This window comes from Oryctolagus cuniculus, chromosome 4 (assembly GCF_051225735.1).
Source record: "Oryctolagus cuniculus isolate XC-2025 breed Fujian yellow rabbit chromosome 4, ASM5122573v1, whole genome shotgun sequence".
Taxonomy (NCBI): Eukaryota; Metazoa; Chordata; class Mammalia; order Lagomorpha; family Leporidae; genus Oryctolagus; species Oryctolagus cuniculus.
In genome coordinates this window covers 68575989-68720167 of record NC_142870.1, presented here as the reverse complement: position 1 = coordinate 68720167, position 144179 = coordinate 68575989, and the positions used below count along the sequence as shown (strand labels likewise).

At 41.7% G+C, this 144179-nt stretch overlaps 1 protein-coding gene, 1 long non-coding RNA gene and 1 pseudogene across 2 annotated transcripts; 2 read left to right on the top strand and 1 right to left on the bottom strand.

Annotated features, from left to right (window-relative positions):
• Positions 1–74218: 74218 nt before the first annotated feature.
• Positions 74219–84605, bottom strand: LOC127482944 (uncharacterized). Its single transcript, XR_007908880.3, has 3 exons — positions 84334–84605; positions 78675–78838; positions 74219–77958 (listed from the first exon to the last, which is right to left on the bottom strand). It is a non-coding gene; the product is annotated as an uncharacterized LOC127482944 (long non-coding RNA).
• LOC100348917 (26S proteasome regulatory subunit 4 pseudogene) lies at positions 78846–80112 on the top strand (annotated as a pseudogene).
• Positions 84606–92002: 7397 nt separating the features above from the next.
• CCDC80 (coiled-coil domain containing 80) lies at positions 92003–123862 on the top strand. The gene is made up of 8 exons (XM_002716703.6): positions 92003–92809; positions 93237–95143; positions 103697–103853; positions 112309–112445; positions 114243–114391; positions 121303–121406; positions 121873–121953; positions 123359–123862. The coding sequence occupies exons 2-8, from the start codon at positions 93248–93250 to the stop codon at positions 123703–123705; spliced, it is 2871 nt and encodes a 956-aa protein (XP_002716749.3). The 5' UTR covers positions 92003–92809; positions 93237–93247; the 3' UTR covers positions 123706–123862.
• The last annotated feature ends 20317 nt before the right edge of the window (positions 123863–144179 follow it).

Below are 144179 nucleotides of genomic sequence, written 5' to 3'. Positions count from 1 at the left end.
AGGGATTTGTACAATGATTATAACGTGGGGAAAGAAGAGTATATCATCATTTACATGGCATGATTCAGTGAAGCAATATTTACAACTAAATACTCAACAATATATCTCATTTCAGAGAATTCCAAGCAGAGGGGCAAGATTCTTGGAAATAGAGCCAGGAGTGCTTCATTAGCTCCCTACCTGTCTACACTAGATGGTTTTCCTTTCTAGCTAATCATTGAAAGTTCTGGGTTTCATTTAATCAAGAAGAACTTCCTTTCCAGCTTGCTGGGTGCTTCCCCTAAGGATTCTAAGCCAGTTTTCAGCTACAAGTAATAGACAGCTTCAATTAAATTGATTTAAACAATGAGGAAATGAATAAACCCACAGGCAGGTGGGCCTCAAAAATGGCTGACTTCATGGTTCAACAATGTCTTCAAATGTGACGATGTGTTTTCATTTCTCTGTGTCACAGCTTTTTTTTTTTTTTTTTTTTTTTTTTTACAGGCAGAGTGGACAGTGAGAGAGAGACAGAGAGAAAGGTCTTCTTTGCCGTTGGTTCACCCTCCAATGGCCACCGCGGCCGGCGTGCTGCGGCCAGCGCACCGCGCTGATCCGATGGCAGGAGCCAGGTGCTTCTCCTGGTCTCCCATGGGGTGCAGGGCCCAAGCACTTGGGCCATCCTCCACTGCACTCCCGGGCCACAGCAGAGAGCTGGCCTGGAAGAGGGGCAACCGGGACAGAATCAATCCGGCGCCCCGACCAGGACTAGAACCTGGTGTGTCGGCGCCACAAGGCCGAGGATTAGCCTAGTGAGCCACGGCGCCAGCTTGTGTCACAGCTTTTAAATCAACCCATGAGTGGTCTCCTTGGTCAATAGTATGACTTCCATAGGGAATCAAGGTGATAAACTTTTTAATTCATGTCTGCCAGGTATGATAGCATCTCTTTCACCATGAAAAAAAAAGTTTTTTCTTTCTACCTATCTGGGCCAATGCCCCAAGTAGGTCTTGTGACCCAGTACTGGACCAGTAGCTATCATAAGAAGGAATATGAATGACCTATTGGCTTAAGCCTGGGTTCTGGACCAAATCACTGACAATGGGGTTGGGATCACCAGGACTGATTCAATAAGATATCACTCCAAAACTAAAGGTAGAGTTAGCTTCCCCTAAGTGACTTGGACTGGAAGAAAAAAGGATGGTGGACACCCAAAACATAGCTGGAATCTGTTTGAAGACAGTGGGAAAAAGAACAGATAGGCCATCAGTGGTCGACTATACTAACAGTATAAAACTTTGCACTTAAAAGTCACTGCCTAGAAGATGTCCCAAGTCCTTGGGCTCCTGCACCCACATGGAAAAACCTGGAAGAAGCTCCTGGTTCCTGGCTTTGGATCAGCCCAGCTCTGGCCATTGCGACCATTTGGGGAGTGAACCAGCAGAAGGAAGACCTCTCTCTCTCTCTCTCTCTCTCTCTCTGCCTCTGCCTCTCTGTAACTCTGCCTTTCAAATAAATAAATAAATAAATCTTTTTTTTTTTAAAGTCATTGTCCAGCTTAACTACAAGCCCACTGCACTCAAAATTCCCAAACACTTCAGTTGGAAAGGCTCCATCTTGTAATCCCCTGAACTCAAGTGGTCCCTTGTTCTTAAGGTGTCCTGAGATACAGTGGGAAGATGGCTCCCAGAATGCCGCTGCAAATTTGACAATGTGGCATGAATGGCTGCTATGTCCACAGGGCAGTCAACTTAACGAGGTATTGGTACAGATGGAGAAGTGTTCTTACTGGGGTCCCAGACAGAGATTTGGGGGTTTTTCACTGTTTTCCCTTGTGTGAGTACTGAGTGGTGAATAGAGAAGACTGTGGTTCTCTTCATATTCCAGATTATTTCCCATCTTCTTGTTCAGTGCCTTTTCTATCTACCCCTTACAGCCCATTGTCTTTTCCTACACAATTCTCCCCATCTGGAAACTCCCCCTTGTTCTTTTCATTATATCCAATTTCTACTATTTTCCAGAGTTCCAGCACTAGACTCTCTATCCATTACACCCAAAGCCCTGAACTATTTATTTTTCTTTGGTGCAGTGATCTTTAATAGCTATGAAATCCAGGCTCAAATCACTAGAAACTAAACACTAGTTTCTCTTTCCAGAGCAAGAAGGCTTAATCATAAGATACTTCCTGGGAGTGGGAAGGGGGGCAGAAAAATATTTGCTTTCCTTCCTGGGGGTGGAACTGAGGGAGAGCAGAGAAGCTCTGAGAGTGCGGTTCAGCTCCCAGAATGAGTTGAATCACTCCTTCCATTGCAGAGAAGTGAAGAAAAACAGAAATGGATAGTGACATTTTAACTCATAAACATGAGCTAACAACTCATATCCTACAAAAGACTAATATTCACAATATATCAGCAACTCAAAAAACTCAACAATAGAAAAGCAACTAGTCCAACTGAGAAAAGGGCAAAGGACCTAACTACACAGTTCTTGAAAGAAGAAATACAAATGGACAATAAACATATGAAAAAGTACTCAATATTGCTAGCCATCGGGGAAATGCAAATCAAAACCACAATAAGATACCATCTCGACCTATCAGAATGGCTGTTATCCAGAAGACAGAAAAATGCTGGTGAGGATGTGGGGAAAGGGAAACACTTACACATTGCACTAATGTAAGTTAGTGCAGCCGCTGTGGAAAACAGTATGGAGACAGACATGAAGCCATTGTATCAAAAAGATAAGTGCACTACTATATATATAGAAGCACTGATCACAAAAGCCAAAACATGGAATTAACCCAGGTGTTCATTGACAAATGAATGGATAAAAAATGCAGGATATATACCCTATGGAATATTATTCATATATAAAAAAGAATAAAATCCTTTCATCTGTAGCAAAATGGTTGGAAATGGAAGAGATGGTGTTGAGTGAAATAAGACAGACACAGAAAGATAAATACCACATTATCCCCTTTAACTGTGGGAACTAAAACTAAAAAGAAAACAAAACAAACAAAATACCTGAATCTGAATACAAACTGTAGATTACTAGAGGCTGGGAGGGGTAGAGGGGGATAAAAGGAGATTGAATTAAAAATACAGGACTCTGGGTGTGGCTCATTATTTGTGACAATTATGTACTAATAATAAAAGATCATAAGGGAAATTGGGTGAGGGGAATATGGGAACTCATCTTTGTCATTGTGGAAAACGGTATGAAATTTCTTCAAAAAAGCTGAAACAACTACCACACAATCTCAAGATATCCTTATTGGGTTTATATCCAAGGGAAATGAAACAAGTCTGTTGAAGAGATAACTATACTCTCATGTTTCCTGCAGCACTATACACGGTAGCCAAGAAATGGAAACAACCTTAGTGTTTACCCATTGATGAACCGATAAAGGAAGTGTGAGACATATACCTACTGGGATACTACTCAGACTTAATAAATGTTTACATTTTATCATTTGCCAAAAATCCCTCTCATATCTGGTTACTTTATATTATTATCTGTTGTGCCTTATTTGTCTGGGATAATTTCTTATGACTAAGAGGGGAAAATTTGCATGACGTACTCTGTGACTCTTGGCTTCTGTCGGTCCTCTGCTTGATAGTGAGGGCTGGTGGAATGGAACCGGTCACAGCGACGCCGTTACACACTGAAATTTGTATTGGGTCATCCGGACCCTCATTCCCAAATCTCCCCGGGATCGTTAGCTTAGGAGCAGAGTCAGTGATGGAATTTTGTCACTGAGAAGGTTGGACATCTTTATAGAATAGAAATGCGAAAGGAGTAAGAAAAAACAGTTGCACTTTTATCAGAAAAATCTTTAGATATTACGATGTGCAAGTCAGAGAATTATAGGAATTAGTGATTAAAAAAATGTTTTGCCATCTGTTGAGTTGACTCTTGAACCTTTAAGGGCTAAAATCCTTTCCCTTCTTAGTGTGCCTGAACAAAGACAAGGTTTCAGGCTCGCTTGTCTCTTATTAAGTGGAAAGAATAATATTTCTCTCCCTCCACACTCAACCAGTTCATTTCAGACCAGGGAGCTTATTAATATTCAGTAATAGGCTTGAGCATGCATGGATAAAAATAGCCGAGCCATTTCATTTAGAAACAGGCTTCTGTAAGCACAAGCTTATTTTCTCCCCTGTACAAGTGTAACTGCTTTGCTGTGCAGCTCCATGACTCATTTCCTACCGGTGACCAGCATGCAGAATAGTGATCACCATCACTTGTTTTGTGAAAGGCTGCATCCTCTTGGGCTCTGTGTGTTAGCACCTCTGTCAGCCTGTTTCTTTTTCTACCATACTTTTATCTGTACCTACATGAAATATTACAACAGGTTAAACACATGTTAAGAGAAAGATTCTTTCTAGTAAAAGGTGATCCATGGTCATCTTCCCTGTAACCATGATCTGCATGTTACAGACATTGTTCAATATGCCAGCTGTTAGTCACATATGGATTTTTAAATTTATATCTGTTATAATAAAATATAATAAAACAATTCACTTCTTCAAGTACACTAGCCACATTTCAAGGGATCACTAGCTGCATAATAGCTAGTGAATACCATATTTGGCAACACAGAACATTTCCATCTTTCTAGAAAATTCTACTAGACAGTGTTACTATGGAGGCTCCATTTATTAAAGATATTGTACAAAAGCCATTTCAAATCAGGTGGCTGAAATTCTTTTGCTGGTTCAAATAAAGTCTTAACAAAGTTGTGTCTGCGTTTTACCAGATAGTTCATGTTTCTCAATAGGTGAAAAAGAAATACTTGGATGAGCATGATAATATAAAAGTTACAGTCCTAGTTCAGACGTCACCACTACAAGCTGTGTAGCCTCCATTTCTGAGTCTAGGTTCAGTTACTTTACCCTGCTGTGCTATCTCATCATCAAATGGCAGAGATTGGGTCCTACGACTTATTTATTTTTGTACACACAAATATTTTGAAACTGAATGCTTGTGCTCAATATATGTTCACTGAGCTAAACAGTGAAATAATTTATATTGATTCTCCTTGTAAGTTCAATGTGTTCTTCATTATGTAAGAATGTAACTAGTTGGAGGACCTTATCATGAGTAGAGAGAAAGCACTGCTGGAAATATGAGACTTGGGGAGAAGAAAAGATGTCTAATGAGGATTTTTAGAAAGTTTTAAAAAAATTAAAGCAAAGACCTAGCAAATTCTTCAAAGCTGTCTGGAGAGAGGGATGTGGTTTAACGTTACCCTTGGCTGCACCTATCTTCAAATCAAGAGTGACCCAGTCTTATTTTATATTAGTAACAACCATATGAGATATTAAAAATAGATCATGTAAAGTAGTTTCTTAAGGTGCTTGAAATGAAAAAGAATCTCTTCATCTTTACTCTTTGTTCCCCACAAGGACAAGATCGTAGAGAAGCTCAGGTTTCAGTAAAGGTTTGGGAGAGCACAGGGACTCTGAGCAGCAGAAGCTGGCTTTGCTCTGGCACCACATATAAAACCACATCTCCTCATGGACACTCACAGGGCAGAGCCCTGCAGACCACCGAGCGAGACGCACATCAACAGCCAGACTTTGGTCAAGCAGCTTCTAAACCAATAGGAAAACAAACCAATCAGTCAGATGTGGGTACAGTAGATTCCAGCTAAGAAATGCCAAGAAAGCAGGTGGGGGTGGGAATTTGGAGGAAGGGTTGCGTTCCTCTGGGAAGACTTGCTGGGACTAAGGACCGAGTGTTCGAGAGATAAGCACCCTGACAGACTGGGAATCAGTTTGAGAATTGTTCTGTCTTCCTCCTTGAAAAGGCGGAGCCCAAATCTGTGGAGTCCAGGGGTGAGGTGGCCAGGCACATGGCCCAGTCTCTACTACTTACGAGAGCTGAGAGTCAGCTCTCGTCATTCCCTCAGCACAGAGGAGCCTGCTTTGGTGCTTTGCCATTCACTGTGTGCTACCTTTCCTTAAGTGGTTTTTCATATTCTCATATTCATCTTCATAGCTCATGTTTGGTGAGTCTACATTTATTTGCATGACTTACAGGAACTCTGTCATGTAACTGAGAAGTAAAATAGTTTTGGCTCTCTGTTTTTCAGTTCTGGCTTCCGTATCTTATCTTTTAAAAAAATGAATGAGAGCGGTGTGCAGGTGAGGAGGTATAAGGATATCTTCCTTGTTTTTGTCTGATATTACTTTTATCTGTTACTGCTGATATTCTCAAAACACACTCTAAAGACCATGGAAAATGTACTCTCCAAGTGTTGGTTTGATACAGTCCTCTTTCTGTAAATTCAATTTAAGTAACAAATTAATATTCCAAATCCCTTTCTTGCCTCATCCCCTTCTTGTTTTTAGTATAGTGATTCCAGATCTGAGTTCTTTCAGAATGGCAGAAGCTCTTTCACAGACAGCTGGCAACATTTCAAGGCTTCTCATTTCTGTCCTGAACGCTAGATGTCCTTTGGCTCTTTCGTGTGCATGGAAGTCCAGGTGACCTTGGCTTAATGGTAGCCTTAGGCACACGAGTCGATAGTCAGTTTCTAGTCCTGAGCACTGCCTCACCCTCTTTCCCCAAAACACAAACACAGTAGATCCTGGGAGACTAAGCACTGTGAGGCAGGAAGTCCAGAGATTCAGGTTCTAGCTGCCAGTAACCAGCCCAGGCAAGTCTCTCCACTTCTCTGTTGTCCTCATCCACAAAGCGATGGAGCTGGAGTAGATAATCCCTAAGCCTCTGTCAGCTCTGACACAGCTTAAAACAGTAAGGCCTAGAGGATGCTAAGGTAGGTCAGAGCAGAGAGGGCAGAACTCATAAAGAAACTGCACTTCCTCTTTGCGAATGTAAAAAAATCATCAGAAGTACAGTTTTCGATTTCTCAATTGATATCTTCAATCTGGTTTAGAAAGAAACCAGAAAGCATAAGATATCATTAAAAAAAAAACACTTAAAAGCTGCCACTTTTAAGGATTCCACATTTTAGAAAATGTCCTAAATGCTTGTCCATCAATATGAGATTTCTTCTTTCCTACACCTTTCAATTCCAGGAAGTTTCAAAGTTCTCTATGTTGCTGAACATTTGGAAAAGTATTTGACTTATTGTATGAGATCATCACTATGGTAGTATTTTCAGATACTTTTATTTAAAAATCTTTATTCATTTTTAAATACGAATTTAAAAATATGAAGTTAAAATTTAACATTTTAAATGTGAAATTTAGGTCTCTTTTTTACATACATGCATCTATTTCTTGGAATTTGTAGCACACATCAATAGGAAAATGGATCAATTTTCCAAAAAGTGAAATTTCAGTAATAAATCCATTATATAAATCAGATCTGTAGGCATATTCAATGTTTTTCACCAAATTCTACTTTGAATTTTGTGTTCTGATGCTCTCTATCTTGTTATTTCTCTGCCCATCAACATTTGTGCTGGGGTTCAGAGCAGCAGGCGCTAGCCTGCTTTCAACAGCCTGTGGTCTTAGAAGAGTTCCTACAGAACCTTTGGTCTTTCTACCACAACTTTTCATTCATCCAGTGAACCCAAAGATGTTATAAGCCTAGCACTTTGCTAGTTAGTAAAGATATAACAGTAAACAAGATGGAAGGGCTTTGCTCAAGCTCTTTCATAGTATGGTGGTTTAAATGAAATTACGTGAATACCAGTTTATTTATTTATTTATTTTTATTTGACAGAATTAGACAGTGAGGGAGAAAGAGACAGAGGTCTTCCTTCCATTGGTTCACTCCCCAAATGGCCGCTACGGCTGAAGCTACACCAATCTGAAGCCAGGAGCCAGGTGCTTCTTCCTGGTCTCCCATGCGGGTGCAGGGACCCAAGCACTTGGGCCATCCTCCAATGCCTTCCCAGGCCACAGCAGAGGGCTGGACTGGAAGAGGAGCAACCGGGACTAGAACCGGCGCCACAGGTGGAGGATCAAACAAGTGAGCCACGGCGCCAGCCCCCCAGTTTATTATTTTTTTGCAAATATGAAAATGCTACCAAAGAGAAGTCAGAATACCTTGAGAGTGTAGAATAGGGAATTACTTAGTTGTTGAATTATGGGAGGAATGTTTCAGAAGACTTCCTAGAGAAAATGATATTTTCTTAGATGTAAAGGAATTTGAGGAATTGTTAAGTTGATGAAATGGGATAGGAGAGAAAGAGGTCAGGAGAATGAATCTCTCAATGTTTCACATAAATTGCAAATTTAGCTTTAAGCCTTCGACTTTCAATCCCTGTTACCAACTCTGCCAAAAAATACATCTCCTCAAGACATGCTTTAACTTTTCAAGCAAGCAGTTCAGATTCACACAGAGAAAAGAGTCCCAACTTAAGAATAATTGTCTCAGGGGGTCAGTATTATGGATATTCATTTTCTCCTCTTTTCCTCTCCATATTTTCCATTTTATTTATAATGATTATATGCTTTTTTATAACACATATAACACACTTTTCAAACATAGTGAGCTTTATTTTTAAGAAAAACAGAGAGACAATGATGTTTACATTGTGTGCTTGCCTAGAATGGAAAAAACAAGTCCTCTCTAGCGTACGTTGGTTGTCATAATGCACAGACAGCCTAGGTCTTTGCGTGTTTGTTCCACTGTCTCATTCCCCTTCTAATCCCCAGGACTGGGCATGATGCCTAGCATATTGCTCAATGAATATTTGTTGAATGAATCCATAAGCAAAAATTCCAGCCAGATTTATAGGTGTTAGTTGTGAGACTTATGACCATAGTAATTAGTATCTGTGAGAAGGAGGCAAACATTACCATAATATTTATTAATTATTAATATTTACTAATTAATAATATTTAGTTAATAAAGGCCAGCTAACCTCCTGTCTCAAACTTTTGACTTTGCCTTAATTAATCCAGGGTCCTAAATGATTAAAGCAACTAGACACACAAAATTATGGTATTTGAATTCTTTTACAGACTTCAATAAGAAGAATATTGAGTCTGTTATAAAGATACTCCTGATTGCAAACTGAAATCCAATAATAAATCTCAGTTGACTATATGGTAAAATTATTTTAATTTTCATGATTGCAGAAAGGCTTTATAAAATCATGATTTGGGGGTTTCATTCCCGTCATTGTTCAAGACACATTAGTTTTGGCAAAACACGTCTTGGCTTTTGAAAGACTGATTCATCTTTGTGGTATCAAAGTAGGAGAGCATAAGGTTGATTGGAACCTCAAATCTTTTGTCTCCCTTTGACTGCAAGGCAAGCCGAGGCTATCATCAAAAGAGCATGAATTGATAGTAATCAAGAGTCTTTAAGAAAATTTGCAACACGGATTGCTTTACTCTAGTAGAGAAAACTTAAGCCTACTTCTTTCCTTCTGGATCCTTCCTATTGGGCTGGGAGAAAAAAAAAAGTAAGTCTTACATCATCTCTACCAGCTTCCCAGTTTCTTCCCTCCATCACTTGGATGTGCTTCCTCCTGGGTTTCTAACTGTTCAGCAGACTTCCACGCAAGCTGTTCCGCCAGGGAGTTCACCACTTCTTCCCAGTCTCACTCTGCTATCACCCAAATGGAATTGAACATTTTGGGATAACCCTATGACCTCTCTCTCTCCCCATGTCCCTATGTCATCTCTCCCAGGGAAAATCAAAATGATTTAAAATTCAATCACTCCAAATTCTAAGGCTGGCAGTTTATTTACTTCTTTGGAGTCTTTATTAAGTCCATATGCAGTTTTTAGGCCTTCTAATTGAAAGAATAACCCAAAAGGACAGCTAATATTAAAAAAAAGCTCTTTCTTTTAAACCTTAATATTGTGGATGGCACAATGCACAGCACAGACTTCATTTGGAAATTCCAATACACTGGAGATGATTCAATTTTTTAGCCCTAGAGTATGTCTAGTAAAACTGATTTTTTGATCTGTGTTGGACAGAAAATTTGGTACTACTATGAAAAATCTTACCTCTGCAAAGAATTCAACTTGAGTGAAGTTTGGTTTAATAGTTATGTCAAGAGCCAGTAAAATTGGGGTCAAGACATAGGATTTACAATAGCCCTTTGACACTTCTGGGCCTAAATTTCACTATATGAAAAATGGAAAAATAATAATAGTCCCAGCCTGCCCCACCATTTAAATGAAATATTCTATAGTGTTGCATTAAGGACACATTTTCTAGGTCTCTTTACCAGCATCAGAGTTGATATTCACACATATTTCGAAGTTATGTAATGTGTTGAGACTATCTGTCTTTAAATTGCTAATGTAGAACTATACAATTTAAAGCACTTTTTGACTAGAAAATGTTACAGATTTTGCAAGCTGCACTGCCATCATTCTAGATGAAAATTATGTGTCAGTTATGAACAGTATTATTTGTCACTAACTCCTAAGTCATTTTAGATATTTTTGTTCTAACATGTACAACTCCACATGATTTGAAGAGTGGATCAAATAGCATTGCTACCTCAGGTTGAACGGATGCTCCCTGGGGATGGTGTTGTGGGTAAGCTGCCTTCTGTAACACTACAACCTATATGGGCACCAGTTTGTGTCCTGACTGCTCCACTTCTGATCCAGCTCCTTGCTAATGCTCCTGGGAATGCAGAGGAAGATGGCCCAGTGCTTGGGCCCCTGCATCTATGTGGGAGACCCAGATAAACCTCCAGGTTCCTGGCTTCAGCCCGGCCCAGCCTCAGCTGTTCCAGCCATTTAGAGAGTGAACCAGCAAATGGAAGATCTGTGTGTGTGTGTATGTGTGTGTGTGTATCTCTCCCTCTCTCTTTCTCTGTAACTCTGAATTTCAAATAAATAAATAAATATTTTTTAATAAAGAGATGCTTTCCCAGATTCCTTATTTTCTGTCCTCCTATCTACTTCCTCCACTTTGTCCAGGACCAAAGAAGATATGTTTATAGGGGAAATAAAAATCCTCTAACTTACATATCAGAGTTCCTATTATTTAGGAAGAGATAGAGAGAGGAAGAGAGAGAGAAAGATGGGCTGGTGTTTTGACTTGGCAGGTAAAGTCATCACCTCCAATGCCAGTATCTCACATGGGCGATTTTTGGAGTCCCAGCTGCTCCACTTCCAATTCAGCTCCCTGATCACAGCCTGGGAAAAGCAGCAGAAGATGGCCCAAGTACTTGAGCCCCTGCACCCACATGGGAGGCTCCTGGCTCCTGGCCAGAAGAGACTCCTGGCTCTTGGCTTCGGCCTGGCTCAACACTGGCCATTATGGTCATCTGGGGAGTGAATCAGGAGATGGAATCTCTCTCTCTCTTTCTCTCTCTCTCTGTCTCTCTTTCTCCCCATCTGTCTCTTCCTCTCTCTGTAACTCTGGCTTTCAAATAAATAAATAAATCATAAAATAGAGAGGGAGAGAAAGAAACTTATGGAGGGGAATAAATGTACTGACAACATCTTGGAGTAACATCACTAATTCAAACCATATTAAGTTGTCAGCACAAAAGGGAGTCTGTCTGCCACTTACATGAGAGAGCAAAAGCTTGTGATCCTTCCAACCTTTCAACACTTCCATGAATGAATTGCCCATTCCATCTTTTCCATGAATCCAACAAGGCTAAAACTGAACTCATCTTGACATTCAACCAAGAGTCATATATATGTACCCATTTTGAATGAACCTTTGGACTCTACCTTTTCAGGTTTCTCATCTGCCCAAGTTCACCATGCAGTAGGAACTGCTGCACTCATGCGAAATGTCTAGGATATCCATTATCTTACCCACCATCTGATTTGAAGCTCAGCATGTTCTTTCATTCATTTTTGCTAAAGTAGCCCCATTCTGTTTCCTCCCACTGATCCAGTCAATGTTTTCAGCTACCTGAAGCTTGTAATTCTGGTCAATAGATTGATTATCAGGAAGTTTGTAACTTCATCTTAGGTTTCTTGTACTTTCCTTTCTTTGAACTTGAGGAACACTGGCCCTGGATCACAACATCAGCCAAACAACTAGAAACCACAGTACCCAACAGGAAATTCTGCATTTCTCTCCCAACACATCAAAAGCACAAATGAGAGAAAAAAAAACAGAATGTCATGGACTACTCATTGCAGGTTGGATTTTTTTTTTTTTTTTTAGTTATTAACTAGTCACTTTATTTTTAGAAAAAGAAGTAATTTCCAGCCTAGGATTATGACGGACAAAGTGCCATATTAAAACAAGAAGAGGAGACTACACTAAAAATCTAGAATACCTGCATTTTCTTAATAATGGCTTAGCAACTTATCAACCTGTAAAAGTTCCCATTTTCCCCAGGGAAGCAACAGAAATCACTAAAGAGAGGTTGAGGAATTTTATCAAGTATTTATGAAGCCACACCATACTGGTTTCCTTACAGATGAGCTGATATTGGATTTTCAAAGGCAAATGTAATCATTGATCTATGGACACTTCTAGAGATTTTCAAGACAGGTGGCTAAGATCCTGAAAGTCTATATGTTTGCTTGGTTTTTCTAATTTATTAATTTCTTGTTAGGTCTGGTCACTTTGGTTTAATCCTGTTTCCACTGTCCAGTGGTTACGTTATCTACTAATAAAAAAGACAGTGGTTTTCAGATTATGCTTCATGGAGCCTTGTGGTCTGAGAAAGTGTCTCAGGGACTATTGTGGGGTCAAAGGGTGAGTGAGTGAGTCAGGAACCAGACAACGCTGGTTCTGTCACCCAGACTTTTTTTTTCTTTTTTTGTTTTATTTCCAACAACAGAGCTCCAGATAAGACTTTGTTTTGAGAAGAGTTCTTTAATTGAAAGAGTTTGAAAAATCTCTGATTTGAGAACCCAACAGTCTATGTAGAGTTGGACATGACCCACGAAATCCTAAGTAATGTGCTAATAGGAGATAGAACTGGCAAGATTATTTTCCTCTTGGTTACACTCATTGTACACTAAAATGAACTCAGTACAGACTGAAAAAAAAATCCTCATTTATGTAGCCAGTTATTATTGTCAATAATATTAATTGACAATTTGTGTGTGTGTGTGTGTGTGTGTGTGTGTGTTAGGTCCTGGAAACACCATCCTCCTTTTGTGAGATAGCATGGTTTCACCTGAAGTTGAATACACAAACTGATCTTTAATGAAGACAGATAATAATTAAGTTTCTGAGTGCTTACCATGTTTTCTCATTTATTCTTTTTACCAAGCCTTCAACCTGAATGTTTGTATTATCATATGCTTGCTTCAGATAAGCGAAGTAAACTTCAGAGAAACTAAGCCATTTCTTCATGACCATTTGCCCAGTAAATATCCTTTCAACTCCCTGTGGACCTGCCCCCATTTGCCAGCTCAGCTGCAGGACCTCTGTCAGTGAACACTGTCTCTGAGCTCAGCTAAATAACGTCTACAGTACAACAAATATCCTAGCTCATGTGGTTAGGAAACTTAAAATGAGCTGATATGTGATGGCGCTTTTCTAGGTGAAAAACCATGCTGCTCTGGTAACAAGGGATGGAGTGATTTTGTTGGATTTTGTGCCTGATTTTGCTGTCTGGGCATTGCTGATCAGAAGATCATAATCAATCATGTAAGTATAGATCAAGAGGAAGGCACTAGTTATAGGAAAGGTCATAAGTTAGAATGGTGCTTCTCAAACTATCTAGGGTTAAAAACAGGGTTGTTTTTTTTTTTATTTTAATTCAGGTTTTCATGGATGAATATACAAAATATAGACAATTCTTTTAAAATATTTATTTATTTAAAATGCTGAACATGATAGAGAGAGAGAGAGAATATGAGTGAGTCAGGAAGTGAGAAAGAGAGATCTTCCATCTGCTGGTTCACTCCCCAAAGGCTTCAACAACCAGGCCTGGGTGAGACTGATCCAGACACAAGGAACTCCATACTGGTCTCCCACATGGTAGCAGAGATTCAAGCACATGGGTCATCTTTTGCTATTTTCCCAGGCATATGAGCAGGGAGCTGGATTAAAAGCAGAGTAGCTGGGACTTAAAGTAGCACTCCAATATGGGTTTCTAATGTTGCAAGTGGCACCTTTACCAGCTGTGCCACAATGCTGGCCCCTAAACCACTCTTTTTTAATGATTAGCATCGAAGAATTTAAAATAACTGTGCAAATGACTGAAAAAAATTCCAAATGCAATTCTCAACTTCCATGTGACTCTTGTGGATCAATTAGAAACAGTCAGCAGTGATTTGGAACACACGGCTGGCATAGGGGAGCTGTAGTTGGTTGCAACTGGAGTTTCCAAAGTTCTGGACAGAGCTGTCCTTAACTATGATGATAAGCCAAGAATGAACCCAAAAAGGAAAGAGAGAATGAGAGACAAGAAAAAAAATATTTATCAGGTGCTTTACTCTAGGGAAACACAAAGGGGCCATTTCATCCTATGGGGTCTTCCCATGCTTTATGCCACGAAGCCCCTCAACCAAGGAGACTGTAACACTAATTTGTACAAAGTAGATTTCATGCATATCCTCAGAAAACTCCTCTAAATGTCTTAATTGAAATTGAGATGATGAAAGATTTTGTTTTCTCCTCAATCGATTGGAAGGTTGTGTTAATATTCCTTTGAATGCTAATATTTTGGCTTTGAATGGGACGTGGACTCAATGTCAGGATGTCACAATAAACCCAGAGGAATCTCCCTGGGCAGAGCTTTTGGTGGCATATTTCTGGCCAGAGGCCTCACTTCTGCTGCTGTTCCTTTCCTGTTGCAACTCCTGAAGCACCTCCCATAACTAACTCTTTTCTTTTTTCTGATATTTAGAATGTCTGATAGTCTCTCAAGTGGAATGTCCTATTTGTCAAGAGGTGGCCTTGTCTCACATGAACTGAAAATACCCCATGGGTTAGGCACTTGAGGTTATATCCGATGTGCAGTTCAGCAGTTAATGCTTCAGAGAGCTCCAGGCTATTTAAATGAAATGTATATTTTTGGCTTTTGGAAGTCTGTGTTGCTGTAGCAGAAGGTTATAGTCAGCAGTTGAGGAACTGTGTTTTTGAAATTTTCTAGAGTGAATACTCTGAATGGTGCTAGAGGGTGATGGCTTGGTGCAGTCTCGTTGTGAGAGAAGGCTTGGTGCAAGTCTCCAGGACCTGCCCTTTTAGAAGTAAGAGCAGGTTCTTAGAGGCCACATCCTGTCTTTCAGCTAGAGATAGCAAATCAGCTTCCATCCTAGAATAGTTCCTTTTATGCTACATATAAGTAGGCAGCAAAAACAATTAGCACAAGCATTAGTGTTTTGTTTCTTCCCTCTGAAGCATACATTATTTTGTTTATCTACAAAGAAAGTATCTCTGACTGCTTGTCCTCAATGTTATATGAAAGCCCTTTTCAAACCTGGGCCAAGTATGCAGCAGGAATAGGAACTAGAATAGAATCATAGACTGCATTCATATACAGATACACACCAGTGAGGCTGAGGCTCCACCAGAATGCACTGGCACACTACTCCTTGGTAATTTGTAGCTAGTACCTGTCCTGTTGGGCCATTACAGTCCTTCAGGATTTTGAACACACACCTGGTACACCATTGCCTTCTGAGAGCTAAACTGGTGAAATATAATACATAAATATATGCACTAAACCCTTCAGAGACAATCCTAATAAGTTCCTATAAAAGCGAGTCTTAAAAAATGTAAACACATCCAAATTCAAGGTGTCCATAGAAGGAAGAACTCCTTAAATGTTACTAGACTTAATAAAGCCCACATTAGATCATTCTATTTATAAAATGTGTGTAAATGGGATGGTGTTTTTTGTCCAGGACCATAGGGAACAGTCCACTTATAGCTACCTCTCTCAGAAGTTGTGTGAAGCAAACCCCAAGGTCAAAGTCAGACAGTGCACACTTGCTTCTGTGAACTTTTATCCCAAATTACAATGGGGTCTCCCAAGAAACCAGGTAGGCTGGCACCGCGGCTCAATAGGCTAATCCTCCACCTTGCGGTGCGGGGCACACTGGGTTCTAGTCCTGGTTGGGGCACTGGATTCTGTCCCAGTTGCCCCCTTCCAGGCCAGCTCTCTGCTGTGGCCAGGGAGTGCAGTGGAGGATGGCCCAAGTGCTTGGGCCCTGCACCCCATGGGAGACCAGGATAAGCACCTGGCTCCCGCCTTTGGATCAGCGCGGAGCGCTGGCCACAGTGCACCCGCCGCGGCAGCCATTGGAGGGTGAACCAACGGCAAAAGCAAGACCTTTCTCTCTGTCTCTCTCTCTCTCTCACCGTCCACTCTGCCTGTCAAAAAAAAAAAAAAAAAAAAGAAAGAAAAGAAAAAAGAAAAGAAAAAAGAAACCAGGTAGAGGACATAGAGGCTTCCTTCTGCTGTATTTAAGGAAGGATTTCTACTCCATTTCCCCTTGAGGCTTGAGCCACAGCCTAATGTCTGCAAATGGCAATGAAGGGTGGTACCAAAGACTGCCCAGGAAAAGACAGGGTAAGCTGGCATCTTCCTAAGGGCTGTGGAACACTGTTCTGTCTAAAGTCCCCTCCCCATGCTCATTCAGGGTGGACGGGCCACAGGCAGGAGCAGCTCTGGGACATCTAGTGTATCACATGTGTACAAGAAAGAACACTTCCCAGGAAAGAGAATGCAGGACAAAGGAGATGGCAGCCTTTGTGTGGTGGTTCAGCGACAGTCCCTGCTGACATGTGCAGATGTACAACTCCTCTTCAGAGCTGGGGTGCTGCCTTGAGCTTGGGTGTGGGTTGAGGGAGAGACTGGAGGCCTGCATCACCCTCTAGAGGCCCAATGTATTTTACACTGACTCCAGAAATCCTGCAGTTGGGAGGCTGGTGGATCATGAAAGCTAAAATAAAAGAACAAGAATCAGTCACATTCTGGGAGCACTATCCAAGAAGGAGAAATTAATGAAATGAACAGAGCTGAGTACTTGAAGTGTGGGCCCAGAATCCTTTATGAGCAGTAGCTAAACTACCCAGATAGCTGAAAGTGAAAGGTGTCTTGGCAACAAACCTTGATCTGAATAGACATAAGGTAATTTAGAGCCTTTATGTCAGCATGAATATTTTTAGCTTTTTTGACAGATACATTGTTGTGTGTGATCATGAGATGTGGCTCAGTTCCCACTTGGAGGGTAATGTGCAGTAATGTGGGGGGTATTATAACAAAAATATATTAATTATTTGCTTCTCCAACACCTTGATTGAAACTTGAACAATGCTTGGCTCTAATCATCTAAAGGTTTGTGGTCATAGTACCCAAGGAACTCTCTGGCCACCAGCTGCCAGGCCCTCTGTTACCAGGAAGATGGACTCTTGGATAATTAACATAAGCTTTTGGGTCACTGAGGATCCTTTAAAATCAATATCTTAGCATTCTAAACCCTATAACAATCTCTTAGATATCTTTTTCTTTTCTTTTTTTTTTTTTTGACAGGCAGAGTGGACAGTGAGAGAGAGAGAGACAGAGAGAAAGGTCTTGCTTTTGCCGTTGGTTCACCCTCCAATGGCCGCCGTGGCCAGCGCGCTGCGGCCGGCGCACCGCGCTGATCCGATGGCAGGAGCCAGGAGCCAGGTGCTTTTCCTGGTCTCCCATGGGGTGCAGGGCCCAAGCACCTGGGCCATCCTCCACTGCACTCCCTGGCCACAGCAGAGGGCTGGCCTGGAAGAGGGGCAACCGGGACAGAATCCAGCGCCCCGACCGGGACTAGAACCCGGTGTGCCGGCGCCGCTAGGCGGAGGATTAGCCTAGTGAGCCGCGGCTCCGGCCTTAGATATCTTTTTCAAAAATCAGAGATAGCCTCCCTTCTGAGGTACACTTGTACACCTACAACTTGACTGGTTGCAATCAGAATTTTGTTAAAGAACTAATAACATTTGAAATTGTGTAAATCGAGGCAAAGGAATTAAGAGAGTAAATATTTTATTCAAGTACTATAATTTTATGAGGATTTGTCCTTTAGTTTGCAATGGTCCATAAATCTACAGGGGCAAGCATTGTGGCATAGCAGGTTAAGTCACCTCTAGGGATACCCACATCCCATATCAGAGTGTCTGGTTCAAGTCCTGATTATTCCACTTCTGATACAGCTTCCTGCTAATGCACCTGGGAGGCAATGAGTATTTGAATCTCTACACCCATGTAGGAGACCCACATGGAGTTTCTGGTTCTTGGCTTCAACCTGTCCCAGCCTGTTGTGGGCATTTGAATAAACTAGTGGATGGAAGATCTCTTTCTCTTTGTCTCTCTCTCCCTCTTTCTGTCATTCTTCCTTATAAGTAAATAAATAAATATTTACATAACACGAAAACATGGAATAGAATTTTCAAAAATGTTTTTCTGGGATACTAGCACTACGACAGTTTCTCAGAAAAAAAAAAATCTCCCTAAGTTATTTAGAAACTAGACATTTCAGAGAACACTTATTAACACCCGTTGAATTAGTGTTAGACAGTGGCCACTTCGGGAAGTACAGTGGTAAGAGTATCCCTTCTGTTACATTTCCCTGGCAGACAGTTCTTGGTGACTGGGTAATTTCAAGAGCACAAAAAGTTAACTCAGTAATGCTGTTATGACTCCTCTAGAGCATCCAGTAAGAGCATAGCCCTGCTAACATTTTAATTTTAGCCTAGTGAGGCCCATTCCAGGCTTCTGACCTTCAGAAGTATAAGATAATACATTTGTTTTGTTTTAATCTACTATGATTATGATGTGGGGACCTGGAAAATACTAGCCCCAAGTCCTTTGAATTTGGGAAGGCCTCAGAAGCAGTGTCCTTCTGACTCTCTCCTGCCCTTTTGTGTGAGAGCTGACCATAAAGAAATTCTCTGAACTGCCTGGCTTAAAAGTAGGTCATCAGCTCCTCACTCCGGAGGCGCTCTGTCCTATTCTTGCACGGAAGGAATGCTACTGTCAGGGAGGGAATAATGGCCTCCCTCTACCTTTCTGTTCTTTGACTGTGTTACAAACTAAGTTGATGTAGGCGGATCAACAGGAGAAAAAATACATTCATGGGGTTTAAGTGCGTGGGAGTTCATAAAGTATGAGCCTCAGAAGGGCAGATGACTGCAGCTCTCCTCTCCTGGCATCTCACGCAGTTTCCCCTGGTGGAGAAGATTCCCAGGAAAGGGACTCTTGACAGTTGCGTTATTTTTGGAGTGTGAGTCTTTAGGCAGATAGGGGAGTCTCAGAGGAAGTTTGTCCGCATCTGCTTCCCCAGGGTCCACAGCTGGAAGTAATGAGCACACCAAAGTGCCGTTTTCTGGGGTGACATTTCCTAACCTGCTTCACTGCATGAAGAGGGCAAGAGGACTCCAAGCAGAGAGGCCTTGCTAGGTCTCCCCTCCTTGGACTTTTGCCATTAGATCATAGCCTTCATCCAATTGCATTTCTACATAGCTGTCCTTTGTCCATTGAACTAAAGCATGGAAATGGACAATTGTCTTGGGTCTTTAAACTTCATTTCTGATGTCATGTAAAACTTTGATTAAATAAATTTCTTATGCTTTTGTCTTGTTAATCTGCTTTTTGTTATAGGAATGACTATGACCTTTAAGATGGATTAGGAAAGGTAACTTACCTTTCTTTTCCCACAGAAATAATTTGTCACAGTCACAAGAGAAAACTAATAGAGGCACCAAATAATTTGTTTGCCCATTTCAAAGTTATATACGCAATTTTCTAATAAACAGAAGTGACAAACTTTGCAAAAAATGAATTAAAACATGTATAAATGATCATTCAGTGCCGATAATTTATTAATGCATAATGATGCATGATAATATAGACAAAGATACTTAAAATACTTATCAAATAGGAAAATGATGAATAGGGTACAAAGAAGTAATTAAAATATTTAAGTAAAATTATGAAAAATCTAGAAGTCTTTTCAGACTTTAAAAAAAGATTTATTTATTTGAAAGGCAGAGTTACAGATACAGTGGAAGAGACAGAGAAAGAAATAGAAAGACCTTCCATCTGCTGGTTCACTCCCCAAATGACCACAATGGCTGGGGCCGGGCCAGGCCAAAGCCAGGAGCCTGGAACTCCATCCAGATCTCCCATGTGGGTGGCAGAAGCCCAAGTACTTAGGATGTCTTCCATTGCTTTCTTTTTTTTTTTTTTTAATTTTATTTAATAAATATAAATTTCCAAAGTACAGCTTTTGGATTACAGTGGCTTTTTCCCCCCATAACTTCCCTCCCACCCGCAACCCTCCCATCTCCCACTCCCTCTCCCATTCCATTCACATCAAGATTCATTTTTGGCCGGCGCCGCAGCTCACTAGGCTAATCCTCCGCCTAGCGGCGCCGGCACACCAGGTTCTAGTCCCGGTCGGGGCGCCGGATTCTGTCCCGGTTGCCCCTCTTCCAGGCCAGCCCTCTGCTGTGGCCAGGGAGTGCAGTGGAGGATGGCCCAGGTGCTTGGGCCCTGCACCCCATGGGAGACCAGGAAAAGCACCTGGCTCCTGGCTCCTGCCATCGGATCAGCGCGGTGCGCCGGCCGCAGCGCGCTGGCCACGGCGGCCATTGGAGGGTGAACCAACGGCAAAAGCAAGACCTTTCTCTCTGTCTCTCTCTCTCTCTCACCGTCCACTCTGCCTGTCAAAAAAAAAAAAAAAAAAAGATTCATTTTCAATTATCTTTATATACAGAAGATCAATTTAGTATATATTAAGTAAAGATTTCAACAGTTTGCACCCACACAGAAACACAAAGTGTAAAGTACTGTTTAAGTTCTAGTTATAGCATTAATTCACATTGGACAACACATTAAGGACAGAGATCCTACATGAGGAGTAAGTACACAGTGACTCCTGTTGTTGACTTAACAAATTGACACTCTTGTTTATGGCGTCAGTAATCACCCTAGGCTCTTGTCATGAGTTGCTAAGGCTATGGAAGCCTTTTGAGTTTGCCAACTCTAATCTTACTTAGACAAGGTCATAGTCAAAGTGGAAGTTCTCTCCTCCCTTCAGAGAAAGGTACCTCCTTCTTTGATGGCCTGTTCTTTCCACTGGGATCTCACTCACAGAGATCTTTCATTTAGGTCTTTATTTTTTTTTTTTAACCTACAGCCAACTTATATTTGATCAAGGATCTAAAACCAATTCCTGGAGCAAGGACAGTCTATTCAACCAATTCCATTGCTTTCTCATGCATATTAGCAGAGAGTTAGATAAGAAGTAGAACAGGCAAAACTGGAACTTGCACTCATGGGATGTCGGTGTTACAGGCAGTAGCTTAACTCACTGTGCCACAATGCTTGCCTCTCTTTTTAGAATTTTAACAAGACATGTTGCATTTTGTAGAATCAATAAATATTGTAAACTTACTACAAATGTCTGCTAACCAGAATTCTCTAGGGACCCAAGCCAGTTCTTGTGTTTAAGTCTTCTGCTAGACCAGGTATCCGTGTGGGTTGTGCTCTCAGTTCAACAACATCTGCCTATAAATAAGTGGGAGATCAGTTGTACAAATCACCATATTTCTGGAGCATGTGAGTTTTCTACCAAACAAGATTTAAGCAGATGCGAACTCTTAAAAGGCTTACCTTGTGAAGAATGAAAATTCATGTCATCTGTTGTCCAAACAAAGTCTTTCCACCAGCAGGCCTAATAGAGAAGCTTTTAGATGTGACAGTGTGACAGGGTGGTGTGTCAAGTTGTGATGGAGTTTCCCTACCTGTTCCCTACCTACCTGTAGGTTTAATTGGACCTGGTTGTCATAGGTACAAGTCACCTTGAAAAGTTACCCAGAATCCAAATGGCTAAGTTCAAAAGGTGTCCTTGAGAAATCTGGTCCACCCTCACCCCTTGACCTGGGAAGTGATGTAAAAAGCTTTGGGAGAAGATTTAAGAAGTAGGGTTTTGAAATGGAAAACAGAGAGGGAAGTTTTTGTTGTTTGTTGTTTGTGGTGGTGTGGGGAGTGGGTGTAAAGGGTGTTTGAAATGAAGAGGTTACTGTAAAGATCACTGCCAAGTTCGGAAGATGAAGAGCAATACCATAACTTGGATGAATTTTGCTTAGCACAGTGCTAGAATTGCAGCCAGCATCATAAGACTGTGTGGAAACAAGCAGCTGGGCTGAGAATTCAAAGATTTCCCCAAGTGCCATACCCACTGGGATCAGCAATTTGTGTGTGCCATTGTGGCTCCAGAGAGTTTTTGGTGTTAGCTGGTAGTATGCATTTATTTACCAACTCTAAGCGGCAACCTGATCAGTCAAAGAGACACCAAAGGATGCTCAATGACTTCTACTGGGGTATAAAGCAAAAGGGGTACAGCTTCCTGGAATAAATTGAAGTTATAAATCTTCTTTGGGAGAAAATATTTGTCACCTTCTAGCCAATTTCCATACTAGTCGATGTCAGGTGGCTGACTCTGGATTGGAATGAGTGAGCCCTTAAGAAATGCAGGGGGATGGTACAGCACAGATGCTGAGAAGTGGGGTGTTCCCTTCATTCTATCTTAGGATGTTGATCCCAAATTGACTTGGAGAGGAAAAGGAAGGAACACTTCTGTGAACTGGATTGTTAGTGTGATGATTCTGAATTTGACTGTGGAGACAAAATATCTGAAACTGATTCAATACATTTTTTGCCATCATCATTAATAGGGACTTGAAAGTACAAGATTTATGTGAAGTTATATAATAAACTATTTTTACACTCTCGTATTAGGTGGATAGTTGTAACAGAGAAACATCATACCAGTGTCAACAGGATGGAGAAAATAATTCAGGAGAGAAGTTAGAAGGGGAAATATCCCAAGAGATCAAATGGAATTGAAACCAATGTCAAGAAGTTAATGTGTAGAGAAAGTGACTCAGATGAAGGGGTCACTGAATCTTCTGAAAAACCAACAGCAATGGCCACTCTCCTCCAAACCACTAAGTAACTATTGGCTGTTTTGCTGATGTCTTTGGGAATTAATAGTGCAGCAGCCAAAAAAATCTGGAATGTATTGCTGGTGACTTTGAAGTCTGGGCTACAAACTGAAGCATTTGGAAGAGAAAAAAGCATGGAGGAAGTGAACCATTGGTCACAGAAATGATTTGAAAGTGTTTTAGACCATGATTATTTTATGCCAGAACATCTGACCCTTGGCAGGGGATGAAGTACAACTCAAAGAAGGGGAAAACTGTATTTGAAAGGAGAATTCCTAACCTGAGTAGAAGGGATTTAACCTCAAGGATGAAAGAGAATGAGAAAAAACAAGCAAACAAATCCAGCTCTAAAAGAAATCTGGTAATGAACTGATATAACACTGGAAGAACATTTACAAAGTGCTCAGTTATTCTAACAAAAAAATATCAGAGAAGGGAATTCATGGTCCTGCTTTGCTAAATATTCCAGTGTATAGAGGCTGGGTTCAAATCAATAGAAGTCAACATACATGGCAAATGTGATTTCATGAATATTGTTGTGAAGACAGGAAGTTTGAGATTTGTGTGTATGGCATAAAGGGTGTACACAACAGCTCAGGTGGCGGAACCAAGCCAGAGGGCAAAGCTCAGCTCTTGGTTAGGTTTTCTGTATGTGTGTTGACAACCCAGAAATTTGGCTTTTGGGAATGTATCTCAGAGTCTTACACAACAAGTCCATAATCTATTGCAGCTGTTTTGGTGGGAATAAAGAATTGGAGGCAATCAGGGGAAAAGTAGATAATCCAATGTGGTTAATGATACCTTGAAATATCATGTAGAAGTTAAAACTAGAAAACTGGAAGTTGATATTTTTCATGTATAGAGCTAAAAAAATGGTCCTGAGTGACAAAAATAGTAGAGAATAGGTTGATGTTTATCTAGCAAAGTATCAATAATATATATTCTAAAAATTCACGGAAAACCCATGCAGATTTTGAAAGCACATCTATAAACACACACACACATCATAAACACATAAATACATATAAACATACACATACATATAAACACACATAAATACATAAAACACACAAATCCATCAAACATATGAGGGTGATTTGGAGAGGTTTGGGTATGGTGATATAAAAGAACTTGAATAGACCACTATGATAATGTAAACAAAGAGACTTCAAAAAGTTCATGGAACATGGAAGTAAAAGGTAAGTTTATTCTGGGGCAAAAAATTGTGAAATCTTCCCAGAACCCTCAGAGGATGGGAGGTCATGCTGGAAGACACAGCAGCCCCTAGCACATTCCCATCTGGGGCTAAATGGAAGAAAGGGTGCTTAAAAATTGCAATAAATGAATCTTGGAATAAATATATTTTTCCTTCCTTTGTAGTTTCCATGGTTAATGAATGTGTTCAAGTGTGGGCAGTTGGAGAATGGCAGCCATGCCATTCAAATGATCAGCGGACTTGAAATATTGAAATAAACTGCCATTAACACATCTGATTACTGCTATAACATTACTAATACAACCTAATGTCTGTTCCCCTAACCTGTTCAGGGGACAAGCACATGGGTGAATAGGAATGTTCCACAGAGTTACTATCCTAGTAACAGGTTTGTTTTGTTTTATATACTTGGGAGAAGTGAGAGGATTGACTTGTAGTAAAGAAACCTTTTGACCATTTTTACGTCCGCTGGATATTTTCTTTTTCATCATCTGAAAACAAAGATGATCAGCACCAGTCACTTGGTAGCATTAGTGTGACTGAAGTCTTTCAAAGTGACACCCTCAGAAAGTCAGGGAGAAGCAAGCACCCGGCACAGCACTGAGTTTTCCTTTCCCCTCCTTTTAAAACTTCATTTATTGATGGGTAGTTTTACTTCTCTACGCCACTGAAAAAAGATAAAAATGAAAAGTACTTTTTATTCCTGTCGATCAGTTAGAGACACAGATTTCAAGGAGCTGTATGTTATGGAATAAACCTGGTGTCTGGGACAAAATTCTCTTTAAAGACTTCCTGTAAAACAGTCTTTTTTCACTGAACTGAAGCCCTGGAGTGTGTTTGAATGGGAGACTTGTGACCTACAGCTGGAGCTCTGACCTTCAACATCCACCTGCATGTGTCTTCAGCGTCGTTGGGATCCCCTCCTGTGGGTAGGGGACTGTCACTTTGGTCTTAGAATATTTGGATAGAACCACACTGTAAATGGCAGGCAAAATTTGATGTTATTTTGTGGGTTTTGTTTTGTTTTTTAAAAAATTAAAATGGGTCAATTTTCCAAATTAAAAAAGTTGTGAAATCCATCCATAACTGTTTCATAATGTGAATTTCCATGAAGCTTTTAAAAATAGATGTATTTATTTATGTAAAGAGAACAGATTCCATGTATTTCATACATACAGTTTTAAAAATACAATGATACTTCCCACCTTCCCACCTCCTTCCTTTCCTAATTTTCTTTTAATTTTGGAGTTATCACGCTTTCAATCTACTTTATAATCACAAGCTTAATACTCTACTACATAAAGAATTAACCAAGTAGAAAGAAGAAAGACCAGAGATCTGCAGGAGTATAGATAGGGCTATAACAATAATCAAATCCCAAGATGTCAAATTCACTCATACATAGGACATTCTTTGTACTCTATACATTAGCTACCACAAATCAGAGAAAATATGTGATATTTGTCTTTTTGGGATTGGCTTATTTCACTAAGCATAATGGTCTTCAACTGCATCCAATTTGCTGCAAAAGATAGGATTTCATTCTTTTTATGGCTGCATAGTATTCAATCATAAAATGATGTTTTAAATAACCACCTTTACTAAACTCATATTGTGGGTCTAGTACTATTCTATGTTCTTTATTATGTTAATTCTTCTAATCATCATAACAGCTACCTCCTTCATTCCATATTTGTAGGCGAGGTGACTGAAGAAGTCTCACAGCTGCAGTGACACAGCAATAAGCGGTAAAATCAAAATTCATTCCCAAGATATCTGACACCAAGGACATTCTTTTAAACACGGGTCTGTAAGACTGCAAGAGCTGGGCTGTGAAAGGCACCAAGGAAAAGGAACATGTGCTATTGCAAATTCCCCCGTTAAAAGGCCTGAAACTCTGCTTGTTTGCCCTGGGCTTTAGTGAGTTTTGTTTTCCAGTCAGAAAATTATGTCCTTATTATCTCTGTTAGGCATTAGTTTTGCATTCTTTCATGCTGCACCTGCACAGCTGGAGCAGTGCAAGATTCTGCTTTACGAGAAGCACTTGGACACTAGAGGTCAAGGACATGGCTAACGCACTTGGACACTAGAGTTCAGGGACACGGCTGAGGCACTTGGACACTAGAGGTCAGGGACACGGCTGAGGCACTTGGACACTAGAGGTCAAGGACATGGCTAACTCACTTAGACACTAGAGCTCAGGGACACGGCTGAAGCAATCTGTTTCTCCAGCTCATGTTGTTTTCTTCATTTCTTGCTTGCCATTTACAACTCTGACAAAAGAAAACAGATCCTGCTGATAGTCCTCCGGGTTCAGCAGTACAGTTGCATGGAGATGGCACTGTGACACACAAGACCCACGTCAGGCTCAGGTCGCTGAGGAAGCTATGCCAGACCCAGAGGCCAGAACCTTTGAAGAAATGAAAAAAAAAACCCACTTTCAGAGAGAGGGCTAGCAGACATGTGAGCAGCTGCTGGGGATGTCTTGGCATTGCAGATAAGAAAGGAAATGTAAAACCTCATGTTTTCTCTCTCTTAGTGACCTGAAATTCCATTCCCCCAAAAAGTAAAGAATTGGCCAGTGCTGTGGCGCAGTAGGTTAAGCCTCTTACCATGGTGCCAGCATCCCATATGGGTGCCGGTTTGTGTGCTGGCCGCTGCTCTTCTGATCCAGTTCTCCGCTAATGGTTTAGGAAAGCAGTGGAAGATGGCCCAAGTGCTTGGACCCCTGCCCAAGAAGAAGAAGACTCGGAAGAAGCTCCAACCGTTGTGGCCATTTGGGAAGTGACCCAGCAGATGGAAGACCCTACCCCGCTCTGTAACTCTACTTCTCACAGGGGAAATATTCTTCATTTTGGCAGCTTAATTACACTTCTTTAGACCTTTATTTTAGAAAGTGCACCACATTTCTTCACCCAGTCAGGAAAGTGTCAGCCTTCAGTCCTTTGCACTCCACTTATTTTTTTTTTTCTTTTTTTGGCAGGCAGAGTGGACAGTGAGAGAGAGAGACAGAGAGAAAGGTCTTCCTTTGTCCTTTGCCGTTGGTTCACCCTCCAATGGCCGCCACAGCTGGCGCGCTGCGGCCAGCGCACCGCGCTGATCTGATGGCAGGAGCCAGGTGCTTCTCCTGGTCTCCCATGCGGGTGCAGGGCCCAAGGACTTGGGCCATCCTCCACTGCACTCCCTGGCCACAGCAGAGACCTGGCCTGGAAGAGGGGCAACCGGGACAGAATCCGGCGCCCCGACCGGGACTAGAACCCGGTGTGCCGGCGCTGCAAGGTGGAGGATTAGCCTAGTGAGCCGTGGCACCGGCCCACCTATTTTCTTCTCTCTTCCCTTCTAGCCCCCATCAACCCCTTTGCATTCTGTTTAGCTGTGCATTTATCTGACATCCCTACTATGCTGCAAGCCTATTTAGGAAGGATATCCCATCGTTTCTCACCTTTTGCCTCCTTCACCTTCCATATAGTATTTCTCAATAGCTAGTCAGTAAATTAATGTATATACATATGTGTCTCTTCTGGAGACTTAAATATTTCTTACTATAAAAACCAAGGGAAAATAATTGTCTCTAGTTATCAGCTGGTATTATTTCATGACTGATTTTTTTCTTCTACTCTCTGGAAAATGTAGCTAAGGATGTCTCTTGTGCAAGGCTGGAAAGGAATTCTCCTCTCATGGAGACAGCTTAGAATATCTTACCTTCCCCTTTTCCTCCCTTTCCTCATCGTTTTTCTCTTTTCTTCATTTAATATAAGCTTCAGTAGCTTTTTAAAAGAGAAATGGGATCATTGACTTTAGTGCAACACAGGCTATCAGTAATTTCAGTAAGATCCAGCTTCTGGGGTGGTATTTGACTCATCTAATCTTTCCAGGTGTTCTCCTCTTACTGGATACATCCTTGGATTAAAATATCTGGCCCTGTTTAAGTCAGATGTGCCCAAGTGACTGAGGAATGGCCAATAGAATTTAGATGAAAAGAATATGACCACCTGCTAACCTAGCCTGTGGAGCAATCTTGTAAGCCAGTGTTCTAAAGTGGAGGGAGAGTGATTTTTGAGCCCATTCACATAATCTCCCCCTAAGGAATGGTTGTCACAACTGGGAGGTGGCTGTCATCATCTGGTGGGTGAAGGCCAGAGATACTGCCACACATCTTATGCTGCTCAGGACAACACAAAAGAATGATCCACCCCAAAATACCAATAATACTGTGTTAGCCAAAGTGCTCCAGAGAAGCAGAACTCATAGGCTATAAATAGATGTATATAAGAGATCTGATGTGGGAATCTGTCCACATTTTTTTAAGATTTATTTATTTTACTTGAAAGAGATACACCGAGAGATGAGGAGGAGAGGCGCGTGGTGGTGGTGGGGAGTGTCTTCTATCCGCTGGCTCACTCTCCAATTAGCTGCAACGGCCGGAGCTGAGCCAATCCAAAGCCAGGAGCCAGGAGCCTCTTCTGGGTCTCCCATGCAGGGGCAGGGGATCAAGGACTTGGGCCATCTTCTACTGCTTTCCCAGGCCATAGCAGAGAGCTAGATAGGAATTGGAGCAGCTGGGACTCGAACTGGTGCCCATATGGGATGCTGGAGATTCAGGTCAGGGCTTTAACTCACTACGCCACAGTGCCGGCCCCATGTCTACATGTTTCTGGAGACTGGAAAGTCTCATACATGCTGTATGCAAGTAGGGAGCCCAGGAAAGCCAGTGATACAACTCAGTCCAAGCCCAAAGGCCTGATACCCAAGAAAACTGCTGAAAGTCTTAGCATGAAATGGAAGGAAAGAGCACAGGAGTGAATGGATGACCCAGCTGAAAGAAAGAGAAAATTTGCTCACCCTCCTCTTTATTATTCTATTTGGACCACCACGGATTGGAAGATGCCCACCCATAACGGTTAGGGTGATCTTTACTCAGTTCATCAATTCAAATGCTAATCTCTTCTGGAAACTTCCTCAAAGACATACTTAGAAATAGTTTTACCAGCTCTTTGGAAACCACTTAACCTAGTCATGTTGGCAAATAAAATTAACCATCACAAATAATGGTGTTCAGAAACTTTGCTCTTTCCTAGATGCAGAAGATATACAGAGGATTTAGAGAACCTAAAAATTGGCCAAGCCACTGGAGAGAAACAGACTGAGGCTCTGAACCCCTGTTTAATGGCATTCATTGGCCACCTGGTTAGCTAGTGACTTGAGCAAGGAATAAACCTTGCATGAGGGCTGCTTTATATATGTGCACATATATATGTATGTATATATATATATATCTGCTTTAAAATTTATATAGCATAAACAAATTTCATGTATTTCATATACACAGATTTAGTAGTATAGTGATACTTCCCACCGTACCATCCCTCCCACCCACTCCCCCACCATCTCTCCTCCTTCATTTTTTATTCTCTTTTAATTTTTACATTGATATACTATCAATTTAGTTTATGATCACGATTAATCCTTCACTAAGTAAAGAATTCAACAAATAGTAAGAAGAAAAAAAACACTGTTCATTAAAAGAAGAGACAAGGCTGTAAACAATAATCAAATCTCTAAATGTCAATTTTGCTCATATATATTACATTTTTAATACTCTATTAGTTACCACAGATCAGCAAAAATCTATAGCATTAGTCTTTGGGGAACTGGGTTTTTCACTAAATATATTGATTTCTAGTTCTATCCATCTTGTTGTAAGTTACATGACTTCATTCTTTTTCATGGCTGAGTTGTATTCTATATGAATATGTACATTTTTTTATCCAGTCACTGGTTGATGGGCATCTTGGTTGACTCCATATCTTAGTTATTGTGAATTAAGCTGCAATTAAAAAAGGAGTACAAATAACTCTTTCATATGCTGAATTCATTTCCTTTTGGTAAATTCCCAGCTATGGGATGGCTGGGTCATATGGTAGATCTACTTTCAGATTTCTGAGGAACTTCCATACTGTCTTCCACAACGATTGTATAAATTTGCATTCCAAACAGTGGGTTAAAATACCTTTTCCCCCACATCCTTTCCAGAATTTATTGCTTTTTAATTTTGGTATGACAGCCATTCTAACAGAGGTAAGGTGAAAGCTGATTGTGGTTTTCATTTGCATTTCCCTGATGGCCGGTGATCCTGACCATATTTTCAAGTGTCTGTTGGTCAATTGTATTGCAACCTTTTAAAAATGCCAGTTCAAGTCCTTTGCCCTTTTCTTAACTGGATTATTTGTTTGCGGCTGTTGAGTTTTTTTGAGCTCTTTATAGATTTTGGATATTAATTCTTTATCAGTTGCATATTTTGCAAATATTGTCTTCCATTCTGTCAGTTGCCATTTCGTTTTGTTGAGTGTTTCCTTGCTAGTGAAGAAGCTTCTTAGCTTGATGTAATCCCATTTGTCTATTTTTACTTTGTTTACCTGTTTCTGGGGTCTAAAAGACTTCACCTATGCAGATGTCTTGTAGAGTTTCTCCAATTTTCTCCTCTAGTAATTTGATGGTATCAGGTCATAAATTTAGATCCTTGAACCATTTTGAGTTCATTTTTGAATAAGCTATAAAGTAGGGGTCTTGTTTCATACTTCTGCTTGTGGAGATCCAATTCTCCCAGAAAAATTTATTGAAGAAACTGTCCTTTCTCCAGGGATTAATTATAGATTCTCTGTCAAAGATTAGTTTGTTGTATATACATGGATTGATTTCTTGGGATTCTATTCTGTTCCATTGGTCTACATGTCTATTTTTGTGACAGCACAAGGCTGTTTTGATTATAACTGCTGAGTATGTCCTGAAATCTGATATTGTGATGCTTCTGGTTTATTTTTGTTGTTTAAGATTACTTTAACTATTTGGGGTCTCATTTGTTTCCATATGACTTTTAGTATTTTTTTCTAGGTATGAGAAGAATGTCATTGGTATTTTGATTGAGATCCCATTTAATCTGAAAATTGTTTTCAGCATTATGGACATTTTGATGATACTAATTCTTCTAGTCCACGAACAAGAAAGATTTGTTCATTTTTTTGTTGTCTTCTTCTATTTCTTTCTATAATGTTTTGTAATTTTAATCATAGAGATATTTTATTTCCTTGGTTAAATTTATTAAAATGTATTTAAATATTTTTGTAGCTGTTGTGGATGGAACTGATCATACAATTTCCTTCTCAGCCATGGCATTGTCTGTGTATAAAGGCTACTGATTTTTGTGTGTTGATTTTATATCCTGCAACTTTATCCAACTCTATTAGGAATTCCAATCATCTCTAGAGTCTTTTGGTTCCCCTATATGTAGAATCACGTTTGACTTCCTCCTTTCCAGTTTTTTATCTCTTTGATTTCTTTTTCTTGCTAAAGGCTCTCACTAAAACTTTCAAAAATATACTGAATAGTAATGATAAAAGTGGGCTTCTCGATGAGTTTACAGATCTTAGTGGAAATGCTTCCAATCATTCCCCATTCAGTATGATGCTCCCTGCTCCCTGCTCCCCATGGGTTTGTTGAGCATTGCCTTGATTGTGTAGAGGAATGTTCCTTCTATCCCCAATTTGCTTAAGTTTTTTATCATGAAATGTTGTATTTACCAAATGCTTTCTCTGCATCAAGAAAGATAATCATATGGTTTTTATTCTTCAATTTGTTAATATTATATATCACATTTATTGATTTTTGGACATTGAACTATCCCTGTATACCAGGGATAAATCCACCTGGTCCACGTGAATAATCTTTCAGATGTGTTGTTGGATTCGATTACTTAGTATTTTGTTGAGGATTTTTTGTGTCTATGTTCATCAGGGATATTAGTCTATAGTTTTTGTTCTTTCTTGTATATTTTTCTTGGTTTTGGAATTAAGGGGATGGTGGCCTCATAGAATGAGTTTAGAAGGATTCTCTCTCTTATAAATTGTTTTAAATAGTTTGAGAAGAATTGAAATTAGTTCTTCTTGATAGAACTTGGTAGAACTCAGCAGTGAAGCTATCTAGTTCTGGGCTTTTCTTTGTTGGAAGGGTATTTGTTACTAATTCAATCTCCATTTTGGTTATTTGTCTGTTTAGATTTTCTATGTCTTTATTACTCAATTTTGGTAGATTGTATGTGTCCAGGAATCTATCCATTTCTTCCAGATTTTGCAATTTGTTGACTTATAGCTGTTTGTAGTAATTCCTGATGATACATTTTATTTCTATGGTATTTGTTGCTACATCTCATTTTCATTTCTGATTTTATTGATTTGGGTCTTTTCACCTTTATTGGTTACATGGGGCAATGGCATATCAATTCTGTTTATTTTTTTTTCCAAAAATCAGCTCTTCATTTCATCTTTTGTATTACTTTTGGGTTCCAATTTTATTTATTTATTCTCTAATTTTAATTATTTCTTTCCTGTTACTAATTTTGGGTTTGGCTTATTGTTTTTCTATGTCCTTGAGATGCACTGATTGCTCATTTTTTCATGCTTTTCCAATTTGTTGAAGTAGGTACTAATTGCTATAAAGTCCCCTCTTAATCCTGCTTTTGTTCTATCCCGTTAGTTTTATATGTTGTGTTGTCATCTTAATTCACTTTCAAGAATTTTTCCAAATTCCCTTTTGATTTCTTCTATGACCCACTGTTCATTCAGTACTGTGTTGTTCAGTCTTCATGTGTTTGCATATGTTCTAGAGATTCTTGAGTTGTTAATTTCTACTTTGATTCCATTATGGTCAGAAAAGATGCATGATTATGATTTTGATTTTTTTGAATTTGCTGAGACTTGCTTTATGGCCTAGCATATTGCCTATCCTAGAGAGTTCCATGCACTGATGAAAAGAACGTGTACTCTTCAGCTGTGGAATGAAATGCTCTGTAGATATCAGTTAGGTCCATTCGCTGCATAGTGTAGAATAATTCTGTTGTTTCTTTGTTGGTTTTCTGTCTAGTTGATATGTATATTGATGTAAGCGGAGTGTTGGAATCCCCCATTACTATTGTGTTGGAGTCTCTACCTCCCTATAGATCTATTAACATTTGTTTTAAATAGCCAGATGCCATAGTACTTGGTGGATATACATTTATTATAGTCACATCTTCCTTTTGAATCATTATATAATGCCCTTCTTTGTCTCTTTTAACAGTTTTTGTGTTAAATTCTATTTTGTCTGATATTAGGATAAGTGCACCTGCTTGTTTTTGCTTTCTGTTACCAAAGAATATCTTTTTCTATCCTCTCACTTTCAGCCCATGTGTATGTTTATTGATGATGTGTGTTTCTTGTAAGAAGGAAATAGATGGGTCTTGTTTTTTAATCCATTCAGCCAGTCTGTATCTTTTAATTAGAGAATTTAGGCAATTTCCATTCAAGGTTACTATTGATAAGTAATTACTTGGCCCTACCTACTTTTTTGGTTTTTGTTTGTTTGCCTTTGTTCATTTTTTTTTCGCTTGTTTTGTTTTGTGCTTTGGATATCCTTGTGCTTTCACTAGGAGTTTGTCTGCTTTCACATTCTTTCGTAATGATGACTATCTTTCTGTGTTTCTATGTGCAGCACATACTAAAGCATTGTAAGGCTGGACTAGTAGTGACAAATTCTTTAATTTCATAAATTAGAGCTTTGCAGGGTACAGTCTAGGTTGACCATTTTGTTTCTCTTAAGAGTTGCACTATGTCTCTCTATTATCTCCTAGCCTGTATTGTTTCTGATGAGAAGTCAGTTGTGAGTCTGATTGCAGATCTTCTGAAGGTAATCTAGCATTTCTCTCATCCACACTTTAGAATCGTCATGTTTTACTGTTGCAAGTTTGACTACAATGTGTCATGGTGATGGTCTTTTCTGTTCATGACTGTTAGAGTTGTAAGAACTTCCTGTACTTGGATATCCCTTTCTTTCTCTGAATGAGGGAAGTTTTCAGTTATTACTTCACTGAATAGGCCTTTTAATCCATTCTCTGTTTCCACACATTCAGAAACTTCTAAGACCTGTGTATTGGTACATTTGATAGTACCCCATAAATCTCAAATACTGTTTTTAATTTTTCTAATTCCTTCTTGTTTTTTATTTTATTTATTAATTTTTTGGTCTGACTGTGATATTTCCAAGGATTTGTCTTCTAGCTTGGTACTCTTTCTTCTGCCTCAATAAGTCTATTGTTAAGGCTTTCCACTGTACTGTTTATTTGACATACTGACTTCTTCATTTCTAATGTTTCAGCTTGATAGCACTTCAAAATCTCTCTCTCAAGGGAAAATTTTTCATCCATGTCATGTATGGATTTCTTTAACTCATGAATCTGCTTCTCATTGCTTCTGAGTAATCACTATGAGCATTCTTTTGAATTCCTTTTCAGGTTTCATCAATATCTTTATTTTCACATTCTACTATTGAAGTATCTTTGTATTCCTTTGAAAGAGTCATGTATTCTTCTTTGTTCTTGTTTCTTATATTTCTGCATTTATTTTTAGGCATTTGTGGAAACACTTGTTGGTTTTGTACACTGATGGGTTTTATCTTTGAACTTTGTGGCTTAGTGTAGTGTCTGCTCTTTCAGTCAGTACTCAGAGTTATGTGCTGGGGCCAGGGAGTGCTGGTCAGTGCTCAAGTGTGGGGCAAGAATTCAGGGTGACACCTCAGTTGGGTGTGTTATATCTCCTCTATTGTCCAGCGGGAGAGGGTATGATCACACATACTGGCATTGTCACATCCTCACTTCCTCTTTTCCAAGATGATCGATGTCCAGGGCTAGTCTACAATGGGTACAACCCTCACTAATGCTGGTTCATGAACTGCACAAAAGATATGTGCAGACCTCAATGTGATCATGGAATCCTCTGCCATGACCCACCCCAGGGAGTCAGAAAGCTCTGAGCTTCTGATACCAGTCACAGTGATTTCCCAGAGACCCAGCTATACCCCATGCTCTATCGTGCAGTCACAGAATTCCCACAGTCACAGTGCACCAGACTGCCACAGTCACAGGGTACAGAGGGTCCCCTCTCAGCCCCGTGAGCCTGTCCCCTCCATGGAAAGATCAGAGACATTCCCAGAATCAGCTGCCTGGGAGTGTTCTGCCATGTCAATTTGAGCCCTGGAGCCTATGATAGGTTGAGAGGATGGGGGCACACCACATTCCTAAGTGGGTCCCCAAGCCCTTGTCAACCCTCCCATCCAGACTCAAAGTCCTTGGGAAATGTGGATATTTCCCTTTGGTCACATCCCATGGCCATGCATACAAGCACTGCTGCAGCCTCTGCTGGTGTTAGGATGGATCCTTCTCTCCATCGGTTGCTGGGCATCCTTGTGAGGGGATGGTGAGAAAGCTATGTGCGTTTCCTTTGCTGCATTATATGAGTACCCTGCCACCACAAAGGCTCCAGGAGAGACTCAAAATAAGTGTTGTCTGCAAGGATTTCCCTCAAGCAACAGTACCAGTGGCATGGACTGCCGCAGTCTGCCCTCAACTCACTCTCAGAAGCTGATGTCTCCTCCAGCTCCCAGCTGGGGGAGTCACTTGTCTGTTTCTAAAGCTTAAAAAAACTTCAAATAATCCCAGCTCAAATCTTGTGAAAACTAATCTCTTCTTATATTATTTCCCCATTTAGTAAATTTTAAAAAGTAGTATGTACTTTATAGGGTAAGATTTGAATCAGCTTGCATTTGCAAAATACTTAGAACAGTACCTAGCTAATCGGTTACATCCCTGAAAATTGAATTGTCTTGCAACCCATTGCCAAGTGGGCTATTCTGTGACAGATATTTGTTGAGTGTTTCTATGTGTTCAGGTCCTGGAGTTAACTCACTTCATTTAGTCCCTGTGAAGTACCATCACAATGTTGTTCATAGAGATTGATTCCTGGCTAAATGACCATAAGTGGTTCAGTGCAAGACAGAAATTTGAAAGCACCTTTGACTCCAGGTGACTACTTCTTCTACCACTCTGTTAAGAACTGATAATGGCTTGTGCTGCTGCCTTTTTCATTTACATACTGGGCACATTCAGACCTTTACCAAAAATGAGAGGATAAAAGTGGAAAATGTTCTTAGCCATAAACCATCTCACAACATTCCTGCCCAATAGAGCCGTCTGTGATGATGGAAATGGTCTTTGTGCTGGGTGGTACAGTAGCCAGGAACCATGCACAGTTATTAAATTATGACTAGTATAACTGAGGAACTGAAATTTAGGTTTGATTTGATTTTAATTAATTCAAATGTAAATAACCACACACACCTAGTTGACATTGTATTGGATAGGGCTACTGCAGAATAGAAGTCTCATGAAATCAGGAGATTGTTCTGATCTGTTCACTGTTGTATTTTCAGTGCTCAGAAGTATTCCTGGGACATAGTAGCTATTTAACTAAAATATAGTAAGTGAAATTTAGCCCACAGGAAAGACTGTTTTTAGGAAAGTTGTGTGTCTACATGATGCAATAAAAGCAAAATAAATGCATATGCTTTGAGTTAACCTGTAATTTGTTAGCCCCATCCTCAATGAAGAACTCCTCATCTCAGATGTGTGTGAATTCATTGCTATTATGGATTCCTAGGACCTCCTGCCCAAATACCCGGGTAGCAAATAAAGACTTTACTGTCCTTGTTCTTACTGGCTCATGTGTGAGCCTCTTCTTCCCATGGACCAGTGCTGAGGCTGGTGCCACTGAGGAACTGAAATTTAATTTTTATAATTTTATTTTGTTTATAATTATTTTATAATAAATTTACATTCCTATTTCTCTTGCTGCTTCTTGATAGTGCTGAGAGAATGGGGGAAGCATCTGTTAACACAAATGCAGGAGAAACATTGAAAACATAGTGATCACTGCCCATCCAGAGCCTCAGCATGGTCTCTGAAGTTAGCTGATGCATTCAGCTCTAACAGAAATCAAGACTGTGGTCACTAGTCTACTCACTTGTCCATGGAGGAACAGAGATGAAGCAGAGGAGGGAATTTTGCAACCTAGAGGCACAGAAATATCAGACATTTGTGACATAATGTGAGAAAATTATGTGACATAATGTGAGAAAATAACGGAGATGTTGAGAGGGACTTGACATAGTCAGTGCATTTGTAGGTCTTCAGGGTAAGGTGCCTATATTTTCCTTTCCATGTTTGAGGTCACTGACTTTCCAGCATGCTGTTACGTATGCTGTGTAAGATTGTCACCGTGTATCTCAAGGACAGCTAGCAGTGAATGCTGACTCCCCAGTATAGATGCAGACTGTAAATGAACTTCAGAGAGAAGTCCAACACTTCACATGCAACTAGAAAAATCACCAGCTAAGTAAGCAGGGCTCAGCAACTTTGTTTTATAGAGAGAAGGTGTGAAAGGCAGTGGCCTTTGAGAAAAGAAGGTGAATTGTTAAGCTGGATGTGATCTATATCAGGCTCTTAGCCCAGTGTTTCTATTGTTCTGTGCCTCTCCCTATCACCCTGAGCCTTGAACACCCACTCTTTGAGCTCATGTGGGTCTTTCTGCTGTACCCCAAGGCACCAACTATTTCTTTCATTCATGAAGACTAAGTTCTCCATGGCAGCAGCCTTTACCACCAAACTCATCACTTTCTTCCTTGGCCACTCTTTGCAAGAATTCTGAAATCAAAATCTACATTCACCCAAGGAAGTGTGATGGGATAGAGAGCTTAATTCTTACCAAGGAAAACCATTCCAGCTCCTGGCATTGGTTCACTTAGACTCTTATTCCATCTCCAAAGCACTAGGAAACTTTGGAAAACTACAGTTGCCCTTGCTGCACCTCCTATGCTTGAAATCCACTGGCCTAACATGCAGCCAGGGTTGAGACTGCTGATGCAGATTTCACTTGTAGACATAAACAGACAACAGAGAATTACCCAATGTTTAAGTAGGCTGAAAGATACCAAAAACAGATGAACCAAACCTTGAGGAATCTGGTAATTTCAGGAACAGATAAGATCATGTGTATGAAGATATTGCACAAATTTCATGGAAGATGGGGGGAAGGGGTAGTGGTGGGGTCAAATTCAGTCTAATGGTTAAGACACTTGTATCTCCTATTGAAGGGCCTGGTTTTGTTATCTACCTCCATCTCCTGACTCTAGATTTCTGTTAATGGATACCCTAGGAGGCAGCCATGATGATTCAAGTAATTTGAGTTCTTGTCACTCACCTGGGTGACCGGGATCTTATTCCAGCCCTGGCCCTCACAGACATTTAAGAAATGAAGCAGCAGATAGGAGTTTTCTCTTTCTGTTCGCCTCTCTGCCTAACAGATAATTTTTAGAAATTCATAGAGAATGAAAGTTTGTTCTGGGGCAAAAAAAAATTGTGAAATGAATACATAATTTTTCAAATATGCATTTTTCATGATATTTTTTAAAGATCTCATGTATTTTTTAAATTTTTTGCAACAAAAGAAATTTATCTTTTTTAAAAGTTTATTTTTATTATTTATTTGAAAGGCAGAGAGAAAGAAAGAGAGAGCACTTACATCTGCTGTTTTACTTCCCAAATGCCTACAACAATGAGGTCTAGGCCAGGCCAAAGCCAGGAGCCAGGAACTTCATCTCTGTCTCCCACGTGGGTGGTAGGGACCCAAGTACTTTAATTATCCTTTGCTGCTTCCCAGGGTATATTAGCGGGATGCTGGATCAGAAGCAGAGGTGGGACATAATCCCAAGCACTCTGACATGGGATGCAGGCATCCCAACATGTACCTTAACCCTAAACATTTATTTTTCAATTCCTCTTCTCCACATTCTGAAGTACCTGCATATCCACAGCCTGCCGGGCAGCAGAGAGACACATGGAAAGAGGATGCCCAATAGTCATGCAGACAGAGCCAAAATGTGGCATTGTCAAAGGGACTCCTGGCTCTGAGCTTCAGCTCCCTCATCTGCACACTAAGGACCACAAAGACTAAACCCTGCAGAATTGTGATGTGTGTGAAGCACCCTGTAGACTGTCTGCTACCTGGTAGGTATTCAGCTAATGAGAATGAGGATGAAGATGAGCACGAAAGTTCCTTCCTTGCTGATTTACCACTGAAATGAGACCATGGTTCTTTGTTCTCCTGCTTTGTTTCTAGTTTGACGTCTTTTTGCTTCTTGCTCCTGGCCTCAGGATCTAACCTATATTTTACATGCCTAATTTAGTCATTTTGTGCTCAACTCACATTTTGGGACTTTGCGTCCTGGGATCTTCCTATGCCTGTGTGACCTTTTGGGTCCAGCTGGCCTTCTACTTCTAGTTTTGGTGGCTTCTTCTGGGACCTGTGTCCAGAAAGGCTGCTGTTAAGCTGAGACAATTAAGATTCAAAGCATTAAGAAAGGAAAGGCATAAATACTGCTTATTAAAAGAACTGGAGAAAGAATGGCTGCAGAATTAGAGAGCCACAAAACAGAAGCTGAAAAACCACTAATGCAGAATGACAAAGGTCATGCCAAAAGGTGTGAACATAAGCCAAGGGGTCTTTTTTCCTCTGGCATCAAAGTGGTTGTTTGCTCTCAACAGTGATATAGCAGTGAAACCATCATAAGGCACACAACTTGAACCCAGCAGAGAACCAACACAGAGGACTCCTTTGAAGCATTGTGTGTTACTGCAGCCCAAAAGTAAACTGTTGGCCTGCTGTGGGCAGGAGCCCATGAAGCTTCAGAGACTCATGTTTGCAAAGCAAATGCTGGCTTTCTGTGCATTTGAGAGCGCCAGGAACACATTCTTCCCTTCTTTTGTTCTAGGCCTCCTGCCAATACCAACAAGCAATTTTAACTCTTAAGAAAATACACCTACTTCAGGTTGACCTTGCAATCTTCAACACCATCTACGGTATTGAAAAAAATGCTTCCATATGACACTTCCTCTTCCTCCTTATGCTGGGGAGTTGCTGTGTGGAGGGCTTTGAAGACTAGGGTTATTTCCTTTATGGCACATTCCGGTCAGAAGACCGCAGGACACAGGACGTTAAAACATCTTACTAGGAGGAAGGAAACTTTAGACACGGGACCGACAACTGATAAGTTAGTGATCAACACTTTGCCTTCCATGGAAAGCCAAGACACTGTGGCAAAAAAATGAACTAAATGAAAGATTTCTGTGAGTGAGATCCCAGGGGAAAGAATGGGCCATCAGAGAAGGAGGTACCTTTCTCTGAAGGGAGGAGAGAACTTCCACTTTGATTATGGCCTTGTCTAAATAAGATCGGAGTTTGTGGACTCAAGAGGCTTCCATAGCCTCGGCAACTCATGACAAGAGCCTAGGGTGATTACTGACGCCATAAATAAGAATGTCAATTGTTAAATCAACAACAGGAGTCACTGTGCACCTACTCGCCATGTAGGATCTCTGTCCTTAATGTATTGTACTAAGAGAATTAATGGTAAAACTAGTATTCAAGCAGTACTTTATACTTTGTGTGTCTGTGCGAGTGCAATCTGTTGAAATTTTTACTTAGTATATACTAAGTTGATCTTCTGTATATAAAGATAATTAAAACTGAATCTTAATGAAGAATGGGATGGGAGAGGGAATAGGAGATGGGATGGTTTGTGGGTGGGCGGGAGGTTATGGGGAGGAAACACCGCTATAATCCAAAAGTTGTACTTTCGAAATCTATATGTATTAAATAAAAGTTTTCTAAAAAACAAAAAACAAAAACCACTTTGTCTTCACCCACACTCCTGAGTACAGGCCATGTATTTTAGTTAAGTGGAATAAAAGACTATTCTGTGATGAATTTTACTGAAACAAGAGGGAAATGTTTTGGCCACCTTGAAGCCTCCCTCTCTTCCCATCAAGCCTGTGAGTGGAAGGAAATCCTGGAGGCAGAGCAGGGACTGAGAGAGCAGGGTGGCGCATAATCGATAAGTAAGTGTCTGGTTCTCCGGCAGGAGCTCTCACATTCTACCTGGAACGAGTCATAGCTGCTCCTGGCAAAACCTGAAAGGACCTTTGATGTCTCGGTTTTGGTGGGTTCCGCTTGCTGGAACTTCTGGCACGGCCAGCCCTTGGAGAATGAAGCACACAGAATCCGCATGTCCTGGACTTGCCCCCTTACCTCAGTCTCACCCCCATGCTGGTTCCTAGCTGTGATTTTGCCAGGTGTCTGCTGCCCTTGGCAACTGTTTGCCAGCAGGACCCCTGCTTTCAGCCTCAGTCTTGACCAGTCCTGTTGCCACAGCCAACCTCGCCTACTCAGAACAACCTTCCCTCCACTTCCAGAAAATTCCCTTGTGATGAAAGAAGCAGGGGCAAAGGTTAGGGATGGGTGGCTAAATGAAACAGGGGAAAACTCATGACTGTATTTGTTTAATAAACATGTATTATTTAACCTGTTCCAGGCACTAGGACTTCACCTAGGCTTAAGATACCTGAGCTTTAGATACCTGCTCTTAAATGTTCCTCTTAAAACCACAAATAGGGGTCAGTGTTGTGGTGTAGCAGGTTAAGCTGCTGCCTGCAATGCTGACATCCCATGTGGGTGCTGGTTAGAGTCCCGGCTGCTCCACTCCTGATCCATCTCCCTGCTAATGTGCCTAGGGAAGCAGTGAGAGATGACTCAAGTGCTTGGGCTCCTGCACTCATGTGGGGGACCCAGAAGAAGCTTCTGGCTCCAGCCTGGCCCAGCCCAAGCCATTGCAGCATTTTGGGGATTGAGCCAGCAGTTAGAAGATCTCTCTCTCTCTCTCTCTCTCTCTGTAACTCCACTTTTCAAATAAATAAATAAAACCACACAAATAAGTAACATCTACTGAGTCCTTACTCTAGACCAGGCACTGTGCTTGTTCTTAGCAAAACAGAAGCCCTATCAGGAGATAAATTTATAAGTTTTATTGAAACTCAAGAGCTTGAGCAACTTGCCCAGGTTCACAGACTGAGGAAGGGGTCCGATCTAGGACTTAGCTGAAGTCTAACTCCTTCCCTAGGGCTCTTCTTTTCTATGCTGCATTTGGAATCACAAACCCTTAAACCTAGTCACACTTAGACGCTTACAGAATTGGACTGTTCAGGGCTAGCCTTGCAAGTGTGGAGAAGCTGGTGACATAGGTGATGATAATATGATGGATTACATATGTCCTTGGAGTCTCCCTATGGAATTTGCTCTGGAAGGTGACTGCTTTCTTTTGCAGTGAATAACTCTGGACCATGGGTGGAGGAGGTTCATGGTCAGGCCTGAACATCTGGATGAGAATTGGTTTTAACTGACCCCTTGCCTTGAAACTCTGCACATAAAAAGCATGGTAAGGAGAAGGGGGTTTGGAGGAGAGGGTAGAATGTTTGGAGTGCCAGTGAGTCTCCCATCACCGTTTGGAACTAGGGCTGTTCTGGGGGCTGTTAGCCTGTGTTTTCCTTGAAACCACCTGGCTTCCTGTGGGACATTACCTCTGGCAAAGCATCTCCCTCTGATCACAGCATACCCTCTGGCTATTTCTCAGCATTTCTTGGAAACTATTACTCATCAGAGTTTGGAATAATCCCCTTGTTTGTCTGAATTGCCAGTCAGAACAACATCACCCTCCCTGGGTCAGCATTTTTTTTTTTAAGCATGGTGGAATCAGTTCCTCCTGGTTTCACCCTGGAGACTTGGAGGATTGCAAATTTTAGCCAATCAACTTATCCTAGAGATTATGACAGGGAGCCTCTTTTCTCCCCATGCTAGGAATTCTGTATTCTTAAGGGAAAGGCACATCCCAGTAAACCATAGACCTGGACAATTGTTTTCAAAGACACAGACTTTTCATTGTCTCCATCTGCAAAAATAAGCCTGGGCCCTCTGGGACTGCACCCTTGTCGTTCAGCCATTGTCTCAACTCCAAAGCCCTAGAAGTTTTGTTTGATTTGGGGCACAGTGCGACATAGCTGCTGCCAACCCCTAGGCAGACACAGCTCTGTCTAATTGGCGGAGCAAAGCCCATCTTCACTGGGACACCTGGGTTTGTTCTAATGTTCTTTTGAGCCGTGGCGCTTCATAACAGAAGGGAAATGTTAATTTCAGACCTATAACTTGCTTTCTTTCCTGAGCAGACCCGTGGGTTAAAGAGAGGGCACCTTAGTAACAGCCACTAGCTTTTCATGTCCGAGAACCCTGTATTTGTGGGCTTGTTTTAACCCATATAGAAGGAGGTAACAAAAGGAGTCTGATGAAGTTCAGGTGGTAAAAGGATTAAAACCTCTCTAAGGAAATAAATTCTCAATGTGAGACTCTTTAAAACAACCTATGCGAAAAAAACTTTAATCTTTCCAGCTAATTCTCGCTTTTGAAGGTTAGCATGATAATAAGTAATTCTTATATAGGGCTTGCTCTACGCCAGGCATCAGCCCCCCCCCCCATAAGTATTAAGTCCTTAAATTCTCACAGCAACTTTATAAGGCAAGCAGCATTTTCATTCCCATTTTACTAAAGTGGGACTAGAAAGGATCAGAAATTCACCCTCAGCCCTCAGTTTCCTTACTAGGAAGTTGCAGAATCAGGAGTTAATTCAGGCAATCTGGCTCCAGGGAGACTTAATTAAAATACTCCAAACACTTTCACTGGAATGAAAGGGAGATTTTAAGGACAGACAAAACAGCATCCATTGTTTCTTTCCTTTAATGTGGTTGGTGATGCTTCAGGTGTGAGTAACAAGAACCAACCTGCAGTGTTCTAACAAGCGCTAACGCTTTCCAGCCCAGGAGTCCAGTTCTCTTGCTTTTGTTCTTCCCTCTCCCCCATTGCCTTGGCAGGCTCCTCCATGCAGCAGCTGGGAACTGTGGACTGATTGGGTTGGAAATGGTGCTGGGCTGTGGCATATGCCCATTGATAGGAAAAGTTACCTGGAGGGCATCCCTCACTCAGCGGCTCTGTGTGGGTTACAGCAAGTCAATTTCCTTTCAGATCTGTTACAGGAGCCTGCACATGGATGTTGGTTAGACAGTGTGTCATTTCCCAGAACTCTATCACGTGACTGCCAAATTTTTATTTGAAGGTGACATTTTATGAAACACCAGATGTTCTTCGGTGTCTGACTAAAGTGAAGTGTAAAAACAGCCATGAATCCAGAGGAATGAAATGGTAACCTCTGCAGGAAGTTTTCTACCTTTCAGATCACTGGCTAGTAACTGAGTTGACCAATCAGCAAGAGGACAATTGTTTCAAACTGAAGGCAGCTGGCTTTAATGGAAAGAGACTCTACCTAGCTGAGCTTATCTAGGCTTCAAAGTGAATCTTTGTTGTTAATGTTTTATTTTGTGTTACCAATATCCATTTGAAATGGCCAGAAAAAAACTGTTTTGTACCTTATGGATCTTTTTCTCCTACTGTGTTAATAATTTGCGTTTTATGTACACTCTTTGAAATGTTGACATTAAGATGTCCAACCCCGAGAGTTTGTTCACGCCAGGAGCACATGGGTCATGGGCCAATCATCTTGTCCAGTGTATGAAGAGGCTGGGATCCGGTCAAGCCGTGGGGCTCCTCAAACTCACACTGCAAGTGAGGTGATGAGAGGTGATGACTCACAACCATCTTGGTGGTTAGAATTCAGCCTGCTCCAATCAGAGCTGATGCTGGGGTAGTGACAGAGGAGGGCAGGAGCCTGCAACCTTGACTCTATCCATTCTCCAATCCCTGTACTAGGTTGCCCTGCAGTAAAGACCAGGTGCTGTATTGATGGCTGGAAGCCAAAGGGTGAGAAGCACAGAGGGGTGTCTATTCATGGTTGAGAGGCTTCCTCCAGACACTGCCTCCTTGTGGCCTTTAAGAATTGATTTCAGGTCATGAGTCACTGTGAAACCCGCCAGTGTCCTCCTTTGAGTACAGGAGATAGATTGGGGGATTAATAAGAACGTCACAGACTCAATCACTGTTAAAATAATTTTTCCTTTTTTCTTAAACTTTTTTTGTTAAGAATATCTTATTTGGGGTAATTGAAAATGAAACTCGATGAAGGGCGGGATGGGAGAGGGAGTGGGAGAGGGGAGGGCTGCGGGAGGGAGGGAGGTGGGGGGGAAGCCACAACAATGCAAAAGTTGCACTTTGTAAATTCACATTTATTAAATAAAAAAAAGAATATCTTATTTTGGGCCATTGCTGTGGTGTAGTAGGCTAAGCCTCCGCCTGCAGTGCAGGCATCCCATATGGGTGCCAGTTCAAGTCCCAGCTGCTCCTCTTCCAGTCCAGCTCTGCTATTCCCTGGGAAAGCAGTGGAAGATGGCCCGAGTCCTTGGGCCCCTTGCACCTGCGTGGGAGACCCAGAAGAATTTCCTGGCTCCTGGTTTCTGATTGGCCCAGCTCTGGCCATTGCAGTCATTTGGGGAGTGAACCAGTGGATAGAAGGCCTTTCTCTCTGTCTCTCCCTCTCTCTGTAACTCTACCTCTCAAATAAAATAAAATAAATATTTTATAAAAAAAGGATGTCTTATTTATATTCAAAAGCAGTTTACTGACATCTATGCTGTCCTACATTTTTAGTTATTTTGATTTATGTGGAATACAGCCATGACATGTATGGTGTATGTATGCTTTTATTTATTTATATGTATGCATATGTTTCTAAATCTGTTCACTCTGAGGGTCTGAAAAGCCATGTGAGAAATTGTGGATCCCAAGGGTATTCACATTTAACTTGAAGTTAAAAGAATCCTCTGACCCTTCCTAATGATCTTCATTCATGGTTTCCCAAGTGAAAACCTCTCTGTCTCTTTCTCTCTCTCAATCTCTGGCAAAGCAACCCCACCACATTTAGTGGGAATTCCATAAAACTTGAGAAAACACCCACACCACTCTCCAGGGCTTCTAGGTGGGAATCTGGAGAGAATCCCCTGGAATGGGCAATGGATTTAAGGACTCTTGACCCCTATTTCATCCTGGTGCCTCTATTACTGTGTTAACATTCACATCATATGACTGGGCATAACGAACGGTTTGTGGGCACAGTGACTCATCTGGCCAAATAGTCCCAGTACTGACTTGGGGAGTTATGAAATACACACGTTTCACCAGCCTCTGGCTCGGCCCACCACCATGAAATAGGTGACATTTGCCTTTGGTTTCTGAATCTAGCTCTGTGATTCCCTCACAGTCACCCTCTTCTCCCACTGGGGATCTAGGTAACCCCAAACTGTTCCTAATTAGAGCTACCAATCTGGCATCCCATCCAGGATTTTTGTTCTGGGTCAGTATTCCCTGATTTTATTGTTGCTACTTCCCCAACTATCAAACTCTGTCCTTATGTCCTGAGTCATCATGTAGGAAATGAACAATGCCCTACACACTGAGTTGTTTCATGGGCTGTCTCCCTCGAGAGTACTTGTGTTTAGAGGCGAATGCCCAGAGGTAGACATTTAACCCTTAGGACTGAATTTTCAGTGGTGGAACTTTATTTTATTTTATTTTTGACAGGCAGAGTTAGATAGTGAGAGAGAGACAGAGACAGAGACAAAGGTCTTCCTTCCATTGGTTCACCCTCCAAATGGCCGCCACGGCTGGTGCGCTGCGCCGATCTGAAGCCAGGATCCAGGTGCTTCTCCTGGTCTCCCGGGCGAGTGCAGGGCCCAAGCACCTGGGCCATCTTCCACTGCCCTCCTGGGCCACAGCAGAGAGCTGGACTGGAAGAGGAGCTCCGACCAGGACAGAACTGGCACCCAACTGGGACTAGAACCTGGAGTACCGGTGACACAGGAGCCCAGTAATTAATTTTTTTGAAAGAGCTAGACAGAGAGAGAGACTGAGACAGGCAGAGACAGAGAGAAAGTGAAATCTTCCATCTGCTGGTTCACTCCCTAGATGGCTGCAACGGCCAGGGCTGAGCCAGGCTGAAGCCAGCAGCCGGGACCCTTTGCCGGGTCTCCCATGTTGGGACAAGGGCTCACACTTGGGACATCTTCCATTGCTTTTCGCAGGCCATTAACAGGGAGCTGGATCAAAAGTAGAGCAGCCAGGTCTCAAACCAGTGCCAATCTGGGATGCTGGCATTGTAGGCAGTAGCTTTATCCACTGTGCCTTATTGCCAGCTCCAGTGGTGGAACCAGCAGATGGAAGACCTCTCTTTCTCTCTCTCTCTCTCCCTCTCTCTCTCTCTCTCCTCTCTCTCCCTCTCTCCCTCTGTAACTCTGCCTTCAAATAAATAAATAAATCTTTAAAAAAATAAATAAACACTGAGAGAGTCAATACCAACTTGCAAGACAAAAATATTCTTCTGGATGAAAAGTGGTAAAATACTTACGGTAAACATAGTGGTCCATTGTTTCTCCCAGGAAGAGAAGTGAGATAGCTATGAAGTTATTGATGGGTGAATGGTGTCTACAGCATGGATTCCCTGAAAAAAGAATGATTCATGGATTGGAATGGAATGAGACAGTGAGTGGTGTCATTATACTATCCAGAACAGCACACAATTTAAAACTTGTAAATTTTTTATTTCTGTAATTTTCCATTTAATATTTTTCTGATCGTGGTTGACTGCAGGTAACTGAAATTCCAGAATGTGAAACTGTGAATAAAGTGGAACTCCTGTGTTTTTTCTTGAGCAACATAGTTAACAATATATTAAGGAAAGGGCGGCTAGGAGGGGACTGGGGCATGGACATTTAACCAGGTAGTAAACATTTATTTTAAATAAACCAGGAAGCAGACAACCCACAGGTGTATATGTGAGAAAACTGCCATAGAATTTGCTTAACATCACTCTGTTAAGTTAAAATGTGCTTCTGAATAATCTAGTCAAGAGAAGGCACGGCCCTGGGAGAAGCAAGGCAGTAAGGCAGCTCTAATGACAACAGCGAGGATAAGTGTCGTATCATTAAAGGAGAGGAGAGAACAGAGCAAAGTTTTCATAGCCATAAACGCAACTTGGGTGAACATTGCTTTTGTTTTTTTAGACAATCATGGAAGAAAGCTGTCATCATAAATTGTTCTTGAGAGCTAATTGGAGTCAGTAAGGAATCTAAATGCTTCATCCTTATAGCCCAGGTAGGGAAAAAATTCTGAATCTAAGCAGGAATTTGGGTGGATTTTATTTCTAGGTTGCAGAGTTTGAACTGGACTTAGATTAAGTTAAACGGTGATTACAACAGTTGAATTTGGTGATAAGTAATGCGTATCTGGGTATAAAGATTTGTTAGGGGTTGGCACTGTGGCGCAGTGGGTTAAAGCCCTAGCCTGAAGCCTGGCATCCCATATGGGCACCGGTTCTAGTCCTGGCTGCTCCTCTTCTGATCCAGCTCTCTGCTATGGCCTGGGAAAGCAGTATAAGATGGCCCAAGTGCTTGGGCCCCTGCACCCACATGGAGGACTAGAGGAAGTTCCTGGCTCCTGTCTTTGGATCAGCACAGCTCCAGCCATTGTGGCCATCTGGGGAGTGAACCAGTGGATGGAAGACCTCTCTCTCTGTCTCTACGTCTCTCTGTAACTTTGTCTTTCAAATAAATAAAAATATAAATCTTTTAAAAAATGATTTGTTAATTTTAGTCTTGTTTCAGGTTATACAACCCTTTCTTGTACATTTCTTGTAACTAGATACTAATTCCCTTAACTTGAGGTTTAATATGGATTGCAACTTGTTAAAGAAAATGTTTAACCGGTGTTTTTGGTTCACCAAGTCAGGGAAATACTATGGACCAAACAAGCTCATAACTAAGACATCCCTTCATCAGTGGTAGCTGCCAAAGGAAACAATGACAGGGAAATGGGATCTTTTTATTTATGGCAACTAGCACAGGATGCCCAGAAGCTGAGCCTAATTTTCCTGTTTCTGAGAGTCACAAACAGAGCCTCTAAGAGCTTCCTTGACCTGACCGTGATCAGGTAGCACAAGGAGGAACCTGCAGTCCGCCCTATGTACCAGTGTGTTCTGTTTACCTAGTCTGCTTCCCTTCTCTTTGCACCATCCAATCTGTGTCCTGTGGTCCTTGGCTTCAGTATTTCAGGTAAATAATTCCAAAGTGAGTCCTGAGCCATATTTCCTGAGAATATTCGAGTGCATTATTTTATGAATCCTTGCATCTAAGGTCTTTGGACAGTAAGGAAAAACGCCTTAAAACCTCCCAAAGAGTCGGTGGAGGCTAGGAAATACAAGGCTGCTATGAAGGGGAATTTCATTAAGACTTCTGAGGAAAGGGAATGCCTTTTTGTTCTAATTTCAGCACAGTCTGTGGAAGAGATGTTGTCTGGATACCAGACAGGGAAATGAAACCTATAACCAAAAAATACCCTTGCAGCAGAAATCCAATGACATCTTCCTCGCCTGATTTTTGAAAACGTGATCAGTGAAACATTGCATGCATAGCACCCTACTGGGCTGTCTGAGGATGGCCTTCCTAAATTATCCCAGCCAAATGACGTTTGGAATTAGGCTGAGAGAAACCCAGTTAAGCTGAATCCGGAGACTTAAATGTAAAACCCAAACTACAAAACTTGTAGCTGAAGCATATGAGAAAATTGTTGATACCTTGGGATCAGGCAAATATTTCTTTCACCCAACACAAAAAGCACTACCCATAAAAGGAACAACAAAAAAGATAAATTAAACTTCATAAAAACTAAAATTTTCTGCTCAAACATTGTTAAAAAAGAAAGGTCAAGCTACAGACTGTTGTGAAATATTTGTGAACCATCTCTCTGGAAAGGACTAGTACTGAGAATATATTAAGAATGCACATGAAAATCAACCACCCAATTCTAGAAAATGAGCAAAATATTAGCAAAGGCAATTCTTTTAATCAAAGAAGATATTCAGATGGCACATAAGCAGATGCTAAGATGCTCAATATTGTTAGTCATTAGGGATATTCAATTTAAAATCCCAGTGAGATAACACTACGTACTTAGAACGGCTATCATTAGGAAGAATGACCATAGTAAATGCTGATGATGATGTGGACGAACTCCTGGTGGGAATGTAAAAATGACAGGGCTACTTAGAAAACAGTTTGGTAGCTTCTTAAAGTGTAAGAACATGAAGCCGGCATTGGGGCTTACAGGATTGAGCGGCTGCCTGTGACTCAGCCATCCCATATGAGTGCTGATTGAGTCCCAGCTGCTGGACTTCTGATCCAGCTCCCTGCTACTGCACCTGGGAAAGCATGTGCGGCTGGCCCAAGTCCTTGGGTCCCTTCACCCATGTGGGAGACCTGGAAGAAACTCTTGGTTCCTGGCTTTGCCCTGGCCCAGTCTCAGCTGTTGTGGCCATTTGGGGAGTGAACCAGTGGTTCTCTCTTTCCATTTCTCCCTCTCCATAACTCTGCCTTTCAAATGAAGAAATAAATCTTTTAAAAAAATCTGTATCTATTATCTAGCCATTTCTCTTTTAGATATTTACGTAAGATAAATGAAAAATGTGTTAACTGGAAGATTATACATAAACACACACAGTAGTTTTATTCATAGCAGCCCAAACCTACGAACAACTCAAATTATCTTTTAGCAGGTGAATAGATAAATTGTGGACATCCATTCAGTGGAATAGTAGTTACTCAGCAACGCAAAGGAATGACGTATTGCTACATGCAGTAACATACATGAATACTAAAATATTATACTGAGTAAGAAAGACAGCCAAAAAAGCAGTGCAAATTGCATGATTCCATTTATTTAAAATTCTAGAAAATACAAAGCAATCTGTAGTGACAGAAACCAAGTTGGTAGCTTGCTGGCCCTGGGGAGGGGAGGGGCTACAGATGACTGGCAGAGAGGGATCAATAAGGGAGGGGGGCACTTCGGTCTGAATGTTTGTATCCCCCTCCAAGTCCAGGGGTGGAAATGTCAACCTGGAGGTGGCAGTGTTAGGTAGGTGGTGGGGATTTGCAGGAAGCACCGCCTTCATGAATGGGATTAATGCCCTTATAAAACAGTCCCAAAGGAACTCATCTTTGCCTGTCCCTTGTGAGAATGCAGCCAGAAGGTAAGCAATCCCCCCCTCTCCCTTCTCCTCTCGCCCTCCTCTTTCTTCTTTGCCTCCTCCTCCTCCTCCTCCTATTGGCTTAGAAGCTGGAGGCATATTATGCTCTGGCTGGATTTTCTTGATCTTTGCAATCACTCAGCTGGTCTGTGCATTACTTCCGTCTCTGTAGATCACAGCTCGTAACCAATCAAATCTTTCTATAGGATTGTTCTGAAAACAAAATGAGTTACTGTGTTTTGTAATTATTTATTTATTTCTCTATTTGAAATGCAGAGTAATAGAGATGAAGAGACAGAGAGATCTTCCACCTGCTAGTTCACTCTCTAGTTGGCAGCAACCGCTGAGACTAGGCCAAGCTGAAGTGGGTCCTGATTCCCTGTGTGTATTCCTAGGCCAGGCCAAGATGCACCCATCACCGGGAGCCCCTCTGACTTTCGCAGCAGCAAATCGTGCCCCAGCCTGGCCCCCTAGCAGCTCCACCCCTCCCAGTCCGTCCTCCCCACACAGGCCTCCAGGTGCTCTTTTGATGTTCTGCTGCTCCTAAGAATCACACCACATGAGTTACCAGAGGTTATTGCTGTCTTTGATTCGTCAGTAGAGATTTACCTATTTATTTTTTTTTAAAGGTGCCTCATACTGAATGCCCTTGCATGCTGCTATGCCACAGTACTGGCCCCGAGAGATTGGTTTGAAGAAATCGACTGCCTGCTATCGCTTTTTTTCCCCCAAGAGAACTCTGGACAACTTTTTTTTTTTTTTTTTACAATTCTAATTGTTCAAAAGACTGCAGTGTGAACGTCCTGAATGCATGTCTGTTCAGAGACAAGGAGAGGATGGGAGAGGAGCGCTCTGCACGTTTTCCCTATGGTCACGGGGAGCTGAAAGCCATGCAGGGCAGTCCCATCAAAGCAATCTGGAAAATTGCTTTTAACTTCTTGTCCACCCTTCCCTTAGCTATGCCTGTTCTGATCTCCATGCACTGTGGGGATATGTGGGGGGGGGCTTGTCAGACAGTGACAGAAAAAGACACTTTATCTCACCCCTGGCATCTGCCCACTGAAGTTGGGAAGCTTAGGTGTGGGAGACCTAAACTCACTACGATGGACTCAGAAGCATCAAAGTTGCCAAGGGGGTGAAAATGAATGCCGTATGACTGAGATGCCTCACACGTTAAGAATCTCAGGGTGGGAAGAGGAACAAAAATACAGGGGAAAAATCCAAATCTCAAAACATAGGAGTGGATTTTGTTTGATGTCATTTGAATTGGAGCTGGAGAAAAAGTGGAGAGACGATTTTATTGGCTTTTCCCTTGGAAATTTGGGTTTTTTTAAAGGAATTTATGGAACTCAGATGTTGAATAATTTTTTTCTTTTTCAGGAAGCTTGTCCACTGGTGTCCTCATCCAACCACACTCTGTTTCTTCAGATGAGATCATTGTTTCCCTAACATGTTCGGGGATGGAAAAATAGTCCCATGAATTTGTTCCAGAACAGATAGTGTCAGTTTGACCAAGCCTCACTGTCTGATGACAAAGTTTTCCCTTTCTGAAATGCAGACAACTTGGGCATTTGGCCCCATCCCTGTCCTCTTTTCCCCACTCCTTATGCTAGAAGCAGTCCTCTGTGACCAGAGTGGGGAGGTGGGGAGTTTGCTCTGCCTTCCCACCCACATTGGACCTTGATGAGCACTGGAATGGCCTTGTTCAGGATGGTCACTGCCCTGCCCACTGTCTCTGCTTGTGGCAGAAAGAGGAGGGAGCAAAAACCAGCAACAGGCGGAGGGACTGAGAGCCCAAACACAACATCCACATTTTTTTTTTAAATTAAAACTGATGTTTACCCAAATGTTGAGTCCATAAATACAGATTCTAATTTGTACATTTGCACAGCTGAGATCATGTGAATACCCAGTTGTGTACTAACCCAGTACACCACTGCCCTCAGTCTCTGGATCAACCCCAGCACTACTGGAGCCTTTGCTTACGTAAGATTGTGCTGCTTGGGTTTTCACTGTTGAAATTATATGCACTTATAATGAAGCTGCCTTTTAAAATCCAAGTCACTGGCTTTCAGGCTGTCCCCCACATGGAGAGTATCAGAGCCATTATGCATATGCCCCACTCCCTCCTGTGTTGGAAGAGGAGCCCACACACTCCATGCACACCCTCGCCCATCTGTACTCTGTCCACATGCGCTGAGCGACGCCTGTCTGCTGTCCACACATTCAGTGGTGTGGAAGAGAAAGTAGTGGTTAACATCGCACTTTGATGGCAAACTGCTCAGGACCACTCTGTGGCTCTTCTGCTTCTTTACTCTGCAGCCCTGGGCAAGTCACTAGGTCTCTCTGTGCTGTATTTGACTCACCTTTCATATAGGACTTAATATTGTTTACCTCAAAAGAATATTGAAAGAAATAGAATGAATTAAGGTGTGTAAAGTTCCTAGGGCCATGCTTGGCAATGTTGAGTGAATGTTAGATGTTATTTTCCAATGCCCATGTCCACATAATTGCTCTATGAACACCTCCAGGGCCACTCCTCTCTAACAATTTAACTCCTTCCTAATCTTTCGATTTCAGAGAAATCTCCTCTTTTCTGCAATACCATTGCCTGTGCCATCTACTTGATAGGCATCATGTCTTATCTTATTAGGTTACTTCTTTCTCAAGGTTTACCTCTTATCTGCTTCAGTTAGATTGGTATCTTTAAGGACATAATCTTCTTTTACACAATTTTGTATTGCCTGCTTCCTGTGCACTTACTTTGTACACATGAATGCCTTAAATAAATTTTTGTTACTGGAAAGAAGAGAGAAGGAAGAGAGAAAGAAGAGTATGGTGAAAAAAGGAGAGAAAAGCCTGACTCAGATATGTTGGCTCCTGTCCAGATAATCTATGCAGCGGTAAAGCAGAATTGTCATCTTTTCTAGTTTGGTGGACCTGGGATGAATCCAGCTTCTTGTGTTGCTACCATGTAGGTTTTATCTGAAATGTTGACTCAGTAAGTCACACAGGTTTTTCCATTTATTCTCAAATGTGTCTGATAAGGAAAAGATACTGACCTCCTTCAGCCAATGCAATTTGGATTCCAGTTTAGAACTTCCCTCACAATAGTTTGAGGGCCTTCTGCAGAAATTCCTGCAGCCCTTGGGCATAGCAGTGGGACTGATGGTCCTGGTGTGATTCTGGTACTGAGATGGCAAGCACAGAGTGAGTGGCAGAGATACATAGAGGCAGCCTCGCATCTGGGGAGTGAATCAGCGATGAAGCCCTCTCTGTCTCTCCCCCTCTCTCTGTAACTCTGCCCTTCAAATAATAATAATAAAGTCTCAAGCTCTTAGGCAAGTGGACAGAGTTTCCCTGTTCTTCTTTAGACCTTTTCTCCCATCTTTTTTCTTATTGCTCCTCCATTCGATACTCAGAATTCCATTTCTTGTGCTCCGCCTACTCGGGAAAGGATTTGCTGTTGTTTAACATGTCAGAGTCTCTTAAGCTTCCTCACCTTTGCATAAATGGTTCCTCTATCAGGAGTGTTCAGCAGCCTTTACTCCTGGCTAATGTCTACGAGTTCCCTCCAGTGCAGGGTGTCCTCTGATCCCCACCAAGGCAGATTTAGGTCCTCTCAGCTGTGTGTTCCCCAGCAACCCTTGCCAATCTGTTTTGTTACACACTTGTCTGACCCTCTAGACCTTGTTCTGGACCATGACTCTGGGATACAGTTATTGCTTTTGTCATGTACTGCAGTGTGGTATAATGGTTTCACTACACATGTTGAAGTTTGTCAAGCTTGAGTTTGCATTGTAGAACCTTCATTTCCTGAGCTGCACCAGCTTTGCGATTGCTCAGTAAAATTTCCTCTGTAAAATGGAGATGATCATCATATCTATCTATTATGGTTTCAACAACACTTTAAATCTCCAAATCTTAAAGTTTATGCTACTGAAAGGGCAGAGGCTTAATCTGATCATGGCATGTGGGAGGTGAGTTTAATGGGAGGTCCTCAGAATGCAGTGTAGTGTGGGCTCAGAACGCAATTCTGTTGCGGGTTGTTCCAAAGTCGGAGGCAAGCCCAGTGGCTGCCTCTGCTTCCTGACTCACAGTATAATCCTTCCTCAGAACACACTCCTCCATTGCCCTTGTCACAGATGCCAAAGCAATGGCGCCTTGGACTTGGAGTGGAACCCCCAAAACTATGGCTTAAATAAACCTTTTCTCTCTATATATTTAATTTCCTGAGGAATTTCATTGTAGTGATGAAAAGCTGGCACACTACCTCATAGCTTTGTGGGACTATTAAATGAAACAATGCCTATAGGTGTCTTAAAAGGTGCTTTCAACACATGAATTCAATATTGCAGCAGTGGGCCCAGCTGGACAGAGAACTTGTGTTTGATCTTTCTGCTTCAATCTGAAAAGAGTCAAAAAGCCATGTGGAACTCAGCAAGGCCAATGCTTCTTAGATTCATCAGGCTGAGGTGAGGGATAGTCTTTAGAGTCACTGTAGGTGGTTACCTTTAGAATGTGCCTGCCTTATGGTTTTGGAAAAGAAGGATGGATTAAGACTTAGTGCTTTGAAGTAAACCTTGAGCTGGGGGGAGAAGACAATGGGCCTGGGTCCCTGCCTTGGCCAACTGCTGGACCAAACCTGACTCTGTGCTCCATGGCTGGCTTGCTGCTGGAGAGAACTGTGCCTCCAAAAGGGAGAAACACTGCTGGAAACAGGCTGGCATCAAGAACTGGCTCTGCAGGGCTCATAGCCTACTTCCATTGAGTGTCACAATGCTCTAAGAAAGCCCCCATACTTCATGAAACAAAGTACTTCATACCAAGTATCTTCATAGCAAGGTACTCTTACACTGGAATAAAATTGAATCCAGGCCTCACGACTGGCAGGAGGATGAACTTGCTCATCGATTCTCTAGGGTGAACTGCAGCATTTTAGTCACACAAGAAAACTCTGGGAGGGGCCAGAATACCCCTGTATTATAACGATGTTGTCACTAATTGTTGCATGAATGAATGCTGCAAGGTAGACCTGATTTCAAGTTTCTAGTAATTTCCAGAAAGGATGACTTCATCACATCAGTAGAAGATAGTCCACTGAAGTGTGGAAAGAAAGTATTAGAACATCTGTTTGTGTTAGTTTTGATGTGTGTGTGTGTGTATTTGTACTAAAGAAAATAGCTCTTTCTTGCTATTTGTTGTACACACTGGCATGGAACCCCTCACTGGCCTGGTGGTCAGGTGGTCATACGCCTTGGCTAATGTGAGATACTAAGGGCAAAGCAGAAGCTCAGACAATGGGAACTTGATAGAGGCACCACTGCTGGTTTGCTTGCCTTCGGAGAGTTGTAAGATGTTGGGACTACGTGTGCTTGGTTAAGTGTATACAGGCTAATCTCACAAAAAGAACAAGTGGCATAAAAAATTCTACAAAAATGAAAACTCCCTCTTGAAATTAATATTTTGAAGTTAATTATCACTTTTGTGTTTTTTTTTTTAAATTTTACTTAAGGTATACAAATTTCCTGTAAGTTATATATACAGATTTAGGAGCATAGTTATACTCCCACCCTCCCCTCTCTCCTGCCCACACTCCCACCGTTCTTCCTCTTCCCTCTCCTATTCCCATAATTAACTTTCATAAAAATCTATTTTCAGTTTATGTTATATTCATAATACTAACCCTACACTAAGCAAATATTTCAACAAATAGTATGAAGATAAAAACTCTTTCTCAACAGTAGAGAGAAGGGCTATAAATGATAATTATCTTGAAGATAATTTTAACAGTGCAAACAACAAAGAAATGATAAAACATGAAAACTGGAATTTATTCTATTTTCAGTGTAGACTCTGCAAGTTACAAAATGAGATAACAACAATGATGATGTAAACAGATATGATAGCATGCTACAGAGCAGATATTTCTTAATGTTGTGGCAATGTTGTGGCTTAGCAGGTAAAGACACCACATGTGATGTTGGGATCCCATAAGGGCACTGGTGTATGTCTTGGCTGCTCTAATTCTGATCCAACTCCCTACTAATGGCCCGGGAAAAGCAGCAGAAGATAGCTCAAATGCTTGGGCCACTGCCACTTCCTCCTGGCTCCTGGCTTCAGCCTTGCCCAGTGCTGACCATTGTAGCTACCTCTGTCTTTCCCTTTCTCTGTAGCTCTGACTTTCAAATAAGCAATTAAATCTTTAAAAAGTTAACTGCATATTTTCTTTCAAGGTAAAGAAAACTTTTTAACAATGAGTGAATGGCAATTGTTTTAAAAAGAAACCTACACTCTTATAAGGGCTATATGAAAACGATACTTCATTAAGAAGTGATTTTATTGCTGAAAATTATTTAATATTATCAAGTATTACTCTTTCTTTAAATGTCAAAAAAAGTCTTGAAGAGATAATTTTCTGAACTATTTAAAAAATCTTCCCAAAATATTCATAGTTTTAACTAATTTGCTTAAAACACATAAGAGTACATAATGTAGCTGGGGCCAGCACTATAATACCACAGGTTAAGCCCCCATTTGCAACACTGGCAGCCCATATCAGAGTGCCAATTTGAGCCCCAACTGTTCCTCTTCAGATCCAGCCCTCTTATAATGCACCTAAGAAGGCAACAAATGATGCTCAAGTACTTGAGTCCCTTCCACCCATGTGGGAGACCCTGGATGGAGTTCCTGGCTCCTGGCTTCAGGCTGGCCCACCCTGGCTGTTGCAGCCATTTGAGGAGTAAACCAGTATATGAAAGATCTCTCTCCTCCCCCCTCCCCGTGTCTATTTCCATGTTGCTCTTACTCTCAAATAAATAAATCAATCTTTTTTAAAAAGTGCAATACTGGGGCCGGCACTGTGGCTTAGCAGGTAAAGCCACCACCTGCAGTGCCAGCATCCCATTTGGGCCCTGGTTCAAGTCCCAGCTGCTCCACTTCCCATCCATCTCTCTGCTTATGGCCTGGGAGAGCAGTGGAAGATGGCCCAAGTCCTTGGCCCCTGCACCCACGTTTGAGACCCAGAAGAAACTCCAGGCTCCTGGCTTTAGATAGGTCCAGCTACAACTGTTGTGGCCATTTGGGGAATGAACTTGTGGATGGAAGGTCTATCTCTCTCTGCCTCTGCCTCTCTGTAACTCTGCCTTCCAATAAATAAATAAATCTTAAAAGAAAAAGTACAACACTTTGCAATTCACTTGCAAGAATAATTAACATTCCAGACTGATGCTGTGGCTCAGTGGATTAAGCAGCCACCTGTGACATCAATATTCCATCCATACAAGTACCAGTTTGAGTCCTGGCTGCTCCTCTTCTGATCCAGCTCCTTGATAATGCACCTGGGAAAGCAGAAGATAGTCCAAGTGTGTGAGTCCCTGCACCCACTTGGGAGAACCAGATGGAGTTCCAGGCTCCTGGCTTCCACCTGATGAAGCTTCAGCCATTGTGGCCATCTGGGGAGTGAACCATGCATGGAAGAACCCTTTCCCTGCCTCTCTTCCTCTCACTCTCTGTCACTCTGCCTTTCAAATAAATATACCATTTTTAAAAAGAAAAATAGTCAATCTAATAAAAAAAAAAACAAATTTTGCATGAGTCATGCTTGTTTACCCCAGTTCTGGCAGTAAGCAATTGTGAAGACAGGGACTACCCATCCACTACCGTGTCTCCATTAGACATCTTCCAACAGGGCAAAATGATACCCATCTCTCATTTGAACTATCATTTTACCTCTACATCTAATATTTTTTCCTTTTCTCCAAACCTGCATTCTTCTTTCTTATTTAATTTTTAAAATTCTATTTATTTCCATTTCATTTCAAAGGCAGAAAGACAGACAGATCTTCCATTCGCTGATTCACTCCCCAAATACCCACAGCAGCCAGGGCTGGGCAAGCCAAAGCCAGGAATCTAGAGCTGAATCCAAGTCTCCCACATGGATTGTGGCAGGGACCCAAGTGTTGGGAGCCATCACCTGCTGCCTCCCAGGGTATACATTAGTATGAAGTTGCATCAGAAGCAGAGGAACCAGAACTCAAATGATGTTCTCCCTTGTGGGGCGCAGGCTTTAGCAACATCTTAGCCCTTGTGCCAAGTGCCTGCCTCCAGACATTCTTCTTACCTGCTGTCTGGCCCTGGACAGGTATAAGCCACACAGGAAGTATGGGTGCGACAGTTCATGCTATTTATTTTTAAATGAGAAGTTTTGGCCACAATTGTGTGAACACTTTTCTTTCTGGAACCCCAGGTTTTTGTGGAATTTGCCTTCAGAAATGAAGAACTGGCTATCACTGTGTTAAAACTGAATACTGATCTAGTGATTTCCTGAGGGCTAATTGTTTAAAGTGAAAAGGTAAAGGACTGAAGTTGTGTTTAATCTTCATTAGAAAATAGGAATTGTAACATATACTCTCTTTGAATTAATAAAAGAAAAAGCACATTTATACATTTTACTGTGTATTTTAACTAACAGGGTGGCAGGGGAAAACTCATCAAGGTAATCCAGAAACTGCCACAATTTCTAGATAAAATGTTCCTTGCCCATTCTTTCTTAGAATCATAACTACAGGTTACAGCTGTAATGGATGCCAACCCTTCCAATGTATGGGCTGCTCTGAATACTATCCCACTCATCTCCAACCTTTCTTCCAGTAGTGTAAGACTTGGGAAGGGATGGAGGATAAAGTATATCAGTTAGGATTAGGTTCACTTGAGAGTACTTCGGGCTACTCCTTCTCTCTCCTTCCCCACTACACACACACACACACACACACACACACGTGCACACACACACATGGCTAAAAAAAAAGACAGAAGTGTCATTCTCTCTCCTATAAAACAACTTTTTTTTAATTAATGAAGCCCAGTAATGATGGTAAACTCAGTCTACAGGGAAATGGGCTTTCTCCAGGGTTCTGCTCCAACATGCTGAAGGTGGTCCTTGCTCTTATGGTCAAAATGGCTGCTGGAATGCCAACCATCACATCAGCAGGACAGAGAAAGGGAGGATGTGTTCAGTCTTTAAGGAGGACTCCTGAAATGTCGATGTCACAAACTGCTTCCATTTCTGCCTAGTCTTCCAAAACTAATTATATGGTTAACCCTAGCTAACAGGGAGATTGGATACACACACACATACATGTGTGCACGCACACACACACACACAGAGACACGTAGTTGTTACATCCCAAGTTAGAATATGAGGTCTCATTACTACTAAAGGAGGAGAGAATGAATACTGAGAGATAGCTCTGTCATGCTTCTCATTCCTTCCTTTAATGATGTCATATTTTGTAAAAGTGGAAAAACCTATCTCAGCAATGTAAGGGGAAACATTTTATACTATGGAATCTAATTCCCCTTGTTCTGTTTTCCAAAGACTTTTGATTTATTGGACCAGAAGTGAAATCTCACAAAGCTAGGCTTCTACAACATTGGTTTCTTCATGCACTAAGTAGTTTTGCTCCAATCCAAAGGCCAAGGATTCCTCTGATCATTTTGTCTATTAACTATTTCACTCCCCCATTTTTTGTGAATACCCACAAGAACTTGATAATCTCAAATATGTTCATATATACCGCATGGACTCTGAAGGCTGAAATTGTAAGTAGTGCTATTTACTGTGACCCTGGAGCAGGTGCTGGTCCCAGCCTGTGACAATGTAAGGACAGTTAGTAAGAGTGAATGTTGGGGCCCGCGCTGTGTTGCTGAAGGTTAATCTTCCATTTGTGGCACCGGCATCTCATGTGGGCACCGGTTCTAGTTCTGGCTGCTCCACTTCCAGTCTGGCTCTCTTCTATGGTCTGGGAAAGCAGTAGAAGATGGCCTGAGTCCTTGGGCTCTTGTACCCACATGGGAGACCTGGAGGAAGTTCCTGGCTACTGGCTTTGGATCGGCAAGGCTCCAGCCATTGTGGCCAATTGGGGAGTGAACCAGCGGATGGAGGACCTTTCTTTCGTCTCTCTCACTGTCTGTAGCTCTAACTCTCAAATAAAATAAATAAAATAGTTAAAAAAAAAAGAAAAGAAAAAAAAAGAGTGAATGTTTACGGCCTGTGCTGTGGCGTAGTAGGCTAAGCCTCTGCCTGTGGTGCAGGCATCCCATATGGGCTCCAGTTCATGTCCCTGCTGCTCCTCTTCCAATCCAGCTCTCTGCTGTGGCCTGGGGGAAGATGCCCCAAGTGCTTGGGCCCCTGCGCCCATGTGGGAGACCTGGAAGAAGTTCCTGGAATTGGCTCAGCTTCGGCCATTGCAGCCATTTGAGGAGTGAATCAGCAGATGGAAGACCTTCTCTTTCTCTCCCTCTCTCTGTCTGTAACTCTACCTCACAAATAAATAAATAAATCTTATTTTTTTTTAAAAAAGCAAATGTTTAAACTTCAACAGCAATTTGGAGTTTCTGTGACACACAAGCATGTGTTTGCTTTTTCTGGCAATTTAGTATAATGTGCAGTAAAAAGGTATTAGTCTGCAACCAATGTACCCTTGAAAACCAAACACTGGAACTTCCTACACACACAATTTGCAAAGCACTGAGTCAAAGCACTTCCAATCATCTAGTTTAACCCTTTTCATTTTGGAATTAAGAATATTGAAACTCAAAAAGGTGAACCTAGAAAATACAGAATGAGACCTTGAATCCCAGTGTCGCAATTCCTCTTCCCAAGAACTTTCTCCATGACTCTAAGTCCTGAAACTAAAGTTACAATTTGTGGTCTGGGTAGAGTATCCACATTACCTCTCACTCACTATTCCCTACCCACTTCTTGTGCTGGATGGACCACTGCAGTGCTCAGGAGTAGCTCCACAGGGGGATTCCTATATCTTGCAAAATGTGTACAAAATTGCCCATAATGCACACCCTTTGGTGTTTTCTTCTGCCAAGTAACATGGGGAAGCATGGCTGGGCTTATTCCTACAAGGTGTGCAAAAATGTCTGATTTCAAGAGTCCTACCAGCTTGGAATATATCTCTCACTAGGCTTTGGTCAAGACCCCCAGATTCTCATTACTAGGGTGTTGGGAAGTACCCGTTTATCCCTTACCAGTATTGTGGACTACAATTTGATTAATTTGTCTCTTTCCTTGGAAATTCCTCTACCCAGTGATGGTTCACTATTTACTGAATGCCAATTGCCCATCTGGAAAAGCAAAAATTCTATTCCTTGTAAAGTAGTTAAGATGGAAAAATAAAATGATGGTCATTGGAGAGCTTGCAAAGGGCTTAGGAACCTTAGGTTCCAGACATAGTTATGTGGGAAAGGACCAGGAGGCCAGACTCTTGTAATAGTCAGATAGCTCAGCCCAAACCATTCACATCCACATCTGAGGCTCCCTGAACAAGCACTTGTTTGTTGTTTAAGCTGTTTTTTGCCCTCAGAATTCCCTGAATTTCATCCAAGAACTTCCTTTAAAAATGCCTTTTGAAAAATCTCTACTTTTCTCAACTGATCAAAAGGGAATATTAGGGCCTGGCTCTGTGACGTAGTGGGTAAAGCCACTGTCTGCACTGCTGATATCCCATATGGGCACCAGTTCAAGTCCTAGATTCTCCACCTCCAATCCCACTCCCTGCTAATGCACCTGGGAAAACAGTGGAAGATGGCCCAAGTGCTTGGGTCCCTGAACCCACATGGGAGACACAAAAGAAGTTCCTGTTGGCTCCTGGCATTGTCCTGACCCAGCTCCAGCCATTTCGGCCATTTGAGGAGTGAACCAGCAGATGGAAGATATCTCTCTGTCTCTCTCTCTCTCCCTATCACACTGCTTTTTGGATAAATAAATCAATCTTTTAAAAAAGAATATTAAAACCAATCACAATACAAGATCCCTAGGAGGATACAAAGGTACTGGGTCCTAGGGAGATAGGATAGAGGAAGGGAACCATGGGAATGACTCCGTCATGAATTCCTTTCTGCCTGGTATTTCTTCACACAATTCTTTTCTTGTCCCATATCCCTGTATTACATTAGGAAACCAAACATAGAAGCACTGTTTCCAGAAGTCCCAACACCTAGGAGATGGGAAGGTAAGTCCCTGAAGATGCCAGCCTCCATAAGCACCATCACAAAGGCAGGGAAATCCTGTTGGCTTGTTGGGACCCACCACATGGCCTGAATTCTGTTAGAGGTCTAGATTTCGGAGACCACGGAAGGACCTGAATTCTGCTGAAGGCACATGTGGACAGATTGCAAAGGTGACAGGTCAGGTTACGTTAATAATGGCGAAGATCATTTGACATGCATCTGGAGCAGCTAAGGAAATGCAGTGGGCTCTTGTAAACAGCAAGTGGGACGCTCTCCCCAGTTAACAATCAGTTCCCCTTAAGAGCCCTCCACATTGTGGTTATTCTCTTAATCCCAGCTTCCAAGAAAACACGTCTTTCCTGTAAACACCAAAACTCCCCATTGTTCCCTGTTTCTCTGTGTTTAAACTCCTTCATCATGAAATCCTGTTTTTAGGAAACTCCATGTTTTTTATGATTAATCAATCACATTACCATTGATAATACTTGCAGTAACCAGACACCTGGGCCTCTGCTTCTGCCTCCACCTTTGGCAGTGGACAGAGTGTCCCCTGGTTACCCTACATTAAAATCTCTAATCTCAGCCCACTTCCTTAATTTGTGCAATGCCATTCCTCTTTTGGGTTAACCTGACACCCTGCAGTGCTGGACGCAGCCTTGGCTAACTGTCCCCACAAAGTGTGCAGAGGTATTGTGATGGAGACTTTGAAGGCAGGGTAGAGCACCAATGTAGGGGCTGGCAATGCCTACTTAAAGAAGAGAACCGTTGGAAGCAGGAAACTAAGGATGAAGAGGGATAAACCCTGAGAGAGAGGAACTAGAGACAGAGGCTAACCCCTTCACAATTCCCCCAGGGCTGGGTCCATGATGGAGTGGCAATGTAATGTCACCTTTTGCAAGGACCCCACTCCCCTGAGTATATACTGTCCCTCCATATCCCTTGAGTTTGGATCAGTTTTGCATAATAGGTGTGAACTGTTATTTTTAAGTATTATTTTTTTATTTGAGAGGCAGTGGAAGACAGAGAGACAGACTTTCCATCCACTAGTTTAGTCCTCAAATGCCCAGGAGCCAGGAATTCAATTGGGATCTCCATATGAGTGACAGGAACCCACACACATGAGCCATCACCTGCTGCCTTCCAGGGTGCACATTAGCAGGAAGCAGGAATGGGAGCAGAGCCAGGACTCAAACCCAGGCACTCTGATGTGGGATTCAGTCATCCCAAGCAGATTCTTAACTGTGCCAAGTACCTACCCAGGAAAGTATCTTAGGTTGTTGACATTTCATTTTTAATGAAAATAAAGTGGTTGGAAAATTATGTGAGTTATCACTATTTTATAAAAGGAATGAAATTGTAGGGTCTATAACACAAATTAATATTTCCAAAATTCCAGATATTAAGGCAATATGAGCTCCCAAGTTGATAATTGACCACTTATCTCTTTATTTGAATGCTTTGGTCTCACTTTAAAAATACATTCTTTTGATCAAGTTCCAAATATTGGAAAAATAATCTTGATTTTTGAAGTTCTCCTGCAGGGATTTTGTGAGTTATTTATACCAACTGCTGTCTCTTGTTAAATATATAAGCCCACTTCTTTAGTGTTGCTTATTTTCTAATTTATTGTCTTCAGTTTTTTTTAACATTACCTCAAAATCAATAATTGTCAAAGTTTCTAGAGTTCCTGATAATTGAAGCCCCATAAGTATGTATCAACTGCTGCAATCTTCAAAAAAGTCTTTATGCTGGGAAGAGATGGCAAGATTCTAGAAATTTCTAAGCACTCTTGGGCTGTACTCAGGTATTTCTTCCTTTGGCAGTTTGTATACAACACATATGATGTGGCTAACTGATCACAGAAGACATTGCAAGACATTTCCTAAAACTTAATTTTCATTATCAAAATAGATAAGATTCATTTACATATTTGTGTAAAACTTGTTTGTGTCTTTCCACTGGTCCTAGTGGATTTTCTGGTTTGTTTCTCATCAAATGAAGATACCTTTGTGTTATTCCTGCAGTTTTATTTTATCTGTTCTCCTTCACTCATTCTGATCTACATCCTCCAGATCGGAAGAAGAAAAGTAGAGCAAAAGGGAAAGCTGGAGGAACAAGGGAAAGGCGGTGGTTATAAGACGTACAGTCAGGGGCTGGTGCTGTGGCATAGTGGGTAAAGCTGCCGCCTGCAGTGCCGGCATCTCATATGGCACTGGTTTGAATCCCAGCTGCTCCTCTTCCAGTCCAGCTCTTTGCTGTGGCTTGGGAGAGCAGTGGAGGATGGCCCAAGTCATTGGGCCCCTGTACCTGCATGGGAGACCCAGAAGAAGTCCTGGCTCCTGGCTTCAGATTGGTATAGCTCTGGCCATTGCGGCCAATTGGGGAGTGAACTAGCAAATGGAAGACCTCTCTCTCTCTCTCTCTCTCTCTCTGCCTCTCCTTCTCTCTGTGTGTAACTTTGACTTTCAAATAAATAAATAAATCTTTAAAAAAAAATAAGGTGTACAGTCATATGGCTGTAGTCAGACAGCTACTTTTCCTCCACATTGCTGTCTCTGTTCATTATATAATGCATTCACTTGAGTATATCTTGCCAAAACCTGAAGGAATGAGCTTCCTGTGTCAAACCTGGAACAAAGAGTAAGCTGCCATTATTTTTCAAAGGTAAAGGAAGGCCTGGAGTTTAAAGATGAGCAGTAAGGATGGGAGGCAGATCAGACCTTTACAATTAAAGTGGCGTGATGTTAAGCCTAATGATTGAGAAATCACAGTTCCCACCATGGTTTGTGATAGCTGTCAATCCTGAGGGGTCAGGACTAAAGGTCAAAATAAAAGAAATTGTTCTCATCACAGGCAGGTGTCAGGGCAGGTGAAAGAGATTCATAGGCGTTAACAAAGACCCTTTCTCTTACATTGTGGTTCTTGAAGGATGCTGATCTCTCTGGACCTGGGAATTCTCTAGAACCTACCTAGACCCCAGAGAATGCCTGTAGCTTTAACAACCTCTCAAAGGAAAGACTGCAACTCTAACTTCAGAGAAGGTACATCGGCTTCGTCTTAAATCGATGCAGTTATTTAGAAAAGTCTATTTAGAAACTGCACTTTGAAATTATTTTAGAGTTGGCATTTTTTTTTTTTTTGGACAGGCAGAGTTAGACAGTGAGAGAGAGAGACAGAGACAGAGACAGAGAGAAAGGTCTTCCTTTTCCGTTGGTTCACCCCTCAAATGGCTGCTACGACCGGTGCTGCACCGATCCAAAGCCAGGAGCCAGGTGCTTCCTCCTGGTCTCCTATGCAGGTGCAGGGCCCAAGCACTTGGGCCATCCTCCACTGCTTTCCCGGGCCGCAGCGGAGGGCTGGACTGGAAGAGGAGCACCCAGGCAGAATCCAGTGCCCCAACCAGGGCTAGAAGCCGGGGTGCCGGCGCCGCAGGCGAAGGATTAGCCTAGTGAGCCGCGGCGCCGGACTAGATTTGGCAATTAACTGTCCTGTATTTCCTTCGTGGATGTTTCTTCCAAGGGGTCCTTGCTGTGAAAGTGCCTGGCAACCCTTCTGAAGCAAGGCCATAAAGACAGTAAAAAGGGGATATATGAGAATATCTTTTTAATATTCCTTTTATGGAAAAATCTGTTCACATAAATATTTTGCACCACAAGAGTAACCACAGGAGCAGAAATGTCTGCAGATGACTCTGTGTGATGTCAGTTTTGGATCACATTTCGAAAATAATGCTTTCATTCAAGGATGACTAGATGCTGCTAATCTGCCATGGTTTTAAAAGCTTTCTTTAAATCTGATCACAATGACCGGAACATGCTGTGATACCACAAAGGCTTCATGGGAATGATATTAAAGCACAAGTTTTGACCTGGAGATCTTTTGTTCTGATCCAATGTATTTTGTGAAGGACTAATATCTGCTGCTTCTCAGTCATTTCGTAGTTGAGGTCTGCATAAAGGAAAACCTGTTGTGACTATAGCCACAGTAAATATCAAAGGTGTAATTACATGGTAGGTTGTGAAGATAAACAAAACTGGGGCCGACTCTGTGGCACAGTGGGTTAAGCCTCTGTCTGTGGTCCTGGCATCCCAGGTGCCAATTTGCGTCTTGGCTGCTCCACTTCCCATCTAGCTGCTCTGATGGCCTGGGAAAGCAGTGGAAGATGGTCCAACTCCTTGGGTCCCTGCACCTGTATGGAGACCTGGAGGAAGCTCCTGGGTCCTAGCTTCAGATCAGCCTAGTTCTGGCCGTTGTGGCCATTTGGGGAGTGAACCAGCGGATAGAAGACCTCTCTCTCTCTCTCTCTCTCTTTCTTTGTAACTCTGCCTCTCAAATAAATAAATAAATCTTCAAAAACAAAAAGATAAACTAAGCTTCCTAGCAGGAATAAACTATGTTCCACTTAGAAATCACATGGAAACATGCACATGCCAGTACCAGGCTGTTTTGATTATAATTTCCCTGTAGTATGTCTTCATGTCTGGTATTGTGATGCTCCAGTTTGCTTTTGGCATTCAAAATTGCTTTAGCTATTCAGGGTCTCTTGTGTTCCCATATGAATATTAGCATCATTTTTTCTAGATCTGAAAGGAGTGTCATTGGTATGTTGATTGGGATTGTATTGATCTGTAAATTGCTTTCAGTAGTATGGACATTTTGATTATATTAATTCTTCTAATCCACGACCACGGAAGATGTTTCCATTTTTTTGTATCTTCTTCTATTTCTTTTTTTTTTTAAATGTTTTGTCATTTTCATTATAGATCATTCTCATCTTCTTGGCTATATTTATTCCAAGGTATTCAATTTTTTGTAGCTTTTGTGAACGTTACTGACCTTATAAGTTCTTTCTCGGCCATGGCATTGTCTGTGTATACAAAGGATATTGATTTTGGGGTGTTGATTTTATATCCTGCAACTTTACCAAGTTCTCTTGTGAGTTCTAATAGACTCTCAGTGGAGTCTTTGTTTCCCTGTGTATAGAATCATGTCATCTACAAATAAGATCATTTGAATTTCTACTTTCCAATTTGTACCCCTTTGATTTTTTTTTCTTACCTAATTACGGTGGCTAAAACTTCCAGGACTGTATTGAATAGCACTAAGGAGAGTGGGCATCCTTGTCTGGTTCCAGATCTTGTTGGAAATGCTTCTAACCTTTCTCCATTCAATATGATGCTAGCAGTGAGTTTGTAATAGATTGCCTTGATTGTGTTGAGGAATTTACCTTCTATACCCAATTTGCTCACAGTTTTCATCATGAAAGGTGTTGTGTTTTATCAAATGCTTTCTCTGCATCTATTGAGTTAATGATATGGTTTTCATTCTTCAATTTTTTTAACTTTTATTTAATGAATATAAATTTCCAAAGTACAGCTTATGGATTACAATGGCTTCCCCCCCATATCGTCTCTCCCACCCGCATCCCTCCCCTTTCCCACTCCCTCTCCCCTTCCATTCACATGAGGATTCATTTTCGATTCTCTTTATATACAGAAGATCAGTTTAGCATACATTAAGTAAGGATTTCAACAGTTTGCTCCCACACAAACATAAAGTGAAAAATAATAGATGATTTTTTAAATGATGATGAAATCAGATCAGACCTATTGTCATGTTTAATCCCAATGAGAGTCAAGTTGGGAATTGATAATTTCTTCTTCTTCTTTTTTTTTTTTTACAGAAGATCAGTTTAGTATACATTAAGTAAAGATTTCAACAGTTTGCACCCCCCATAGAAACACAAAGCAAAATATACTGTTTGAGTACTCATTATAGCATTAAGTCTCAATGTACAGCACATTAAGGACAGAGATCCTACATGAGGAGTAAGTGCACAGTGACTCCTGTTGTTGACTTTACAAATTGACACTCCTGTTTATGGCATCAGTAATCTCCCTATGCACCAGTCATGAGTTTCCAAGGCTATGGAAGCCTTTTGAGTTCACCAACTCTTATCTTGTTTAGACAAGGTCATATTCAAAGTGGAGGTTCTCTCCTCCCTTCAGAGAAAGGTACCTCCTTCTTTGAAGACCTGTTCTTTCCACTGGGATCTCACTCACAGAGATCTTTCATTTAGGGTTTTTTTTTTTTTTTTTTTTTTTTTTTTTTTCCAGAGTGTCTTGGCTTTCCATGCCTGAAATACTCTCATGGGCTTTTCATGCCTGAAAAGCCCATTCTTCAATTTTTTAATGTGATGTATCACCTTTATTGATTTGTGAATGTTGAAACATCCCTGCATACCAGGGATAAATCCACATGATCCATAGTGAATAATGTGTCTGAAGTGTTTTGGATTTGACTACCTAGTATTAAGTTGAAAAATTTTTTGCTTCTATGTTCATTAGTGATATTGATCTATAGTTCTCTTCCTTTGTTGTTTCCTTTTCTGGTTTTGGAATTAAGGTGATGCTGGCCTCACAGAACAAGTTTGGGAGGATTCCATCCATTTTAATTGTTTTGAAATGTTCAAGAAGAATTATAATGAGTTCTTTAAAAGTCTGATGGAATTCAGCAATGAAGCTATCTGGTCCTGGACTTTTCTTTGTTCAGAGGGTCTTTATTACTGATTCAATCTCTGTCTTGGTTATTGGTCTGTTTAGGTTTTCAATGTCTTCATGACTCAATTTTTGGCAGATTGTATGTGTCCAGGAATCCACCCATTTTTGCTAGGTTTTCCAATTTGTTGGCACACAGCCATTTGTAGTAATTCCTGATGATTCTTTTTATTTCTGTAGTATATGTATTACATCTCCTTTTTCATATCTGATTTTATTGATTTGGTCTTTCCTTTTGGGGGGGGGTTAGTTGGGCCAATGGTGTATCAATTTTGTTTATTTTTCTAAAAAAACAGCTCTTCCTCTCATTGATCTTTTGTATCACTTTTTGACTTCAATTTTTAAATTTCTTTTCTAATTTTAACTGTTTCTTTCCCCCTGCCAATTTTGGGTTTGGTTTGTTGTTATTTTTACAGGACCTCGAGCTGCATTATTAGCTCTTTATTTGATGCATTTCCAATTTCTTGATGTAGGCACTAATTGCTAGAAACTTTCCTCTTAATACTGTTTTTGCTGTATCCCTTAAGTTTTGATATACTGTATTATCATCTTTATTTGTTTCCAGGAATTTTTTGATTTTCCTTTTGATTTCTTCTATGACACACTGTTCATTCATTAGAGTGTTGTTCAGTCTCTATGTGTTTAGATATTTTCTGGAGATTCTTAGATTGTCAGTTTCCAGCTTCATTATATTGTGTTCAGAAAAGATGCATGGCATGATTTGAATTTTTTTGAATTTGCTGAGACATGCTTTATGGCCTAGCGAATGGTCTATCCTAGAGAAAGTTTCATGACTAATGAAAAGAATGTGTATTCTGCAACTGTGGGATGAAATGTTCTATAGATATCAGTTAGGTCAATTTGGTCCTTGTGTAGTTCTTCACTGATGTTTTGTTTAATTAATCTGTCCATTGATGAAAGTGAGGTGTTGAAGTCCCCCATTACTTTCATATTAGAGTCTATGTCTCCCTTTAGAGCCATTAACATTTGTTTTAAATAGCCAGGCACCCTGGAGTTGGGTACATATACATTTATGATAGTCACATTTTCCTGTTGAATTGATCCCTTAATCATTACATAATGGTAGTCTTTGTCTCTTTGAATAGTTTTTGTGTTAAAGTCTATTTTGTTTGAAAAAAAAAAAGCCTGTTTTTACTTTCCATTAGCATGGGCATCTTTTTCTATCTTTTCACTTTCAGTCTGTGTGCATCTTTCTTAGTGAGGTGTGTTTGTTGTAGGCAGCAAATAGGTGGTCTTAATTTTTAATCCATTCATCCAGTCTGTATCTTATTTAATCAGAGAATTTAGACCATTTATATGCAAGATTATTATTGATAAGCAATGATTTTGTGCTGCCATTTTTCCATAAATATTCCTATTGTTTGCTTTGGATTTACTTTACTTTGACTAGGAGATTTTCTGCCTTCACATTTTTTCATAATGATGACTATCTGTATTTCTGTGTGTAGCATATCCTTGAGCATCATTTATAAGACTGGATGAATGGTGACAAATTCTTTCAGTTTCTGTTTGTTTTGGAAGGTCTTTATTTCACCTTCATTAACAAATAAGAGCTTTGCTGGGTACAATATTCTGGGATGAGAACTCAACTGTTAGTCTAATTGGAAATGCTCTGAGGGTAACCTGGCATTTCTTCCATGCACATTTTAGAATCTTTTGTTTATGTGTCACTATTGAAAGTTTGACCAAAATGTGTCGTGGTGATGGTCTTTTCCTGATTGTGTCTGTGTACTATGTACTGTGTTCTATCTACTTCCTCTACTTGGATGACCCTTTCTTTCCTAAAATTAGGGAATTTTTCTGCTATTATTTCACTTAATAGGCCTAATAATCCATTCTCTGTTTCCACACTTTCAGGAACACCTGAGACACATATATTTGATCATTCGATAGTATCCCAAAAAAGAACCTTATTTCCAGTTTTTCTAATTTTTTCTTCTTTTTTTTTATGTCTGATTGAGACATTTCTAAGGATTTGTCTTCCAGCTCAGATATTCTTTCTTTAGCTTCACTAAGTCAGTTGTTGAGGCTTTCCCTTGAATTTTCTGTTTGACAATTTGAATTCTTCATTTCTAACATTTCAGTTTGATTTATCTTCCATATCTCGCTTGGCAAAATTTTTCATCTGTATTATGTATGATTTCTTTACTTCATGAATTTGCTTATCTGTGTTTCTGAGTAAACTTATGATAATTCTTTTGAATTCCTTTTCAGGCATTTCATCAGTCTCTTCATTCTTGCATTGTATTATTGAAGTGTTGTCATGTTTCTTTTTTTTAAGAAATCTTTTATTTAATAAATATAAATTTCATAGGTATAGCTTTTGGAATATAGAGGTTCTTCTCCCCATACTTGCCCTTCCACCCCCACTCCCATCTTACCTACTACTCCCTCTCCCATCCCATTCTTCATTAAGATTCATTTTTAATTATCTTTATATACATAAGATCAACTCTATGCAAAGTAAGGATTTCAACATTGTGCAGCTACATAGACACACAAAGTATAAAGTACTGTTTGAAGATAAGTTTTACCATTAATTCTCATAGTACAACTCATTAAGGACAAAGGTCCTACATGGGAAGCAAGTGCACAGAGACTCCTGTTGTTGATTTCATAATTGACCCTCTTATTTATGATGTCAGTGATCACCCAAAGCTCTTGTCATGAGCTGCCAAGGCTATGGAAACCTTTTGAGTCCACAAACTTGTTGTCATCTTTCTTTAGGGGAGTCATATTGTCTTCCTTGTTTCTTGTTTTTCTGTGTTTATTTTTAGGCATTTTTGGAAATACTTGGTTTTCTCCTCTGATGGCTTTTATCTTTGAACTATGTCTCTGTGGGTTTTTGGAGTGTCTGCTCCTTCAGTGGATATCCAGAGGTGTGTGCTCGGTGAGTTGAGGGAGCTCTGGTCAGTGCTCAAGGATTTGGTGAGAATCCAAGGTGACACTCAATTTCAGCATAGATCACCTCTATTGTCAGCATGGAAGAGAGTGTGATCACATCTGTTGGCATAATCACAGCCTCACCTCCTCTTTTCCAAGGCAATCAATGCCTGAGTTTATCCCACAGTGGCTATAATCCCCCATCCACGCAGGTGCAGGAGCCACCAAAGGAACTATGTAGTCCTCAGTGTGAGCATGGGACCCTCTGCAAAGACCCAACCCAGGAAATCAGGTAGTTCTGAGCCCCTGAGGCTAGACAGAATAATTGCCTAGAGGCCCAGCTATACCCCATGCTCTATCATGCAGTCACAGAACTCACACAATCATAGTACACCAAGGCTCCCAGTCACAGGGTATAAGAGATCCACTCGCAAGCCCACGTACCCACCCTGTCCACTGAGAGACCTGAGGCCTTCCCACAATCAGCTGCCATAGGTGCTCCACCTTGGCAGTTTGAGCAATGGAGCCTGCGATAGGGTGATGTGGGTGGGTGGAAGTGCTTCACATTCATAAGTAGGTGCCCAGCCCCCTGCCCAGCCCCAAGGACAGACTCAAAGTCAGATGGAAAGGCAGATTTTTCCCTCTGGTAAAATCCCCTGTTCACAGGAGAGAGCGCAGCTGCAGCCTCTACTGGCATTAAGCCAGCACTTTCCCTCAGCTGGTATCCAGGTGCCCTTGTTGGGTTATGGGGAGACAGAAATATGCTTTTCTTTCACTGTGCCCCATAAGGGCTCCAGGCCAGACTCAAGTCAGTGTGATCCACAAGGTTCTCCCTTAGGCAACATCATCAGTGACACTGGCTGCCATGGTCTGCTCTCACCTCGTTTTTAGAAACTGGTATCTCCTCCAGCCCCTGGCCGCAGGAGTCACAGGTGCTGTCCCCGCTCGCTGATGAATGTCTGTACTTTCCATGCTGCTCCACAGCATCTCTCTTCTTTCTGTAGAATTTCCACTGCAAACCTGTCTCCATCTCTCCCCCACAAATGCTCTTCTGCTTTTCTTCTGTTATCTCCTCTGGTCAAAATCAGCACTTTTCCCTATTCAGCCATCTTGGAATCCACCACAATTTCTTCATTCAGTCATCAGTTGATGGACATTTGGGTTGATTCCATCTCTTAGCCATTGTGAATTGAGCTGCAACAAACATGGGGGTTACAGATAACTCTTTCATATGCTGATTTCACTTCCTTTGGGTAAATTCCCAGAATAACTGAGTCATATGGTAGATGTATTTTCAGATTTCTGAGGAATCTGCACACTGCCTTCCATAATGGTTGTATGAGTTTTGTCACATTCACTTCAAATGTAGGTGTTATATACATGTAGACCATTTTTTATGGAAGACAGAGATATTCACACCGTAGACTGAGCGATTCATCACAATGGTCATGACACAGTTAAAGCAGAATACTTTTTTTTTTTTTTTAACTTTTAAGCTAGAGGTGACAGTGATACCTACCTCATCAACTATTCACCTAAACGAAGTCCTGGCGTGATGACATCAATTGGCTCACATTTGTCTCCTCTCTTCAAAGTGAATCATCAACTTGTAACAGTGAGTATTCCTCTGGTCCAATTAGCATAAAATAAATTGCTATACAAATAAAATTTTTGACTTCTAGATCAAAACAGTTCTTTCTTTTAGAGGAAAACAGCAAATGACTATAGAGCCAGAGAAACCTTGGGAAAATAATCCCCTCCCGTCCAAGACTGCATGCCCATGCTCCCTCCCACAATGATACTATTGTACTGGATGGTGGGGATTAATACCCTAACCACTGGTTTGCAACTCTGGTGTCTGTAATGAACACAGACATATTTTAAAAATGAACTAAGGTAATGTTTGAAAATTTCCTTCTTTTATAGAATTATAAAGCAATTAGGAAAAAACAAAAACAACATAAAGGTACCTCATGTAAGGCTTGTGGTGTAATGGAAAAACATATGCTATCAATAATCACAAGATCTGAGTTTCAATTCCAGCTGCATGCAAAGCAACACATGTCCTGGAGCCTACATTTCCACAACCGTGAAATGAAGGTAACACGTGCTGTGAGATTAAAATTACTGTAGTGTATATAGTACACTCAGTGACTGCTTAGCTCGTAGTGTTCATTCATTCACTCATTCAACAAATGTTTCCTGAGTTTTTACACTATGTCTAGCACTGTGCTAGGCTTTGAAAATACAACAGTGTAAAAACAGATTGGTTCTTAGTTTCCCAGAGTTTAACAATACGGCAGAAGAGAAAGACATTCATAATAATGCAAATAATAGTTTAATAAATAAGTTAAAGTCAATTCTGACTAAATGTTCCCTCTTATTTGTAATAAAGAGAACACCTGTCTTTCTACTTTCACTTATGTGAATTAAGTGAAGTAATGAGCATGGATTCACTTTGCAAATTCGAAAGCCCTCTACAAAATGTATTGCTATATTTATAACAAACATTTGTCAACTTGTACAAGTTGAAAAGCCCTGGAGAAAGTAGAAATATTAATTAGACATAGATTCTGTTTGCCCTTCTTGAAGGAAGGTAGAGCACAAAACACTATGAACAGAAATTTTAGGTAGAAGCACCAACAGGTATTTTGAATGGATGGGGTAAGGTATTTAGAGAGGACAAAGGCTCACTCCAATGGATGGACTCAGAGAAAACTATAAAGCAGATGCATTTGAGCTGGGCCAGGACAATGAGGAAGTATTCGGATTTGAGATCAGGGAACAATAAGAAAAAGCACAGAAGTGTGAGAATAAGGGACAGCAATGACAGCATGTGGTGCATTTGGTTAGTGTGAAAGGCTTTAATGGCAGTAGTTGGTAATAAGAGTTTGGACAAGAGGTTTGAGGTCAGACCATAAATGACCATGAGTGCAAGCTGTATCTTTGACAGCTGTGAGCCATTAAAGGCTATTGAGCAAGAAAATAATACAGCTGGGGCTGTGAGTCAGCGACGGTTATCTACAAGTGCATGCTGATGGATCATCATAACTGTAGATAGAATTTTGCTGAAGAGTTTGGAGAGCTTTTAGTCTTTTCTTTTGACCCTCTTGAAATTCAGGGTTCAGAAGCTGTCTCTGTTGGAGTGGTCTAAGGGAGTTGAAGTATTTTTGTAACTGGTGATATTGAGACATGCAGGAAATTTATTCCCTCCTCTGAATGATATGGAACTCATAGACTGGAGCCAAATACTGTATTTTCTTGGTGGAAATGAAGCACTCTTTGTAACTACATTTGCCTTAGAACAGATCATATTATAATATCATCTCATGGAAATAGGGAAGACACCAGGTGGTAAAAACAATGGCTTTGAAACTAAGCTGCTCTGGCTTATCATCCTACAAGCTAAGTGCCAGACCCTCTGCCTGCTTCACACCCATCCAGGGCCATGCCTTTAACATTCACTCAGCGGGGATCAGACCAGCTTTGTAAAATCTCCCTGCTCCTGGATCTCCCAGGGGCTGCATGCACAGAACAAGCTGACCCTGACCCTCTCCCCAGCCCTTGGGCTTCTCAAAGCCAAAACAGATGTGGGAGATGAGTGGCAGCTGGTCAGCCAGTCAACAAGCAGCTGATGGGTGACAGGCTTCATTTGCAACTCTACTGAGATGGAGGTAGGAGCCAAGTGGCCCTGCCCAGCTGGATTCAGAACTTCTAAACTGAAAGATAATAACAGATGTTCATTTTCAAAACCCTAACTGTAAGCCCAAAACATAATTTTACTACACAAATACATGCCAGGGAATATTTGGGGAATAAGAACACTTTTTTGCCAGCCCTCACATGGTGTCTGAATGACTAAAACAGATAGCAGGGTCTACATATTTCTGAACTTCATCACATTTCCAAGATGCACTCCAGGGAGTGTGAGACACTGTCTTGGTATGTCCCACAGAGCAACTCCCAGGGCTTGTGCTGCAATTGTTTAGAGCCAGTGGCAAACATGGAAATGGACTACTTACTCCTCAGGCAAGGAGAACAAATTAAGTAGGAGCCAAGATGGGTAGCTGAAGACTTTGTCCTATTACCTCATACAAAAGTTATCACATCAAATAAAAACATCTGGCATGAATTTATCAGTATAGAGGGAAATGACACCAAACTACTCAGATGAGCTTTTAAAGAATTCAAAGTACAGGATTTCAAACTCTCTTGCTCCAAATAAGCAACCAGCTCCTAGGTTTGGACTCTCAGTGATGAACAGATTATATAATAAATGGAGGCAGCCAGAGGTTAAGCCCTTTCTCCCAGTGAGAACGAATTTGTGAAGAGCTCCCAGGAAGGGGAATGGAACCTCAGGGCCTGTTCTTCCAAAGCTTCACCTTGCTGCCATGGTCACAAAGTCAGCATCTTTGTAGGCAAGATTGGAGCAGTGAATTCCATAAAGGGCAAGAAAGGTGCCAAGAAGGTTTTCAAAGGCTGCCTGGCATCTAGGGCTGGTCTTTGAACTCTGTTCTATTCTTGTGACTGCTCCAAAGTTCTAGCTCAATTATGATAAGACCTAAGCCTTCACCTCAGCCCCAGGATTTCATGACCACCCACGTCTCTCTGAGTAGTGGGGAACTACATTGGCTTCTACTAAACTGGAGGTTGAGTGTATCTGGGGCCCTTTCTCTTGGTAAATCACACACCATTAAGCTGGAGTATGGAGTAGGGTGAGATTTACTTTAAGAACCCTAGATGATACTTCTGAGAATTATAGAAAGAGAATTTGATTCAAGTTAATCTCCTCAAACACATATGCTAGACTCCAAAGCTCTAGAGGCAGATCAAGAGGCCAGGTCAGAGTTCACACAGAAGAGATCACAGGGAGACCTGGCCCAGATCTAGCTTAGGGGTAAATACCCTACTCTATGTATGTTGAATTTCCACAAAATATGACCCCTAGTCACCCATAATTGCATTTAATGAGCAAAATCGAGATACTTTCTAACATACATAATAACACATTACATTAATGCTAAGTAATTAATGTAATAATGTAATTAATGCAACATAGTAATAATTTCATTAACTAATGTAATTAGCTAAGATTTCTATGAAGCTGCTGATGCAAGAGGCTTATACTTCCCCCCACTGGAAGTTTACATGCAGCTGCTAGTTTTGCTGTGGATTTGTGAAAGGTGAGGACGTTTAAATAATTCAAGAATTAATATAATGCCTCTCCCATTTTTGCTTTCAGATTGTTGTAAAGGGCTGTCTTTGAAAGTGCGAAAGTTTCTTCTTATGCAACAGTAATTTAATCCTGAGATAAGGGTTAAAATTAACCCAAGCCAGGGCCAGTATTTTGCTGCAGTGGGTTAAGCTGCAGCTTGTGACACCCACATCTCATTTTCAAGTGCCAGTTCAAGTCCAGGCTACTCTGCTTCAGATCCAGCTTCCCGCTGCTGCATCCCAAAAAACAGCAGACAATGACTTGAGATCTTAGGCCCCTGCCATCCATGTGGAAAAATCAAATGGAGTTTTGGGCTTCTGGATTCAGCCTTGCCCAGCACTGACCGTTGCAGGCATTTGAGGAATGAAACAGCAGATTGGAAATTCATTCTCTCTCTCTCTCTCTCTCTTCAGCTTTTCAAGAATCTGAAAAAAAATATTTAAAAAATTAAGTTGACCCATCACAAGACTTGAATGCCATAGAAAATAGTTTAAAGTTTGAAATCTTATCATGAAATATGAGCAATAAATATGAAAAGTTTATTTTATTTTATGCTTAATGAATTTAATGGTATTGGAAATGTGCACTAAATTCTTAGGTTGATGAAAGGATGACTCAGCTGCTGATTTGGGAGACAGTAAAGTTGCCTAATAAAATAGCATGAGAACATGACCCACTATCCATTATTTCACAGCTGAATTTTTACAGCATAATCCCAATCAGGATCACATTTTAGACCTATTAAAAGGCTTCATCAGTTTTCTGAAAAACTTATTTTAATCTGTTGATATCAAATCATCTTTTCATTCTTGCTGCTATTCTCTTCTGCCAGGAACATTTGGTGATATCTTTGCATGTGATTCGTAGCAGCTCTTGATTATTTCTTTCTTGATGAAAGTGCTACAAGATTTCTGTGTAAATATTTACAATTACTTTTGTAAGTGGGCAGTTTATCAGTAAATATTTTTTCTGTTATGATGACACTTGCTTCCTCCACTTTATGCCATTAGATGATAAGTCTGCTAACAGCTGTTTCAAGTGATTTTTTTTCTCAAAAGGAAGCCAGAGCAATTATTGCATCAATTCATACCTAGCAATTAGGGTAAACACAGACTCCTAGAATATTCGAGGTCAAACATACCTAACTTCTGCTTCTGCTGGGCAGTAGAGGTGATGCATTTCTGGCAGCGATGGTTTGAGCAGCAGAGTCTAGGTGGATCAAAGTCAGAGTGGTGACCGTGGTCCTCAGGGTGGCAAGAAGGATGATAAGGACAAGAAAAAGAAATAGGAACCTCCTGTGCCAACCTGAGTGGGGAAAGAGAAGAAGAAAACAAGGGCACCAGATGCTGCCACCAAACTGCCACTGGTGACACCACATGCTCAGTGCTGGCTAAAATTATTGAAGTTGGAGAGAATTAAGACTATCTCCCCATGGAGGGAGAATTCATTAGAAACCAGGAACAAATCAAATTATTAGGAGAAAAGCAAGAGGAGAAAAAATCAAACATGGAGGACCTGAGAGAAACCCCTATGTCAGTAGGAGCCTCGGAAGAGATCACCAATGATAACCACACCATGGTGTCAACATCCATGGGGTCAGGACACTGTGTCAACCTCCTTTCCTTTATGGACAAGGGTCTGCTGGGACGAGGCTGCTCAGTGTTGCTCAGCCACAAGGAGCATGGCGTGATGGGGTGTTGATGGGCACACAGATCCCATTTGCTGCAGTGATGAATGTGGAAAAGGGCCCTCAGAGATCTATGCTGATACTGAGGGATTGGGCAACCAAATCCAGGATATTAAGGAATCTGGAGCTTTCTCTCACCTACACAGACTATTACAAAGAGATGAGGATAAAGCTCCCCAGTGGGGTCATTCTCTGTGGTCCGCCTGGCACAGGTAAAACCTTGTTGGTCACAGCAGTGGTACACCAAACCTCAGCCACTTTCTTGAGAGTAGTTGACTCTGAACTTATTCAGAAGTACCTAGGGGGTGGGCCCAAGCTCATCCAGGAACTGTTTCACATTGCTGAGGAACATCCACCATCCATTGTGTTTACTGATGAAACTGATGCTATTGAGACAGAAAGATATGGCAGAGAGAAATCCAGTGACCAGTGCTGGAATTGTTGAACCAGCTGGGTTGATCTGATACAAGAGGAGACATGAAAGTTGTTAGGGTCACAAACGAATAGAAAGAAACAGAGCAGCCTGCATGGACAGAAAGATCCAGCTCTCCCTGCCTGATGAAAAGACTAAGAAGTGCATCTTTCAGATTCACAGAGCAGGATGTCACCAGCTGATGATGCAACCCTGGATGACGTGGTCACAGCTAAAGACAATCTTTCCTTGGTGCTGACATCAAGGCAATTTGTACAGAAGCTGGTCTGATGGCCTTGAGAGAAAGCAGAATGAAAATAATGGATGGTAACACATAAAAGGAATGTTCTGTATAAACATAAAAAGGCACCACCGAGGGGCTCTATCTCTTGTGGATCACAGCTGCCTTTGGGATAATGGCTGGAGAGTCCCCAATCCTGAAGGGAGGTGCAGATGCGGAGCTGCCCATGTTCCAGTGGAGTTTTATTAGCAAATATCCTGTGTATTTTTTTTTTTTTTTTGAGTATGAGGTGTCCTTTGGTCACTGCTCACTCTGCTTCCCAGTAAAGTGTACTCTTTCCCATTAAAAAAAAAAAAAAGGTTAAACATTCACCTACTTTAGCAACTCACCTAATGCTGCAATTCTTTGCCAAAATGAACCTCTAAGCCCTATTTTAAATGCTTTCTCTAACAGGGATCCTGCTGCCTCGCCAAGCATCTCTCTTCATCTTTGAACAGCTCTGATATTTATAGCATTCTAGAGTAAGCTGAAACGTTCTATAGTATGTGAAAGGGTGTCCGAAAGGATGTTGGGAAACACAGGAACGAGAAGGGAGAAAAAAGCCAACTGGATTATTTTTTTTCAATCCAGTCTGTTGAATTTGAATACATGGATGAACCTTTAACTGGTTCTATTAGAGTTGAAAACACAGGAGAGAAATTGATTATTTAAAGCATCAGTCTGATTGTCAGTCTCTAAATAGCTACAGAGTAAACAGTTTCAAATATCAACTACTTATGTCATGTCTGTAAGCCACGTGGGTATTATCCACTTGCACATAATAAAATAATTTCTTTCAAAAGACTTTTTAAAATAGCCTCTGTATTTAAAATGCTGTTTTATGTTATATTTCTATATATAGTCACTTACTCATACAGAAATCTTGATAATTCAGACATACTAGCTCACCATGAATAAGTGTATGTGTGTTGTGTTTTCATGGCCATCTATTTTGAGACACCATTAAATTAAAAATAAAATTAAAGCCACAATCTTTTAAAAATAAAATGCTATTTTGTTTTTAAAATAAAATTAAAACCACAATCTTTTTCCTGCTCTTTACAAACAAAATTGTATGTACAGCCAGGTTAATTAAGGTCCAATACAGTAAAAACAAATTCTTTCCATCTTATTCCAAGTTTGGACTCAGGCAAACTTTTTATAATTGAGTTGTTAAAACTCTTAGTTAATGGAATTGCTGCTTGTCAGTTTCCAAATCATGCTGTTAAGCTGCTCTTTAATTGGAAGCAGAACCACTGGGCTCTGCTTTCCCTTCTTATGGAAGCAAAAGTCACAATGTCTTTTCAGGCTAGCCTTGGGAATCACACTATGCCATTTCACAATATCTACTTGGCTATCCGATACATGTGTGAAAGAACTGTGGAAGGGACCACCAAGTAAAAACTATGTCCATTGATAAGGAAAACTATTCCTTGCAAATGTGAGATCATTTCAATGCTAAGTATGAACCTTACAGATACCACAATTTTTATAATATGTATGTGTATGAATGTATATTTATTTATATTCATGTATATACATAAATATATGTATATATATACACACACACACCCTTAAATAATGCTATACTTGGGGTGAGTTTAAAGAAGACAAATACCTAGAACTAATCAGAGATTCACACATTTATATATATATATTTTTCATTTGATAGATAGAGTTAGACAGTGAGAGAGAGAGAGACAGAGAGAAAGGTCTTCCTTCTGTTGGTTCACCCCCCAAATGGCCGCTACAGCTGGAGCTATGCCAATCTGAAGCCAGGAGCCAGGTGCTTCTTCCTGGTCTTCCATGTGGGTGCAGGGGCCCAAGCACTTGGGCCATCCTCCACTGCCCTCCTGGGCCACAGGAGAGAGCTGTCCTGGAAGAGGAGCAACCGGGACTATAACCGGCACCCATATGGGATGCCAGCGCCACAGGCAGAGGATTAACCAAGTGAGCCACGGCACCGGCCTCCACACATTTATATTTGATAATATAATAATTTTTCCTTTTCTGACTAAAATACCAAACCATTCTGTTTATTCTGAAACCTTACTTTGCATAAAAAACCTGTGGGTTGGCGTGCTATGCTACATAATTCATTCATTCAACAGACTGTAATTGGGAGTTTACTAATCTGTTGATCGCTAAGCTAGGTTCTGAGGACATAGTCCTTGCTTTCAAATCGCTTCATGTTTAGGATCAGAGAACAGACTGGAAATGGTGCACACTAAAAAGTGGAGCCCATAGATTTTTACAGAAATACAGAAAAGGGGACTTCAATCTGGTTGACTAAAGGTCATAATATTCTTCCCAAGTTATACAATATGAAATTTGCCTGGAGTGCTGTTGGGTGAATGAGTGTTAGGCAGACTGATGCAGAGTGAAGTAGGATAGGTTTTCTAGTTAGATGGACTATTACAAGCATGAATGTGAAGACGTGAGAGAGAAGAACGTTACACTATAGGAATGATGAGAAAGCTAGTTTTCAGAGTAGGCACGCACAGGGGTGGGGAAGATGATTTGGTGCAAGTGGAACAGACCAGGGAAGACCTCATGGATCTCTCATTAAGATGCTGAAATATGACTTGAGGGCATGGGGAAACTTGAAGAATTTTCAGCAGGAAAGTAGCACAGATATTTTAAGAAAATGATAGTGATGGTCATTTGCAGGATGAACTGGACAGCTTGAGTCTGATAGTCAAAAGACCAACTGGAAGACTGCCATAGAGGTGGGAGCCAGCAGGAGACTCCAAGCATATGCACCACTCAGGGCTCTAATTGCGTGACAAATTGACACAGCAATACTTAGCTGGCGAATCTCTTGCAATTTTTGGATCATTTCTGTTTGTGTTAGGGACTTGGCATCTCTGTCTGACCCTTGAGTTCCTTGCAATGTTGTTTCCAGCCTAAGGCCTTTTGCCTCTTGTGCAGGTATAATTAGCTCAGTATTAAAAATAAGCATTCACAGTCAAATTTAATGAAACAGAAAGTAGTACAGTGGTTACCAGGCACGAAGGAAGGCAGCAAACTGAGAGTTATTATTTAATAGGTCTTGAGTTTCATTTTGGGATCATGAAAAGTCCAGGACATGAACAGTGGTAATGGTTTCACAGCAAAGCTAATATGCTTAATACCACTGAGCTATGCACTTAATGGGAAATTTTATGTTATGTGTATATCACCATAATAACAAAATTCTGGAGCAAAGCAACCCAACCTACTTTAGGATATCTCAATTGTGTTAACTGACATATTCCTTATTGTTTAGTTCAGTTGTATGTGGATTTTCTGTTACCGAAATCATCATGCACAGTAACAAAATCACCTTTAGGAAAAAGGTAACCCAATTATGTGTATAAAAAAACAAACAATAACATTTTTGTAGATGACAAAACTGATACTCAGGGAGGTTGAGGGTTTGTGTTAGGTACACAACTAATGAACAGCAACCTTGGGATTTCAATGTAAGACCTGTTTGGCTAAAAGTTGTGTGCTGCCTTCACACAGCAAAACAAATGAGTGGAATCTCCAAACATAGGGACTGTTCTCTCCCATCAGGAGTTGTTTTTTTCAACCTAATCTATTTATACTGACTCTGAATTTTCCCAATAGTTAATGGCAAGGCTTCTGCCAAAATCCACCATCACAAATTGTTTTTAAAGGGACCATATGCTTTTATTTCCCATACTTAACTTTTAAATAAAAACAACATTTACAATTTGGAGTGTTATCTGTTGTATTCAGAATGAATTCTGCTTTAAACTTTTAAACTCTCTTTGAAGACCATATTGCATTTGATCTTTATTCTGGAATTTTTATGACAGACTTTCATTAAAAGCATTTAAATTATAATTGAATATACTCTTAGCAGGGCTTGGGATGTGTTTACAAGCTAATGTGACTATTAAAAAAAAAAGTAGGCAGGGTTCAAAGTAATATTCTTGACTTCAAAGCAGCCATCTTGGGAGACTGTAGATAGTGATGTTCAGATTATCCATTTATTGAAACACATTGTTTCATTTATTAAAACACTTATTCTATGTCAGACACTCAAAGCATTTTTGAAATTCCTTTTACATATCTTCTCCAAAGATAGTTTATGAGCTATGCAGTAAACTTACCACTTTATAGTCTTGCATTATTTTGACCCTGACCAGAGCTAAACAATTTGATCACTTATCTCATTTAATAGAATTGGCTCCCAGGGCTTTCACACTATGCAATTCAACCTTAACTTCAAAGATGGAAGAATTGAAAAATTGAAGGATGGGCTGGCTCTGTGGCCCAGCAGGATAACGTCCTGGCCTGAGACACCAGTTTGAGACCCGGCTGCTCCACTACCAATCCAGCTCTCTGCTATGGCCTGGGAAAGAAGTAGAAGATGGCCCAAGTCCTTGGGCCCCTGCACCCGCATGGGATACCTGGAGGAAGTTCCTGGCTTCAGATGGACGCAGCTCCGAATGTTGCAGCAATTGGGGAGTGAACCAGCGGATGGAAGATCTCTCTCTCCCTCTTTCTCTCCTCTTTCTGTGTAAATCTTTCAAATAAATAAATAAAAAAAAATTGAAGGTATGCCCAAGACTCTTTTACATGCAATGTATAGCTACTTTGATAACATCAGCCCTTGCTAATGCTGATTGCTTTATCTTAAACACCACCTTTGCTTTTTCACTTGCTACCATTCCCTTTCCCTGAACTGTAATTGCTTTTCTTCAGAGTACTTATCACTACCTGATATCTATTTTTCTGTCTTGTTAATGGAATGTGAGTCCCTCCAGAGCAGAGACTCAATTCAGTTTGTCTGCAGCTGTTCCTAACACTGGAATAATGTCCAACACATCAAGATGCTCCATCAACAGTTTTCCAATGACTGAATAAAATGAAGATTAATATTACTGTCATAAAATATTTTAACTCAGTTTCATAATTGCATAAGTCAGTGCAAGTGAATTTCGTAATTGCATAATTCAGTGCAAGGTCTTACAAGGTTTAATCTTCATTATTTATAGTGCTATGTCTCCTGTTTCTTCGGTTATTTAATTTCTACAGCTAAAGAGAACCTCTGGTTCAGTAGTGGTGCGGATTTTTTTCTGCTGTTCTTTCCTTCTTTAAAGGGATAATTAAGTTGCCTTCTAGTGTTTTGCCATCTGTCTTTCTAACTATTTGATTGACATGGACTTACACTTTCAATGCCTTAACCATATACCAGAATAAGAAGGGTGCACAACAAGGTCAGGTTACTGAAGGCTGTCAGAGAGTGAAGCCCTGCCTGGGAGAACAAGAACCCATAAGTGAAGGACAGGATCAGCTGCATGACGCTCTGCAGAATCCCTGCTTGCAGGAGGGAGAGGGGTTTGGGTTGGGCTTCTGGGAAAATTCTGAGGAAGAGGTGATCCGGGGCCTGGACGTTGAAGAATGAGCTGAATGTGGACACGTGGCATAAAGACCTGGGGGAAAAGAGCCAAAGAGGTCATGAGGGCCAAGCCATGGGCTATCAAAGCAATCCCATGCTCCTTCATTTTCCTTCTTATTCTCTAAGTACTGTGCACCAGGCCAGAGGCCTTATTTTTTTTTAATCCCCACTTACACCCATTTATGTAAACAATAGTTAATCTGATTGATATCTGAGATGACTACTAAGTGATTATTGGGTGGGTCGAGTATACAGTGTGGATATAAGGAGATGAGTCACTTCTGGGCAGGCTAGAACAAGATGGCATGAGAATTCCTTGTGCTACTTAGAAAGGTACACAATTTAAAACTTAGGAATGACTTATTTCTGGAATTTTCCATTTTGTATGTTCAGGCCTTGGGCAACCATAAGTAATAAACCAAGGAAGATAAAGCCTCAAATAAGGATGGACCACTGTATTTGTATTATCCGTTTACCACCTTAGTTATATAAACTCCCTGAGGTCAGGGATGACTTATTGCTGTATCCATAGTGTTGACCTTGGATAAAAATCAACCTAGTCCATAACAAAGAAAATTACATTTATTTAGGGTTAACTAGGATTGCCATCTGGGAAAACAGATTCAAGCAGCCTTGAAAACACACTTCAAGGTCTTACAAGATGTTGGCTGTGTGTAAAGCTCAAGACCACAAAGGAGGTGATGGGAACTATATTTGGTACTGCAAGAGTTAAATTGTCTTGCAAGACAAGGTATTGTCTCCATCTCTATGTAATATCAGGAAAGCAGGGAGGTTTTACAAATGGTTAACAAGAGTAGTGAACTGTGGTTCAGCCCAGTGTAAAGGTCAGTTCATCTGAGAAGAAACACGCAGGCAGCTTGCTTCAGAACTCAACTGCGGACACGTCTAAAATCTGGTTTAACGCTGGCTTCCCAATTCCATCCTAAGTGCCCTGAACCAATACCACTCCATCTTCATGTTCCTTTTTAATATTTTTAAAGATTATTATTTTAATTGCTCCTATTTATGAGAATGAAATGTGACAATCTGATACATGTAGTCAATGCTTGGAGACCAAGTAGGTTAGTTAGCATTTCCGTTTCCTTAAACTTAACACAGTAGTTTTTGATTAATAGTGATTGTACCTGGGGCCAGCACTGTGGCACAGTGGGTTAACGCCCTGGCCTGAAGCGCTCGCATCCCATTTGGACGCCGGTTCTAGTCCCGGTTGCTCTAATTCCAATCCACCTCTCTGCTATGTCCTGGGAAAGCAGTGGAAGATGGTTCACATCCTTGGGCCCCTGCACCTGCATGGGAGACCTGGAAAAAGCTCCTGGCTCCTGGCGCAGCTCCGGCCGTTGCGGCCAACTGGGGAGTGAACCAACGGAAGGAAGACCTTTCTCTCTGTCTCTTTCTCACACTGTCTAACTCTATCTGTCAAATAATAAATAAATAAATAAATAAATAAATAAATAAATAAAATAGTGATTGTACCTAATTATGGGTTACAATGTGATGTTTCACAATAAATCATTATGATTTTTGTCCTTGAACGTGGTGACTAAAACAGTGTCTGGCACTAAAATTAATATTTGCTGAATGACTGAATGAGCATCCTGTTGGTTCACAGTTTCTGATTAAGGTAATATTTTGAGTTGGGTAATCAATGTGTGGACGCAGGGTCAGTGCAGCCAAGCGATGGGTGAAAGCGCAAACTCACCTAGAAAGACAGTGCAGAGGGCAGAGCCACATGGGGACTGGAAAAGTGAGTATGAGAGGACATCATGCTGACAGAGTATCTGGATTCATACACTCCAGAGCCAACAAACCTGCCAATCAAGGTCTTCCCCAGGCTATACAGTTGCTGCTGGTGGGGGGGTTGGGGGGGTGGAGCTCTTTCCGTGTAAAACCTGCTCCAGGAATCATAGAGAAAAACTCTCCAACAGGAATGGATTCTGTGTACATTGGCTGCAGTCGGAGTCAGCACTGAATTTTTATCTGAAGGATAAAATTGGCTGTACTTCCATGAAGAGTATATACACAAGTATTTTATAACGTTTGCGGAAATGAACATGAAAGACAAATTTACTTCAGTACAATGGATTTTTAAATCCATGCATGGGTTTTTCATAGACCGCATTTTGCACAAACCTTTGAAGGCCTGTTTAGTTTCTCCAGTGGGCTGTGAGCTTCTAGGGGTAGAGATGGCCTGGCTGGCTACCCTCCCTGCTGAAAGTCGGCACTTTGGACACACATTAGAGGGAAGCCTTGAGACAAAGGAGAAAGAAACTGAGTCATCTCCACCTTCTTGGCTACTTTAAGCACATGGAAGTAGCCAGAATCAAAAGGCTCCTCTGGAAACCAGTTGATGGAAATCTCCTCTAGGTAAATGGACAAACTGATGGAAATGGCCAGTGGTTAAGATTTGAAAGCCATCCTTCCCGGCCGGCGCTGTGGCTCACTTGGTTAATCCTCTGTCTTCGGTGTGGGCATCCCATATGGGCACCAGGTTCTAGTCCCGGTTGCTCCTCTTCCAGGACACCTCTCTGCTGTGGCCTGGGAAGGTAGTGGAGGATGGCCCAAGTGATTGGGCGCCTGCACCCTCGTGGGAGACCAGGAAGAAGCACCTGGCTCCTGGCTTCGGATTGGCATAGCTCCGGCCATGGTGGCCATTTGGGGGTGAGCCAACGGAAGGAAGACTTTTCTCTCTCTCTCTCTCTCTCTGTCTAACTCTATCTGTCAAGTAAAAAAAGAAAAGAAGAGTAATCCATCCTTCCCAACCCCAACACTAATGTTCCCAAGCAGCAAATTCATGTAACCCACAGGCTCATGTAGGAGCAGAGCATCAATCGATAAAGACCCAAACTTTAAATCACTGACCTTAAAATTTAACCGAGCTACCTGATCATTCACACAACTCCTTAATTTCTGCTAGGGAAAGAGCCCTCAATTTGCTTTCATTAGGCAATTTACATTTCTGTAATTTAAACAACCTTCTACCTAGAGGAGGGGCTCTTTCAGAGTCCCCTAGCAAACTAATTAAAAATAAATGAATTTTAAAGAGAACACAGAGGCCAGCACTGTGATGCAGCAGGTTAAGCAGATGCCAGCATTCCATACAGCACTAGTTCAAGTCCGGCTACTCCACTTCCAATCCACCTCCCCTCTAGAGTGCCTGGGAAAGCAGCAGAGGATGAGCGAAGTGCTTGGGCCCCTGCACCCGCATGGGAGACCTGAAGAAGCTCCTGGCTCCTGGCTTCAGCCTGGCCCAGCCCCAGCAGCTGCAGCCATTTGGAAAGTGAAGTGAACCAGCAGATGGAAGATCTCTCTCTTCCTCTCTCTCCCTCTCTTTCCCTCTCCCTTTCTCTCTGTGTATAAATCTGCCTTTCAAAATAGATAAAATAAACCCTCTTTAGAAAAAAAAACACAAATATTTGTTCTTCCCAAGAGCTTTGGCTATTATCCCATCAGGTAGGTTTTTTTTTTTTTTTTTTTTTTTTTTTTTTTTTTTTTTTTTTCCTGATTACTCATTTTCTTCAACTCTGGAGTATACCTGTGACCTTGTTGACATTTCAGGGCTGATGTTAAATATTTCTTATTGGGACTCACCCTTTCTCAGCATCTCCCTGGGCTGCAGCAGAATCCTCAGTTAGCAGTCACTGAGGGCTTCCCCTCTGCCTTGCTGCGACTTCTTTAGTTCTTCCTACGCTCTGAATATGAGAAAGAGGCAGAGTTCTTTTGCATTCTGAAGGATGTAAATGCAGCTCAAGACAGAGCATTTCACAAAGGTCTGCAAGTGGAAAGCAAAAGCACAGACCACACCCTGGATGTGAAAACTCTGTCTGCACCACAAAGATGTGATCAAATGGCCGTGCAAATTTTCTGGTGGGTGGATGTGAGGAGAGTGCTGATCATCTCAGAGCAGAAGAGATAGTTTCCCTCGAAGACCACATCGAAGAGCCCATTATTTTTTCCTTTAAATCATTCTTTGAGACAATAGAACAATGGTTTCAATTCAGTTCATTAACATCTACTCAGGGTTACTTTGCGCAAGACAACCCTCTGCATGGGACAGAAACCCTGGTGTCCCCCATGTGCCTGGGGAAGTGTGTTTGCTCCTTCCGTCTTGGTCCCAGATTCCTGAAGCTTAGATCTGCGTGGACTGGCCAGTTACTGTACCCCTCTCTGGATGCCTCCTCACATTCACTCCAATAACTACTCATCAAATAGCTACCCTAACCCTAGTTTCTCTAAAGCAATTCAGGTTGGAAAACTATTTTCCTTTCCTTCCCCCAAATTACTACACCATCAAAGTCAGGTAATTTCCTGCCAGTGAATCCCCAGGTTTGCATTTCTAAAATTCAGTTTTCAATATTATTCTTCTTCCCTTTTTCTGACTCAGCATCAATCTCTCCCTCTCAGATTCCCTTCCATCTCTGCCCACTCACCTGCCCTGCACAAACTGTTTGTTTCTTTCTTAGATTGAAGAAGAATGGAAAGACGTAAATGGGGATGTTTTAATGCTGACTTCTTCAATCACCAGCTAGAATCAGAGAGGGGAGAGGTGTGCATGCAAATGTGTCCCCTAATTGCTATTTAAGGCATGTGCTCCCCAGACTTCTCCCAGAGGTTCTTTTGAGTCCCAAGTAAGGACTTGGGCATTGAGATGGAAAATTCTGAATAAGCCCGAGAAGCCCCACCTGGCCAGTGTCTGTGTACCATATGTGCTAGACAGGGTGGGCAGACATTGGTGGAAGCGTGAAGTTGGAGGAATGGTAGATTCTCTCATGTCTGTGTGCTTAGATCGCCATCTAGTGACTGATGCTCACAGAAGGGAAGAAAGCCAGGGGTCCCAGGAAGATATAGAGCTCCTTATGGGGGTGAGTTTTCCTCCCCAGTCAACTCCAGATGGCTAAAGTGACTGTATTTCCACTTTTCCCGGGCACAGGTGGTGAATGTCGTAGACATCATTGAAAGATTAGTGGAAGCCAGGAAATAGTCTAGAAAAACAAAAGACTCCAAGACATACTGAGAAAAGTTGGGCTACAATATTATTCCAGAAAGTAGGACTCTAAAAGGGCTCTGGTTGAGCAAAAGTGTGACTCTCCTACTAACATGGGAAACACAAAGAGGAAGCAGAAGGCAGAGAAACAAAGGCATTGGTAGGAAATGAAAGGAGAGGGCAGGATAACTTCCTGTGTTGTAGAGTTCTAAACGAGGCTTCAATTGTCTGTGCTACCACTTGGCATTTGCGTGACAGAGAGCAATTTATTTAAACTCACCAAGGCTGAGTTTGGTCACTGTAAGACAGAGCTCTCCCTATCCACAGATTTATATATAATATATATATCCTCACAGAATATGAATATATATATATATATGCCAGGCCCAGAGCATCACATGAAAATGCCCAATAAGTGGTAGTTGTTATTCAATAGAAAGAACAGAAAAGGAAAAGAAAGGATAGAAGGGCTGTCAGAAGTGGAGAATGTAGAGTACCCTGAGAAATAAACAGAAAGGGAATCACAAACCGGGAACAAGGTACTCGATCAACGAACAGGTGAGTCCCATGAAAGCTAAAATCTGTGGCTGTGGTCAATAGAACATCTCCTTGAAGTTCACCCTCATTCCTGTATGGCCAGGTGTCTGGAGCACCACAGGAGTGCCTTCTTTCTTATTACCCCTTGAACTTGAAGCTGTGCACTCAATGCCACTACCAGACTTTCCAATTCTGTGCTCAGGCTTTATGTGAAGGGAAACGCAAATGTGAGCAGGGGTGCTGGGGCTGATCAAGGGGTAACAACTAGGAGTAAGTTCTGATCCACTAAGAGAAGCCATTAGCATGGCCGCGCTTGCAAGGAAGTTGACTTGACTGTCACTGACAGATAATATTGACCTTGGAGAGACTGGGAGAAACACCTGTAGAACCTGAGAACACTTTCCTTCCCACTGAAAGTTGAATCCTCACCGCCGACCCAGGAGGTAGAAGCCCAAAGCTGCCTCAGTCTCTCTTTTGTAATCTGATACACCTACTAAGAATTGCCTAAAGCATTCAGACATCAAACCTCCTGAAGAAGAAAACACTAACACACACACACATACATGTACATACACACACACACACACACACACACACACACCTCCCACCCTGTGAGGTCGCTGCCCTTCTAACCAACTCTAGCCAGAGCACTGAAATCAGACATCACCATGCACATTCTGTGATGGCAATCTCTGGGGGAACATCAGCCATTGCCTGCGTTTCTAACCTTTTACCAGCTTCCTTCCATGCCAAGGAGAACGTAGGACCACGAGCATGGTAATCTGATTCTCCAGTTAGCATAAAATAAAAACAACCCACTCATGTTTTCCATGAGCTTTTCCAACCTCAAACTAAAAGCATGAAGCAGGGAGAAAGAGATACAAATATATACATGGGAGTATAAAGACACACACTGTCTGTGTGTGTACAGCCAAGCACCCTGTCTCTGAGACAACCAAGCAGCCAGATGCAGAAATGTCAGAATTCCCCACTTCTGAAGCGCAGTGTGAGAACAGGCAAGAAGGGAAAGTACCCTGATTGCGTGGCGTGGAAGGGGTTAAGTCCTCAGTCATCTCTTCTGAAGTGATTTATGATGATGTGTGGAGTTTCAAAAGTTTCCCCCACCCAAAGACCAGCCCTCCCCATCAAGTCCACTCCAAGCATGCTGAAATGTGAAGGAGGCGGTGTTTTGCTGATCTGTTAAATTCTTAGTGGACTTTCCTTGATTTCCAGTGGCTTCTGTTGTTTGAGTTTGGTTTGGAGCAAAACAGGGAGTTCTGACATTTCCGGGACTGAATCCAGACAAGAGGAAGAAGAAGCAGAGGGAGAAGGAAAAGAGAAAATAAGATTGGGAGGAATAAAGGGAGGAGAGAAGCAGAGGCATAGAAAAAAAAAAAGTCCTTTTTTCAACATCACATTCCTGTGTTTTCCCTGAGCCTGGAAAACATATTAATCCCAGCGCTTTTACTCCCGGAAACAAAGAGACTAAGCCAGACTGTGGGGGAAAGGGTGATAAGAAGGCTCCTGGAACTCCAAAGAGGGAAGAGGGAGATTCAGAGCTCTCTCGGATTCCACTGTCAGGGACGTCCTGTGTCGGCGGACCAGCTCGCCCAGGCACACAAGACCACGGAGAAACTGCGGACAAATGGAGACACAAAGACTTAAAAGGACAGCGCCTTTCGCCTCATCCTACTTGTCCAGAAGGTAAAAGCCACAGCCAGAGGGAACAGGACTGAGCTCAGCTGTCAGCCCCAGAGAGGCTGTGGATCCGTGGTGCTTCTTGGAAAGCTGGAGCTGCGGGGGCGCAGCACAAGCCTGGTGTCTTGGCCACCCTCGGAGAGCGGAGAGAGGCTTGGGAGAAATCGTGTATCCAGGAAACTGTCCTGGGGACCAAACTTCAGATTTCTTTGGAAACTCTCCGCATTCCATCTCTATGAGCCACCATGTAAGTGTGCAATCCTTTGTGTCTTTGGGGTCTTTCTTTCTTTGTTGCTGATTTGAAGGAATGAGTGTGAATGTTGCCGGAATTAATGTGCTCGGTTTGCATTTTCCGCTGGAACATCCAGAGTTAGTTGCAACAATGCAAGCACCTCTGACTGGGGAACTGAGTTGGGTTTCCTGCTTAATGTAACTGTCTCTGCTGAGCACTGACAGATTACAGGAGTGTAAAAGCAACAGGATCCATCCGAGGCTCCATTCCCCGACCTGACCTGCCTCCTTCTCTAACCACTCCTTCCCGGTCCCCTGGGCCAAGATAGGGAAAGAGATAATGACTAGCTCTGTTTGCAATTAAATGACTTTCTGTCTTTTCTTTTTCTTTTTCTTTTTTTTCCCCTCCCCTTTCTGTCTTATGACCCTGCGGCATCCCTAAGTGGATTACACAATGACGTGGAGAATGGGACCCCGTTTCACCATGCTGCTGGCAATGTGGCTAGTGTGTGGGTCAGAACCCCACCCCCGCGCTACACACAGAGGGAGCCATGGAGGGCGGAAGGGGCCTTTGGTGTCCCCGGTTAACGGCAGCAGGCCAGGACGGTTTCTGAGGCACACAGGGAGGTCTCATGGAACTGAGAGAGCCACCCTGGGAGAACCAAACCTACGGCCTCTCCAAAGCAGGAGGAGCGTGCCGGTGTTGAGACTAGCTAGCCCCCCAGCGCTGCCAGCCCCCCTGGACGCCCACGGGACCCCTGAGAGACCTCAGCTGAGACCTGCGGCCAGGAGCTCTCCTCGCGAGATGGTGCGGGATGAGGGGTCCTCCTCTCGGTCAAGGATGCTGCGCTTCCCCTCTGGGTCCAGCTCGCCCAACATCCTGGCCAGCTTTGCGGGGAAGAGCCGGGTGTGGGTTATCTCAGCGCCGCACGCCTCGGAAGGCTACTACCGCCTCATGATGAGCCTGCTGAAAGCCGACGTGTACTGCGAACTGGCCGAAAGGCACATCCAGCAGATCGTGCTGTTCCACCAGGCCGGCGAGGAAGGGGGCAAGGTGCGCAGGATCACCAGCGAGGGCCGGGTCCTGGAGCAGCCCCTGGAACCCAGCCTTATCCCCAAGCTGATGAGCTTCCTGAAGCTGGAGAAAGGCAAGTTTGGCATGGTGCTGCTGAAGAAGACGCTGCAGGTGGAGGAGCGCTACCCTTACCCGGTCCGGCTGGAGGCCATGTACGAGGTCATCGACCAGGGCCCCATGCGCCGGATAGAGAAAATCAGGCAGAAGGGCTTTGTCCAGAAATGCAAGGCATCTGGTGTAGAGGGCCAGGTGGTGGAGGAGGGGAACGAGGGTGGTGGGGGAGCAGGAAGGGCAAGCCTGGGCGGGGAGAAGAGGAAGGAGGACCCCAGGAGAGCACACGTCCCTCCAACCAGAGACACGCGGATCAAGGTGCTGCGGAAACCTGCCACCGCCACCACCACGGCGCCTCTGGCACCTGCCCCCACCCCCAGGGCTACCACCCTAGCCCCGGCTCCAGCCACAACAGCCACTCGGGTCACGTCCCGGGCAGTAACTGTAGCAGCGAGACCGACCACCACCACCCCCTTCCCCACCACTCAGAGGCCCTGGACCTCCCGGGCGCACACCTCCTCAGTCTCCCACAGGACCCCTGCTACAGCCGAGGCGACCACAGCCAGGGGGCCCCCAGTCTCAGACAATCTCTACCCTCCAGCCAGGAAAGAGCAGCAGAGGGAGAGGCCGCAGAGCCCCAGGAGGCCCAGCAAAGCCACCAGCTTTGAGAGCCTCACGGCCGCCCCTCCCACCGCCATCTCGGAGCCCAGCTCCAGGGCTGCTAGCCCAGGCCGTTTCCGGGACAACCACACGGACAGGCGGGAGCATGGCCACCAGGACCCAAATGTGGTGCCAGGGCCCCACAAGCCAGCCAAGGGAAAACCTCCCAAAAAGAAGGCGCAGGACAAAATTCTCAGCAATGAGTACGAGGACAAGTCCGCCCTCAGCCGGCCCACAGCCTCTCAGCTAGAGGAGGAGCTGCAGGGGGGCAAGATCCCTTCCCCAAATGCAAAGGAGTCTAAAAAGCACGAAAAGCTTGAGAAACCCGAGAAGGAAAAGAAAAAAAAGGTGAAGAATGAGAAGCCAGACAAGCTCCTCAAGAGTGAAAAGTCCGTGAAGAAAGCTGAGAAAAAGAGCAAACAGAAAGAGAAGTCCAAGAAGAAGAAGGTGGGCAAGGCAGAGCAGGGGGGTTACCCCAAGCCCAGCACCAAGCAGCCCCCGCAGAGCCCCAGGAAGTCCGCAGCCGACCTGCTGGGGTCCTTCGAAGGCAAACGAAGGCTTCTGGTGAGTAATCTTCCACTTGGCCTTGGTCTGTGAGCTGAGCCCTGGCAGGTTTGCGTTTGTCTTGATATTTTTGTAAAATATATTTGCTAGATGCCGCACTGTGGTTGAGCCTGTGCCAGGTCAACAAATCAGGGAGTGTGGCAGGAAAGGCCAGCCAGGCCAGCAGCTCCTGTCAGTTTAAATGCTCAAGGAGCCTCTGTCCACCCCACGGTACCCTGAGGTACAGAGCCAGGGGCTGGGACCCTTAGCGTGAGCACAGGGAAGCACCTGTGGTCAGCTTCCCCCAACCCTGTCAGCACCCCTCTCCCATCCTTACTGCTCTCTTCCGAGGAATAGCTCTGGACACGGGTTTCTTTTATCAAGTTCAAAGGATAAAAGGAGGAAGGAGTTTCTGTAGTCTGTGTGAATTTCAGAACCATAGCATGTGCCTGGAGAAACCACAGTGTTCCACTTTCGTCTCTTGAGTGAGGTGTAGATTGACACTGGAAGCCGGGAAGAGGGAAGAAAGGCAGCTGTCTGGGTTGCGGTATGATTGGGAGGGGGAGAGGTCCTTGTTGGTGTGAGCCTCGCCCGTATTTAGAAAAGCAGCCTGCAGAAATCGTCTCCCCCATCCGTGCCAGAGGGATGGAGTAGGGGGAACTGGGTTCCATACTCGGACTCCAGCACCCTACGTACATCTGAATGTGGAGTCCAGGTGTCGCTTTCTCCTGAGGCTCTATAAAGTGAGGGTGTGGGTGTCAGACAGGCGACAGGGTCCTGCTCCCACTTTGCCTGTGGCTCTCAGAGCCACTGGTGCACCCAGGCACAGATTCATCTCATAGTCTCTCTTGTGACATTTCCTGCCAGTGCCTCCAATCCAGTCACACCTAAGGAGGGCTTTGCAAAGTCCTAAGCCCACCCTAAATGCTAAGGGCAGTTCTCACCCATCCTGTGAAGATGCTTCTTTTCCTCCCTGTGTCTTCTGGAAGAGTTCTACTCTTGACTTCCTGATGTCTTCATTTTACTGCAGGCTGTCGAGGTGGAAAACAATGTGCTGCCATTAATTCAGAATAGCCAGTCAATCAACTGGTCAATTACCATTAGGCAATGTGCATCAGAAATGGTCTTCTCAGACCCCTGAGTGGTCTGCCAGGAGGACAGTGCCCATCCCTACCGGAGGCACAAGGCGACTCCACCTTGTACTCCCTCAGCATTCTTTCTCAAGGGATCTTTCCAGTCCTCCAGTCCTGCCTGTATTTGGATCAATCATCCAGACAGAGGGATTCTGGAGCCCCTTTATCTTTAGTGGTTGCAAAAAGCTTAAAGGTGCACCTGTAACGTGACTCAGAGCAGAATTCTTTGTGCTGTTTATCTCGGGTGGGGCAGGTCCCACATTCTCTTAGTGGTTTCCATCAATACAGGAGCTATGAGTTAGGAGAAACCTAAGCTCTGGTTGGTTCTAAGGGTGCTTTGTGTCTCTTGTTAGGAGCTTTGTGTATGTTGTTGTATTTTTAACCAGAGCCTTAAAGTAACTGTATTAACTCAGGTTGTCAGAGGATAAGCTGTCTGCTAGGGTAGCTCAATAGCTGCTTGGATATTCTTGGAGTTCAAATGTTTAAGCAGGAATGTTGCAGTGAAAACCAACAGCATTGCAGGTTTGGGGGTAGAGTTCTATCTGGTGTTGTTAAGGGGGCTCTGGGGAAAACTGCTGCCTTTGGGGAAAAGAAGAACATTGGTGGTGTACTCCATGGCTCTCCCTGAGAAGTTAAGACTTGGTCCAGCCCACAAAGGCACATGGCCCGACTCTGTCAGTTCAGCAGATGCAGCAGGCAAAGCATTCCTCATGATCAGGTTTTAACTAGGGAAAGATAATCCTGGGTATAATAACAGGATCATCATTGTGCATTCACTTGGCAAATACTTCCATTGCTGCTAATGAGTGAGTTAAAAGAAAGGAGTTTGCATCCTGTGTCCCCAATATTAGTCATGCAGTTCATTTCTCCCTCCTTCTCCACCCCCTTAGTCAGGCATCTGAAAGCGCAGCTGGGTCTTTTCTGCTGTTAACAGAATCCCTGGTCATAAATTTCTAGCAAATGAAACTCCAACGACAGCTTCTGCTGATGTCATAGGAGGCAAAACAGAAACCAGCTGGAACTGCTCTTGGCGGTGTAGGCTCTTTGGGGCTGGTGAGAGAACCAGGTTTGTTATTAGAAAGAAGATACCAAAAGGAAGCATTTCAGTCTTTCATTCCGACATGCGCTCAGCTGGTGATTATGTCAGAAATGTGTTTTCTGAAGATCTAATGATGTCAACAGTGAGAATGTCAGAAAAGTTAGAAAATGCTAGAAAAGTTAGTGAGAATGGGTTAGAAAAGACCAGATGAACTAAAGCAGAAGAAGAAGAGGGGAGAAAAAAGTGTTTCACCAAGTAGAAAGGAGACAATGTTGCTGGGTAAAAGATGTCGTTGGTATCATTAATAGTTTTTCCATTAATTTTTTCCATCAAACTCTGCTGATGTTTTGTAGGAAGCTCAGTGATATAATTGGTACTTTTAAGGTTTAGCACTCTCAGGCTGATCAAGTATGGCTGAGAACATTTGCCTCCAAGTGGCCTCAATTTAATACAGTTGCTCAAACTGGAGACATTTAAATTCCAAGAAATTTTGCTGGCCTTTCTGCTCATCTCTCCAACGTAATCTGATCCTGCCTAAAATTTATTGGAAACCCCTGGTGCTTTGTATTTGTTTATACTATTCTTTAGGTGTGAAAACCTCATGTGATGCTTACTTAACCAATTACTTAGAGAAAATCTGGCAGCAGTGGTAGAGTTTGTGGTTGGATGAATGGCATCCTTGAGGCCGTCAGAGGTGCTTCCGGTGGTCAGGTGGCCTATTCTCAAACCAGACTTCAATTCTTTAGTGCCCTTGCTGCTCAGCCTGCCGACAGAGAAACATGCTTCCTGCAAAGTGCTTTTCTGAGACTGTGTTGTTTGAATGCTGTATGAACCCAACTTTACAGATAAGAAAACAGAAGCTGAAAGGGGTTAAGAAGGTACCAAAGTGTATAAATAATATGTGGCAAAGCCAGAATTAGGACTCAAGTCTGTGTGATTTTAATTCCCAAGCTCAAACCACTCCCCCTATTCTGTCTTTCCTGGCATAAGCCATTAAGTGCAGGAGAAACTAAAGAGTTACCCCATTAGTTAATAAATATGAACATCTGAAAATTCACCTTGAAGCTTGAGTTACCAAAATAAGTGTAAGGTATAGTAACTGTCAACATTGCATGCTAGGCACAAATGTGGAATTTTAACATTAATATCCAGCTAGTTCTGTGCACCCCAGCTCTCTGGCATTCCCTGCAGCCTGTCAAGAATGATAGGCTAATCCCACTTCATCTAATCCTCAGACTGCTTGGTGCCAGGTTGGGGATGACTGCAGTGGACTCATCAGTATCACTGATAAGCCATCGTTTTTGCTCTGAGATCCACTTAGTTGTCATTCACAAAGGACCTCAGTGTGTTGAATTGCATAAATTCAAGCACAGGTTTAAGCACTCTTTCACGATTGAATTTCCCATAATTCAAGTGGTTGATATTTTCAGCCTTACTTCAAAAATCTATATACTGACACAACAACCTACTTATTTGGTTTAATTTTAGAAAAGGATGGAGTGGCTGGTGTTTAGCCTAGTGGTTAAAATGCCCATACCTTGTATTGGAGTATCTGGAATGGGTACCAGCTCCAGCTCCAGTTCCGGCCCCAGACTCCAGCTTCCTGTTAAAGAGCACCCTGGGAGGCAGCAGATGATGGCTCAAGCAACTGATTTCCTGCCACTGATGTAGGAGACCTCGATTGAGATCCCAGCTCCTGACGTTAGCCCAGTCCAGTCCTGGATTGCAGGCATTTGAGGAGTAAACCAGTGGATGGGAGCACTCTCTGTCTGACTGTACAACTGTCAGTCTGTCTCTCTGCATCTCAAATAAATAAATAACTTTTTTTAAAAAAAAAAGGAAGAAGAAGAAAAAGATTAAAAGCTCTGGCTTACTAAGGCAGACTGCTCGCTTTAAAGTTACTTTTCAGAATCCTGTAAAAATCTAGTGTTGTGAGCCTAACACAGTATTTAGAACAATCTGAGGCTTAAAATATCTCCCCCCTAGCATCTTCCCATTCCTGTTGCTCCCTTTCCTTATGTAAACAGGCTTCCCCATCCTCTGAAGCTCATTGAGCCAACATACCATTTGGAACAGACACATAAAAAAAGAATCACAACACAGTTTTAAACTCATGATACATACCCCGATGTATTGCTACCAACCTGGAGAGAGGCCAAGTGACAGACAGTAATGTTCTCAGAGGAGTTACAGGATGCTCTTTTAAGGAAAGGGTGTCTGGAGATGATTTCTGTGTTAAACACTGTTTGAAATCTTGCCAAGCTGGAAAATGAATATGATGCAGATGCTGATACATAAGGGAAGGAGTCCATGAAATATGTTCGGATGATCAGCTATCTCTGTTTGCCCAGAGATTGAGTGTAAAGAAGAATGTCTTTACCAACTGATTTGTGGGTTCAGATAGACATTCCTGGTCAGAGACCCTGTGTTCCTGAGGCCGTCCTCTCTTCTCTGGCTGGAGAGATCTATGCACCTGAGGGACACTGGCCATGTGTCTGTGAGGCTCCTGCCACCTGCGGCACAGGAATAGGGTCTGGGCTTGTGCCTTGAGGAGCTCGCATAGTAGTTGGGGAGCTGGGACACCCATGTAAAAGATAACAGAGAATGAAACAAATGTAGAATTCCCAGTGGGCAGTGCAGACAAGAATAGTACAACAGGAGGAAGCAATCACTGCCTGCTAGAAAAGACCTAGAGGAGCATCAAGGCTACATGTGAAGAAAGGCTCGGATAAGATGGGGAAGTGAGGCAGGTGTGTGTGTGTGTGTGTGCGTGTGTGTGTGTGTAACGTGGGCAAAGACAGCAAGGAATGCAGGTTAACGATTCAGAAGCAGTGTGCATGTGTGTGCTCGGGTGCACACAATGTATTATGGATGTATTTTTCTGTTTCCTTCCTTTCTTTCTTTATTCCTTCCTTTTTTCCCCCTGAATTCTCACAACATTATGAAGTTGGCAGGGAATTGTTCCAGTGTAAAGGTGATAGGACAGGTTTATGCAATTAAGTGGCCTGGCTAAGGCCCATGAACCCTTCCATTTCATAATTCTGAGTGCTTTGGCTATGGCTACGGGAGAGGTCATGTAAGGGAGAAATTGGAGGAACTTTCACAAGAAGAGAGCCTGGAGCTGGCTCTTGTAGGGCCAGCAGCCAGGAAATGAGTCAGGCAACATGAATGTCATCTCTCTGGTAGATTGAGGCATCCTCAGGCAAAGGCTCTGAGGTGAAAACAAACATCAGAGGTTTCTATTTATTTAAGTGAGATTAAGTACCAATGGGCTGAAAGCCATTGTATGCAGAGTTATGTGGGAGAAGCTGCCGTACAGGGAGGATGAGGTTCTGTTTGATGATTTATTGTCTGAAATTCTTAATTATACACAAGGGAAAGGAACAGACCAGAGGAGGCTTTGAAAACTCTTGAAATCGTGTCATACCTAGATCTGGGCATGGGTCTTAAAGAGTCCATAGGAAATTATGAGACCAAGAAATGGAGTTGATGAATAAGGTTGAAGTTACAGAGGCAAATGATTTGTCAGTCATCTATATCTGGGCAACTAGAAGTGCCTAGAAATGTTTCTAAATCTGCTCTGAATATGGGTTTATCCTTCATTTAGAATAGGGAGTCCCAGGCAATTGACAATAAAGTTCTGTCTCTTAACGTTGTTTCTCCTGCTTATTAATTGTATTTATTTCAAAATCATCTGTTTATGAAGAAAGAACAGCTAGCAAGTAAAACCTAAAATAGAGAGACTTAAAATAAAACTCCAAGATCTGGGGTAACCATCAAAACCTGAAGAAATATTTTTAAATCCCATGTAGCTAACTAAAAATCAACCAACCAAAAACACCATCATGGTATGCTTTTATAGCCATCTTAAATCTTCTTTTCAGGCTAAGTATGAATCAATGAACAAATCTGGAAAATTTTATTATTTTTCCCCTGTGGCAAAACACATTTCTAAAACAAACATCTCCTATGCACCATGTCCATCTGCACAGGCAAATAAACACATGATCAAAAATAAACTAGAGCATGTCTATTTAAAATAAATAATGATCTGAGAGAGAGAGGGAGAGAAACCACTTCATCCCAGAAAACCTTTGTTAATGTTCCACTCAAAGGCTGTTGAACACATTTGCAGTTCCTTGAGGGGAGAGCATGTTGTCATTCACAGCAAATTCATAGAAGGGGGAGCCTGCGGGAAGCAATAAACACATCTCTGACAGAGAAAAATAAACTGTAGGTCCAAGCTTGGACCTGACTTCTCAAACATTTATGATAGAATATTTATAAGAGGTTAACAACAGAGTGACTTTCCCTTTGAAAAATGCCAGTCTAATAGCCATGAACTTGAGAAATAGTTTATAGGATTAGGTGGGTAGATAGAAAAGTGGCTAATAAATTTGAATGTGGTCAAGTACAAGGAATTGGTTGCAGTAAAGTAAACTTATAGAGTCTTGCTTTTGGCTCACTGATGAGTCAACAGAGTGAATCTACAGCCATCAGCATGATGATCGGTTTGGAGTCAGAATAAAATTTCACATCCTCCCACCTACAGGGTGAACAGCACCCTGCCCACTCACTCTTGGAGGGTGGTACATAGTTCTGGCTGGTCTCAGCTCAGGAAAATCTAGTGAACTGGATAAGGCTCAGAAGAGGGGAACTAAAATAGTCAAGGTAGTAAAGAAGATTTTGTATTACGTTAGATGAAAACATTGAAGCATTTTTTAAAAAAAAAGATTTTATTTACTTATTTGAGGGGTAGAGTTACAGAGAGATAGAGATAGAGATAGATAGATAGAGAGAGAGAGAGAGAGAGAGAGGTCTTCCGTCAGCTGGTTCACTCTCCCAAATGGTTGTAACAGCAAGAGCTGAATTGATCCGAAGCCAGGAGCCAGGAGCTTTTTCTAGTTCTCCCACATGGGTACAGGGGCTCAAGCACTTGGGCCATTTTCTACTGCTTTCCCAGGCCATAAACAGAGAGCTGGCTGTTGGAGAATCAAAAGGGAAATTCAGATGTCCAGAGGGCTGTCATAACACAAGCCAGTTTGCCTGCTTATTTGCACAACCATGCCAGGATGATTCTGGATTTAGGTTTTCAGCACTTGGCTTGCAAGGTACTAAGCTGAAGAAAAATGAGCAGCCAGGACACGAACCAGTGCCAATATGGGATGATGGCACTCAGGCGGAGGCTTAGCCTACCAAGCCACAGCACCAGCCCCAGAGGCATTCTTAAAGAGAAGTTTAAGAGCACCTCTAAAAAGTAGTAGTAGCCTCAATTTATTCAAAATAAGATAATAAGCTTCCTCAGATGATTGGTGACTAGGGTATCTCGATTACATTCTTTTTTCTCTTTTACCACTGCCTAAAGGAATCAGAAGTCACAAAGAGAGGATGAAAGACAAGAGTCTGGGGGCCGGCTGTCTGGCTCACTTGGTTAATCCTCTGCCCATGGTGCCAGCATCCCATATGGCACTGGGTCCTAGCCCCGGTTGCTCCTCTTCCAGTCCAGCTCTCTGCTGTGGCCCGGGAGGGCAGTGAAGGATGGCCCAAGTGCTTGGGTCCCTGCAGCCACATGGGAGACCAGAAAGAAGCACCTGGCTCTGGGCTTTCGGATCAGCATAGCTCCGGCCGTAGCGGCCATTTGCGGGGGTGAACCAATGGAAGGAAGACCTTTCTCTCTGTCTCTCTCTCTCTCTCTCACTGTCTAACTCTGCCTGTCAAAAAAAAAAAAAAAAAAAAAAAAGACAAGAGTCTGAACAGAAGACTAAACTAAGTACAGACTATGTAGTTGGAGGATTCCAGTATCTAAAGGTGATTGCCAGGAGCTCTGTGCAGGCCTAATGGCACAATGAACATCTCCCATGTGACAAATTGTAGACCATAGATCATCATAAAAGCTGTCTGCAAGGATGCCTAATAAAAGTTCCAAATCATGGAATGTTCTTGGTTCCCAAGTCCTGGCTTGGAGAAACTCTCTCAATTCCATGGAATGCGAAATAAAGGCAGAAAGCTTTGATTTAACCAATGTCTGATTAGCCAGTTAGGGTAATGGAGATCAACATGAGGATACGGAGACAACATTGTTTAGAATAATCATTGCACGCCAAGTATTCATGTAATACTCAAACAATATTGCAGAAGTAAGTATTCCTGTGCAGAGTTCACAAGTGAAAACACCAAGACATATGGAGAGTAGTAGAAAATTCTAAACTGTATGGAGCATTTAAAAAAGGAGGGGGGGACAGGGAGTGCTTTCCAGATGGCAATTGTTGGCCCTAACTGTGCAACAGAATCATCTGTAGTTTATGTGTTAATTACTACCAGCGCTCTGTTCCAAACCTCTCTGGGCTCTGCCTCAGTACGAAACTAACACTATATCATGTGCTTATCTCCACCGACCTCCAGCTGATCACTGCTCCCAAGGCTGAAAACAACATGTATGTGCAACAGCGTGACGAATACTTGGAAAGTTTCTGCAAGATGGCCACCAGAAAAATCTCAGTGATCACTATCTTCGGCCCCGTCAGCAACAGCACCATGAAAATCGACCACTTCCAGCTAGGTTCTCTTAAATAATTTAATTATATTATTATATTTCTCGTATCTAAGATGGGGTGAGTGTTATGGGAGGGGCCATTGGAGAATCAAAAGGGGAATTCAGATGTCCAGAGGGCTGTCATAAAACAAGCCAGTTTGCCTGCTTATTTGCACAGCCATGCCAGGATGATTCTGGATTTAGGTTTTCAGCACTTGGCTTGCAAGGTAGTAAGGCGGAGAAAAATGAGAGTTATACATAAGGGCTTCAAAAATTAATGGAAAATGGAATTAAGATAAGTTTATTTCAGTGCAAAAATTTCAAAATCCAGGCTTAGTTTTTTCATGGTATGCATTTTCCGTGAACTTTTTAACTCCTTATACAGCAGAGGGGGAGAAGCACAGGGGTAATCCAGCACTATCTTCTGGATCCTGGGTCTTCTTGCCTGTGAGCAGTGCCTTCGCATCTTCCTGCAGACTTTATGCAGCACTTGACTCTTGCAAGGCAGAGGGAGAATTAATTGGAGCTGAGAGAAGCTGTTGGGCTAAATGAAAAGTCACTGAAAATATGGACTGAGCTGCGCCCAAGTCCTTTTGGAGAGCAGAAGGATTTGGCTGAATTTAGAATTTTCACAATTTTTCATATTAATGATGGGTGTGAGACTCAGGAGGCATACAGCTCAGCCTTGGGCAGCTGAGATCTAATTGTTGTCATTCTTATGGGAATGTTGCAAGACTTACTGGGATTAGTTAAGTTTCATAGTCAGAACCCACCCAGTCTTTTTTTTTTTTTTTAAATAATTATTGCATCTCTAGGGCTTTATTTTTTAAAAACATTTATCCTAATCCATTTTCTTCTTTTGTTGATGTTATTAGCAATAATGAAAATCCTTCAGCATAATGCTTCATCTTCCATTATTGTACATGTTCTGCATATTTTTCATAAAATATATTTCATCTGAAAAAATATAAAACTATTTCCCATTCATACTTAACTTTAATACATATAACACATTATCTCAAAGATACAATTAAACATGTCAGTCATAATTATGTCATGATAATGTCAACTTCACTGGAATAAGATCTAGCTTTCTAAATTATATTTTTTCTTATTGCAGAAGAACACTTAACACAAGCTCTCCTTGCTGAACAAATTCTTAAATGCAAAATATTGTGACACACTGTTGTGTGCCTAGAATATACCTAGGCATAAATTTTCATTTTTTCATTCTCTGTGTTCATTAGCTCACCTTCCCCTAAGTGGGCTACGAAGGAAAAATAAGTAGTATTCTTTCCAAGGTCCCATCCTAAATCACCATTGATTTGTGACTGGTTTGTGGACATTTATTTCTGTTGTGTGTATGTTTAGGGGGATAGAACAACAACAACAAAAATGTGTCCTTAACCAAAACAACAACAATGATAATTATACAAACAAAAGACACCAAAGTTCTGGTGGCAAAAAAATTCAGGTCCAGAGTCATAACTTATTTGTTGTACCACTTTGGGCAAGTTAGTGCTTAAGTTTCAGCTTAGAAGTTAATCATATCTTCAAGGCAGGATCAACTATCAGGACAAAAGATTCTTGACAAGTGTAATGAAATCATCAACTGGTTGGATAAGGATTAGACTAAGAAGGAAGAATTTGAACATCAACAGAAAGAATGGCAAGTCCACAACCCCATCATTATCAAGCTGCCCCCACTATGCAGAAGGCAAGTTAGCAGGAATGCCCAGGACTACCCTGCAAGGAGACCCTCCCTCAGAGCCCACCATTGAAGAGGCTGATTAAGCCAACCCAAGTGTCTCCCAGCAGTAAAACATAGAAGGACACAAATTTGTAGCAAATTCTGTGGCTAAACTAAGTTGAGATGCTGTAGGACATTACTGAGCATTCCCAACACTTGAACATGGAACACGTACACAGACAGAAAATAGCATGGCACTTTACATGCACTATATTGTAAGTAGAAAATGCAGAATTGTAAGTAAAACTGTATATGAAACTGGCCCAGAAAAGAAAAAGGACACACAACATTTGGCAAAGGAGGTTCTTTGATAGCTTGTTTTGAAGAAGGAAAATTTGAGGGTGATCAATAAAAGGAGAGATGGTGAAGCTGATGGAGGTCAAGTATGGCAACAGGGAGAGTGAACGTGCTGATGTGCTTCTCGTTTTAGATATTTTACTTAAGGAATCCATAGATTAAAGTATTTTCGCTATTGAGATAATCTGATCATTTTACAGGCTATGGTGAAGTTTAAATGAGACAATACAGATAACTGTTAGGTCATAAGCTCTATTAATTGTAGTCAACATTATCACCACCATCTGACACAGCAGTCCTCTGGAGATCCATGAGCTGTCACAGTTGTTACACCAGACAATCAGTTCTAAGATTAGTTGTCTGTTAATTAAAGAATGCTGTCAAGTGAGCCCCAACAGTGGCTCTTCCAGATAAAGCTGCATCAGTAGCTCTGGTGATAAAATGAAGGCTGAGAGACTAACATTATAATGCCACATATTTGTTGGCTAACTGGGGCTGAATCATTTGTTTTCTAGAGTTTTATGCAGTAGCATTAGGCAGTGAACTTAACCTCCAGATGTCTTGAGAGGAAGTAGGTATTCAATCCAGTACAGAGACTGGTGCTGGCTGGTGATGAAAGTCCTCCACCAGGTGTTCCTGGTGTCAAACATGCTACTCTCCAACTCTTCCACAAAGTATTCTTATTCCTCATTTCAGAGAAGTTTGGAAAAATCATTATGTCTTCCATCTCAATATCTACAGGGCCCTTTTATAAGCATCTGGTATTGCCTTGGCAATTTTTTTTTGCATAATCCTGCTGTTTTCTAGACATCTGGATTAAATATGCACTGTAGAAGAGCTGAGGTTTTCTCTTCTGCCTTCTTGGACATCAGGTATTGTGATTTGGGTATTTGCCTACCTGAATGTCAGTCAGTACCTGATTTGGAGTGCGGAGGTTATTGTTCCTCATCTAATCGCTGGATGACCTTTCTCTCCCTGTGTTATGTCCCAGGTTACCCTTATGGGAAAGGCTGTAGCACTTTCAGCCAAGACTGGGAGTCAGCCATGGGAAAATAAGAATTGGCATGAGCTATGGTTTCAGTGAACCAAACCCAGCCTTGACCGATTTTCAGCTGGAAGTCTATCAGATGGCCTTACTTTTCCTTAAAAACAAATCAAGCACTCTCTCTCTACTCTTCCAGATTTTCTTGGGCCTGGAAAGCAGAGGCCTGCATCCAGCTGCAGTGTGAACTGTACTTACCAGCTGGTCCATCATGCCAAATGTATTTGGACCATCAGTGATGGACCTACAGACCCAAGGAAACTTACCTTAAGATTTCAAGCATTCATCTAAAGACAGTTACTGATGCTTGAGCAGATTCCAATATATTATTTTTGTGAGTTTAAAGTGGGTTAGCACATAAAGGCATTTTTTTCTAGTTAATTGTATTTGATATGTCAGTTTAGGATAGGAATATGGTATTGTGTTAATTGGATGGATTATAGACAAAATTCATCAAATAGAAAGAATATTACTGGCTAAAGGCACTTTATTGCAGAATGAAAACAGAAATATGGAGAGGGAACACAAAAAACAGGTTTCTATCTCAGCAAAATATGAGATAAAAAATATTTTAGCCCTGGTCTCCAATCACTAAATTTTAAGGGCTATCCCTGCAGGACAAAGGAAGTTCTTTGACAATTTCTTTTGAAGAACAGCTTAAGAGTGATAAATAAAAAGAGAGGTAGAAAAGTTGACAGAGGAAGAATATAATAAAAAGAGCATTTTGATTCCCTAATTGTGAATAAGTAATTCATAGGCAAATTTTGAAAATGATGTTTCTCTTCAACAGGATCATAGTATAATTATGCAGTCAATGGTTGATGGACATCTGGGTTGATTCCATATCAGCTATTGTGAGTTATGCTGCAGTGGACATGGGGGTACAGATAACTCTTTCAGATGCTGATTTCTGTGGATTTGGGTAAATTCCCAGGAGTGGGGTTGCTGCATCATATGGTAGATCTATATTTAGATTTTTGAGGTATCTCTATACTGTCTTCCACAGTGGCTGTACCAGCTTACATTCCCACCAACAGTGGATCAGGGTATCTTTTTTCCCACATCCTCTCCAGCATTTATTGTGTGTTGATTTTTGTATGAGATCCATTCTAACTGGAGTGAGGTGAAACCTCAATGTAGTTTTTTAAAAAGATTTATTTTTTATTTATTTGAAAGATAGAGTTACAGAGAGAGGTAGAGAAAAGAGAGAGAGGTCTTCCATCCACTGGTTCACTCACCAGATGGCCACAACAGCTGGAGCTGTGCTGATCTAAAGCTAGGAGCCTCCTCCAGGTCTCCCACGTGGGTGCAGAGGCCCAAGGACGTGGGCCATCTTTCACTGCTTTCCGAGGCCATAGCAGAGAGCTGAATCGGAAGTGGAGCAGCCGGGACTAGAACCGGCGCCCATATGGGATGCTGGTGCCTAGGCCAGGGCTCCAACGTGCTGTGCCACAGCGCCAGTCCCTCAGTGTGGTTTTGATTTGCATTTCCTTGATGGCTAGTGATCCTGGGCATTTTTTCATGTGTCTGTTGGCCATTTGAATTTCTTCTCTTGAAAAGTACCTATTCAAGTCCTTTACCCATTTATTAACTGGATTGTTTATTAAATGATATCTTTCTTAAAGGAGAAATTTTCATGATTACCAAATCTTTACTGAGTGCCTATGTGTGTTATGAATTGTGGCAAGCTGTATGGATATAAAAGATGTCTAAGACTTGGTCTTCATTGTTGAGTTGTTCATATCTAATGACAAATATATATAAAAGCAACTGGTTGCAATTCAAGGTAATAAGCATCATTAATGAAAAATGCAAAAAGCTTACAAGTGCACAGGTGAAATAATTTATTAGAAATAAGACATTCTGCATTCCCAGACTAAAAAAAATCTACATGCTTGTTCTCAGTAGGAGCAGCTGCCAGAGACTTGCAACAGGAGCAGGCAGCTGGCCTCACGTGCACCTTCCTCAGAATTTGGCCTGGAGAGAATCTGATTTACTACAGGGTTGCCCCCATCCCAGCTGGATCCAGTGTTGATCAAGCTTCCATGCTTTCCATTGGTTGAAATATTTCAGAAAACGTTTTGTTGAAAGGAGAAGCAAGGCTGTGAAATGTTTTCTTGCAATATACTAGTAGGGCAAAGTTTGGCTTAAATCTTGGTCCTTTATCCTCTCTACTCTTAAATGTGAGGTATTTTGGTATATTAGAGAGTGTATTGGGTAGGAGGGAAGTGATGTTCCCTTAGTCCTCAGCTTCATTGCATTATGACCTAGCAATGTAAACTTAAAGCAAGCCACTCTTCTTCCTAGGGTCTATAATAGATTGGATTCTGTGAGATTCAGACTCTGAGACTCTGAGTTTTGCATTCAGGAGATGCATGGGCTTGCTGTGTTTGCAGGCACCATATGAATGAGGGGTGAGGGGTGCAAGATTGGACAGAGGAGAATTTGAGCTGCAGTGGTTTGCTCACTTTGAAACAAGGTGGAGAACTTCTCTATCTCTCCTCTCTGCACACTGCCTCAGCTGTTGAACGTGAGCTGTCCCCTGGTAGGACAGTGACTTAGGGGAAGCAGTTGTCTTTAAGGAGAACACATCTCAAAGTGGGATCCGAAGGGCAAATATTCAAAGCAACCTTAGTTCTGAAGTTAGGACACCACAGGGTCCACTATAGTTTCGTAGTTTTAGCTTCAATAGTATGCCTGAGTTGAGCCAGATAATGTCTGTTTCAGTTATCTATTGCCATAAGAAGGCTATGTAGAAAAGACTCTCAGACATCATGGTATATAATAAGCATGAAGACATCACAACTCTGGTTTGGCCAGTCTGGGATGGCTGGATTAGGTTTGCTCATACATCTTCAGTAAGTTACACATTGGCAAGGTGATTCTGCTGATCTTGGCTGGACTTATACCAGTGTTGGGGCTCAACTGACTGCGAGCTTATCTGGGATAAACTTGGCTGGGATGAGACCAGTGTAACTAGGCTTGACTCATCCTCCAGCAGGCTAGTGTGGACATGCTCTCATAACAATGGCAGAGGCAAAAACAATCCTAATTTGTAGGCTCATTTCTAGCCTCTGCTTGTGTCCCATGTATCTCATTGGAAAACCTGAATAATTTAAGTGAGCTCGGAATCAAGAGGTGGGACAGCTCAGCCCATTTACCACTACAAGGAGCTGCAGTTACAGGGCAAGGGTATAGGTGTAGGCAAGGGTGAAGAGTTAGACTGTTTTTTAAATCTGCTACAATCTCCATCTCTCTCTCACAACAGCCATTCAATGGTTTTTGTGAGTTTTTCTCTTAAGCAGTTGCTAGTGGTGTCATTTGGTTCTAATAAGGAATTTGAAGTCCATTATAGTTACTCACTTGTGAGTCTAGCACCTAGCACCTACTCAAGACACTGATGATTTTGTTTTGATTAAACAAAAGCAGAAGTGAATGTATGTTGGAAATTAAAATTGTAATTCCTAGATGCAAGATAAACTGTGGTTTGTAAAGTCTTAGGATCAGAACATTAACTGTAACTACCTTTTTAAAAAATTAGTTTTTCAATGATTTATTATTATTATTATTCACACAGTAAAATATGCTTCTTGTTAAATTTGAATAGACTAGACATGCAGCATACACAGTGAAAGTCTCAGCCTCACCTCTCCCTACTGCTGCCTCACTCCTCAAGGACAACCCTCATTCAGCTGTGTGTCTTTCTGGATCTTTTCTGTGTGTGTTCCTGTATGCATGTTTCTTGTTTTGCCTTATTTTGTTTTAACCAAGCATAAAGTCGTACTATGCATTTTATTCTGCAACTTGCTTTTTATACTCAACACTATACCAAATAAAAAAAAAACCTCAGCCAATTAAATATACGGATTCTTCTAAATTAATTTATATTTTGTTAATGACAACATAAATGTACCCTTGAAAAAATAGTTTCTATGTATGCAGCATATAATTTTTCTTTTGAGATGTACTTGGTTCCTTATAGGCTCCGAGCTTCATGTCTGTAGTGATCCATGAAGCATAATTATGACTTTAAGGAGGACAACAGATCTTTCCCCTCTCAATTTGATTTGCTTTGGAAAAATCAAACTCATGGTTTATATACTTTCAACTTTCATAATCAAGTAAATCAAAGTAATAGCTGAACTATATCTCTCTTTGACCAATAAGAGTGATGGTCTATAATATACAAGCTGTAACCTCTCATCTTCTAACTGTGGTGGTTTCTACTATAGTACTGTAGTGCTACTCACCGAGTAATGGTGTTGATAACTGATAGAAACTCTTCACTAGTATTCCTATTATCACATTTTAGCTAACTTTAATTTTTCACATTTGTTTTTAACAAAGGGAATATTTTGAAATTAAAATTCAGGTAGGATTGAGGGAAACATTGTGACCTTCGTGGAAGGGAAGGAGTAAATACAGATGCTTGTCACCTTTGATAACTTTATGTCTACTCATTGTGTGTTGAACATGTTGTAAGGCAAAATCACATTTCATAAACCTAACCTCCCAAACATCACAGCTTAGCAACACACTGCAGAATCATTTGGTCCTGACTGGAAGCTGTGGCTTACTGCCACTGCCCAGCATTATGGAAGAATATTGGGAAAAGATCAAAATCTAAAGTTCAAAGTAAAGTTTCCACTGAATTCATATAACTTTTGCCAGTTAAAAAAATTGTAAAGCAAGCCATCATAAAGCCAGTTATCTTTATTTTTGTGCTTCCTGTTAACCCGGTGAGCCATTTCAAATGATACCAATTTATTCTGGGTGTTTGATGATTGAAACAATTTATGTAATGTTAAACATGTCCATAAATCCAGTCACACTTTGGAATTTTATTCACTTATGAAATATGTGTAATGAATAGCTTGACTTCCTTTGGAACTAAAATGAACCTGTGACTAAGTTTGAACATAGATTTTTATTTTTCTCTGTAGCTGTGACAAGTTTATTGGGCCCAGAACTTAGTTCTATACCAACAAGGAGGAACAGACACAAGTTTCAGCCATGGAATTATTTTTTATGGAAATAAAACCTGACAAAAGTGTCTGGATTGAGTTGGTTAGGGTGAGGACTCAGCCTGGGTGAGTGGTGGTCTTCTTCAAGGATGACTCAGCAGCCCTCACTCTACCTTGTCTCCCCCTGAGTCTCTGTAAATAGGGAGGCGGACACAGGGCCTTGATCAGCTTTAGAAGAGTGGCTTTCAAAGCTAGTTTATTCATTGATCTGTTTCTGTGTTTTGCTCAAACACAATGTAAATCAGATGTTTACAACTCCTGAAGGCTAGCCTGATGAGACAGGATGGACACCCAGAGCCTTCACCCACTCACTACCCACTGACTTCTGTCTCACCACACCTGTATTTATTCACATTTCATTTCTTTCAGATAATGAAAACCCTATGCGAGTGGTGGATGATGAGGACTTGGTGGACCAGCATCTCATCGGCGATCTGAGGAAAGAGTATGGAATGACCTATAACGACTTCTTCATGGTGTTGACAGATGTGGATCTGAGAGTCAAGGTACAGGATCTTATTTTAGATGATGAGGGACCAATCCCCAGAAGAGCAACCCTGATTTTTTTTGTCAGTGAGTCTATTAGCTGTATAATTAAGCACATATTTCATACACATTATTTCATACACAGACAGGCATTGAAATTACCCAAATATTCCATGTTGTCCCACGAATTTACACCCAGCAATGTGGTCCCCAGAAAGGACTGGGTTGAACTGACCTTCCACGGCCCAGCTAGTTGTCTCATGCTAAATTTTTCTTTACTCTCAATGTCATACATTCATTATGCACTTGCAGAATAGCCATGGTATTCCAGGTGCTAGGGATTAAGAGGGAAGAATTTCTGCCTTCAAGAAATCCATACTAACATACTTCAGAAAGTGCCTATGAAATGTGCATTGTGAAAAAACTGCATGGATTTATATTTTTTGCATGAATATAAACTTATCTTTTAACTCCATTTTTCCCAAGAACTTTTCTCATGTTTAATATAGGCCTATCTTGGAAGGGCCTGGAAGTTTACTTTCTGACCCAATATAGACAAACCTGTAGGGTTTTACAACTATATTTTTTCCCATGCTCAGGTATAAAGGTTCTGAACTAGGAAAAATTGTGCCATGTTGTCATTGTAACAAAAATGGTTAACTTTGCTGACTGTTTTCCTTATGCCAGGCACACAGTTCAACTCTTTTTTCAAAGTTCAAAGGAAAATATAGCATTATTTTTGTTTTGCAGAGTAAAAAAAAGGTGGGGTGCAGCATCATTAATTAACTTATCAAATTTTTCCAGGCAGTATGGGATTTCACACCCATAGAGGCTCACTCCGGGGCCTGCTGTCTTAACCATTCTAACTGTTGACAATATATATTGCTTACATGAGAGTCTTTAGAGGGAAAAGGCTATTGGGGCTGTCAGAATGGCTGACTTAGCTTGCAGTACTTTTCTGGATCTGGGGAGATATCACCTCACACATTCACTCTGCACAGGTATTGGCACAGCTGTAATGTGAGGGGTTGGAGTAGATGGTTCCTCAGCTTCTGCTAGCTCTTGCCTTCTGTGACTTGCTGAATTCCACTGGGGGTGTGGCTCTAAGCCACGTCTTGACTGCTCTCTGGCCTGCGCTGGTTACACTCAGCCAGCCCCCAAATCCATCTCGGGTTGTTCTTGTAAGTCCAGACAGCTGTGATGCAGGAAATTGAATTTCTTCATTTTTAAGGTGGATCCCAACTCTTTTATGAGACTATTTCAGCAAACATCATCTAATTATAAGTGAAGTTTACCAAGTAAAACAATCCCTGGAGCCACAGAATAGGTCCTGTAGAAAATTATCCTTAATGTCCAGATCATATACTCCAATATGTCCCTCTATTTCGTTTCCCATGGTAGGTATAGTGTGTCTCACTTCTCCAGCTATATGGTGAACAGGAACCAGAAGATGGGCAGAGGTAGGAAAGCAACTTAGTATTTGTATGATTAGGAAGACTTCTAATAAATGAAGCAGGGTTAAGAAGAATTATTCATTAGTGGGCATCATTTCATGAATTTTGAACCTCAAAACATCTACAGAGGTTGCTAATGAGCCCTCCAGGCTCCCATGTTGATAATCTCCCTAGAACTCCCTGGAATTCTCCCAGGTTCTCTGTCCTCTGCAAAGCTGTAGAAATCCACCCCAGCTGCACTATATAGCTAAGGGGCCCCAGAAATGGAGCAACCATTTGCTTGTAGGCTTAACATTGTAAGTGTCTCACTTAGGTAGAATCTTTGCTTGGGTCTACATAAGCATTCTATTCTTTCTTAAACAGCAATACTATGAGGTGCCAATAGCAATGAAGTCTGTGTTTGATCTGATTGATACTTTCCAATCCCGAATCAAAGATATGGAAAAGCAGAAGAAGGAAGGCATTGTTTGCAAGGATGACAAGAAGCAGTCCCTGGAGAACTTCCTATCCAGGTACATTACTTTTGAAGTTCCTGAAGACACAGGCATGGATTTGCCTGAGTGAGCTAATGGAAATGCCAAAGAATCACAGAGCCATGCATGTGTCTACAGAGAGTGACCCTCCCTGGCCACCTTACTTAGTTCTGTCCTGTTGGGAGTGGCCTTGGTTACAGGAATTGTTGGCTTCACCTTGAAGTGCAAGTATTGATTTGCTGGCTTTGGATAGGTGTTTGTTCTCTTTTCTGCTTTTTTTTTTTATTTTTTTGTGGGTGGAGGGGAGTTTAGAATATGGAAATCTGACCTCTCATGAGAGTAAATTTATTCAGTTGGTGAATTTGGAAAGTTCTTACATAGCACTTTTATTTTACATATTTATTTATTAGGCTTCTTTTAGTTCCAGTCAGGATTTGGCACTGTGCTTGATTTTTTTGCTTCTTTCCAACTCTGCAGAAAAACAACAAAAGCCCCACTGAGACCTCAAAAGGAGAAATCCTCTTGATTATCCAGGGACTGTTGTTTACTGAAAGCCATTTGCAGCCACTCCTCTGTCAGTGCAGTAGGCACATGCTCAGAAAAAGGAGTATAGCACTATCCACCTTCCTCCCTTCTGCGTCCCTCTCCGGGTGTCTGATGAAAATTCCACAGGGACCTGGGAGGTGCAGAGCTGCAGAAATCTTCCCATCGGAATAAACTCAGAGGGACTTCAGTGGATAAGCACCATCCCAACTGTGCTGCATGGCTAATTGGCCCCAGAAATGGAGGCTCAACATTAAATCTGTATCATTTAGGCAGAATCTTTACTAATATCTATAAAAGCATGTTCTCCAAATGTGAGTCAGGGTGTAAGGATTCTAAGATGAAGAAATAGATAATCTGAATTCCTACAGTTCAGATTTGAGTGCTTTTGGACATAACGTCACACTATAGAAAGAATATAGGACTTTTCATTCAGCCAAGATTTTGATCTGCTAGTTGTACCTATCTTGACACCACACTTCTCAATCTCTCACATATAAAATGAAAATAACTATAGCAAGTATTCCTGCCTTTATCCCCGGGTTGTTGTGGTGACTTTATAAAAAAATTGTTATTTATTTTTTTATTCATTTGAGAGATTTACAGAGGCAAACAAGGAAAGTGACAGATAGAGAGAGCTCCTATCTACTAGTTTACTGATCAAATGCTCACAATAGCCAGGGCTGGGGCAGGACTGAAGCCTGGTGACAGGAACACAATTCAGATCTCCCACATGGGTTGCAGGGACCCAATTACTTGAGCCATCATCGCCGCCTCCCAGGGTCTGCACTAGGAAACTAGAATCAAGGACAGGCAATGAGTACTCTGATATGGGATAAGGGTATCTTAACCTCTAGTCCAAATACAAACCCCTATGATCACTTTTCTGTACTCATCTCTCTGCCAGGTATCTCATTCCCTGGTTTAATCCTCATAAAATCCCACCATCTAAAGATGGTGACTGTTGTCATATTGCAGGAGAGGCACGGGAGGCTAATAGAGAGTAAGGTAGCTTTCTCTCATCACTGGCTGGAGTTCCTTCTAGGGGTCGGTGGCCTCAGAACAATCGTCTCTTAAAGTCTACCTTCTTATCCTTGGCTCCTTTTGAAAATATCAGGTGAATTATTTTTAGTTCTGAACCCAGAAGTTCAGATTTGGAGTGAAGGAAAACACTCCTCCAACCACAGGATTTCAGAACTGGAAGGAACCTGAGGCTCTTCCTTCATTCAGATTTTCAGGGTGGTACAAATATTTGAAATAGAAATAGAGTTTGGAAGACTTTGTAAGGTCTTGACGTTCAGTCCAGCCTTTAAGCCATTCTTGGACTGCAAGAGGCTCTCGATTCCCTGGGCAAATGGCTGTTTGTCCCCATCTGGGGACACTAAACACCAACTTCGGACCCAAGATCATCCCTCTAGATTGCAGTGAATAGAAGATTGATGATAAGACCCCCCCCCTTTTTTAAGGTGGAAAGACTTTAGAAATTTATTTTTGATTTGAACAATTAGTGTCAAAAGTACTTGAATTATAAAATCAAGACCTTAGTGCTCTGTACAAATTTTGACTTGGAGCTTATAAATTTTATTTTTCTATTTTTAATCTAGCAAGTTTTGGTCATCACTTTTAAGGCGACCTTCAGTAATGTTTAATCTTCTTTGCAACACCAGTAATTAATTAACTTCATCACTTTCAAAGCCATTATATGTTTATGTTGTTCAGTTCTTTGAAATAAGCAACCAAAACCTTTCTTAATAAGTTAATCAATCTTAAATTCTCTCAGATGTAGGAAACACTACAAGCACTTGGTAAGATTTCTACTTAAACCACCAATTAGTCAATTCTAGACTAGACCAATTCTAGACCAATTAGTCAATGATGCATTCTAATTTGGAGTTTCAAGGTTGTCATTTCGTTACACCAAATTCTCTTTACTCTCACAAGAACAGAAATTATATATATACAAAGAAAACCAGAATCCTTCTTAAATATATATATTATTACTATGATTTTGATTCTTTGGCAACTTTTCCCCCTTACTTTTGAATCTCCCAGGACTAAACATTGTGGACCCACTGAACAATCATATTAAACTTCCCACCCTATTAAGTTTCCCACCCTCTAAAGCAATTACCAGCCAACTCCTTGATGCTTTTTTTTTTTTTTTTTTTTTTACAGATAGAGTTAGATAGTGATAGACAGAGAGACAGAGAGACAGAGAAAGGTCTTCCTTCCGTTGGTTGACACCCCCCCCCCCCCAAATGGCTGCTACGGCCGGCGCGCTGCGCCAATCTGAAGTCAGAAGCCAGGTGCTTCCTCCTGGTCTCCCAAGCGAGTGCAGGGCACAAGCACTTGGGCCATCCTCCACTGCCTTCCCAGGGCCACAGCAGAGAGCTGGACTGGAAGAGGAGCAACTGGGACTAGAACCCGGTGCCCACATGGGATGCCAGCGCCGCAGGTGGAGGATTAACTTAAGTGAGCCGCAGCACCGGCTCCCCTTTGATGCTATAAAACCTAGAGATTTGGGCCCAACATGTGGCCTGCAGCTACAGGCATTCTGAGGGATTACTGTCATCCTCCCAGGCAGAGTGTCTTTATAATCCCTATATTATGGGTTTCAAAAGTTGAAGTGGATCTGGCATTATTTCAATTTTGTTCACTCCCAAAACCTTGGAATTCTTATCCTGGTTTAAATTTGGAATTTCTTTGATTTTTTAAGATATGCAATTATTTTGTATCTAAAATATTTTGAATTATATAGGATGTTAAGATATATAAACATATTGTTCATCAAATGTAGAACCCTATGGACTTATAATAAGTGTATTTCAGGAATATTACCTGTTTTATGAGGATATTCAGAGTGGTATAAGATTGAATACATTGTGGATGTACCTGACTTATGGTCACAACTCATATCATTCTGCTGATAATTATCATTGATCTTAAAAATTACAGTGAAATAGTGCTTTTTAAAAAAAAAGATTTATTTATTTGAAAGGCAGAGTTACAGAGATGCAGAGGCACAGAGGGATGGAGGGATGGAGGGATGGAGGGAGTGAGGGAGAGAGAGAGAGAGAGAGAGAGAAAGAGGAGTCCTTCATCTGCTGATTGATTCCCCAAATGGCACCAATGGCAAGAGCTGTGCTTTACCCACTATGCCACAGTGCCAGCCCCGAAATAGTGTATTAAAGTCAAGAGCAAGGTAGCCCTGGGTTTGATCTGTGGTTTCACCACTTACTAACTATGTGACCTTGCACCAATTAACCACTTTGGGCTTTAGTTTCTCATTTGCAAGATGGTGATAATAACTGTGTCTATTCTTAAGATTATTCTGAAGGACAATTTCATAAACATAATAATGTCTCAAGACCTAGCACAAAATAAGTAATCAGTAAGTGCTAGCTATTAGTAGTAATACTAGCATTGGCTATACAGGTCCTATTTGAGAACTGTGTTATTAAGGGAGAAGTGAGAAGGACTCAAACAACAGTTCTGAATTGAAACTTGGGCAAAGAAAAATGTTAAAAAATCAAATAACAGTCCTACAAATAAACAAGTATCCAAATGGGAATTTTCCTTCAAATTTGCTGAGTTGTTGGTGGGTCTGTACAGTCTGGTTGCCGCTGACCATATCCTGAGGCAGTCTGGTCTTCAGTGATGCTCATTTGGTTCAGGCTATAATTACCTTCCCCTGACACAGAAGCTCCAAAGAGTAGGCACACACATTGCGGAATGCCAGTTAAGAGATGCAAACACATGCGTGGCTTGTAGGATTTTATTTCCTGAGAAGCTGAGGTGATTGAGCAACAATTGGTCTGCAATAAAGACCTAAGTCAGGTTCAGATTCTTTCACACATTCTTTGGCAGCCGTGGTGAGCAGGGGCCTTGTATCCTAATGGGAAGGTCTGCGGGGACCTGAGTCAGGACTCAGAAGAAATGACCTCTTGGTTGTGTCTGGAACAGGGAGTTTCAGGCCCCATCTCTCTCCAATCAGGAGGGCATTCAGTGGTGTGCACAGGTAAACAAGTCAAAATAGGCTTCTCCCGAAATAGCTGCCTCCAGGACACCCCCCAGCTCTGTGTGAGGCCAGGAAGGCTGGCCTGGCTGGGATCCTGGCGGGGTGGGGGACGGCGCTGGTTTGGCACACTTCCTAAGGAAGCAGAGGAAGCACAGGAGACCATGTTTGTGACCCGAGAGCAGTCACTGTTCCCTTTCCCATGAAACCTGGGATGGTCTCCGACGCTCCTCCCCCTCCTCCATGCCAAACACATTCATCTCCCTATCCTCAGAGGAGATTTTCGTTTTTCTTTCCCTTTGAAGAAAAATAAGCAGAGGAAACGAATGTAATGTCACAGCAAGCCATTCTTGGCAAGCCTTGCGACAGACATCCATTCAGAGGTTGTATTTCATCAGACTATCATTTTCTCTCATTCACCCAAACCACTGTTCCCCCAAGAGGCCATTTTCTTCAGGGCTCAAAATTCTCATGTTCACTCGGCGGCTGGAAGGGGCACAGGCAGAGAAACCATAAATAAAGTCAGCTGGCTGCCAGAGAGTGTCCCGACACCCTGCAGCTGCCTGACCCAAGGCAGGAAAAACAAGAACTCCTTACCCACTGAAGGTGGGATCCGAGACAGCTCCATACACTGCCCCTTGGATGCCTGGATTCTCTACTTTGTACCCTCCTGCGGTCTCTGACAGCTCCGCCCAACATCTGCATCCCTGAGAGTGGTAGACTAGGGAAACCACTGGGCCGGGAGCCAAAGAGCTCTGTCTGTCTTTTGCTACCACCTTAGATTTATTAGTTGGCCCAGTTACTGAGTTTTCTAAGCCTCATTTTGCCCTCTCTAAAATGGGGGAAGTAAGCATGCCTTCCCTGAGCCCTAGTGAGCAACACAGATTGTGTAGTGGAAGTGAGCTATACAATGACACACAAACGTAAGGATTGAATAGGTTGTCCTATGGCATTGCGATGGGTACCGTCCAGGGTCGGTCCGTAGGTAAAGTTCCAGGATGCAGAAGCCTGCAGACTCAGACACAGTCTTCTGTAGCCATGTCATCATGTGGATAACTCACACCGATAGGCCTCAGGGTCTAATTCTTTATTACCCCTTTGAAGTAGGCACTGCTATTTTATATTCTAGAGATAGGACAGCCTGAGACTTAGGTGAACTGAGTGACACACTCGAGGACACCCAAAAAGTAGCACCACCCAAAAGGAATTCAAATGTCTCTGCTATTACACGAAAGCCCTTTCATAGCTTTTTTTTTTTTTTTTTTTTTTTTTTTTTTTTTTTTTTTGACAGGCAGAGTGGACAGTGAGAGAGAGAGACAGAGAGAAATGTCTTCCTTTGCTGTTGGTTCACCCTGCAATGGCCACTGCGGCCGGCGCGCTGTGGCCAGCGCACCACGCTGATCCAAAGGCAGGAGCCAGGTGCTTCTCCTGGTCTCCCATGCAGTGCAGGGCCTAAGGACTTGGGCCAGCCTCCACTGTACTCCCAGGCCACAGCAGAGAGCTGGACTGGATGAGGGGCAACTGGGACAGAATCCGGCGCCCCGACTGGGACTACAACCCGGTGTGCCGGCGCCACAGGTGGAGGATTAGCCTAGTGAGCCACGGCGCCGGCCACAAAAGCCCTTTCGACTGCCCTGTTATGTCAGGGTTGAGAGCAGGCACCAAGTTTACTGCAGCGTATGCTCTCTGAAATCCCACAGTGCTAGGCTTGGCGGCATCCCACTTCATAGGGGGACCGTGTGTGGGCTCCTGGCAGTGATTCTAGGATTAAATTCTAGAACATTTGCTTTCAAGACAACTACTGGGTGTGAGGAAGGTACACAGGGTTTCTGCTCTTCCAGGGACCCCCATTCACACTTTGAGCCACTTTTCCATCAACCCTCTTCTCGTCACTGCCATCCACTTCAAACTCAGTGTCTTTTTCTACTCTCTTTCTCATTCATATACTCATTTCTTAACCCCATCCGAACCCTCGAGGGGACTCTCCTAAGACTTGAGCTCTCTTCCGTCTTCTGCTAAGTGCCTTATTTCTGTTGTTCCAGTTGAATGTATAATTTTGGCCCCGTCTTCACTGCCTCTGGGACTTCCTCTTTCCCCAGGTGACATCATCAGGCATGGTGACCACAGCCTCATGTCTGACACATCACAAAAACACCAAAGTAGGCAGACTGTGAAATTACAACAGAAAAAGTTACGAGAGTGTGGTAATCCAGTTTAATGGCTTTGACAAGCTGTGAGACAGTTCTCCAGCTCAATGTTTTTTCTGTTTTGGAGTTTTTTGTTTTTTTTTTTTAATTTGGGGCATGGGGGAAAAAAAAACCAGAGTTATTTGGCTTTCTTTCACTGGCCTCCATTGTGAAGCAGTAATAATGGCCTCTTGCCTCTTTTCCAGGTTCCGATGGAGGAGACGGTTGCTAGTGATCTCTGCTCCTAATGATGAAGACTGGGCCTATTCACAGCAGCTCTCTGCCCTCAGTGGTCAGGCATGCAATTTTGGTGAGTAGGCGGCAGCCACCTCATTACTGCTTTCCCATTCCACTCTCTTCCTGGTCAATTCTAAAATGGAACATAGACGCTTAGATCATGTGAATGTTCCCCAGTCCCGACTGCAGACTCCCAGACACATACTCTATTCCACTGAGTAAAAGTTGCTTTTAGAGTACAGCTTTAGTCATCTGTGGATCTTTTTTTCTCTCTCAATAGTCTCTCTTCTCAAATTCTTCATAGATGTGTTTCAGAACATCTGCTGTTGTAGTTTTAAGAATCTATATTATCTATCTCCTGGATCAAAAAAGAAACTTTTCTGAAGTTAGTTTTCATAACTTTGTTGGTTGAAAGTGAGCTATTATACTTAATTTGTTGTCCTATATTCTTTGAAAGATTTTAATTATCAGACATCGGGTCCTTGGAAGTAACAGCTGTCTTAGAATTCTTTCTCCTAATTCTGTGGCTTTTTTCTCAGGTCTCCGCCACATAACCATTCTGAAGCTTTTGGGTGTTGGAGAGGAAGTTGGGGGAGTTTTAGAACTGTTTCCAATAAATGGTAATGTGTTATTATTTTATGTTATTGTTTTTAATGTTTATTTATTTTTACCTATTTGAAAGGGGGAGAGAGAGAGAGAGAGCGAGTGGAAGAGAGAGAGAGAGAATGAATGTCTTCCATTCACCGGTTCACTCCCCAAATGCTTGAAACAGATAGGGCTGGGCCAGGCCCAAGCCAGGAGCCTGGCCCTCCATCTGGTCTCCTACCTGGGTAGCAAGGACTCAAGCACTCGAGCTGTGATCTGCTGCCTCTCAGGGCTCATTAGCAGGGAACAGGATCATTAGCGGAGAAGCCAGGACTTGAGCCAGCATTCTGATCTGGGATGCAGGTGTCCCAGGAGGCGGCTTAACCCACCTGTCTCATATTGTCATTGTCAGATAGTACTAGTTAGTGTTCAGTTCAGTTCAATGATACTAAGCGGTATGCAAGCCTAGAAGTGCCTCCAAGATGAACAAAGTTCACTGAGTCCTCCCCCTGCCTCAGGCATGTGGGTGTCCTCAGGATGTGTGGAGGAGGAGGCCAGAGTTCAGAGACTAATTCTGATTTTAACTTAAAATCATTCAAAGTATCAATAAAACCATCAGTTTGTTAGCTAAAATAACATTCGTCTTCATAGGGCTTCATGGTTTACAAAGCATTTCCTTCTATGGTGTCTCATTTAATTTTCATAATGGTTTTATGAACCACATAGGACATATATCATTGATTCCATTTCAACAGATAAGGTCAAATACTAAAAGGCTTGCAGGGGTTGAAAGAAAATGACTATTGACTAAGGTTTCAAAAAGCAAATTCAGTCTTTCTTTTTTGAGAACAAGCACTTTAAATAAGATAATGTGTATAAAATGTGTGACAAAATGCTGGACAGAACTGACTCCCACGAAGTGCCAGCTCCTTTTATTCTCCCCCTTTTCTTTTTCTCTGTAATCATAATAGTTTAGATACATACATCCAAATCTGGCATAATTGGTATTTTTTAACCTTTAACAATGAAATGAGCTATTTGTTTTAAGGACAAATGTCAAAAATAAAACTGTTATTTTAAATATATATGTAAGATAATTGGAAATAAACTTAGAAGTATATTCGATATAAAGTTTGGTAGAAACAAACTTTAAAGAAGTTGATTTTGCCAGGATTAATATAAGGAATTGGTTTATACCCTGTCACATTTCTATGGAAGAAAAATCCAAAATATCAAAGTCTGAAACTAGTCACATTGCAGAATAGAAGGAACTTTAAATTTTAGTAGGGAAAAATTTTGCAAATTATTTTAATTAGATTTGGAGTTAAAGAGAACAGGCTCATGGGTCTGCTCGTTATTCTCATAGTGATTTTCCTCTTAGTTTGTGGTTTTCATGAAATGTGCTCTAATCCACTAACGACTCTCGCAATGCTATTCTAGGGAGCTCGGTTGTTGAGAGGGAAGATGTGCCAGCCCATTTGGTGAAAGACATACGTAACTATTTTCAAGTGAGCCCTGAGTATTTCTCCATGCTTCTGGTTGGAAAAGACGGAAATGTCAAATCCTGGTATCCTTCCCCAATGTGGTCCATGGTGATTGTGTACGATTTAATTGATTCGATGCAACTTCGGAGACAAGAAATGGCCATTCAGCAGTCACTGGGGATGCGCTGCCCGGAAGATGAGTATGCAGGCTATGGTTACCATAGCTACCACCAAGGATACCAAGATGGCTACCAGGATGACTACCGCCACCATGAGAGTTACCACCATGGATACCCGTATTGAACAGAAATATGTAACCTTAGCTCTGGCCAGTTTCCCCTGCAGCTGCACACACCACATGTGGCCAGCTACACCAAGGAGTTCTTCCACACTGCCTACATTCTCTGCCTGTTCCTTTCAGTGTTCTTCCAAGATTAAATAAATAGCAAACTTTCACCTATGCGCGAGTTGTTATTGGAGCCTTAAATCATAAAGACATTTAAAAGAATTGTTTGTTTCTCTAAATAGAGGGGATTTGGTGCTAAATAACAGTACTGAGCATGGATATTATTTTCCTTTTCTTACATTATGGACATTAGTATACAAAAATCTGTAAATATAGTATTTATACATCTCTTCCTTATTTTGCATATTAATTGTTCTGTGTCAACTATGACTGTTAGAGAAAAGATAACAGCACGAATGTGTTCAGGAAATACGTGGACAAAAAGAGAACAGATAGCTTCCCAACACTTTTTGAAATTTCAGTCTAAAAGTAATTATGATAGTTCTGCTTTGTGCAAGTTTCCTTCATAAAGCTTGGGTCCAGTGGCGTTGGCCACTAAAGGCAGAGACCAACTCCGGCTTTGTTACCGTAACTACTGCCCTGTTTGTTATCTTAGTGTCTTCTCATAGCTAGATCAGGGGGCCAAGAAATGCTCACCAGAATCCGGCACTGCAGTCAGAGGTGATACTTCCAAGGTTCTAGCAGTTTGCATGGAAGTCCCAGTGTGGAAAATCTGGACCCCTCACACTTGACCACTGTACTTACTTGCTAGTGGGCTTATTACCATACTGGTGTTTTTTATTTTATATTTAGAAAATTACAAGGAAAATGATTACATTCCTTGTGTTTTCACAGGCAAATCTTACCAAGTTATGGGGGATAAAGGTGTAGCTGGAAGACTTTAATACTTTTGTTTAAAAAAGATTTATTTATTTAAAAAGCACAGTGACAGAAAGGTAGAGAAGGAAGGGAGGGAGTTGGGGGAGAGGAGAGAGAAAAAGAGAGAAGAGAGGAAAGAGGAGAGAGGAGAGAGAGGGAGACAATGAATTTCTATTCCATGATTCATTCCCCAAATGCCCACAACAGCCAGGGCCAGGCCAGGCTGAAGCCAAGAAGCCAGAACTGAATCCAGTTAGACCACAAGGGTGACAGGGACCCAAACATTTGAGCCATTATCTGCTGCCCCCAAGGACCTTAGCAAGAAGTTGGACAGGAGGTGTGTAGTAGCTGGGATTTGAACTGGCGCTCTAATATGCAACATGGACATCTGAAGTAGAGACTTAACACCACAATGTGCCCTCCCCCGCCCCCAGATCGAATCCTTTTTTTATGGAGCATTTTTTTTAAATCGTGGATAAGACATAACAAACCACAAAAAGCAAAAGACAAAAAAAAAAACTAGAGTAGGAATATTTTACCACTCTCTTTAAAGCATTGGTTATTGTATGTTTTGTCTATTTTAGATTATTTCACTAGGTCTTTTTGAGATTTTATAGAATGACTATTTCTCCATAACATATAAATATGTAATTTTAAACAACTTTATCTATTTATTTTCATTTTTAAGGTAGAGAGACAGAGACAGAGACAGTGATCCTCCATGCACTGGTGTACTCCCCAGAAGCCAGCAATAGCTGGAGCTGGGTGTGGGCTAAGCCAAAGCCAGGAACGGGGGAACCCAATCCAAGTCTCCCACGTGAGCGCCAGGGATGTAAATACTTGAACCATTACCTGCTGCCTCTCAGGGTGTGTATTAGCAGAAAGCTGGAATCAGAAGTGAAGCCAGGACTTGAACCCAGGCACTCTGATTAGGGATGCATATTCCCCAAGTGGTATCATAACTGCTGTGCCAAATGTCTACCCATAAATCAGTATTTTTCTGAGTAAAACAAAATATGTCTTCCGCCATTTAGATTTTGTGTATTGAACATTATGTGAGAATAGTTTTAATAAAAGTCAATCTTTATCAAGATAAACTGGTTTTCAGAATGGGCACACAACAAACCAAACTATATGCTACATGTAATAGATACAGCCAATCAAAAAGCATTAGAAAATTTGAGAATTAAATATATACCAGGGAATGCAACCACAAAGAAAGCAGGGGTGAACATATTAATTTCACAAAATCAGGAAAGAAGGGTTTAATATTATTTAAGGGGTATAATTCAGTGAAGATAGAGTATATAAATATCCACATACTAAATAATGTGGTGTAAACATTTTTTACTGACCAGATGAGATAATATCTCATGTGCCTTTTATTTGATTTCCCTGATGGTTAACAAAACTCAGCACATTTTTTCATGGTTTTTTTTTTTTTTTTGACCATTTGTATTTCTTCTATGGAAAAATGTCTATTCAGATCCTTTGCCCATTTCTTCACTGGATCATTTTGTTGTTGAAATTTTTAAGTTCCTTATATATTGTGGATATTAATCCTCTTTTTAGACAGTTTGCAAATAATCTTTCCCATTTCGTTGATTTTCTCTTCCCTCTGTCAATTGTTCCCTTTGCTGTGCAGAAGCTTCTTATTTTGATAAAATCCCATTTGTCTATTTTTGTTTTTATTACCTATGCTTTTGGATTCTTTTAAAAAAAAATCATTGCCTATGCCAGTGTCTTGGAGTGTTTCCTTTAGTAGTTTCATAACATATGACATATCAAAGTAATTTTTTCTCCTTTCTTCCTTCACTTTCCTCTCTTCTATTTTCATTTTTCAACAAATATTTACCAAATAATATTACTAAGTAATATCTATAAGCTTGCCCTTAGACAGGAAGTCAGATTCCCAGGCACTATCTGCTATCAATAATGGGAATGCTCATTTTAACCACTGTAATTATTAACTAATTATTAAAACATCTTGGTGTTGGTTATTCATTTTAATGAGCAGATATTAATAAATGCATTTATGCCACATGTGAATATTTCAGTCAGCTTTTTCTGTGCTTATCGCATCCATAAGTTTATTTTCATATCATCTGAACTTTGCTATAAATGATATTAATAGTATAATTTGTAGATCAGTGAATTTAAGAAATCACTTGCTCTGTCCTTTCTCCATAAAGACCACTTATTTTTGTTTTATAGGAAGTTGTGGCCTAGAAAGTTCAAATGACTTTAGAATACAATGACAACTGTGTAAACGACGTTCCCATTTCACCTCTCTCCCATGTTAGAGAAATGTCTTCTTCCACATTCTTGCTAATCTGTGTGAGGTGTGCCACAGGAGAAACAGACCCATGTATATCACCTATTTGCCACATTGAAGCCATGCTCAAACATGCTAATAAGGGGAATGGTGCTTTGCTTAGCAGTTGATGCCCTCATCCCACATCAGGGCACCTTGGTTCAATTCTTGGCTCTGGCTCCAGACTAAAGTTTCCCACTAATGCAGACCCTGGAAGGCAGTGGTGATGGCTCAAGTCATTAGGTTCCTGTCACCCATGTGACAATAAATTTTGTCAATAAAAATGGGTTTCTTTACCATTGCTTCTGAAATCAGGTAGGGACAATTTCTAGGTAAGAGGCCCAAGTAGTCTCAATTCCAGGAAAAATAATAATGAAGGAATTTCATCTCCCAAGGAAATTAATTAGATAGGAATAATAGAAAATTCCCAAAGAATAATATTAATAAGGTTCTAGTTCCTATAACCAAAGAAAGATAACCCTGTTCCATAACCGGAGATGACTGTTTCAAGCATTCCTCTGGTTTCACTGGCACTGAGAGAGTAATTAGCAAGGCCTCTGAATTCTCCTTTCTCTAATGAATGGGTGGAGCAGACAGAGATCATCATTTGGAAGGCTACAGAAAAATCCATAGCTTAGCAGAGGGATCAAAGCACATCCAGGGAAAGTGCTATTGGTAAATGTCCTCCAACTGTGTTATCTGGAAAAATAGAAAGTATGTGTCAGAAAAGGAGAGGACTGGAGAATTATGCAACCTTAATCCCTTCTGATGATATAGTTTAAAATTTGGGTATTTCTTTTCATAAAAGCATTTCCTTCCAAATCCACTCCCCCAAAATTTAAGAAAACATAGTTCTTGAGAAGAGTTATGGAATTTCAGCATTTATGAGGAAAAGTACTCTGTAGAGTTGGTAAAATCTAGAAGATGTGGGGAGGACACATCAAAGTTCCTGGTTGTGAATCAAGAACTGCTTTTCCTCTGAGCTCTCCCAGGGCTCCGATGTGAACAGTAATTCAGTAGCACTGATGGGGAAGACACAGTGGAGTTGGGAGAGCCCCACTGGCTTCATTTTCTGGAATCTAGTTAATCAGGAAACCCATAACTCCTCACCCTCTGGAAGCCCTGAGTATAAAAGGAGCTCAATACCAGGGGGAATGATGGCCTCAGTGGGCCCTGACTGACGTATCTCAATATGTGACATGTGGAGCTCCTAGAAAAATAACAAGGGTCTTGAAAAGAACCTCTGTTCGTTTCTCTGCCACCATGGATTTCCCTCTCCCTGCAGGATTCCTTTCCTTTCCTTGCCTCCTTTCTCCTCCTTGGCACTTCATGGTTTGGGGGTGTACAGATGGTGTGAGGTATTGTTAGTGAATACCCACCACTTCATATCAAGGGAAAGCACTGCTAAAACACTACTGTAGTTCTCACAAAGTTGGCGCAAAGCTCTAAATGCCAGACATTTTCTTAGCTTTGTGCCTTCTTTAAGTCCTAATCAAGATTTCTGCTATTAAGATTAGGTCAGCAAAGGGCAAGGGTGTGGTGGAATGAGAAGGCCATGCCAAAATGGCTACTGGCAAGTGAGCATCAGTTACTCAGGAATAGCTTCAGAAACCACATGGGAAAGGAGCCTGCCTGGCAACAGGCAGTGATTGGTTAGGGCATAAACCACCCCTTGACTGGATTGGCTTCCTCGGCTATATAAGCTGCTGTACCAACTGAAATAAATGAGTCTGTGGGCTGCTTGCCTCTGGCCTGCTTTCACCCTACTCCCGGGGTCTGTGTGGTGACTCCATGCCTCTTACCCCCACCACGCTCCTCCTCTCAGAATGAATCCACAGCAACACAAGGGGCCTAATGTAACAAATTGATGGGTATCATAAAAGGGTCCCTGGACTTGGGTTAACTGGGTACAGGTTCTTGCCCTGGCATCTACTTACCTGTGTGGCCTGAAAGAGACACATTACCTTTGGGCCTCAGTTTCTCAAAATGAAAGTAGGACTAAATATCGCAGTTCTTTTGTACCTTTGTTACATCCATGCATCATTCTGGAACTTAAGAAAGCAAAATACTAAATTCAGTTGCTTCCTATGACTGAATGTAGGTCAAATTCTCAGAGATTCTAAAAGAGATAGCTCACATTCTCATTCCAGAGTTTTGTGGGAATGGGGAAAAGTGTTAACTGCATTGAACTCTTTTCATCTCAGTGTATCTGTAGCTAAGAGTCATGGGGTCATCACCTCTAACATACACAACCCCTCACCATTTCCTTGCAGCTAGATCGGAGCTTCCAGGGACACTCGGGTTGGCAAGGCATATGAGTATCCATGGCATTTGGAATCCTTCTAATAAGGCATGTGCTTGTTTCAACTCAATTTCCTAATTTGATGATGACAAGTGCACCATCTGATATCCTAGAGCTTGAACAAACTGGGCAGCCCCTGAGCAGACTATAGTACTCTTCAATATTTGTACTTTACTTCTAGAATGCAAAATAATGGTTCTATGTCCCTCAGGGAGTGGATTTGGAAAGAAATGCTTTTATGAAAAGAAATACCCAAATTTAAACTACATCATCAGAAGGGATTAAGGTTGCATAATTCTCCAGTCCTCTCCTTTTCTGACACATACTTTCTATTTTTCCAGATAACACAGTTGGAGGACATTTACCAAGAGCACTGGGTGAGGGAAATGAGTGATTTTATAGCTGTGATTGACTCTGGGCATAAAGTTCTTTGGCTTTCCTTTTCTACCTCCACTAGCAGCCTTTCCTCTCTCCTGGCCCTTTCCCCCCTTCCCAGGCACCTCTCGATGACCCTTATTGACTTGCAGATGGCTACAAATGATTAGGTGTAACGAATAGGCTAAGGGCACCACCCTTCCCAAGGATACCCACAATGCAAAAGGAGATCCTTGAAGGAGGGAGGCAGGGAACACTTTGGCAAATGATTTCTGGAAGATCGCCAATTTGTACTGAAAGCGAGGCTCACTTTCCTTCCTGAAAATGTCAGAGAAAGAGTAAGTTCCTCCTGTAGACTTCACCATCATTCAGTTTGTCTTCTTCATCCTCCTTTTTCATTTGCCTCTTGTTGTGAATGCTCTTCAGAAAGCCACATCTGAACAGGGACAAGGTTCAATTCTAGGAATGTACGCAAATTTGGGACGATCTAGTCAGAAAGTTGAAAGTCTTGTTATGTGCAAAGAATCATCTGGTCATCCCAGTTCTTAACCTGGGCTACCAACTTGAAGGTGAGACTCAAGTTACAGGATGATCCAAACTTTGCTCTGCTAGAAATCAGGAATATAAAACTGGAGAAGATTTTTCCTGTTATAGAAACTCACACTACTACAGAACAGTTATACACACAATAATTATACAACTTTTGTGCATAATCAGCGATGGGTCTTTATTGGGAGGTGGGATGAGAAGGGTAGGGAGAAGGGACCAGAGAGAACCGATGAGTGGTGATAGTTCTGCATTCTTTGGAAGCTGGAATTACTATACTGTTTTTCCCTTCAAGTTCCATGTGTTTTGGGCAAGTACTTATATTGGCTCCACCAACACCCTGTTTATGCTTCTGAATACTCACAGTGTAGGCACAGCTTCTCCATGAAAGATTGTGACACTAGTATTAGCTCATTCATAAAACTCCCTCTGCCTGGAATAAACCCAAATGAACAAAAAGGAGTGAATTCATAGGAAAAAATCACCAAGATTCAAACTGGAAAACAGCTTTCATCTTACAGCTTGAGCTTTGAGAAATATGTGATTATCACCATGCTCAACATCAGTATAAGTAGGTATTAGGAAGGAAAGTGAATGCATTTGTAATCTATTACCCATGCAGGGATCTGCTGTTGTTGAAGCCAAGAAAAACGGTTATGCCCTGACTTTATTTTTCCCCTCTGATCCGCCTCCTTTCCTAATGGGAGGAAGAAGAGATGGTGAGGGTATATGGTGGATAAGATTTACAACTAGACTGGAAAAGTTCTATCTTATCTCTGGGGACATCAGAATGTCTGTTTTTTGATGCTTGGCCAAGATAAGAGCAGTGGGATTTATGATGTGTTGTTTAATGGCTGAAACTACCCTGATGACCGCCAGGGTCAGTTTCTTTAATGATCATTTCCAACTGGCCTAACAGATTAAATAAATCTGGCTGATTAATATGGCCAGAGAGGCATAAAACCTTGCTGGGAAATTTTATTTTGAGCATTCCCAAAGTCAAGTTTTTTAACAGATCTTGGTTCAACAGAGATAATGGAGACAGTGTGGTCTGTGGGTGCAAACAAGGACACTGGGGAGCTCTTGGGCCCTCAATGTCTGTATTCTCCTTTGCATGCCCCACTGTATCCTTTTACAAAGTCTTACTAGGGCATGTTCTGTGGGGTCTGGTGAGTCCTTTGAACTATATGAACTTGGAAAATCTTTGCAGGGTGCAATGTTACACATATGAAATACTGAATCTAGTATGTAAAAATATGTCAAATTGTATATCAAATACACACAAAATATATATGTATATTTACAAGTGATTAATATAAAAATTTGAAATCCATGCAAAGTTTTTTTTCCCCCAAAGAAGCTTTTATTTAATGAGTATAAATTTCCTAAGTACAACTTTAGGAATATAGTGATTCTTCCCACCATACCCACTCCTTCCTCCCACCCTCACTCCCACCCCACCTCCTCCTCCCTCTTCCATTCCCAGTTCGATTCTCCATTAAGATTTTCAATTAACTTTATACACAGTAGACCAACTCTATACTTAAATTACAACTTGCATACACACACACACACACACAAACTATATGATAGCAAGTTTTACAGTTAATTCTCATAATCCAACTCATTGAGGACAGAGGTCTTGCATGGGGAGTTAGTGCACAGTGATTCCTGTTGTTAATTTAACAATTAACACTCTTATGTATGATGCCAGTGATGACCCTGGGCTCTTTACATGAGCTGCCAAGGCTATGGAAGCCTTTGTGACCACAGACTCCATCAGTATTTAGACAAGGCCATAAGCAAAGTTCTCTCTTCCCTTTGGAGAAAAGTATATCCTTCTTTGATGGCCACATCTTTCCACTGGGGTCTCACAGAGGTCCTTCATGTTGGACATTTTTATTTTTGCCACAGTATGTTGGCTTTCCAACCAATGCATAGTTTTTTGCATTTTTCCTGAACTTTTTGGTGATCTCTGGTATGCATGGACTTTGCATTACTTTTCACCAAAATAAAATTTTTTAATTCCATTTTCACAAACTTCTGGAAATACTTTTGTATATTACATAACTATAAAAATATAAATACAATGTAAAATATGAAAATAGTAGCCAATTTCACAGCTGTGGAGAGAGTTGTATACTGCTTTCAAGGCCCATCACTTAACTTGACTTTTCACCAAAGTAGGGGGGCTTAATGTAAAACAAGGGGACAAACTAAAATCTCAAGGGATAGCCCCCTCCTCACAGACAGTTGATGGTGCTGTCCCTCTTTGTGGAAGTGGCCTTTGAAGTTGCAGCTTCAGCCAATGTAGAGGAAAAGCACATAGCCACAAAGTTCTAATTTTCTGAGGTTCCTGCTCCTCTTCCACCTCCTTGAAGCAGCTTCTGAGCCCTTTAAAAGTACAAGTTCAGTGTCCAGGAAAAGAAGAACTAGGTAAAGGAGATTCATATTATTTTGTGGCAAATAATAGGTTCAAGCACAATGTTTAAAGATGAGTATATAGAAAATTTAAATAAACCTACCCAAAGTGAATTTAAGGACTCAAGTCTTAAAAAATAGCTCACCAAAGAAAAAATACACACACACACACACACACACACACACATCAATCCATACACATATTTTTATAATACATCAGGAAAACTTTTACCTTTTGGAGAATTATTTTTCAGACAAACTGCTATCTGTATTAAACAGCTATAGCAAGTAATCAAAAGTGCACAGTTTATTTGAGCAATAATTTGGAAAAAGTATGCAGTTAGTAGTCATTAAATGTTAAAAAAATATGTACAGGGGAAGATTTTGGTAGTGTTTAAGACACTGATAGAGAGGTACACATCTCATATCAGAGTGCTTGGATTTCAGTTTCTGGTTATGCATCCAATTCCAGCTTCCTGCTGATGTGCACTTTGGGAGACATCAGATGACAGTTCTAGTACCTGGGTCTTTGCCACCTATGTGGGAGATCTGTCCTTAGTTCTGGGCTCCTGGCCTCATGAGCTTCATCTGCATCTCCACATGGGTGGCAGGGCCCAAACCCTTGAGCCATCTTCCACTGCTTTTCAATGGCCATTTGCAGGGAACTGGATTTGTAGTGGAACAGCTGGGACATGAACCAGTGCCTATGTGGAATGTCAGGGTTTCAGGCAGTGGCTTTACCTATTTTGCCACAATGTTGGCCTCCATAAAAAATGAAGTTCCAAACTTATGACAGCATCAATTCTAAGAGAAATTATTTTACATCTTTTTTTTTTTTTTTTTTGACAGGCAGAGTGGACAGTGAGAGAGAGAGACAGAGAGAAAGGTCTTCCTTCGCCGTTGGTTCACCCTCCAATGGCCGCCGCGGCCTGCGCGCTACGGCCGGCACATTGCGCTGATCCGAAGCCAGGAGTCAGGTGCTTCTCCTGTTCTCCCATGCGAATGCAGGGGCCCATGCACCTGGGCCATCCTCCACTGCACTGCCAGGCCATTATTTTACATCTTACTACAAAAGTATACCCCCAATTAAACATCATACCTCATAATCGCTTAGAATTTTTTATTTTACATATGTTTAAAGAGCTTTAAAATATTTACCATGTACCATTCTCTAGTAACATAAAAGGGAATTTATAAACTAAATAAATCAAGCTACTCTAAAAACATCTTCCCATTTCAAGTCAGAAGCTTTGAATCACTTTTTGGTGAACAGTCATCATTGTCCAAGAACAGTTCTTTGGGCCACTGAAAGAATGGATGATGATGCATCATTTCTTTCTTTTTTTAAAAAAGATTTATTTGAAAAACAGAGAGAAGGAGAGAGAGAAAAGGAGAGAGAGAGAAGGGTAGAGGGAGGAGACGGGGAAGGGGAGGAGGAAGAGGGCTAGAGGGGTAGAGGGGGAAGGGGAGAGAAAGAGAGAGAGAGAGAATCTCACATCCACCGGTTCACTTCCCAAATGGCCACAATGGCTGAGGCTGGGCCAGGCCAAAGCCAGGAGCCAGAAGCTTCATCTGGGTCTCCAACGTGGGTGCAGGGGCATGGGGACTTGGGCCATCCTCTGTTGCTTTTCCAGGAGCATTAGCAGGGAGTCGGATCAGAAGTGGAGAGGCCAGGACTTGAACCAGCACTCATATGGGTTGCTGGCACTGCAGGTAGAGGCTCAACCTTCTACACCACAGCATTAGCCCAATGCATAATTTCTTAAAGAGAATTTCTTAGCATCCCCAGCATCTCCTACCAGGCTGTTGACACCTGTTCTATAGAATCTGAGGACTGCATGTTCTTGATCTCACCAAGAGGCATCAATGAAGATGTTCAGACAATAATCAAGGTCATTCTCTCCTTAAGTGGTCCTTAAGTGATTTGTAGGCTGAATAAGCACAGTTATATAGTCATGCCAAATGCCTGGATGTGCAAGCAAAACAACTTTATCACTGCTGCCACAAGGCTTTAGCTATTTTAACACACCCGTGTTTAAAATATCCCAATTTCAGAGATAGTAATATGTGAAAACATGAATTTCAGAATAGATGAAATACACTACCTACAGCAGGTATTATTAAGAAAAATGTGGAGCTGGGAGGAACCACATTATTCTAAATTCTTCATCTTTTAGTGAAAGGAATAAATGACTACTTCATAATTTTTGAAACTGAAACACTTGTTAAGTTCCGAGTTGCTTTAAAATGTAAGAGTTATCATCAGTAATAAAGCGGACTATGAAACAAGTGGAATAAATTTCAAGTATTTTAAGAAACTCTCAGACTAGTTCAAAATATCAAACACCAATGTACTCTCAAGTTATTGTAGGCTAAACAGAAGCAAAATTATACCTAATAATTCAATTAAAAACTATGCAAAAAAACAAACTATGAAAATATTCAATATAACACCAATATCATTATCAATTTGAATACATTAAAATTAGGGTCATTATGACAGCATTATTACCATTACTGATACATCATTTCATATTTGTATTACGAAATATGCAAACAGTATAATATTGGACAAGTAGAATTTATGACAAAAGAGACATGAGAAAAATGGTAACTTTTTAATGATGAAGAACACATACAAATAAATTATAATATAAATAGCATGCCCCTTTCTGTACCAAAAAAACAGGGAATTATACAAAATGAAAAAATTGTTCAGAAATACAAGAAAATAACAGAAACAGAAATGCCCATGAAACTATGATGGAAATATCCAAATTTTCAACTACAAGAGTACATATCTCATGCTTTAACCAGATCTATGAAAACCAGAAACTGACAAGAGTATGAATGAAAATCTCAGTCACACAATCCTTGACTCAAAACAGAATGTTTAGAAATAATGACAGCACTGCATGTCAAAGTCTTTACGGATTGGTCAAAGCTGTGTATACTCCAAGGAATGTTTCTTCTAGTTATAAACATATTCATTAGCAAACAGAAAAAGGAAGTGGATTTCAACTATGGAAGATGGAAAAGCAACATAAGCTAAACCCTAACAAAACAAAATAGGAATTTTAATAAAGTGAAGCAGTCTGGGAAGACAGCGAAAGAGGATGCACGGGTAATCTGCCTGCTTACCCAGACAATAATTGCACTGGTAGAATCTCTCATGGAACTATTTTGGAACCTTGGAGTCTACTGAAGGCTTGCAACTTAAAGGGAAGGCTTGGACTGTAAGTTGCAGTTAATTTTGGTCAACTTCAGCTCGTGCAAGAGTAGCTGCTACCCATCCTGTACCCCTTAGCCCTGTGGCAGGCAGCTGTGCTCATGTTCCTGGAGCAGCTTGCACACAGCTGTACCCAATGTAGGCAAAAATGTCCCAGTTCTTCAAATACTGGAGGTCTGTACTCTCACCACTGATGGTGCGGAAAGAGGTCATAGCTGATGTTATAACTCAGCCATTGTTGCAAGGCCTCCCCCTTTTGACTGAAGTGCTTTCTAAGGGATTTTTAGGGTCAACAATCTTTTCCTTTGTGACAACTGATGTTAGGTGTCAACTTGACCGGATTAAATACCTAATTAAGTGGTGAAACATTATTTCTGGGTGTGTCTATATAGTGTTTCCAGGGGGAGAATGCTCTGTGAGTCAGTGGACTGGAGTGGAAAGATCCAGCCTCAATGTGGTTGATGCCACCTAATTGGCTGCAATCCTGGATAGAACAAAAAAGGAAGGTGATTTCCTCTTTCTCCTGAACTGAGACACTTCTGCTGCTGCCCCTTGGACACCAGGACTTCAAGTTCTTTGGCTTTTGGACTCTGCACCAGTTGCTCTCCAGGTCCTCAAACCTTTGACCTCCAACTGAAAGTCTCACCACTGGTTACCTGAGTTCTGAGACCATGCTACCAGCATCCCAAGGTCTCCTGTGCGCAGATGGCCTGCTGTGGGACTTCTGAGTCTTCCTAATCATGTGTGCCAATTCCCTTAACAAATCCCTTTTAATTTAATAAATCTTTTGATACATTTATCTTTCTACCTACCTACCTACCTACCTACCTACCTATGTATTTACTTACCTATCCATCCATCAATTATTTCCCTTTCTTTGTAGAATTTTAATACAAATTTTTTTTCTAGAGAATTTTAAGAATGAGTTTTCATAATTAGTTTTGGAGTTTCTAGAATTGGCTGCCTAATCTGATGAACCTCAAAAGGATAAGGACTCTACACCTAATAGTACATTAGTCCATGGTGTGAACTGTCTATAAAGATACCCCAAATACCTGCTTTGAATTCTGCCAACTAACCACTTATGTAAGGCAAGGAACATGTTAACTCTGTATATGACACTTTTGAGCATTGTGGAAAATTAAGGAATACAAGGATGTTGACAAGCTGCCTCTAATTGTCACTGGACAAAGTAAAATAAAAGGATGAGTGTAAGGTTTGAAACTCGTGGTCCCAGTGCTGCACAGTCTGAGAGTTTCTAAGTGTGATATGATACAAGAATCCTCTCTCCTGTAGCCGTAAGAGTGAAACTGCTGAAAGTCAAACGTAAGCCCTCATCATGCAACTGGCTGAATTACAAGGAAAAGTTGAACTTCCAGCCTCACAGGGTGTCTACTATGAAAACAAGGGCATGGGTTTGGGAAGAATAATATCCTGTACGTTGAGATGGGAAGTGTGGGAAGATTCTGATGAGGCTGGAGACATTGACCTCCTAAATTCTGAAGTCTTATTTGCCAGCAAAAAAGGCCTCCTTACTTCTAGTGGCAGCAGTGTTTCACCCACAGTGTTGCTGGCTGTTCCGCCTCTGTCTGAAGGAATTAACCCGGCACTGCCTGAGAAAACAGTAACGGCCTTTCCTGAGGCAGCTGCAAAGCAAGACATTGCTGATTCTCCTTAAGACCACTCTTACCACTCTTGCTAGCAGCCTCCCAAAGGTCATGTACGAAGTGTGATCCAGGAGGAATTACACCATATCCCAGACGAAATACTTGGTTTTCTAATTTATACAAGCAAAATATGGGGAACATATGTGGGAATGAATATGAAGGGTGTGGAATAGTGGTAGAAGGATGTAAAGTTGGATCAGGATGAATTTAGTGGAATGGGCCCTATATACAGAGATTTTGCATTGAATGTTGTTGCTAATGGAGTTAAGAAAGGTACTGTTTGCAATTTGGGACATGCTCAATTGGAGTTGCCCCAAACGGTGGAGTTAGAAATGTGCCGGGGATTCCAATACAATCCCACCAAGGTTGCATGTACCAATGCCATCTCACTAGTCCAAGTGATCAATTTCAGTTCACAACTGATCACACTGATAGGTCTAAGAGTCAAAGGGATCACACAAACAAGACCAGTGTCTGCTAATACTAACTGATAGAATCAAAAAGGGAGAGAACAATCCAATATGGGAAGTGAGATACACAGCAGACTCATAGAATGACAGATGTCCTAAATAGCACTCTGGCCTCAGAATCAGCCCTTAAGGCATTCGGATCTGGCTGAAGAGCCCATGAGAGTATTTTAGGCATGGAAAGCCAAGACACTCTGGCAAAAGAAAAAAAAAAGACCTAAATGAAAGATCTCTGCCAGTGAGATCCCAGTGGAAAGAACGGGGCCATCAAAGAAGGAGGTACCTTTCTCTGAAGGGAGGAGAGAACTTCCACTTTGACTATGACCCTGTCTGAATAAGATTGAAGTCAGCGAACTCAAAAGGCTTCCATAGCCTAGGCAACTCATGACTAGAGCCTAGGGAGATTACTGACGCCATAAACAAGAGTGTCAAATTGTTAAGTCAACAACAGGAGTCCTGTGTACTTACTCCTCATGTGGGATCTGTCCTTAATATGTTGTCCAATGTGAAGTAATGCTATAACTAGTACTGAAACAGTATTTTACACTTTGTGTTTCTGTGTGGGTGCAAACTGATGAAATCTTTACTTAATATATACTAAATCAATCTTCTGTATATAAAGATAATTGAAAATGAAAAAAAAAAAAGGTACTGTTTGTTGGTTTGGTCAGATTAAAAGACACGGATCAAAAGATGGCCCCCCATTGGCAAGCAGGAGATGCCTGATCTCTTTGGTTTAACATACAGGAAAGGAATCAAAGGCTTAGGGATACTAGAATGTTAGAATGGCTTTGTCATTTAAGACCTATTCATCCACACTGAGAAGATCCAGAAAACATATCTTGCACCAATACCTTGACAAATATGCGAGGAATCCAGCATCCCTAAATAACTCCATGACTGTTCTTGTCTGTAGGCCAGACTTTATTGTGGGAACTACAGTCACTCAATTGGAAAACTTAAAATGCAGTGGGAATAATTAGATTCCAGGATAGCAGGGGCTAAGTGCTAGCCAGTTAAAGGTCAAAGGCAAAGTGGGCACAGTTATTATAATGGACAGCAGAGGCAAAGCAACAATCAGAATTGTTTGATCATGTAGATTTATGGCACTGGCTAATTATGGTATTCCTAGAGGTAAAATCGATAGGAAGCCTACTAAATTCTTAACCTGTATAGGCAGAACTTCCAGGTCATGTAAACAAAACTCTATCTTTGACCGGCCCCGTGGCTCACTAGGCTAATCCTCCGCCTTGCGGTGCCGGCACACCGGGTTCTAGTCCCGGTCGGGGTGCCAGATTCTGTCCTGGTTGCCCGTCTTCCAGGCCAGCTCTCTGCTGTGGCCAGGGAGTGCAGTGGAGGATGGCCCAAGTGCTTGGGCCCTGCACCCCACGGGAGACCAGGATAAGTACCTGGTTCCTGCCATCGGATCAGCATGGTGCGCCCGCCGCATTGCACCGGCCATTGGAGGGTGACCCAACAGCAAAGGAAGACCTTTCTCTCTGTCTCTCTCACTGTCCACTCTGCCTGTCAAAAACAAACAAACAAACAAACAAAAACTCTACCTTTAATCACTTTAATCACAGAGTCATGACTCCTCAGTAAATTCACAGACTTGAATCAGTTTATAGACCCTAAACCCCTTGAATTAAGGGGAGGCTGGGTTACTTCCAGGGAGAACCCTGGTAACCCTACTGACAATTTATACTGTTCCTCTTTCTCCCATTCTATTTCAAACAGTAAGGGTAATCATGCACTGGGGAAAAAATACAATCAGAACTTTCAATGACTACTGGACAGTGGCTGTGAACTGACATTGATTTCAGGAGACCTAAACACCACTGTGGCCCTCCAGTCCCTATAGGTGCTTATACAAGCCATGTTTAGTTCAGGTCCAACTCAGTGTTGATTATGTCCACAAAGCCATCCTGTGGTCATTTCCCCAGTTCTAGAATGTGTAACTGCAACAGAGATACTTAGCAGCTAGCAGAATTCCCACATTGGCTCCTTAACCTATGGAGAGCTCTAATGGGGGGAAAGGTCGAATGGATCCCATTAGCGCTGCCTTTATTAAGGAAAGTAGTAAATTAAAGACAAGGCTGCATGTCTTGGCGGGGGGTGGGGGATGGGGGGTGGGGAGAGAGCTGCTGAGATTTGTGCCATCATTAAGGACTTGCAAAACACAGGTGTGGGGACTTCCATCACATTTCCATTCAACTCTCCTACTTGTAGGGCAGAAAACAGATGGAACCTGAAGAATGACAGTAGATTACTATTAGCTTAACCAAGTGGTGACTCCAACTGTAGCTGCCACACCAGATGTGATATCATTGCTTCAGCAGAAGCAATAGTGGTATTTGGTATGCCGATAGTGAAATGGTAAATGCTTTTTTTCTCCACACCTTCCCTCAGCCCCACCAGAAGTAGTTTATTTTCAGCTTGCAAGGTCAGCAACACAATTTCACTGTTGTACCTCAGAAGTATGTCAACTCTTCAGTACTATGTTATACAGTTCAGGTTCACAGGGACCTTGATCCCTGTTCCCTTTCACAAGATATCACATTGCTTTGTAATAATTATGATGTTATGCTGTTTGGACTTAGTGAGCAACTACTTTGGACTTACTGGTAAGGAATTTGATTGTATATCCAACTAAAATTCAGGGGCCATCCTCAGTGAAATTTCTAGAGGCCCAGTGGTGAGAGGCTTATCAAGATAACCCTTCTATGGTGATAAATTTCTGGCTCCTTTTACAACCAAGAAAGAGGCACGATTCCTACTGAGTCTATTTGGATTTTGGAGGCAACACACTTTGGTTGCCTCACTTAATTGTGCTATTCTGGATCATCTACCAAGTGACCCAAAGCCTGATAGTTTTGAGTGGGGTCCAGCACGGAAGGCTCTGCGATAGGTCCAGGATGCTACATAAGCTGTGCTGTCTCTAGTAACAGATGATCCAGCAGATTCAATGGTACCTGAGGTGTGAGGGGTAGACAGGGATGCTGTTTGGAGCTTTCAGGAAGCTCTATGGGACACACTCACAGTGGCAGCTTTTAGGATTTTGGATCAAGCCCCTGCCATCATCCAAAAATAACTACTCTCCTTTTGAGAGAGAAAACTCTTGGCCTGTTCTGGGCGTTAGTGGAAACTGGATATTTAACCACAGGTCATCAAATTATGCCAGCTAAGTTGTTTATCATGAGCTGAGTATTATTTGACTCACCATGCCATAAAGTTTAGTTTGTACAGAACTCTATCAAATGGAAGTGGCATATCCATCGTCAATTCTGAGCAGGTCCTGAGGCTCAAATAAGTTACATGAAGAAGTAGCTCAAGTGCCCATAGCTCCTACTCCTGCAACACTGCCTTCTTTCTCCCAGCCTGCATGTATGGCCTCATGGGGAGCATCCTATGATCAATTAATAGAGGAAGAGAACACTAGAACTTGGTTTATCAATGGTTCTAATAATCAATGATACTCAGGCATCACCCAAAAGTGCACAGCTGTAAGACTATAGCCCCTTTCGGGGACATCCCACAGTGGTACAGAAAGATCTTCTTTGTGGACAGAACATCAAGCAGTATTCTAGTTGTGTACTTTGCTTGGAGGGAGAAATGGCCAGACACACAAGTAGATAGTGATTCATGGGCTATGGCCAATGGTTTGACCAGATGGACAGACTCTGAAGGAAAATTAATGGTAAAGAAATTTGGGGATAAGGTACGTGAATAGATCACTCTAAGTGAGCAATGGCTGTGAAGGTATCTGTGTTTCATATGAAAGCTCACCAAATGGTGATTTCAGTAAAATAATCAAGTGGATCTGATAATACATTATGTTGATCCCAGATAGCTCCTTTCCCTAGTTATCTTGTCATTGCCAACATGCGCTCAGACAACAAGTGATTATAGTAGCTGGGATAAAGATTCTACATGAGCTCAGCAATACGGACTTCCACTCACCAATTAAGTTCTAGAGAAGGATGGTGGTGGTAGTGGTGGTTGTGCAACAATAGGACCATATTTAGTCCCACAGAACTGTACAGTTAAACGCAGTTAATACAGTCAATTTTATGCCATATGCACAATGCCATAGTAAAAAGTCTGGAAAAATTACTAGAAATAGTTAACCTATGTTTTTATAAAAAGAGAAAACAATCACATACAAAATTATGAATGAGAAAGATAACCGAACAATGGTAACAGGAAATTAAGAATTATGAGAATGACAGCTCATAACTTACTATGCAAATAAATTTAAAAATCTGTATAAATGGTTACTTTAGGAAAATATAAATGATAAGAGTGAACCAAAAAGAGGAAGTGGAAGAGATGGAAAGCTGGGGAAGGGGGAGCAATATGTATGGATGTAACCTAAAACATGCTAGTCTAGGCTATTTTATTAGTGAGTTCTTTTGGAACTTCAGGGAACACATAAAGCTGACATTTAAAAATTTTTCCCCAGGGCACAAAGGCCATTATGGGATTGTTGGGGATGTGAGTTGATAAATCCCACCAGGATTAAATGCCCTACCAGCAATATCAGCAGATTTCAGTTATCTTGGCAGAGATACTATGACATGTGAAGAAATTAATACAGAAAATGAGGGCAGAGGTTCTGCAGGGCTATTGGGCTCTAATGTTTTTATCTGAACAAAGTATCACTTTCTCATTAAATTGATATTTGAGTTGAAAACTTACTAGTTTTATAGCTTTGAAATTTAATGTGTAAAGGTGTTTTGGTTTTCATATTAAAAAGTATAAGTAAATTAGCTTATACTTCATATTATATTTGTCTACATTTAAGTCACAGTGAAGTAGAAAAAAGGTATGCACTGAGATTTATGAAAAATGCTTTTTTTCCCTTTAAAGAAGGGAATATAAGTTGTTATTATTATTTTTTTTTGACAGGCAGAGTTAGACAGTGAGAGAGAGAGACAGAAAGAAAGGTCTTCCTTTCATTGCTTCACCCCCCAAATGGCTGCTGCAGCCAGTGCGCCGCGCTGATCCGAAGCCAGGTGCCTCTCCTGGTCTCCCATGCGGGTGCAGGGCCCAAGCACTTGGGCCATCCTCCACTGTACTCCCGGGCCACAGCAGAGAGCTGGACTGGAAGAGGAGCAACCGGGACAGACTCTGGTGCCCCGACCAGGACTAGAACCCTGGGTGCCAGCGCCGCAGGCGGAGGATTAGCCTAGTGAGCCGCGGCACTGGCCATATTATTCAACTTTAAAACACTCTGCTCTAGGCTTTAAAGAGTCAGAATCACTATCTTTCCACTGAGTCCGACTCTCTCTGCCTCTTTTCCTGACTTGGAATGGCAGCACCTCATGGGTACAAGCAGGCTACAGCTAAAGGGGAAAGAACCCAGGAGGACAGGGGCTGTGTTTGAAGTCTGCTGGGCCTGCACAAAGAGGGAAAGGATTTCTTGAAGCTCCACAAACTTCTGCCCAGCTCACAGTAAGATGGGTTCTGCCTGGGGACTCAGAGAGAAAAAAAGAAAAGCCTTCGAGCTATAAACAGTAAATCCGCGCTGAGTGGCCCCTCTGTATGTGGCTCTTGGAAACCTATGGCAGCTGGTCCAGGATCTGAGATCCTGGGTCTAAGCAAACTTTTCCCCCATAAGCAGCAGTCATGTTCCTGCTTCTCAGGATTAGCCACATTCCTCAGCAGAAGTCCAGTCCTAGGATGCATAACAAGAGCTAGACCAGGTCATTCACTGCAAACCACACCTGCGATCCAAGGCTATTCAAAAACTACTGGAGGCCGGCGCTGTGGTGTGCTAGGTGATGCTGGCATCCCACATGGGTGCCAGTTTGAGTCCCAGCTGCTCCACATTAGATTCAGCTCCCTGCTGGTGCTCCTGGGAGGGCAGCAGAGGATGACAGCTTGGAGCTTGGGCCCCTGCACCTATGTGGGAGACCTGGTTGTGGCTCCCGGCTCCTAGCCTAGCCCTGGCCATCACTGTGGCCACTTGGGGAGTGAGCTGGTAGATGGTGAATCTCAATCTCAGTTTATTTCTCTCTCTCTCTCTCTCTCTCTCTCTCTCCCCTTCTTCTGTGGCTCTGCCTTTCAAATAAAAAAAATAATTGATAAATTAGTTGTACTTCATAACTGCCTAGAAGAGACGCTAAACAGGGAATTATTTCAGCAATCACTTAGTCCAACTTCCAAGATCAATGAAGGAATCTCTTAATTTTTTTTTTTTTTTATTTTTGACAGGCAGAGTGGACAGTGAGAGAGAGAGAGACAGAGAGAAAGGTCTTCCTTTGCCGTTGGGTCACCCTTCAATGACCG

Coding starts and splice junctions, on each gene's coding strand:
- CCDC80 (XM_002716703.6), top strand. CDS start 93,248: ATGACGTGGAGAATGGGACCCCGTTTCACCATGCTGCTGGCAATGTGG. Junction 114,392..121,302: donor CTGGAGAACTTCCTATCCAG/GTACATTACTTT, acceptor CCTCTTTTCCAG/GTTCCGATGGAGGAGACGGT. Junction 121,407..121,872: donor TGGTCAGGCATGCAATTTTG/GTGAGTAGGCGG, acceptor CTTTTTTCTCAG/GTCTCCGCCACATAACCATT.